The sequence below is a fragment of the Ictidomys tridecemlineatus genome, chromosome 6, assembly GCF_052094955.1.
Source record: "Ictidomys tridecemlineatus isolate mIctTri1 chromosome 6, mIctTri1.hap1, whole genome shotgun sequence".
NCBI lineage: Eukaryota > Metazoa > Chordata > Mammalia > Rodentia > Sciuridae > Ictidomys > Ictidomys tridecemlineatus.
This window is the reverse complement of record NC_135482.1, coordinates 21,670,632-21,814,810: the sequence shown is the minus strand read 5'-3', so window position 1 is coordinate 21,814,810 and position 144,179 is coordinate 21,670,632. Positions and strand designations below refer to the sequence as shown.

Below are 144,179 nucleotides of genomic sequence, written 5' to 3'. Positions count from 1 at the left end.
TGTCTTGATTCACCTGCTGGTTACATTGGTGAATGCAGATATTACTCCATGAATCTGTGCACTTGACAGTATGTTAGTTAAAATTTGTCAAGCTGTGTACCATATGGAAGCTACACTTAAATGAAAACATAAAAATAAATCTACGGTTGTGTGTGTGTGTGTGTGTGTAAGTGCTTGCACCCCCCCAAAAAAACCCCACTTGGCAATGGTGAAGGGAAGGCATCCATAGCTATGGAAATAAGTAAGAAGGAAGAGATTCAAGAAAGGCATTTGACATTGGTGAGTGACGCAGAGAAGAACTGGGACTTAGGAGGACAGAAAGATGGTGGGGCTGCTGCTTGACCTGAGGGACTGAGGGGGCCATGCTTGTTGGGCTGTAGAGTGAGGGAAGGGAGGCCCAAGGAGGCTTCATTGGGACCATTCAGTGTTGAAGCCAAGCAACTTCAAGTCAGAGAGTTCTTACAGCTGATCATGCTGCAAGCTGTGGAACTTTGTGCTCTGGGCCCATAGAAGAGTTGCAAAATCTCCTAGTGAAACTTGGAGATATATTTTCAGTATCACAGAAGGATACAGGGGAGCTCTGGAAATTCTGACTGTGTAAGGTAAAATCCCTAGTACCAAATATTCATACGGTAACTCTGATGAACACTTTCAGACTGCTTTTATTGCACAGTAATGCAGAACTGAAAAGGACCTCAGATTCTGTCTCATTCAATAACTACGTTTTCTAGAATCCAAAGTTCAAGCAGTCATGGTGTGGCTGTCACGATATAGCTGGTTCCAATGACATGAAAGGAGAGCTCAGATCTCAGTAACAATATCCTTCTTAGAACAAATGAACTCACTGCTTTCTTCCCTCCTTCCCTTTCTGCTTCTTTCCTTCCTTGAAGGTATATTTCATAATCCCTTTAATAACAGGATGAATGATTACTTTTTAAGTATTAAGAAATTATATTCCATTTCACTATGGTAATAAATTGTTATTAAAATGAAATTTCTTAATGCATTGAAATATATTCTGAGTCCTCTGCCTAATTGCTACTATGAAGTAAAATACCTTTTTATTTTTTATATAGGCACTTTCTTTAAAATGTGTAATAAGATTGTTTTAGGGTCAATAGCACCTTCACAGAAGGAAGGCAGAATCATTAATATTATAAGCTGTTCAAACTAATACAACAGCACACTTTAATTTCTGTAATTCACACTAAGTTGTTAGGCAAATTACTTGCGTTCACAGTATGGGTCTTTACTTCTGGATCTATAAAACTAAAACAGAAAGAAATGAAAATATTGAGAGAAAAGTCAACCGTTAAAATTTTCAGACTTAACCTAATCATTGTCAATTAAACAAACAAGGGAGAGAATCAGTTTTGAGACAGATCTTGGAACATTTTCAATTAAAAAGGACAAATTCATTTTCATCTCTTAGTTATATCTAAAGTACTATAATTGAAATCCTAAATATTATTTTTAAATTAGGCCTTATGACTAAAATTTAATCATCATGTACTATATTAAGGCTTATAATCATCTCCTTTTTTATTTCAAATATCAAAAAGTAAAAATTACTGTAAAAATGGTTATGCTCATTGTTGAGTAAAACAGAATATATTAGGAAAGAGAATTAAGACATTTTTCTATCTCTATAAGTGCACATGGAGACAGAATTTGAAAATACTTGACCCTTGACCTCATATGGGGGTGCTACCTCCAAATGGAGGTTGCATTGCACGCTCCATTTCCACTTGTGAGTCTCTTCTGACCCCTAAATCAGGAATGAAAAAGAAAAAGTGGGAATGTGGAGATGTGCCTTCTCTTTGATCCATTCTCTGATCATAAAGGAAACTGGGAATATGGAAATGTGTTTCCTCTTTGATGCAGGTTTTGATCAGCATATTTATAAGCAGCACAGTGAGTGAAATAGAGATGGGAGAAATCTCCCACCCTGCTGCTGCTTTGGTTCTAATGTATCTGACATGATTATAGAAAATGCAGAGGAGCTCAGCTTTCATGGTGGGGTTAAATCAGATAGTCAACAAGTATTTATCCAGCATCCACAGGCACATAACTTTGAATAGCACCCCAGGCATAAGCAGTAGCCTCTCACAACTCAGCTCTGTAGGCAGGAGATTTAAGTAGAGTTAAGAGTTTCATACCAGCAAACATTGCCTTATTTATCTTTAATCCAGAAACTGGCATCAGATCTGATATTAAGCTGTTGCTGTGGTCGCATTCACGAGGTTGGTATGAAAATTCGCCCATATCCTGGGAAGTCCCCATCTGTGCCATCGCCTGGTCCTGGTGTGAGTATATTGTTACCGTTTTTGAGTTCTTCAATTCCCAACACAGAATGGAAATCTCATTCTACTCGTGATCTCGAAACTCAAAGTAGGCTGTGTGTCAGTGACATGATAGATTTCTAATTGGATTTAGTGTCTCCACCTTTATTTTCTTTTAGTCATTTCTATTGCCACCCTCCTCCCAGAAACACAGCTCAAAATGCATCCCCAACTTTGGCGTCATGGTTATTAACTCTCATACCCAGTCGGGTCAGGAAGCCTCCCATAGCTTTGCCGCCATGAAATCTGGGTCTGAGCTGCTTAACCCTGGAATTTCATTCTTTTCTCCTTGTCCCCATTGTATAAATGTCAAAAAGCAGTGAGGATATGGAGCAGAGGTTTCCACACCTCAGTGATGATCTAAATATCGAGGAATCTTTCTTGTCAAAAAAATTTCCTGGGTCCAATTTCTGGAAATTCTGATGATGTAGGCAGCATGTTTGTCTGTAGTGTGTATGTGTGTATTTGTGCATGGCGATGGGAAATAATCAAACTATTCTCTACTGAGTTAGTTTATGGGAGGGCTTTGCTAACAAAGAACCACAAATTGCATGGAAATTTATTCTCGAAGTTCTGGAGCATATAGGTCTGAAATGAGATTGACACCCCATGCTCCCTCTGAAGGTGCTGGGCAGGGTCTGTCCCAGGCCTCTCCCAGGACCTCCTCAGCTGTGGCAGCATAGCCCAGTCTTTACACAGTATACTTCCTATGTGCTTCTCTGTCTCCCAAGTCCCCTTATTATAAGGACACCTATCATCTTCAGTTAGGGCTGATCCTAATGGCTTTATTTTGACTTGATTACAGAAATAATCTGAAGACTCTATTTCCCAAAGGGGTCACACTCTGAGATACTAGGGGGTAGGATGTCAACACACAGAGTGGGGAAAGGAAGGAATTTAGCCAGAATACCCACAAAGAGACTGTAAATGAGAACAGAGATGTGGGCACCTGAATCCTCTGGCTCTCATTCCCATGGGCACCTAAGATGTAATGAGAACCATGATGGAGAAACAGTTTCTGAGAACTCCTGTTCTCTGGCCTTGAGGTCACATCAGCCCAGGCTGATTATGCTGGGCATCATTCGAAAAACACAAATCCTTCCATTCTTCTGACTTTTACTTCCTAACCATAAGTGAATGGATGACCAAGACAAATGGTCATGGATGGACTGCTGGCAAGGTTTATTTCCACTAAAATTCAAACCCACCATAATTTCTTTCTAATGGCCCAACTGATTCCTGATCAAGGACTACAAATCTACCAGGCCCACAGTCCTCCCAGCTTCAGGAAGACTCAAATGTCAGCTCTCTTCTTTACTAGGCACTCTGTCATGGTCCCCTGAGGCCTGGTTTATGACCACTGTGTCCACGAGGTGTGGTCTGTGCATAATCTGAGAAAGTCAGCTACATGCTGAACAACCTTGATTTAAAGCAAAACCCCGCGGATGGACAGACTCCCCCCAGCAGCAGCCCGCTTGGAGAAAGGCAGTGAAATGAAGCTCAGAGTGAGAAATGGCTTGGGGTTGCGCACCTTCTGCATCCCCAGAACTCAAGGGGACACACAAGAATGATGCTGCAGAGACAATTTCACCCACAGCCGACACAATGACCGTGAGCAACTCAAAACAGTGGGAAAGTAGCGTGTCCATGTTAAATATGTCAATGACACTTGCTTTCCTGCACTTAAATTGAGTTTGAGATGATGTTAAAAATTTGAAGCAGTTAATACATACAAAAAAGGATAAATGTCAGGGGTAATTTGTGTAGGATCATTTAAGCTACTGATGGAGTTGTTTGGGCAAAAGAGGGATAACTAGGTACCAGAGTCTAGGTGGGCGGATGGTAGAGGCCGAACATAGAGGTATCTTAACGTGGATTTTAATATATGTGCCAATCCGATGGATGGGGACTAGCATAGCATTTCCAAAGTTTAATGAGCACTATTCATGATAAAAAATAATTTTATTTTGTGACCTAGAATATGCACCCTCACATATGTTTCAATCTAGAGCAAAAGTTTGACAAAATAATACCCTTACTGCATGAGACTTTTTTCTCTCTTCCCCTCTCTCCTCTTCTCCTCTTTTACTCATTCCATGCCATCCTACCCTACCCTATTCCATTCCTCTTCACTCTTTCTTCCAGTGCTGGTGTGCCCCACTACATTGACTTTATGGCCCACTTGGTGAGCTGCGCCCTGAGAAGGAGGAGAGGATTATTACTTTGTACATCAGTGGTTCTCAAGAGCACAGTGCGGAGATTTGACAGGATCCAGAGATGTTGGGAGAATGTCACCTCTGGGATGTTGCTACTGGCCTCTGGTGGGTAGGGCCCAGGCTGCTGCAAAACATCTTATAACTCATGGAGCAGCGCCACACAACCAAGAACTGCCCTGCTCCAAATGGCAGTGCTGCAGCTTCTGAAGCACTCTGCTCAGTACCTGACACTCTTCCAGATATTCCTTGGAATATGATCTGAGTTCCTTGGAGCCTTGGGAGCTCTAGGAAGTGGTTCATAAACCACCCCAATGGCAGAGGTGGCAGAAGAGGAATAGTGCTCAGGGGCCCCTCCCATAGTCTCTACCCACAGGAGCAGGCTGGGCTTAGATCTGTAGGATGACCAGCTCCTTCCAGTCAGTTTTGAACTCTCCTGATTTTAGCATTGAAATTCCTATGTCTTGGAGACTTCTTTAGTTCCCTGCAAACTGGGACAGTTTGTCACTCTTGTCAAGGACAAGAGCACTTGCTCTCCAGAAGGAAAGATTCTCTAAAATTAAGAGGGGAAGGATGTTTAAAAGCCATTGCTTTTCGGAAGCATAAATCTAATCATGGAAGGGTGTTGAGAGAACTTGTGGGAAAGCTCTAAGGCATCATTTTTTAAATGTTATTAATGGTTTGAGGAACAGTGTGGTGAAGAAGCGCTACAGACCTAGGTTTTTCTCTGGGGCTGAAGACCCTGGGGACAGGAAGGCCTTAATCACTGTCTTCGTGGGAGTCCAGCAAAGTTACTTGAGTGATTGGAAGCAACTGTTCTCTGCTCCTACATTTGACAGATTAAGAGGGTTTCTAATGAAATATTAGGAAGAACTTCTTGCCTTTAAGGAAATTTTTGGAATATCTTGTTCTGGATTCTTCTGAGGGAAAAAAAAAAGATAGGAACTACTTTTTAATATATGGCTCGTAGTTCATATACATGGGCAGAGGGCTTTATGTCCTTTTGAGCATACTTCATCCTGATTCTATGAATGGTTTAAATCTTTATCAGCTAAGTGCCCTAGGCTAGTTGAACTCTGGAATTAATGAAAAAAGACAGGAACCCTGTTCCTTAGGAGATGACATTCCCCAAACAGTCAATCAAAAATCACCCTCATCCTTTATTATTTAGGTCATATCTTTTTGAAAGAGTCCCTGCAAGGATTTTTTTTTTCTATTTCCTGTAAGTCAATTTTTTGTGGTTACTCAGGTAGCTTCTCTCAAACCTCAGAGCTACATCTAATTAAACTTCAACAAGCTATCACCTGACCTCACGCCTGGCCTTCTTTCCATGCCATTTTGTTATGCTTTGGTTCAGGGTTCTCATCTCTCCTTAGCAAAAGGTCAACCAAAATATTTCAGGGCTGTAATTAATAATATAACTTTTGTTATATTATTATATAACTTTTGTTATTATATAACTTTTGTTATATTATTATATAACTTTTGTTATATTATTATATAACTTTTGTTATATTATTATATAACTTTTGTTATAACTATTAAAATTTTTTTTTAAATTTTTTTGTATTTTTTTTGAAGCAAAAGAAATTCTCCCTCACTGACTATTTGCTGCCCAGAATTTAGAGCATTATGGATCAAGATTGCTTTCTTAGATAGTCTCTTTATCCAGAAGCAATGTGCTTCACATTTCTCCTGTGAAAATGAAATATCCACCAAAAGGCAGAGAGAAGAAGGCTTTTCCATAGGTGGAATAAATGCCTCTGATCATTTTGAAGTCAGAAGTTACTATTTATTTCCCCAGTGCGTTGAATTTTAGTGAGAGGGTAGCATGTGGGTGAAATAGGACTCAGAAACTGAGCAGGATATTCTTTGCAATAGGAAGCCTCAGAAAGGAGCATTTGGGAGACCCCAGCTGCTGTCATCTGGCCTGCCCCCATTGGGGACACTTCTGGGGAGCTGCAGTGAAGGGCAGCTGAGGGGCCTAGAGCTCACAAGTAAAGTTCCTTCACCAGCTTGTCAAGATGCTTCTAGTGCATTCCTAACAAGGCAACAGCTCATTTCCTTTCTGCAGGAATAAAGAAGATCTCTTTGAAAACTCAGGAACTGTGTCACCCTGTTTACAGTATTTTAATTATTATAGACCCATTTGCTCAATTGAAGAGGCCTTGGATAACACTTAAATACCTGAATGGTCTAGCCTGCATTCCAAGAGCCACTGAGCTATAAAATACTCATTTGCCAAACCCTGTTGTCTTAGACCATTAGCTACCACCGAGATCCATAATGATTTGGCCATTTCCAGTGATCAGCAAAAGAGAAGTGGTTCATTATCCTTAGCATCCACAACTAAAATGACTTGTTCAAACTCTTAGCTGAATGGTTGCATTGGTGAACAGTTCTTCCTAAAGTGAAACTTTTTCTTTTTCTTTTCTTTCTTTTTTTTTTTTAAAGGAAAGTCATTTTTTTTTCTCCAATAACAGCTCCTATAGCTGGTTCCAGGATACATACATATTATGCCCTTAGCAAAAATGGAATGTGGAAATCTTTCTTGCATTTTGTGTTAAAATATCATTAGGCAAAGTTCTTGCTATTTGAGTGAAAGAAGTCACTGGGCAAACAGGACCCCAGGAAGTAATGGCCTCATTGCAAGGGGCTTTTCAGGCAGAACACAAAGGCTCAGCATAGACACTAGGAACCACGCTGGACAAAGGAAGGCCTTGGAGAGAACAATTGTATGTGCAGAAAGGTTTGGTAATTTGCTAGACATTTCTGGGCTGGGTAAGGAAAATAACTTGATAAATACCAATGGGGGTGAAAGGTGAAACCTGAGTGTCTAGGACCTGGGAAAGTGAGAATAAGAGAACTAAGTTAATGTAGATACCTGATGCATGGGAGGGCCTGCAAGGAAGGCTTAGAGTCTAGCAGTGACTGGACTTTGAGCAGCAGAAAGGAGGATCATTTGAGGACAGATGACCAAACATTGAATTTTGAGTGTTTTTCTAAAATATAAACTCCCTCATTCTCTCAAAACCCTTAGTAAATTCCAAAGTGGCTCTTGCACGTCTAGTTCTTTTCATCTTTTTGGTACCAGGGTTGAACCTAGATGTGCTCATTCCCAGCCTTTTTTGTTTTTTGAGACAGGGTCTTGCTAAGTTGTTTAGGGCCTCTCTAAATTGCTGAGGCTGGCTTTGAAGTTGGCTTTGAACTTAGCCTCCTGAGCTGCTGGGATTGCAGGCGTGTGTCTCCATACCCGGCTGCACTCCTCCTTCTTCAGAGTACTTAGCACTTTTGTAAACTATTACATGATTTGTATGTTTGCTTGTGGTCTGGCTTTTTCCTACTAGACAAGGGGGGTTTTATGGTGTTTTGTGATACAGTCCAAGGACTCAGCAGAGCAAGTCTTGGATGGATGCGAACAAATGTTTTGAATGCATAAATGATTGAATGAGAGTGACCACTACCGGAGACTTGCAGGGAACTTGAGAGAGATCTGGAGGAGGCTGTTATCTTGCCTAATATGACCTTTTTAAAATCTACTGGTTTGTGTCCTCCAAAGGTTCCACTTACTTTAAAATTCTAATTCTAACTATCTTTTCTTTCCTGAATTTCTCTTTCCCGGGAGACTAGCTTTTATCTGCATAAATTTGTGGCCTCTTTCCCTAGTCTAGGAGCATGTGCTAAATTGTGTACTGTCTTGTTTTTTTGAGGAAAAGCCTTATGGGTTTTCAGATGCTGCCAATTTATTTAGGGAGATTTTTATTTTATTTTTTCTCATTTTTTTAGCACTATTATTTCACCTCACTTGAGCAGAAATGAGAAATATGGATAAAATTGACACTGGACTCTGGATATCTCAAACCCCACATCCTGTTCTCTGGCTTGCAACTCTGGTCTCTGAGAGCTGACAACCATGCATTAAATTGGCTTAGTGAGGATAAGTTGTTATTAGAGTGACAGGTAGAAATGCTTTCACGGCCCAGAATGGCAATGCAAATGAATGGAAGCAGCAGGGAGAGATGGGTCTGGGCTGAGCTGCAGAGTGCTTGCCCTATCTGGATTTGAGTTCATATTTTAAAAAAGTTATGCTGGCCAAATGTAATACATTTTTATTACCAGATTTGGAACACTGTTTTGTAGTTAGGGCTCCTAATTTTAAGCTTAGTAGGGTTAAAAAGTTGATTCTACTTATAAATCTAATTTTTGTTTGAAGATTTCTTTAAAAATTTTCCTGCTTCTACTGGGACTCATAAACACGATGATGATGATGATGATGATGATGATGTGTGTGTGTGTGTGTGTGTGTGTGTGTGTGTGTGTGTGTGTATGTGTATGAGGTACGAGCAGGGTCTTGGTAAGTTAGTGAGAGTCTTCTTTCAGTACTGGGGATTGAATCCAGGGATACTTAATCACTGAGCCTCATCCCAACCCTTTTGATTTTGAGACAGGGTTTCACTAAATTCCCAAGGCTGGCTTTGAACTTGCCATCCTCCTGCTTCAGCCTCCCTAGTCACTGGGATTACAGACATGCTCACTACACCCAGCTCACCAAATCATTCTTAAAGTTGAGTTGCCTTAGAGGTTATTTTTTTTTAAGTAGCCCAGATACGTCTAGATTGATGGTTCTCATCTTCAGTAAATTCTAAGTGACTTCAACAGAAAAGCCTAATTCTTCTTGATTTCTCTATAGTGTACACTACTGCATAGCTCAACACCCCACCTCCAATTGCTCATTTATAATCCTAGGTTTGTTTGTTTGTTTGGTACTTAGGATTGAACTCAGGGGTGCTCGACCACTGAGCTCCACCCTTCTTTAGCCCTCCTTATTTTTCATTTGGAGAGAGGGTCTCACTCAGTTGCTTAGGGCCTCAGGAGATTCTGAGGCTTCCTGCCTCAGCCTCCAGAGCCTCTGGGATTATAGGTGTGGATCCTGAGGGTCTTGTTAAATTGCTAAGGCAGATCTTGAACTTATAGTCCTCCTGCCTCAACCTCTAGAGTTGCTGGAATTATAGATGTGTGCAGTTGCCCCTGCACATATATATTTTCCTTTAAGGAAAAGGATTTGTGTAACACATCTATGGTACAGAATGAGCACAATATATGGGGGATGAGAAGAGAGTGTGAAAGGTGAGTAATTCCACCAAAGCATATAATTAGAGCCAGAGGGTGAATGGAAAATATTAACTGCTACCTTCTTCCCCAGATTTCTGGAGAGACCAGTGAGATTGAGGCTCTCCCACCATCCTTGACATGTGATTTATCCCAGTTCTCTTTGTGCTTGATTCAAATCCCAATTCTACCCTTACTTGCTGTGTAACATAGGGCAAATTATCTACCCGATCTGCACTACAGTTTTCTCATCTATCCAACAGGGTTTACACTGGTGGGTACTTATTGATTGGTTCGTCATTTAAAGTGATGCGATGAGGATCAAATTGGGTAAGGCATGCAAAGCACTTACAACAGGCATTGGCACTGTGAGCACATGTGGAAGATGGATGGGTTACATGATTTTTGTTGTTATAACTTTGTTGCTTTTTCAAAAGGCAGAGGGGCTTTTCTGACAGTTTAACCCTTTGATCTTCCCTGCCCACTATGCACACTTGTTTGGGACAACTCAAAGGGACCCTAATCACCGCAGCTCAGTGCATACCTGCATATCACTTATAGATAAGCCATTTTCTATAGAGAAATTAATGTGTCATTAATATTTCTCAATATTAAGCAACTGAAATTCAAGAACCACCGTCACCCAGGAGACCCAGAGCTCTGATATTCCCAAGTCTAGCATTTCTGAAAACCTAATGCCAACCAAGTCTGCCGATTTTCACAGTTTGGTGTAGCAGAGTAGGGCCTCAGTACAAAATTTTTGAAATTGTGAGGCTATAATACTCCTGCATTTCCTGATCAATGGAATCCTTTTCCCTAGAGATTTGATTGGAAATATTTGCTCAGTATCCATGTCCTAAAGCCGTCCTGCTGCTGCCTGTAGCCTTGCAGTCCTTCAGGACTCTGGCTCTTCTGCTGTTACACCTGATCACACCTTCTGTGAGAAAGACTTAAAAGTGCTCCCTTCAAGTATCATGCCTTAGATGTCCTGCCAGCCTCGCTGCCATCTGCTTCAAATCTCCTCTCCTGGGTGCCCCAAACATGCACACACGCACACACACACACACACTGCCTCCTCTCTCTCTCTCTCTCTCTCTCTCTCTCTCTCTCTCTCTCTCTCTCTCTCATATGATATAGCAGTAAAATAAATGCTATTCCTTGAGCCTCAACAAACAAAAATCCCCAGTCCTTCCTGACAAACCCTCTGCTATGCATATCAACACAGAGTATCAAACGCCCACTGAAGCTATTGACAAACCAGTTCTGCAAACAGAAAGATTCAACCTGACAAAAATAACACGTTCCCTCCAGGCCATCAGAGAAGACCAGATGCGCATCCTTCGGTCAGAGATAAGGTTGTCCTCCACGGGCTGCACACCTCTCTGAGGCCGCTCCGTCCCCTTCACATCCATTTTTCAGAGTTTAATGGAATCGATAAAGTTCTAAATAAGGTGGGATAGATTTGAAGAGGCTATGTGGAATTTGTGTCTGGATTCAGCCATTCGCTGTTTTGAAATTTCAAACTAGTTGTCTCATATTCCTGAACTTGAGATTTTCTTGTGGTTGAAATGGGAACAGAACAAGACCTTACCAAGAGGTCTCTGTAAACCCATTTACTAAGCAAATCGCTGCTGGTATCATTGCTTGCTTAGGTTAAGTGTGGGTCTGACCAGAGGCAAAGAACCACAGCAGGGCTACTGGTCAGTGGCTTATGGTTCATAAGAATAGTTCAGGATTTATTACTAGTGGTTAACCATTCTAATCTTTGCATAAGATCTCCCCCTTCTTTCCATCTCCTCTTGCCCCTTCTTAGCATTATTTCCAGTAAACCCAAACTCAGTTACAAAGAAAGCAAATTTGACATTAAAAATAAAAGAATCAGCAACATGAAATAAAGCAGTTTTTAAACGTTACACGATCTTTGGGTATTAAGGAGTGGGCCTCCCTATCTAATCTCTCAAAATCAAAAAGAACAGGCAGTCACAGAACCATACAACTTGACCATTGGCAAGAATTTAAAAACTTGTCAACGTTTGAATTTCAAGGAACTTTTAGAAGATTCTTCCCAGATAGACCAGCACAGCTAAAATCATCAGGAAACTTTATAAAAATCAATGTTGTTTTCTATACATATTTAAGATATACAGAATACCAGGAAGTAAAAAAAAATCATTTTTTAAAAAACTAGCAGTTGAAAATAAATTTAATAATTAGCATGGCCTCAGTATCTCCCATGTGCCAGGCAGCGTTTTGAGTGCTTTGCATGTATTGATTCATTTAATCCTCATAATAGCTGAACACGGAATCTTGCAGGAGGTCATAGGGCTCATAGGGCTGAGCCAGGATTTCATCTAGGTCTAGATTGCTGTTTTCCAGTGCAGGCAATTCTGTGGCTAAATGAAAAATTTTCGGCATAGCAGCAATTGTTCATTTCTCCCTTGCTGTGTAGGATAGGCCTCTGCACACTTCACCACTCACTCAGTTTTAGATCACAACCCCTGGACTGTTTTGCAGTTACATTTTGCCCCTGTGAAAATGTACTGGTCTGGTGGGGTAGCAGAAGATGCTTGTAGGAGTCTCAGCAGACCACTGAACAAGCCAGTCCAGCTGGATTCTTCTCTGCCTGCTCTTCCTCCTCCTCCTCCTCCTCCTCCTCCTCCTCCATGCTTTATACCTTGGATGGGATTGTTGCTGCTGTCACCTGATGATGTGACTTGAAGGTTGAAGCCATGTGCTGGGATAGTGGGAAGAGAAAGCTAATGACCTCATACCAACCTTGCTTCTGTCCACCTCTAGATTTTTTTATTTTTTAATATCAAGAGAGGTCTTTTATAAGCCTCTTTGAGGAAATTTCACTTGACCCTTGTTTCCTTGATTTTTCTTCTAATTCTTCTTCTCCCGACATTCTTTATTTCTTGGTCTCCTTTCTACCCAGTGTCTTGTCTGTGTCCCCCTCCCTTTCCTTCTCTGTGGGCCTCCTTTGTCATCTGTGACTTATTTTCTATTCTTATTATCCCCCTTCCATGCTCTGTCTTTCGGTTTCTCCCTTTAAAGGAAAAAAAAAAAGCAAGTATAAGAATTAAGAATGCACACAGAAGATGATCTGCAATTTTGAATGCAAATACAGTAATTGTATTTGCATGGTAGGATTATGGATAATTTCATTACTACTCTATCACTAATAATGCATTCTAATGTTATTTGTTTTCAATAAAACACAGTGGTAGAGTGCACATTTGTAATTCTCTCTAAAAATCCATGTTAAGCATTTGTGTTTATTCATAATACTTATTATTTTTTAATAGCAGGGAGGTTTCCCACACCATTAAAATGTTCAGAGGCTACCATTGATGTGTGCCCTTCCAAAGAGAATCTGATGTCATATTAGGGAAGGGTAAATATAATTAGGAAGTAAAATCTATTTTTTAAATCATAAATGCATTTTAAATCTCCCCAAATAAGGATTTGGGGATTGCCTTCAGGTTTGTATTATCCATGCCGGTGAACTCCTCCATGCAGGACCTGTGCTAATTGAAAATTAGCAATTGGCTTGTGAAATCCTAGGAGTACATTGCCTAAAACCACTTTTAGTTACAAGGAAATGAAATGTATACTGCACACGTACCACACAGACACCTGCTTTCTGGTAGTTTGTGCAGGATGAGGAGCCATTGATGGACTAGTTAAAATTTTCTCAGGATCTCCTTTCATTGACTTAGTGGATCTCCTCTTTCTCAGAGGCTCAAAGTATTTTACAGATTTAGGAAAGGGAAATTAGTTGCAAGTTGTCTAGTTCCTTAAAATTGCTGACCAAAGACATCTACCATTAAGACAAAGCCGAGAGTCTTGTAATGATCTTTCATAAAGCACATTTTCATTTTTAAGGTGACTTTTAGTTTCAAATCTAGATGAGATGGTATGTTTTTTTCTTTTCATCTTAATATTCTGCGGGTTCTGGTAGAGACTTCTACCAAGGCACCTGGGATAAAGGAGGATCTGATTTAAATTTTTTAAAAAGGGGGACATTGCTGGCAACCAAAATAAAAATGTGCCTTCATTTCTAAAACGTGTGAAGTTTGGGCAAACAGTGCTCCATCGACGATTACCTAGGGAAATTTACATACATTCTGATCCTGATCGTCTGGTGCATCTGTATGTATTTAATCACTGTGCCACATGGGCCTGTTAATTTAAGAGGGAAATAAAGCATTTTCCTGGATAATTTCGCTTTCTTCAAGCTTTTCATATTACCTGTGCATTTAAGAGTGGCCGACCAGGTACAGCCACTTTGTTACCATGCAGGATTTCAGCCATTCTGTTTTAACCCTTTCATACCATTGAATTTTTTCTCAGAATGTCTTATTTTGCTATCAATAGCAAAGCAGCCAGTTCAGGTCTGGGAGAAAGCAGAGTCTCTAGTTTAGAGCCAGCTACCAAGAAATGCGATAATTAAGTTATGTTCTGTGTATTATAAATTGTGTTCTCTCATGTAGGTGGTTCCGACTTTTGTTGTCTGTTCCTACGTAAATCTCTCTTTTTTTCCCTTTCTTTCTCCTTTTCTTCTTACAATATTAAAAGCCAGTTCAATGATTTCCTTATCTAAGGAGACCAGCTGTTTCCTGGAGGTTGGATCTAGTCTTTCCTTTCTAAATCAATGTCTGTCACAGGGAGACAGAAATATGTGTATGACTTAGAGGATTTGTCTTCATAATGATGAATGTTTAGTTGCAGCATTGATTATAAAAATAGAATCCAGACTTTGAAAAGCAATTTAAAGCTATGGTATCTGTCTGTCACGATCATTAAGAGCCAATGAGCATATTTCTTTGTTGTACTTAATCTTTCCACAGTCTAACCAGCAGCATTAATGTTGAAAAGATTACATTCAGTGTGCGACACAAATTTTGTTTATTGGTACCCATCTTATATGCTATTTAGCCCATCATTTAAATGTGGTGCATGGTAGAATCTGCACATTAATTAATTGTCAGGTGGAAAATAATCCAGATTCTAGCAGAATTGAAAGACTATTTCAGTTGGTCATATGTTCCAAACTTGAAGATACATTAAGTATGATTAGAGTTAAACTGTTATAAGAACAGTTGTTTCCCTAGGAGATCAAAGTTTGGGTTTATGCACATATCTTTCTGAAGTTGGTTTATAATTATTTATCAAATATCTGACAAGGCTAATGAGCTTTGTCTACATTTTCCTTCCCTCTTGCTAGAATTATAGTTTATTTTCTCCACTTTTGAATGTTGCAATATGCATCAAATCACAACTGGCAGAATTTTCTCTAAATTGAGAGAGTTTGTCATAAAGCAAGTAGTTTCACAAAACACCTGAAGCTTCAGTTTGAATATCTGAAATTCAAAAAATCTCATGTAATTATAGTTGGAATTTTCAAAGAAGCATACATTTTTAGATCTGGCAAGTAGGCATAGATTATTCTATCCCATCCTCTATTTATTTTGTCAAAAGAAAATAAGGCAGAAGAAATTCAATTGGGAAGTTCCTCTTGATAAAGCACTTATTTATAAATTTGAGGGACTAGCAGGGGAGCTCTCTGTTCATCCGTGTGTCTGACTCTTCACAGAAAGAGTAAACTGGCTTTGGCCATGGAAGAAGCTCTGTTGGTGTCTATAATCAGGAGGTCTAGCCGCATGCTGGGTTTCAGGGTTGGCTGGATTCAGCTGCTCATCCATGTCATAAAGACCCCCTTTCTTTCCCATCTTTCCATATGGTCAGCTTCGTCCTAAGGCTAACTGCTCGGTGGTGGCAGGACACACTGGCATGTTAGGCTTTCTATCTAAATATCATACCAACCTGATCAAAAGAGAAAGTCCACTCTCTCAAAAAGAACACACTACCTTCTTCTTCAGAAGTTTCTCAGAAAATTGACCTTTTGTGTCTCCCCTGGACAGGAATCACTCCACAGGTTGAACTGCATAGGTCTTGGTTTATTTGAGTCACCAAGAAGGTGGATTAAACCATAGATTCAATGATGGGTCCAAGGGGTTGGGTTAAACAAGAGGGCCAAGGCCTGAAGGTTGGGCTCTATCTCTCCTGCCACCTCTTCCTCCTAGTTTCAGAACAAACAACCTCAGCTTCCATTATTATCTACGTAGTGCCAGTGATGACCATAAGCCCAATTTATGCTGATTGTGGAAAATCTGAAGAATTCCTTAAAAAGTAATCAAAACAATCACTCATTATTTCACTTTCTGGAAACTAAGACTAGCCAAATGCCAACTAACCATCAACATTTGGGGTCTCCTCTTTTAATTAAAGGTGCAATATTAAGTTTTCACTGTATTTGTTTTTCAGTCGATTTACCTGTTTGTATCTCTCTCTCCAGTTTTGTATCTTATTTTGCATTATCTTATCCCATCCTCTGTTTATTTTGTCAAAAGAAAATAAGGCAGAAGAACCCAACATCACTAATAGTCTTTCTCCATAATATTTAGAACCCTGATTTTTCGAGTAGATTTGAGGGGTGGAATTAGCAGGGAGATAATAAACAAATATAATCTGTTCTTGTTTTTCCCCATGCTTTCCAAACCTTTTCAGCATTTTTTTTTTTAGCACTATCGGACTGAAAAGGTCATTGAGCCTTCACCTCATCTCTAAATGGATCTAAAATTTCCCCAGGGTTCCAAGACTGCCTGTGACGTAGGACTGCAATCAGTAGAGGTCTAGAAACCGTCAGTTGCTGAAGGAGGATTTCTTTGGATGAAGGCAGATAATGCTGAACCAAGATACCACTGAGAACTAATTGGGCATCAAGCCCCTGAGTTTTAGTTTAATCTCTACCACTATCCACTGTGTGAGTCCAGAAACCATCGTAAACGCTCTGTCTTCCTTTCCTTATTCCTCAAGAAGAGTAAGAGCTCTTTTCTACCTTGTAGATTAAGATGATATGAAAGTCATAAGAGAATTTTTTTCCAAGTATATGTCTCCATGTCTGTTTCATTCTTTGCAATATTTTGTATTCTTTGAACTATTTTGTATTATTTTATTCTCTTACAATATGTTGGTATTAGTAGAGCAGCTCTCATTGACCCCACAGGACAAATGAGGGAACTGAGTGCCAGAATGATATGATTAATATTAAAACTGTCCTGCTTCTCTAAGGCATCAGCACTAGTGAAAGCATTTGATAATGAGACCAATGGTGGTAATAGTCATGATCACAAACAGTGATTGCTAATGGTGAAGGTAAGGCAATTAACTAAGAATTAAGAAACTATGAGCCAGGCACAGTGGTGCACGCCTATAATCCCAGAGGCTCGGGAGGCTGAGGCAGGAGGATTGCAAGTTCAAAGCCAGCCTCAGCAATAATGTGGCCCTAAGCAACTCAGGGAGAACCTGTCTGTAAATAAAATACAAAAAAGGGCTGAGATGTGGCTCAGTGGTTGAGTGCCCCTGAGTTCAATCCCTGGTACATCACCCCCAACCAAAAAAAAAAAAAAAAGAAAGAAAGAAAGAAACTATGAATAATACTGGCAACATCTATTTTTAGAATCTGGGCTTAGTCATTCAATTAACTCTCATCCACTTGAATTGGTGAAAAAACATAATTGTTTAAAAAATAGATTGCTGCTTTTTTATGACTTTTTTTGAATAATACATATTCACTTAGGAAACACAGGAAAACAAAAAAGGAAAAATTCATCCTAATTCTGATAGCTATAGAAAACTGAAAATAACTGGCCCACTGAGGTTTTCCTATGTCCACTTACATTTATTCTCTGATAGAATCTATTGGTACTTGTTTGGAAACTTAGAAATTGTAAGAGGCCTAAAGGTTCCTCTATAATGTAGTAACCAATCATATTTATCAAGTGCTAACTCTAGCACATTGTCCTAAGTGCTTTAAAGATATTAAATAATATACTCACAATCACTGGTAAAGACTTACGTAGTTAAATCCTAATAAGATCCTCATTTTGCATACATGGAAACCAACACACAGATAAGTCACTTGCACAAGGTCATACTCTGTGACCTCAGGCAACCTGGCTCGGGAGCCTGTGTCCCCAATCTCTGGTATGTGGCGCTCCTTGCAATGTCTTAGAACTCCCAGGGGATGCCCTGAATCTGAGGACTTGGGACACTAACCTGTGTTGTAAGAGGATTCCTTGGGCTACTGCTCTGGCTGCTTGTGCTTCCTGGAGAATAAGAAGACAACTTGGAAGTCTCTCTGTAGGGTAATGGTAAACCATTTGTAGTGAAGACCGAGACCCCAGAAGCCTTACAAAAATCCATTTCTTGCTGGGAGCTGGTGAAGTCTGTATATAACTGATCTGCACCTCTTTCAGGAGGAGTCAGCCCAGGAGAACATCAAGATAGTGGAAGACAAGAATATTTCATAGACCTTTTTTTTTTTTAATAGAATGCTCAATTCAGACTCATGACAATGACATTTTTCTACTTGTTTTATGCTTCCTTATTGATTTAACTAATGAACCCAAGTTACAAAAAAGGTTAAAATATATTTTTAATTTTCTTTTAAATTTTAACACACACACACACACACACACACACACACACACACACACACACCCCTTAAATATCTTAAATAACCAGAAAACAACATGTAGAACTCTATTTCTTTGGAGGTGTAGAGCAGATTCTGGCATCAGACCATCTGTATTTCTGTCCATACACTGACCGTCTGCTACTTACCATCTTACAACCTTGGACAGATTTCTCAATGTACCTATGCTGTTTACAAGCATAAATGATAAGAAACATACATATCTTCATATGAGTGTGATAATTCTCTGAATGATCATTAATAATTGTTCTGTTACACAGTAAACATGATGTTAGCATTTACAAAAATGTGCACAATCGTGTATGAACAAAAATGTGTCCAGAGCATTGATCCTAAGAGTGAAACCCTAGAAAATCAAAACGTCTACCCTGGGGGGTGGGCCTGACTACACAAACATTAGTGAATCACACTATGGAACGTGGGCAGCCACGGAAATTAATCAGGGGTGTCTCGATTCTACCATTGGATTTCAAGGCCAAGGAAGTCAGAGATGCTACGATGCTGCTCACAATTTTATCCTCAGGGCATAGGACTGGCACAGATAAGGTACTCAGTTGATTATTAATTATGAGAGAATTTTTATGAATGAATTATATTTCAAGTGAAGAAAATAAGTTGCAGAACTTTCCTCCACATGTTTTTTTTTTTTTTTGCCTTTACTTTTCCTTGAGATTTTAATTTCTCTGAGAGTGTTTTCCTATCTCTTCAGCTAGTCAAACCTCTCAGCATTCTCTATTCCAGCTCTGTTTTTGTTCCCTTTTCTGGGCTGATCACCATTCATAATTCTTTTATTTGTTTGAATAAGCATATTGTCTTTTTCCATCTCTTCCCTTCACTGAAGGATAAGGTGTCCAAACGGTCCAGGGACCCTTCTGTTCTGTCCACCATTAAAACCCCACCAGCCAAACACACAGTAGGCACTCAACAGACACTTGCTAAGTGAGTGGATGTGAAATTGCTGTGCATAGGGAAGGATTGATGATGAACTATTGATACTGATTTCTTCCAAAGAGGGGAGAAACCACAGGAGCTGGGTAAAGAAAGATTTTAATTCCACTCCATCCTCTGAATAATTTTTAAAAATAGTTAAGTTTGAGCCACATTTATCACTAAAAATATAGAACTAGGCCAGAACATTCAGAATGACTAGAAAGTCATTAAGGATCCCTAATTTATCCGTGTGCTGATCATTTCCCTCATGGGGTCTCAGTAGGGGACAATGACATTGAGAAGCCTCCCACCATGACTCTCCAGTCCTGTAGGAAGGCACTTTCAAGTGTATGAGAGAAGAGGAAAGTTTTGCTAGTGGCCCCACTCCTCCTTTATTTTTATTTATTTTTTTTAGGATTGGTTTCCTTTAAGCATGTTATTTGATGATACCTATTTTGCTAATGAGTTTATTTAAAATGCATTTTCTAAGAGCCTCTCAAGATGTGCTGAAGTGTGGCCACAGGTGGTTTGGAAGATTGCTTACCTATTAATGGTGATGAGTGGAGACGTCGCGTACGAGGGAGACAGAGAGACTCAGGAAATTAGCACACGGCAATGGAGCCTTAGAGAGAGTTTGTATCCTTGTCAGATGAACAGGTGCTAACACTGGGGATCGGACAGAAACGTCCCCGAGACGTGACAGTACTTCCAGAATGAGAACGGGTTACTCCAAACTGCAGCTACCAAAGAGCCCACCTGGAGATATTTTAGTGACTTGGATTTGAAACTAATCTTATCCATGCTACCGAAACCATCTTTTCAACATAAACATCTGGTTTTCCTTTCGTCAGGGCAGCCTAAAGTTGTGGGTGGGAGACGATATCTTGATTGGAAAAATGCTGAGCTCAGATGCATAGACAGTTCAGCCTCAGAAAGCTGGGTGTCCAGTAGGCACCCAGTAGGTGACCCATAGATACACATGCGTGCATGCACACGCACAATCAGCAAATGCACACTCCCTTGAGACCAGGGTTTTTCAACCTTGTTACTTACTTACATTTGGGTCCAGAACGTCTGTGATGTGGGAGGTCATCCTCTACATTTCGGCTTTGTTGGAAGACTATTGCCCCTGGAGTTACCTGCCAACTGTGACAACCAATAATACCAATCCAAATGTCACTGCCAAATGTCTCTTGGAAGGCAAACTCACCAGTAGATGAGACTCAATCGTTGCTCTAAGTCACATTTTTCCAATAATGAGAACAATTATTAGTATCACCCCTTTCATTTGCCTACCACTTCAGAGTGTACCAAGCCCCCAGAATACGTTTCAGAAAACCAATTCTACTGCCACCAGGGAAAACAGTATGAAAAAGTGTTTGACCATGTCTTACAGTGATCTTCCACGGGCTCTTATCACAAGAAATTGTTGGCCAGCGGGAAGCTGATGAATGGAACTTTCCTCTTGGTTTTAGTACCTTTGATGCCACCTACAGTTTGGAATCCTGGGGCAAGTTTTTTGTTCATTTTTTTTTTTTTCCCTTTTCGCAAATGTCAAAAGAAATCCTGCCTGTAAAGAATGAGTCCTAACTTAAATTATTAACTGTATTTCATTAGCTTATCTCTTATGTTTCTGTTCTTTGGAGGCTTGGGGAAAAACATGAAGGAAACAGTCGATGAAACCTCACCCTTTTCCTGAGACTCAAAAGTCTTTGGTCCCAGTCTGTGAGAGAAAACCTAAAAGATGGTTTCAACACATTCAGCAGCTGAGCGCCTCTCGGTGCATAAATAACCTGTAGGTCCTGAACACTATGCTACTGTTGCATTTAATGGTTGTAATAGCTCTGTTCAGGGACTTTTTTTCCCCCTTTGCTTATTGATCTTTTCTCCTATGTGATGTTGTTCAACAATATGTGCAGTGTGTGCGCTATCTCTCTCTCTCTCTCTGACTCTCTTTCTTTCCTCTCTCTTTGTATTGGAGGCCTTGACATTAAGGTGTTCTAGGAAGAGTAAGGACTTTGGAGTCAGATCATCTTAAATTCAAATCCCTGATTTCAAAAAGTCGAGGGTTGTAACATTGGACAAGTTTTCTGACTTCAGTTGTGGGTAAGGTAAAACTGTCCACAAGATGGCATAAGGAAAATAAATGTAGTGAATAGAAACGAAAAGTCCATGCGTATAGCTTCTGACCCTCAGGCATGGGTTGATCTAGGACTCCAGTGTTGTAAAGATTTCTTGTTCATCTGTACTTCCACTGAGAATATTCTCAGGTCCATATAATGACCCCCATGGACTCTGACTTACATGCAACATCTGGCCATTATAACAGAGTCTCCTTTTTTAATAGATCAATCAAAAGTTCAGGGCTTACATCTTGCTGACTAACCTTCATTGGCTGTGAGTCCATATCTGGAGTAACTGTGTTGAGAGAGTAGGAGTGCACCAGTTGCGTAGCCTGCATCACCTCTCCACCACCTCTCCACCACCTCTCCACCAACTCGTCCTGAAGCATCTGGTGAAAGAGATGGGCACAGTGATTCTTCCAGAAAAAAACCAAAGGTTTGCTGTATGAAGGGACCTGGATGCTAAACACAGAAATAAAACAAAACCAGACCTAACAAAACACAAAAGCACTCTGACCCAGAACTCATCAGTTCACCCACACTAACCTGTACTGTTGAAATTTCCTTTGAATTATATAACATAAAAATATCTTCTGGAGTAGCTTAGTCCTACTTTAGATTTTGGAAAAGGCAGGATATTATTTCACTAATTTTATTGTATTTGTATTTTTTGTTTGTGTGTGTGTATAATTAATGTTCAACCACTGAGCCCCATCCCCAGACCTTTTTTTTTTTTTTTTTTTTTTTTTTTTTTTTTTTTTTTTTTGAGGCAGTGCCTCATTAAGTTGCTGAGGCTGACTTTGAATTTCTGATCCTCCTACCTCAGCCTCCCAAGCCACCGGAATTATAGACATGCACTATCATGCCAGCTGCTTTTCTTTATTGCTTTATGTATGTATTTCTTCTGACACATTTGAAGGTTTATATCTTTTGTGTTTGTTTATCATTATAAATATTTTAATAATTTCCTTTATTCCTCATTTCTTTTGGCATTATCTGTTAGTTTTTCACCGTGATTAACAATAACATGTCTTAATATTTCTTCTATCTCCTCCTCCACCTTCTCTCTCACAACTTCATTTTAGATGGGCATCTTATTTTCTTCTGACTCTCTTTGTAACACTAAACTATTTTTTTTCTACAATGTGTGAGCTGTAACTGACTTTCTTTGACCCCCATCCATCCACAGTGAGAAAAATCACTATGTTACCTTCTCCCCAGCTTTCATTAGTTACAACATTTCTAATTGCCCACGTTTACACATATTCTTTTCCCTAGCATAACCCTGGCACTTGTGTTAATCTAATCCTACAGTTAAGTAGGTTCTTACTCTTGGTCTTCTCCCATCACTTTTTTCCAGCTCTTTCTTAGTTGGCATACATTTGTTTTCTAGTATGTTCTTTGTTGAAGTGCTCATGTAAAATGTTCCCTGAATTCTTCAGTGCTTAAAACTTGTTCATTTCTTTTTGGGGCTTGAATGAAATTTTAAATAGTTTTATATTTTAAGATGACTCTTTCCTTCTGTCTTTAGGAATTTTGTCAGTTATATGTTGCTTTGGAGAAGTTTGAGCCACCTTATTTCCTCCCTCCCTCCCTCCCTCCCTCTCCTTCCTTCCTTCCTTCCTTCCTTCCTTCCTTCCTTCCTTCCTTCCTTCCTTCCTTCCTTCCTTCCTTCCTTCCTTCCTTCCTTCCTTCCTTCCTTCCTTCCTTCCTTCCCAGGAATTGAACTCAGGGGCACTTAACCACTGAGCCACATCCCCAGCCCTTTGTATATTTAATTTTGAGACAGGGCCTCTCTAAGTTGCTGAGGCTCGCTTTGAACTTGTGATCCTCCTGCCTCAACCTCCTGGGCTGCTGGGATTACAAGCAAGTGCCACCATTCCTGGTGCTCACTATCATTCTCGCTTCCTTCATTCCATTTGACTTTCACACTTTTCCACATTTGTGTTCTTTGTATCGTTTAGCAGTGTCTGTATCTCCTTATGCTGCTTCTAACGCATATTGGTTTCTTAATTTTATTTTTCTTTTGCTTTCCCCCAGGTCTCTGAAGCTCATGTTTTACCCCCTATGGTTTCCTACCCATCTCTTTCCCGGAGTCCCATGTTAGGCTGTGCTCTTGCCTCCGAGAGACAATTGTCCTATTATTATTACTATTTAATTCAGAGTTAAAGATATTTTCATGTTCCATCTGTCCCATTGAAGCTTTTAAAAACAATTTCTGGTGGGTATTCTTCATCTATCATTGTGCTTTTTTAAATTTTTCTTTATTGTGATATCTCTACCTAGCATCCTTACCCGTGCCTTCTTGATGATTCATCTTGAAACAGAGATTTTCTTCTGTACCCTAATGTTTGCCAGAAGGTTCTGAGGGGAAGAAGAATTATGATCAAGCATTGGTTGAACAGGAGTTTTTCTTTTGGACCAGGGGATTACATGGGACTTGGTTCAGCCTTTAAATATCTCCCCAGCTGTGGGGTGGCTCAGGAAGCAAATCTCTTCTTCCCACCGCCACCGGCTGCTTCCTGCAAAATCAGGCTTTTCAGTGTTATTCTTTGTTGGCTGGACTTTTATTTTCTAGAACCAAATCAAACCCAGGCAACGTCCTATCTTCATCTGACGCCCGCCTTACAGGTAGTAGATCAATTGTGGAGCTTTTTACCTTACGCTTGTGCAGGAATGACTTATCATGTCAGTACCATGTTGATGTCTAGCTTACACTTGAACCTGAACGTGTATTTAAGGTATGTCAGTAATGCTTGTTAGCTTCATTCAGAAAATAACACTGCTCACATTGAGCTGACACAAGTATTTTCATGTGTCAGACAATTATTCTGATCATTTTTCTTTCAACACATGTTTGATTACCAATACATTATTTTTTATTCTTTGCAATGATAATCAAATAAGTAAAAACAGATTTTACCTTAAAATAAACATTTCAGCCGTTGTTTTAAAAGGAAAGTGAGAACTAAAACAGCCTAAGATCTGAAGGATTCAGTGCCTAACTTTTAAGTCCTTTTCCTTCTTAGTAAGAGTAATAAACTAGAAGTCTAGTACCTCCATGCTGTCAGATAACTCTATCTGGTTTTCTGAGAGTCACACAGTATTTCAAGTTAGGTCATGTGACCACGCAGTTAGATCATGCCCGCCATGTCCGAAGTGAAATCCAAGTGCAGCAAATGCTGCCCTTTACTTGGGGATCTGGGTCCAATTGGAAGGTTCCCAACAGAAAATCTCTCAGAAATATGAATTGGGGGCTGGGGTTGTGGCTCAGCAATAGAGTGAGTGCTTGCCTCACACATGTAAGACCCTGAGTTTGATCCTCAGCACCACATACATACATACATAAATGAAATAAAGATAGTGTGTTCAACTACAATTGAAATATAAATATTTAAAAAAAGAAATATGAATTGGTACTAAGGAGGAGAAAACTTGAAAACCAGTCTTAAAAGAATATCAAAATTTGAGTAATAATTTCAGGTGAACAACCTGCCACATTCCTTCTCCTAATTTTTAAAACCCTTAAATGGCTTCCTCATTTTTCTTAGGATAAAAATCAAAGCTCTTTACTTAGTCAGCCAAGAATTCTGTGGTTTGGCTCTTTCCTGCACCTGCAGGTGTGTCTCACATCAAGTCTCTCCCTTGCTTTTTCTGGGGCAGTTATTCTTAATTCATACTCGGCATGTGCTCTCTCACCTCAGGGTCTTTGCACATGCTTTTCCTCCTGCCTGCAAAAATTTGTCCTTCGTTTTTGCCTATTTAAGTAATACTGTCCCCTCAGATCTCATCCCAGTACCTTCTCTTCAAAGATTCTTCCCTGGCCTTCTTGACTAGCTGTCCTACTATACCTTCTTATAGAATATCAGCATTTCTTTTGTGATTTTCATGGCTTCTCCAGTAGCTCTAAGCTCCATGAGCCTCTTTTTCACTCTGTTGTATTCCTAGTACTTACTAAAATACCCAGCACATAGTAGGTACTTTATAAATATTGAATATTGAATGAATAAGTGAAAAAATTAATTATAATACCTGCCATAAATCCTTGAGTGCTAACTTTGTCAGGCATCTGTCTTGTTATATCACAAAAGCAGGTCTTCCTTTTGGAAAATATGAAGCAAAGCAAGGCAAAGCAATGAGTCTAATTAAGTGTCCTTGAGGAGGAGTTTTTGATCTTATAAAGTTTTGCATATTTACTTCTCATGTTGGTTGAAAATGAAAGGTACCCAGGAGTCTAGAATTTGCATCAAAACTATCTAAACTCTTAAGCTTATAAAAATGAGCAAAGAATTTAATGATGGATTTTTCGAAGATATATTTGGCATTTTCTTCTTGTAATTGGATTAGAATTACAAGAAGCAGATCCAAATTTCCCACCTAGTTCTTATTTCTACCCTTGATTCTATTCCAAATCAGAAAGACTACGGTAGCAAGGGAGAAATGCATTTTTTTTTTAATGTATTGTAATCTAGGCCTTTGTCTTCTGGAACCCAAGAAGTTTGCTTCAGGTTCAAATTTTTAATTTCTCAAATTTATTTCATGTTGCAGTGACTGCTGAATATGCCTCCATAGGGAGCTATTTCAAGTTTTCTAAGAGAAGAAAGTCAAGTAAGTAAGCTCAGAGACAGAAGGGCTGGAGAAATCATCTATTTAGTGACTCTTGTTTTACAGGTTAAAAAAAAAAAAAAACTGGTACCCACAGAGATCTGATTCTCTCTTCCTTCCTCCATTCCTTTTCTAGCCACACTTGCTCCAGTAACAGACGAGGATCAGACCAGTTTTGCACCTCATTGTATCAAAATAGTTCCCTTGCAGGGTGCAGTGGCACACATCTGTAATCCCAGCAGCTGGGGAGACTGAGACAGGAGGATCATGAGTTCAAAGCCAGCCTCAGCAATGGCGAGGCACTAAACAACTCGGTGAGACCCTGTCTCTAAGTAAAATACAAAATAGGGCTGGGGACGTGGCTCAGTGGTGGAGTGCCCCTGAATTCAATCCCTGGTCCCCCCGCCCCCCCCCAAAAAAGTATAGTGCCCTCATTGACTTGGCTGAAAGAAAGAATGAAGAAAAAAATGACATGTTTAAAATATATGGATTTTATATAAATACCAAAGTGATGCCACGAAGCTATGTCAATTTTTAAGTCCATTTTCCTTGAACTTGATTCCTTATACCACCTAGAAGGTACCACTTTCTGAGGAACACACAGAGCTTTCATGGGAACAAATCCATGTAGGATCCTGGGTCCCATCACTTACTAGCTGCCCCCTGGAGCAAACCAATTAACTTAGAATGTCGGTTTCTTTATGGGCAAAACGACAATATTATACCTGCTTCAGAGACAACTTCAATCTCTTCTGGTAAATCCATATGCAGACACATGTGTGTTTAATAAGTAAAATGATGCACAGATTGCTGTGAGGAATAGATGAGATGTCGTTGGTGCCTGGCATATAAAAGATATGTACTTCTCTCGTGTGGAAGCTAAAGAGAAAAAAAAACGGCATAAAATAGGGATCTATTAAAAATAGAAGAGAGACCAGAGATCAGAGGAAAGGGATCAGGGGGAGGGAGGGGAAGAAGGAAAGAAATCCTCCCAATTAGGTTATATACACACACAAATATTTCACAAAGAATTTTCCTAGAATCATGTGTAATCATAATGCACTAACGAAACAAGTAAAACCTTAGGAGATCATAGATAAATAAAAGGGGTGTGGTTCATTCTAATTTTCCCTCCCATTCTAAAGTGGGTAGAGCCACTTAGATCTGCTCAAGGTGACATTTTGCTTTTCTTCCTATAGAAGCACGCTATTTGGGGTCTCTTAGGGAAAAACATGACTGGAAATGGTTCATGTCAAAATTATCTGACATGGAGCATTGTACTAAGTATTTTTTTTTTGTGCGCTAAGTATTTAAGTGGTTTATAAAATGACCCCCTGTGAAGGCTGCTGCTATAAATGACAGGAGAACATGCATGCTTTCGTGGCTGAAAATTGCTGCTTACTGGCACACCAGACTCTGGTTAATGTATTGGTACAGAGTATTTGCATACTCGGTTTCAAGTTCTGTCAGTTTAATAGACTGGACTCTCCACTGGAAAATAAGAGATTTTTAGTACAAATCAACCAGTCAAATTCATGAAGCAGATTCAAATCTTTAAAATTTCATTCATAGTTGCTCCTTAACACTTAAAAGAACTTATCACTTTAGGCTGAAATATGGTTCCAAACCTGTAGATGATGGGCTTTTCTTTTCTTTTTTTTTTTTTTCCACTTAGAACCCTATAGCTTTGAGGAAAGGCAATGGGATTTGGTGGGATAAATAACATTATCTCCCTCTGCTTCCCAGGACCATGAAGAAGGAGCCAGATTAGCTTCATTGTGCTTCATTGTGAGTCATGGAAACAACATGGAACTAGAAATTCATTGTTGGTTTTCACCTAATACACTATGGCACGGGGTAAAATCACCTTTCTTCTTCAATATTCAGTTTCCTTATTAATAAGGTTATGGGATTAGATGAGATTTACCAAGGGAGGAGCCCTCTGAGTGTGCCCCATGCACTAGGAAGGCATTCTCCCAGCCGCCACCGGGGTCTGCTGTGTGTCTGCCTGCACCATCTCCTTCTGCACATTACTCCTTCTATCCCTATTTAGCTCTTGGCCAAGACTCCGTATTATTCTTCTTGATGAGGCATAGGGATCTGTTTGTGCACTCCCAAAAGGCTCTCGCTGTTCATGGTCACTTGTAGCCTGTATTCCTTCATTTCTACCTTATACTCCTTAAGGGACATCTCCAAGGGAGAAGACAGAGACCAAAGTTTCTTAGCTACAAATCCATCCAAGGGCTCCCATCTTGTCCACAAGAGGTCTAAGACAATGCTCTGCCACCTGGGAAAGCTCAAAGAAGAAAATAAACCTAGCCTGGTATAACTCATGTTTTATGAATCTAAGGCTCCTTCTAATTATTTCTACTTTCTTTGCTAATTGCTCAAAACTAATCTATTTCATCATCTCTAGTAGAATTTTCCCCAGAAATTGGTGTCAGACTCATTGATTTGTAGGTTCAGGAATCCAATGATTCTTCTTTTTCTCAATATGGGGACATTGTTTGCCAATATTCTATATTCTGATTTTTTTTCTCATTGATCTATTTATACAATGAGAACCAAAAAACAACAACAACAACAAAAAAACAATGATCTCACTGGATCATCATTTTCCTTGAGACTTGAATTTTTCTCAAAACCCCTAAATGCCCTTTGAAAAAAATATCATCTCATTTCTAAATTGAAGTCAAAGAGTGCAAAACTGATGTTCACAAACTCTGAAAACAAGTGCCTGCAGGCTGGGCATCCGCTCTTCAGTTTCTCCAATCCTAACTGCTCTTTGTATTTTCTTCGCCTACTATTTTCACACATTTATGCTACTGGTCAGTTCTAGGATGTGTTTTGAGTTTGCAAACCCTGTTGGTTCTAACCCTTTCAATGTGAAGATTTTCTTCCTTGGTAGCAAAAATGGAAAGACAATAGGGATCACTGCCACAGATTTCCATACCTTTGCTCACACTGAGCACTCTTTCTCTCTCTCTTTCTGTCTGGGATCCTTTGTTCTAGATCTCTTCCTCACCATTCCACAACTTTCCAGCACATTGTCTATGTAATAGCAATAGTGACAGCAGCCATTTATTTTGCACCTACTAAGATGCGGGCACTGTGCCGTGTAAAGGAATGAGACCTGATATGCTTAGGTCTTCTGGGCAGGGTGAGGGACTGATGTGGAAAGCTGTATTTTCATACCATATGCAGTGGGGTGAATTTGCATATGAACTTGGGAGCTAGGCTGTCTAGGTTCAAATCCTGGCTGTATCACTCAAAGACTGTTTAGTCTGCAACATATTTATTAGCTGCCTTGTGCCTCAGTTTCCTCATTTGTGGCCTGGGGACAGGAGTTAGTACTTGTCTCATAGAGCTGTTGAGAGGAGTAGATGAATATTCTTTAAAGTATAAAGTATTTGGAATAGTACTATTCTGGCACTTAGAAGATCTCAATCAGTGTTCTCCATCATTTTTATTATTATTAAAGTGTTAACTCAAAGTGGATCAAAGACCTAGAAATTAGACCAGAAATCATGCACATACTAGAAGAAATTGTAGGCCCAACTCTCCATCATGTCATCTTAGGAACTGACTTCCTTAACAAGACTCCTAAAGCACAAGAAATAAAATCAATAATAAAAGGGATGATATCAAACTAAAAATCTTCTCACAGGAAAGGAAACAATAAAGAATATGAAGAGAAAGCCTACAGAATGGGAGAAAAATCTTTGCTACCTACACCTCAAATAGAGTGTTAATTTCCAGGATATCTAAAGAAAAAAACTTAATACCAAAACAACAAAAACAAAACCCAATAACCCAATCAATAAATGGACAAAGAAGAAATACAAATGGTCAACAAATATATGAAAAAAGTGTTCAATATCTCTAGCAATTAGAAAAATGCAAATTGCTATACTGAGATTTTATCTCATTCCAGTTAGAATGGCAATTAACAAGAATACAAGTAACAATAAATGTTGGTAAGGATGTAGGGAAAAAAGCCAAGCTCACACATTGCTGGTGGGACTGCAAATCAGTGCAAAACCTCTGGAAAGCAGTGTGGAGATTCCTCAGAAAACTAGGAATGAAACCACCACTTGAGCCAACTATCCCACTTCTCAGTTATAGCCAAAGAATTTAAAATCAGTATATTATAGTGTTTTACAGTAAACATCAGTATATTATAGTGTATTATAATAAACATCAATATTTATAGCAACTCGATTTACAATAGCTGTTATAAAACCAACCTAGGTGCTGTTCAACAGATAAATGGATAAAGAAATTGTGATACACACACACACATACACACACGCACACACTATATATATATATATACACACACACACACACACACACATATGCATATACACACACAATGGAATATTACTCATCCATAAAGAAGAATGACATTATAATATTCACAAGTAAATAGATGAATCTGGAGACTATCATGTTAAGTGAAATAAGTCAGGATCAAATAACCAAAGATCGAATGTTTTTGCTGATATGTGGAAGCTAACCCACAATAAAGGGGATGGAAAGAATAGATATTCAGTAGATTAGACAAAGAGGAATGAAGGAAAGGGTAAGACAGTGGAATGAATCCAAAGTGAATCTCTCATCTTTTATATCCATAATAATAGAATAAGATATATTCTGTGCTAGTATAATTATATCAAAATGAATTCTACTGTCACATATAATTAAAGTGAAACAATAAAAAAGTAAAAAAAAAGGTGTCATCGGAAATTATTTTCTGACCCTCATTTATACTGCTCAATATCTATACTGCTAACAGTGCTAGAATATTATAATGTAATGGTCTTGGGGCTGGGGATGTGGCTCAAGCAGTAACTCGCTCGCCTGGCATGCGTGCGGCCTGTGTTCGATCCTCAGCACCATAAACAAACAAAGATGTTGTGTCCACCGAAAAAGTTAAAAAAGAAATAAATATTAAAAAATTCTCTCTCTCTCTCTCTCTCTCTCTCTCTCTTAAGAAAAATCAATAAATCCATAACAACTACTGTCTCAGGCTATACTAGAGATATTGTGAAATATAACTATATTCATTGTCTTATATTCCAGAAGGTCAACAAATTTCTGAATTCTAAAACATATCTGGGTCCAAGAGTTTCCAATAAGAGATTGATGAATTTCATAGCCTGATACTTTTCACCAAACCTTGCCTCCTCTGTATAAATCGTAGACTATTGAATAATTTAGTTGAGCTCTCTTTGCCTCAGATGGCCCACCGGGAAAATGGAAATAATATTAGTGTCCACACATGGAGTTGCTAGTAAGATTCAATGTGTGAAAATTGCTTTAAATGGCTGAAATTGTAGTAGTCACTCATTTATTTTTTTTTTAAATTTTTATTTCTTACATACATGACAATAGTGGAATGCATTACGATCATAATTATCCATTCACAGCACTATTTTTCATATCTCTGTATATAAAGCATGTTCATGCCAAATTATGCCATCATGCATGAGCTCTCTCTCTCTCTCTCTCTCTCTCTCTCTCTCTCTTCTCTTTTTTTTTTCCTTACTACTTTTACATTTTTCGTCATCTTTATTTGCGTGCTCTCTGGCCTCCTGGTGTTGAACATCTAGCTCATAGTAGGGACTCTAGAAAAGCTCCTGCACCCATGAATGAGCAACCTCAGTTGCTAGAGTAGTAAGTTGACCCCTTTCTGTTCTTCAGGACAGAGGTTACAAAGCCTTTTTTATTTGTTACACTTTCACAAAGCTCCACTCATCTGGTCTTTGCTCTGCTGACAGGTGCTGCTGTCCTATTCTTTGCCTCCTGCGAGTTGTGTTTTTCCCTCTACCTTTCATGTCTACCTTTATTAAGCTCCTGGGAAGCTCACCCTGTCAGACAATACTGATTCCTTCAAATTTGCTTTCATTTTTGTTTTTCACATTAGTGTTTCCCCCAACTCTAGAATTGAGGTTCTCACAGGTTCTCATGGCCTTGAGACCTATTTCCCTGTAGTGTGTCCCTAGGACACACAGACTCCCATCTATATTTCCTTGGAGCTTTCTGAAGTCTGCAAACAGAGAGTATTCATTTCCCTCTTGTGGCTACTGCAGACCATGAGAAATAGGGATGTGGTCACAGCCATTACCCTTGGTGGAAACTGTACTCCCTCTGATATTTCAATTTCAACAACTCATTTTCAGATTTCATCTTCCCTCCCAACTCTCCTCTTTATTTATACAATCTTCAACTTCATCAAGATCTCCAGTTCATGGACCCTAACCATTCTCATTCCTGAACAGAAAGGGAAGGCTTCACTTCTCTCCTTCCCCATGTCACTGGCAGACCAGCCAAGGGAACCTGTCTGGATCCTGCCGCTGGCTGGTTCTGCTGCCACCCACCTGCATGAGAAATTGGCAAACAATGGAAAAGGGAAAGATGAATTTCACGTGGTTTGATTGAACTGGGGAGAAGCAGCTAGATGGCTTCTCCATGCTCCCAAAGACACAGTAAAAATTTATAGAAGCGAAAACCAGGTGATATCCATGTAGATTTAGCAAGCCAGAGAATATGTCAGTCTTTATTTCCTTGGTGTCTGTCCTCAGCAGGAGGAAGCATGGAATGCAGAAAAACAGTTATCAGGAAGTTGCTTTTAACTTCAGAGGGGGTCTGGTTTACCCAGACAGGATTCCATAGCTATGCTGTAGCCAAAGCTCCCAGTTCACTTTATCTAATTCACCTTGTTTTTCTTGGCAAAACCCCAACCTTGTACCTCCCTGTATCAAATAGCTAAACTTCATTGGGTGGGGGCGAGGTGTGGGGGGGAAATCAAACATGCATCCAGAATTTTGTCTCATTTTAAATTCGAGATCATAAAGCTCAAATGGGCACTCAAACCTGCCTGACAACCCTTCTATATTACCTAGTAAGCTCATATTTCCACCCCACAAGTGACAAAGTCTTTCTTGCACCAAACTCTAGACAGCCTCCTCTGAACTTTTTAAAAAACTAGGCTCAGCCCTGGCTCTGTCCCTGACCTACTTAGCCCCATTTTAGCAATAATGATGCTGAATGAATTTAGTAAAAAGCCCTCACCCGTGCTATTTGATCACCCTGAATATCTAATCAAAGGCTTCATGCTTACCTTTAATATTGCATCTTATCACCCTGACCTGTCTTCAGCAAGAATCCTGTCAAGTCAGTTTAGTCTGAATCTCCTTTATCCTGTTTCCTCTGAAGAATTTTCTATCCATTGACCCCAACTTGTTCCCTGGCTATAAATCTCCACTTGTCCTGGTTGTCATTAGAGTTGAACTGATCTCTTTCCCCCACCCTCGTTGCAGCATCTCCTTGGGGTAAAGGCTTCCTTTCTGTCTACCGTGGGTTACTTTTCTTCCATGCAAGATGACTTATGCTTTAGTCAGGTTTGCATCACTGTGACCAAAATGCCTGACCTGAACAACTGGAGGAAGGGAAGTTCATTGGGGGCTCATAGTTTCAGATACTTCATCCTACAGATGGCAGAGTCCAATGCTCTGGGGCCAACATGAGGCAGGGCATCATGGCCAAAGAGCAGGGTGGAAGAAAGTAGCTAACCTCAGGGTAACCAGGGAGAAGAGAGAGGGATAGAGGACGAAGGGGACCAAGGGAAAGAGGAATCCTTCCAGGACATGCTCCCAATGTCCCATCTCCTCCAGCTGTGGCTCACCTGCCTACAGTTACCACCCAGCTTCTCTATGCAAACGAGGGTGGACTGATTAGGTTTCAGCTCTCATGCTCTAATCCCCCACCTCTGACCATTCCTACAAGAACACAGGAGCTCTTGGGGACACCCCACATCCAATACATAATGGCATATTTTCCTGCGTTCTGTCTTCACTTCTGTCTGCTCTTGTCTCCCTCTTGCTCTTAGCTGCTCACCTTGGCTGAAACTTCATTTAGGAAACAGAAGCTCTTGGTCAGTCTAGAACTCATTCCCTATTTCTTTACCCACTCTGCACACCTACCTGCTTCTCCACCCATCTCCTCTTCCCTCCTTTCTCCCCACAAGGGGAACCTGGCAAAGACCCCTCTTTCTACCTGTGTTCAGAGCCCCATCTCTTCTAGCCCTGTCAAGAGCTTCATTCTCTTTTTTCTCTTCAACACTTTTTCATGGATAAATTAATCCCATTGCTGTTAATGTGCTTCAGAATCTTTTTTCTATATTAAAAAAAAAAAAGCAATGAAAGGAAACCTCCCTTGAGCCCAGCTCCACCCCCACAGCTACTGGACCATCTGCTTCCTTTCATGATCAAACTTTGCAAAGATTCATGAGATGTCGACTCTCCTACTTTCCAGTTTCCTTGCTAACTTGTTCTTCTCTAGCTTCTTCCTCCAGCATCCCAGGAGGCCACCTGTGAGCTCTCCAGACCTTAATCTAGAAGATTCTTTACTATTCTTGTCTTCCTTGACCTCTCAGCGATTTTCTGCACCAAGGGACATTCCCTCCTTTCGGAAAGAGCTTTTCCTGAGCTTCTGAGGCCCCACAGTCTTGGTTTTATTTTATTTTACTTCCCTACCTCTTTGGCTGTTTCCTTTTATCATACTTTTAAATGTAGACATTTCTTAGATCTCCAGCTTAGAACTCATTTTCTACTTTTTGTGCCAGTTTTGGCCAGCTGAATTTTCTTTGAAAAAAAGAAGAAAAAGTCTTTAAATTCTGCCTAGATGCTGACCCCTGGCGAATTTACATCTCCAAACCCAGACCCTATCTCTGAGACAGCCACAGAAGTTCAAAATTTAATATTTCTAGAAATGAAATTCTGGTTTTCCCCACGCTGTCTAGTATTTCCCCTCCTCTGTGTTCTCCATTCCACAGCACCCCCCCACACACACAAAACCCTATTCTGAACAAACTGGGAATCATTGGCTCATTCCTTTGCCTGGCCATCCACAGCCTATCCATCTCCCCATGTTGACATTTCTCCCTCCACTGTCCACGCAAATCCATCTTCATTGTCTCCTCTTGACAACATTTCCCTAATCAATCCAACCTATCAGCATCTCTTCGCTGGCCCCTACAGTAATCTCCTAATGTATTTCCTTGTTTCCACTGTTTTCTTGTTCTACTCTGTTTTACACCAGGCATGCAGAATGATCTTGAAAAAAACAAATTGGATCATGTCACTCTTCTGCTCAAAACCCTTCCCTGTTACCCCATATGGTTGGAACTAAATTGACCTGCAACCAGTTTAGGCCTTCTGTTACCATCACCTGGGCTCTTACCTTGCTGTATCCACGCTGGCCTCCCTTCACTTCTTTAAGCCTAGAACAATCTTGCTGTGTCTGGAACACTCCACCCCCACAGCCTGTCTCAAAGACATTGCCATTTTTCTTAATAAAATCATGTATTTTATTTGTTTGCTGCTTGTTTCTTTTTCCCCTCAACCTCATTCCCAGATAGAATGTTCATGAATGCAAGAAAAATGTCTCTAATCCACAAATACAGAAGCAACTGGTATCTACCACAGTGTCCAGCATGCAATGTGTTTGAGAAGAATTTGTTCAGTTTCTGACTCCATATGGACTCTGGTGCTTCTTGGCCTCCTGTTTTAGACTCTGAAGTTCAGAAGTGTGATTCTGTAGATTGAGTCAGATCTCCATGTTAATTATGTCTTGCTGTTTTAGATATATATATATTTAATTATACATATATATATATATATATTTAACCATACCATTGACCAAGTTATTAAAAAAAATCCCTACATCTTGACCCTCAAAGAACTTTACTGAAATAATGTCCTCCTGCCACATCTCCCTGTCCCACCATCTTTTGGAATTCTCATCATATATGCCAACCCATATCTTTTCTTTAAAAAATCTATTTATAGCTTATTTTCCCAGATAAAAATAGAATGAGAAGAAAGAAAATCTTACCATGGTGCATAATTTGATTAACACTGAGTAAAAATTCAGAAATTAGCTACCTGATTTAGGCTACTTGTTTGGAAATTTTAAGAAAAGTATGATCTGAAATGAAATATAGTTTGTAATAATTGTATGGCAGAGCTCATAGATCCCTGTATCTTTATAGAAATTGCAAGATTTTAATCTGACATATATGAGAATATATTGTATCTTTACAGCTTTCATAGATATGTTCCTTTTTACTAAAGTGGTAATTATTTTTATATTTATTGTCATATCAATTGCTTAGCAGGTAGAAATAAAACATGAACTGTAGATACAATTGCCAGTGATTTCCCTTTTCTCATGGTCTCAAAAAAAGCATATTTCAAGCTGAAAGTTTATTTGTCATACATCTGCAGTGTCGTGACAAGAATTCAATATATTTAATAAGTAGTTAGAGAATAGAGATTTCTCTTAGGATTATAGCAACCTGTGACTAGGATTATTCAGGTACAATACTATGAGAGTTGAAAGAAAAGTCAGTATAACACTTAAAATTCATTTAAAGACTCCATTTTAATAGAGAAAAGAACTATATAAAGCAAGGTAGAACTATATTAAGAATACAGTCCTCACTTTATTAAGTGTTAGAGAGAATGTGTGAATTTCTTCTACAGGTTTTTGCTGTTTTCCTGTGGGTAGTCTGAATTAACTTGAAAATCCAGATAAGGGGTTTTTTTTTATTAGAAAAAAAATAAAGTTGAGTAAAATGAGATATTAAAGAGAAGAATAAGTACTGGAATAAACATTGGAGCTGAAACTAAAGTAACTGAAGTGAAAATGTTTTCATAATGAACTTTTATGTTTAACAAGCCCAGACACTTCGAACAGTGTAAGCTATATTAAAGCCTTTTATGAAAGGATTATGTTTTGTATGATGAGTGTTTTAATATAAGTATGGTACACCACGTAAAATATAACTACATTTAACTCAAAGTAATTATGAGAATTCAGGCAAAATTATTTTTCTCCTGTACTATCACATTGATTCAGGATTTTTTTTTTCTTTCTGGAACCTTTCACCAACGTGTCTCTGTTTCAATTATTTTTGGCAGTATATATTGCGTCTCTCTGCCTCAGCTACCTTTTATATCGACAGTTGGTAGCACAAGCCTTTTAACGCACAAAGGGTAGCAGCACTTCAGCCAATCTGTGATAAAAGGGAAAAAATGAAATCACTATGGAAACTGCAGGAAGGATCTAAAAGCTCTCTTTATAAAGTAAACGTCTGATGTTTGTGACTACAGGGGTAAAAAATTCATAAATCTCTGTGATGCTATCATTTCTGATTTGTTATCACTGCAAATGCCAACTCGATGCAGCCTGACCTCAGCTTCATTAAGTGCTGTGTGCTCAGCAGCGGTTACTATTCAACAGGAGGAAGACCCACCCTGGTCTGCAGGGAGGTCTGGGAGTTTAGGTGATGCTGTGGGACTGAGAGAAGAAACTAACTTGCTCAGAATGTTTTCTTTCTTTTCTCATTTGCTTGTCTTTCCCTTTTGATTCACAGTGACTTGATGGAGTCAAGCACACAGTTGTACTGCTCTGTGTTTTCTTTTGGTTTGTTCTTCATTGGAAAATACAGCAAGTCTCAGATCCAAATTCAACGTAGAAACTGCAGTTCGTCCCATGACATGTCTATCTTTGATCTTGCATTGAAAAAAAAAAAAAACCGCTCACTCTCTCTTTTCAATCATAAAGCAAGTCAATACCCAGGAGAACCTGTTCCCACTTCACCACCTTGGATCCTGGGAAGGAAAATAACAAAGGAGATTGTGACTGCTCAGCTCTGGAGAATCTCATCTGACACCAGACAGCAACAGGCACCTGTGTGAAGAAGGCGTTTCAGAATGTCAGTTCTCAGAAGTTAAGTGACTTTTATAATACTGTTATTTAAATAGGACTCTTTTTATTTAATAACAGTTCACCAGGGAAAGGGAGACTAGGGGATAAAGAGGACCCTGAAAAGTTCTTAAATGTGAAATGCTTCAACTTCAAGAATCAATTCTAGAGAAAGGTGAATAATTAAGTAAGTAGACCCATTTCAACATAGCTTGTGCTACTCTGCTTTCTCCAATGTTTACAATCAAATATTATTTCATTAGTTAGATTTTCAGGCAATAGAAACTGGCCTTTTTTTTTAAGAAAGAAAGTTGGTGGCAACTTTACTATTGTTGTAATGCATTGAAATGTCAAAAACTGATGTGCATGGTAATTGATTTCATATTGTCATGCTGAATTCGGACAATTATAAACATTGCAAATCTAATGTTTCAAGGTACTTATGAACAATTAGCAGTTCTGTACTGGCATCTCAATCATATCACTGATGACAATAATGTATTAAGTTCTAAATCCTAAAGGGGATATTGTGTAAATGATGCTTAAGAAAAAAAATCAGAAAATGAAACCAAAGTAATTAAAAACACAAGAACTGAGCATGAGTTGTCAAGGGGCACTTGCTGTTGTGCAAGGAACTTGCTTGAAAGAGAAGAATATAACATCTACAGTACTGGGTTTATTGAACTTCTTCTACTAATGATGAACTCAGCTGCTTGCATAGGCTTTACAGTTTCCACAGTGCTTTCTCTTACATTAAAGAACGTTAATGATCAGTTCCACGGCATCAAATGCAAGTGTGTGTTTGGGCACCCAAACATAAATACAGGCATACTTTTATTTGAAAATATTTAAATGCCTCATACATACTGACTTCACTGATGCTTCTTGTGCATATAATGAAAGCCAATTATCTGTGGAGAAAACTTGACTGGGTGGAAGAAAATTAAATTGGTTTTTAAAGAGTTCCTTAAACAGCAGTAGCTAGGGAAAGGGCCAATAGCAATTTAGTGCAAGATTGTAATGGCTTTGCCAAATTAATAAATCATGCTTTATCCTGACTTTTACCAAAACTTTTGGGTGGGGAAGACCTCACATGACCAATAGATGGGAGAGGAGCACTTTCCCTGCAGCTTTGCAGGTAGCAGAACATTCTGCCCATCGCTGCAAAGCTCTGGGAACAACTGGTGGAGAAACCAGGTAGGTCCTGTTTCACTCAAAGAATAGGATGCAGAATAATACATGTCAATGCAGAAAACATTTTAGAATTGCAGTTCTTGGAGGAAATATTAATGTTCTAGAATATTCCATGATTTATTTGTAAAAAGGCTATACAAGGTAAGGTAAACGTAGTAAAATCTTTACCAATGTTTTCTGCCTAATCCCCTTCTGGGAGTTTCCTCACTTCTGTGAAATGCCTTTGTGTGGAATATCAACTCTCATCAATCAGCTACATGTTTCTTTTTTTCTTTCTTTTTTTTTTTTTCATTGTGCCTTAAGTCTGAAACTATTTATAAGAGCATTTATAGAAACTTGGGAAAAACATGTTGTTTCATTTACACATACAACAGTGCAAATACTTTCTCTTTGTTACCATTCAAATATTAACTTTCTGTTCTCTGTATATTCTCAGAATTGATTTCCAGCAGCTATTGTAGAATAAAAAAGGTAAAAGGCTCCACCATTACTTCAAAATATCTTATTGCTTACTAATTGATGAGTAAAATATTTCATTGAGCTTTTCTAAAACCGAATTGTTATCTAATTTAAATTAAATGTCAGGAATTTGAACTTGATAGACTATAAAATATATATGATTATGTTGTAGAGAAGATTATTAGGGAAAATGTGTGTTTTTCCTCTATTAGAAATACTGCAGGAGTTGGATGGTGTGAAGTACCTCCTAATACTTCCCATTAAATCATCCATGACTTTTCAAAACAGCACTTTCAGAAATCGTACTTTCACTTAGTTATGAATTAAATGGAAAACTAACTAATATTTACTGTCTGTTCTCTGAACCTTAACTATTGGAAAGCCTTAGTTTATATTTCATAATGTGTTTTGTAATCAGCCGAATTGTATGATCAGATTTGTTTAAGATTTTAATTTTGAATGTTATCAAATACTGTCCTCTGGCACCCTGCAGAAGTTTTAGCTTTTCCGTCTCTCTCTCAAGAAGGTGAGGTTCTGTGGAGCAGAAGTCACCAGGACATCTCTATGGTATTTAATATTCACATGGACTAAAGAGGGTCTCAGAAGGTGTTCATAGTTTTGCATCCTTTTCTGTTAGAAATATTTTGTAATTTTGCCATGAATTTCCAACTTGCCACCATCAAAAATCTTGATTCCTCACAAACTTTCACTCCAAACCAAAATATACTCTGTAATCTCAAATCGGTTAATGGAGATAAGATGAAGATTTTAATTATAATTTTAATATGTAATTGAAGCCATTTGTAGATTATGCACAGAGGTGATCTTCTATATATTTAATAATTGTGTCAAGAACTTAGATAATGTTTAATTTGGTGGAGAAACTATTTTTAACTTTGCTGGAGTTGGGTTACTTTCAATATTCCCAGAGCGTCTTTCAGAAGTTATACCAGTGTGAGGTTCCTTGTGTGAATGAATAACTAAGTGTGTCTCCAGCATGTCCTGGGGGCAAATCATAAGAACTGGAATATTCTGTAAGATAAAGAAGGGATTCTGGTTTCATTTCACATCTCTTCTGGGAAACCTAGCTTGAGGTTTCTCAGATCAAGCTATGTGGCCAAAAAGAGATTAAGACCCTTAGAGCAACGAGTCTGCCCCTTGCTACTGTGAATGAGTGGTACCCCTAACTCTCCTCTATATAGGTCTTAGAGACCCAGCACATTGGACAGGATATTTACTTTTTTCTTTAAAGAAATGGTGGACACTTCATGTTGGAGTTTTGCTTGACATGAATCATGGCAAATTGGGGACTGATGTATGAATTTTGAACTTATAGCTGTGTGGTATATACCTCAGGGGTGTTCTAGGGACAGAGACAGAGACTTCATGAAGGTCCCTATTATGGAAAAAAAAAAAAGATCTTTTTTTCCTACTCATGAAGCATACAAAAGTGTGTGCATTGCACAATACAGCTATCCATTTATACTCAGACACACACACACACACACACACACACACACACACACGCACCTCCACACTCTCCATGGCTATCTGTTTTGATTTGCATGTGCACATGACTCTCATTAATGCTGATAACCCTCTGCAAATGCCTCCAGAAAATAATGGCCCCCTACTGTGAGATCTGTCTGCATTTAAACATGCTAAGAGCCGAATATTTAAAATCTGTTTGGCACACCAAACTTGGTTTTCTGAAGACAACAGAAGTGGAAAAGAAAGATCAAAAGAAAAAGAAAAAAAAAACCCACAAAAGATAATAACATCTGGATGGGGCCTGGGTAATGCTCTAATTAAATGTACTTACACCTAAGTCTTATCACATGCTCAGGAGTGAGAGCTTACAAGCCCCCTTTAAACTGCAGCCTTAAAGGCAGTCACGGGAACTATGCACGGAAGCTGGGAAGCTGTCACTTCTCCTGTGATCTGGCTCGGTTCAACGTGTGTTCCTATAATTTATCCTCCTTTCTTTCATTGCATGGGCCTCTGCTGTTTTACTGTTAAGATGGTCATAATAAATGAAGTTGTCCCTTGAACTTCACAAAAATATGCATATTCTTTAAAATGGGTGGGCTTTGGGGGGAAAAAACAGTTTATGCACAAAAAAGAAACAGACTGCAAAATTCTCTTGTTCCTGACTTATAGATTAAGATGAGTTTAGCAAAAATCCACCCATACTTTTTTCCTTGTTCAGGTAAAGTCATTTGACATCTTGAACATAATAACAACTCTCCCGGACTACAAACCACAAGGCAACCATTTCAGATGTCACTAAGTCAAGCAATTTTAACTTCTGAAAGAGTTTCTAAAGCCTATATTAATTGCTTAGTGTCCTAGTTAAATTAGCATGACTTGAAATGGTTTCGAAATGCTGGGATTTAGGACAACAGACAGTATGAAAGGAAGTTCCTGTATTTTCTCGGTTTTTTTTTTTTTTTAATGAAGTTTTGAAGCACCACAATGCGATCTCTTATTAGTTTGCTTTTAAAAATAAATAAAGCAAACCCTAGATACTTGGGGAAAGCTGTTCGGCAATGCACAGATATGTTCTACATGTCTCATTAGCATTTACAGCCATGCATGGCTAAGCCTCCCCCATTGCATGGAATATTTACCCTCTGGCTTTGTAAAGTGATGCCTGACTGTGGATCTTACGAAGGAATTCCATAACCATTTTCTACACTATACAGCACACCTACTATATTAGATTATACGCGGTATGTCTTGAGTGATGGTAAAAATTAATGAGGATGAGTGTTCATTCCAGGGGGGAGAAAAAAAAAACAAAGTGCTCATATATTAAGTGTCTGGGGTGAGGACAGGTTCACTTTTTGTCTTAACCCAATGACAAGCCACTTTTATTTTTGTTATGTTATTGTTAAATACTCAAATGCAAGGCACTTTGTCTCCTTCCACTCCTTAAAAGAAAATTATTCAATCAATACACAAAAATGAAAGTTAGAAACCCACTGGTCATTTATGAAGGTCTAGGAATTGAAAGAATGAGATGTATTCCTGGATCTCGGGATGCATCAGGGAGAAGATAGAATAAGTTATTTTTCTCTGAGCTTCCTTTATTTTGCATGATTTAAAATTGGTGTAGCATTGGAGATGGGAGTTGTTTGGGGGGTGTTTGAGAAAACAGTGAAGTCTAGGAAAAAAGTGGACCAAAAGGACTTCAGACCTAGGGGACACAGGTCCGCTGGGGTGACTTTTTATGCAGAATGTTTTCAATGTGCCACACCCCTATGCGAAAGGCTGGAACCTCTTTGGCTTAAGTATCCCCCTATCTGTTTTACAATATATGTATTTACACTCAGGGTGTTTTAAATAACCCCAATTACTCTCTTCCTTTTTAAATTGGCTATACTGTTCATCTTGGATGTCAAAGCTTTCTTTTACTTGTTAAGTGTTGCCCGTGCGATCTAATGCTTCATTTCTCCACCCCCCCCCCACCAAAATAAGACACTTGCATCAAATTCAACATTTTAGTAGTAGTGGCAAAAATAGCCCCCCCTTTGAAAAGATAAAGGATTAGTTTCTGCAGTGAGTTCATCTGTATCATCCCCATTTATCTCTCATGGGTGATGAGAAGACCTTTGCATCTCACCAAAAAGCACTAGTAAAGAAGGAGTTAAAATGAAGGCAGGCTCACTGGCTTGCTGAGATCTGTCAGAGTCTGACTGGCTGGCTACATATCTGTCTCTGGAACAATAGGTACCTGTATTCTGCACGGACTGCTGGGCAGCACTGGCACTCTGGAGAAGGTCTGCCTCTGTCTGCGCTTTCCTGGTGAGAATCCCCAATGACAGTCCCACTTTTCAGTGGACGAGAAAAAAAAAAAAATATATATATATATATATATATCTGTCTACTCTCTTGATGAAGGACAGAGCTTGATCATTTTGTTCAGGCTTGACTTGGCCGGAGGTTTTAGCTTCTTAGTCTCAAGTCAGCAGTCTCTCTGGCTCTCTTAGTCTCTTTCTCTTTCTCTCTTACACACACACACACACACACACACACACACACTTCCTCCCTCTGTCTTATTCTCTTTCTCTCTCCCTTCCTCTCTCATTTCCCCCTCATAGGTTCTATGCAGGCAGATGAGTGTCACCGCTGTCACTGAGGCACAGAGCTATAAACATAGTGGAGCCAATTTCCACGATGGTGAGAGAGGGGGCACTGGAGGTGACAACAATGACAAGATCGTCCTTCTGACAAGTTTTAGGTAAGAAAATATTTATGCTTGATTCTAGCGTTTCTGCATCCCTGTGGCTGAGACATTGTGATAGAAAGCGAGTCTCGTAGGGAAATATTTTTGAGAGGGTATCATCGGGGCTGTCACTTGCCTTCAAACCTGTGTTCTCCGGCTTTGTGTTACTAGAATCCTCGGAGGTGAGGTGTGAGCGGGGCTGGTGGAAGGAAGGGTGAGCTGCTTTTTACGTCTGTGTGGTGACATTCACCATGCTGTTTAAATTTATATCTGGAAAAAATTCTGTTTGGTGATAGTTAGCAATGTTTTGTGCAACGTGGAACATATGGCTGGGCAGAAATTAAGTGATGCTCTTTCATTCTTAATTTGTAATTATTTTTACACTCAACCATACTGAGGTCAGTGAGTTTTAAAAATTAATGAGATTCCCCGTGGAGTTCAAATAGTAATATCTACGTGAGCTGCCAGAAAAAGATACGATTATGCTGGTGTGTATTTTTGCCATAGATTTAGCTGTCTTATTTTGAACACACTCCATTTGAAATCTATGAAATGTACAATAGTTTACGAGACTCGCTGTGATTTGGGAGATTGCTGCTTAATTATTATTTAATAGCCAGGAGACGTTGAGTGAAAATTAAAGTGTTAAGGATGGACACTGGGTGTGGAGGTATTACTAAAACTTCGTAGACATTGTTATAACAATAGAGAATACCTGGTTACTTTCGAGGAAACGACATACAATGAATGAGCTGTACGCTCCAAAAAAATCTGCAAATGTGTTTTCATTTTAAAGTACTATATAAAAACTCAGCAGATATTTAGGGTGAAAAATTGTTGGTGTGAACAAAGGAGCAAGTGTACACAGAGATGAGAATTCTTTGTCACAAAAATGAGTCCAGGGCTTGGATTTAGGAGGTCAAATGATTTTTATGTTCTCTGTGCTCCACAAAGAGAGTGTATTGGGATGAGTTCCAGGCATTTAAAAATGTACTGAAAACTTTCAATTCCCACAATTTAAAGGCATTGTTTATGTTCCTGATACCACACATTGTTCAAATGAGAGGGATGGGGGAAAGCAGTGTGAATATACAGTAATCGGGGCTAAAGATGTTTTTTATCCCTGTTCCCCCATTTACAAGACCCATTCGGGGCTTCCTGTGATATATTGTTATGTAAATACTGTGCAGCCAGGGAAAGCAGCACTATGGAGATTCAATTTACTTTGAAAGTTGTTCATTATAGCAGGGATGAATGTTATTTATTTGATGTGATTCAAAGGCTGGAAATGACTTTTTCATTGTGGCACCTTTTGTAATGGGTGCAGGGTGATCTAATCTTTTTAATTTTGGCTTTCACACCAGTGGAGATGAAAAGAGATCTGAACTCATTTATCGGTTGCTAGGTCCTTCTGGAGGCCCAAGTTCTGTTGGTGGTTGCTATGGCCAGTCTGACCTCAATCTCTGTGGTTTTGGGGACTTAAGCAGTCTTTTTTTTTTTTTTTTTTTTTTTAATTGAGGAGCATGTACCTTGATTTATGTCCAAAATTGTGGCTGAATGTCTTTGTCTGGGAGTAATAAATGGTGCTCAGCAATTCATCAGTTCTTACAAGTAAACATGACTGTCGGACTAAAAATATGTTTTGTTCTGAGTTAATGGTATGGAACAAGGCATTCTCCACAAACAGCTGTCTTTTATTGCGGAGGGGCCACTGAAACTTGGAGCAAAGTGGAGGAAATTGGCATTCATTTAGTTGGCCATTAGCATTTCATTTGTGATTCCATGATGTGGCTTAGGTGGATAGAAGACCGAGGGTGAGCCTTCCATTTCCTCACCTTCTCCCTAGCAGGGGCTGCTTCAATGCCTGGATTTGGCTGGAGCAAGAAGTCAGGAAGAGTTTTTCTGCCAGGGTTGGCCTCTGTCTGCTTCGCCCAGTGCTGAGGCACAGACAGGCAGATGTGCTGTGTGTGGCTCAGCCACGGGCGGCTCTGTCGCTCTCAGCCGCAGGGCTGGCTCTATGAGGGAAAGTTGAGTCCTGGGGTTGGTGACTCCCAGGAATGCTCTGCATGTGTGCCACTTAATGGTCCCCGGACTTCCTTGCATTCTAGACCCTCCTTAGAAAGGAGATGCAGTGATTAAGAGGCGATGGAGTCCACAGCCGCATTCAGCAGATGAGCCCCTAATACATTTCCCGTCCCCTTAAATCTACTAATTGATGGGAGCTGCAGGGAACATACACGCTGCTAATAAGATGAAGATGACAGAATAGGTATCAGGGAGGCCATTTATTGCTTATAAGCACTATCAGCTTTCTTCCGAGAGAGATTGCGGCTTTGTAAGGCAGGTTTGTTTTTTTTTAAGTATTATGCTAATGGTTTTTTATTCTAAGTCGGCCAGCACTGAGTATCTTCAAGAAAATGGGATCCATAAGAAGTGACACCCTCCTCCAACAGAAAGGTAAAAAAATCAGCATATTTTAAGGTGCCATTTTTAAACCATTTCATGTCCTTCTTGCCAGTCCTATTAGGAAACGGCTTTCTAAATATGACTATTTTACATTATTTTTAATATAGAAGACTCAAAGAGAATAACTTTGAGAATTTTATTGTTAGACACTGTGCTACAGATTGGCTAGCTTTTGTTAACAAAATACAATCAGGTGCTTCGTCTGTTGCTTTTCAGCTTTGGAAATAAGTGGCTTTTTATTTCTTTAGAGAAAATGATCCTTTGGGGATCGATAGAAATGGTCTTTATTTTATGTAGATTTTATCCCTAGAACCAGTAAATTACAATCTAGGATTACGTGATGTCAAAGGTCTCTTCTGGCTTGAAAATTCTTCAGAGTACTGGTTTTCTGAAAGAACGCATAAGGTTGCCTTTATTTATTGTAATTGCACCTGTACAATGTGTGTTTAGGTCTTCAGTACAACAGCAGTCAAAACTAATAAGCTCTCTTGCATAAGAAATAATTGTGGCTAAAATTAATTTCCAAATAATTGATATTTTAAAGATTCTCTTTTAAACTGACACCTCAGTGCTTTGTTAACTCAGTTTTTGCAGAGCTCAACTTGTGATTCCTTTACTAGGGTTTCTGACTATAGGTCTTTGGGAAGGTAATATTTTCAACGAGTGATTAATTTCCCAAGAAATATTTAATTCTAGGTATCTGAAGACAAATACTTCCTGGTATGTATCTGAATGTATGTGGACCTATTTGAATATAAAATGTCTTATAAATCTTGAATCTTGTTTTACTTTGCTGTTAATTCAAGGATTTAAGTGAATGTTGGATAGCGCTCAATTTCCTGAAATGATTAAATTCACTCTCTGAAGAATCTGGGGAAAAGGCCTGTAATGACATTTTGATGACTTTCATTTTAAGGTGTAATAGAAATTGAGTAAAATGTTTTAATAGCTATTCTTTAATATCTCATTCCAAATACAATGTTTTTATTGCTCATTCTAGCTTGCTAATAATGGTGGCTGGTAATTGTTTCTTATATAGAAATCATTTTATCCTTATGTAAAAGTTATTTCAGAAAAGTCTTCATGCATTTATTTCAGCCTTCACAAAATTGTAGTTAGCTCTAGAGATAACAGTATTTCCAGATTACTTTTGCTTTAATTTGGCATTTCCTAAGGATAATTAGTTGTTTCTTAAAGAAAGGAATATTTGATACAATAGCCTGTGGTTTGAAGAGGAAAGACAAAATAGTATTTGTGTCCGAGAAAGCTGAGAAAAGAGAAAGAAAAAATACTAAGCGCTATCACAAAATGAATTTTACTTTGCTATCAGATGTCATGTGTTCTGTAAAATTTAAAACTGGACTAAGAAATAAAAATACTTATGTAAATATGTAACTGTTAAATCTATTTTATCGAATAGTTAAGTGCCGATATATAAACTTAGGAAGATTACAGCTAATATTACCAGGAATATCTTGGCATCTCAATTCTTTCGGGAGATGTACACACAAGTAAAATTAATCACATAGCTTTTAAAGAATAAAATCCTCTGGGAACTGGAGTTGTGACATATTAGGTCAATTTTCATGTAAGTCAAAATGAAATCCTTACATCAATTTTTCTGTGCAAGTTGCACGAAGCCAAAAGCTTCCAAACTGCGTTGTTCAAAATGCTAATTAGAACACTTTTTATACATTTAATTTGATTAGAGTGAATATTTAAAGTCAGGCTGTAATATTGCTGAATTAACAAGCCAATTATTTTGTAAAACGTAAAATTAAGCTCTCGTATCTAATGATTCTCTTCTGATACACTTGAAAATATCACCAAGTTTGCTTTATTTTTGAAATTAGTATTCTTTTCCCAATACCATTGTTACAGAGCAACTGGTTACTCTTAGTTTCTTTCTGCCTCCTATAATTTTGGGTTTTGTCTTTTAGGTGTGCCATTTGTCTTTCTGGTCACCTAGAAAGTTGTATTGACTTTGAAGCTATTTATCTGACCTATTTGTCTGAGTTTGAGGGAAAAAATAGCCCCAAACTTGCTTCATTAAAAATTGTATATGAAGTGCTGAAAGATTTGAGCTGGCCTTGGGATGCTGTTCAAGGTGTTATTAGAATGTAGATTTTCCCAGTAGTAGCAAGTTCCTTATGTAATTCAGTAAAAACTTTCCTTCTGGTATCTTGGTTTATTTCCCCTAAAACAACATCATTTAGGAAATTAATTGTTGATAGTTAACTAGCAGAGGAGGGGCCTTAGTAGCTAGTGAAGATACCACCCCAAGTAACTATGTAGCTTGTTGGCAAAGATACATAATAAAGTTTTATCTACAGGTTTTGTATTAATCATCTTTGTGATACAACAGCAGATTTTAACTTTCACTGCCATTGGTTGAGTACATTTTGTTTAAATGACAGATGGTTTAAGAAAATTATGTTTACTTGATAGTGTTTATAATCTCTTTTTTAAGAGATGACCTTTATACACTTGTAATGACCTTGATTCCTTTGAGAGTTGCTAGACTTTATGATTTTATATTATCATATCATATAGTGGACAGAATCTGTTTGCATCTTTAATAATATCTCTAAGCTCTATGATTATGTCCTAATGTTTCTTGACATTATTTAGACACAGTGTACTTATTCTGTATAAATCCTCAAATTTCCTGTATTTTTCTGACAATTGAGTCTACAGTTCAAATGTAAATACTGATATATACCATTAGGACAGGAATTTCCTTAGGGTCAGGTAAGTTCGTACACAGTGGTCAGGAACATGTGGTGTGCAGTTAATTATTACAGTCTTAAGGGTTTTAACATAGTGTATTGCAGACATTTTTTAAACTATTAAATTTCAAGGAAGAATTGGAAGAATTCAATCTTCTATAAATGTGAAACATGGAAATCAAATATGTTATTTAAAAATATCTTTTTCCGGGTTTAGAAGTTGTTCATTCATTCAAAAAACTTTTATTCAGTGCCTACCATATGACTGACAGTAATCTTGTAGCTCTTTAATTAACAGTCACCATTAATTCATTATTAAATATTATTTGCCTGATTTTGCCTATTATAGGAATCTCACTAATTGTACATCAGCTAATCATATCACTATCCATATCAATTTGAAACTTGCATTTCTCTTGTTTATTCTTTTAATCTCTTAAATATATGTGTGTATGTATATATGTATATATAATATTATATTCTATTCTATAACAATTTAGACAACATTGTAGCTAAAACAGTGAGAATGTGCTTGAAGAACTGCTCTTTCTCATATGCATTTAAACATTCCTTCCGCTGTTCAGGTCCACTATGCAGCAGACGCTAAATAGGTTTTATTATTTCTACACTTCCTTCTAGTGCTTCTTGAACTACTTTAAGGATTTTTAATCATTTATGGCTAATACTTATATGTCAGACAATGTACCGAACCCTTTACCTTTATTTTCTAATTTAATCTTCCATGCCACCTCATGGGAAAGGTAGCATCCCTGTTTGTTGATGAGGAAACTGAGCCTTTTGAAGTTAAATAACTTCCTCAAGGTCACAAAGCTTGTAAGCAGCTGTGATGACTTAAAACCTAGGTCCTTCAGGTACTTTCAATTTTTCTAGTCATTCCACAAACATGATTGATCTTATTATATAACGTCCTAGGCTTGCTCAAGATACTCAAAATACAGTGATGAATGTAACAGACTTTAAAGCCCATGGACTTTATTATCCAAGTCTCTTGACCTTAAAACAAAAATGCCTAACAACTCCCTTGGTACTCCTATTATTTCCCTCTGCATCTAGGGATTCCCCAGAGCTAATAGGATACTATTATAAAATGTCAAAACTCTTTGGCTTTCTTACTATATGGCTTCAGTCATTCTTTCCCACTGCATCATTTCCTATTTCCAACTTGGAATTCTACCCTGATAGACTGATCTCGCTGCCCCAAGAACTTTGTCCTGTATTTTTTCTGATTATTCCTGAAACAATGTCATCACTGCTTTCTCAAAGCCATCTATCCCCCAGTGGTTTGGGTCAAAGTTCATGATGACTCTCAGGAAGCCTGTCTTAAAAATGAAATCCTCAGATTCCTTCATCTGCATCAATCATTTGACCTGTGACCTTTGCAACAACTAAGGTGATTTGAGGCTAGATGACACTTGGCACATTTCTTGTGTCTATATTTGCAGATGTGCCCAACTGACAGATTGGCAAAGAGTTTCAGGAAACAACAGTGAAATAAGCATAGAAATTAAAAAGGATAGAACTGGAAGGATTGGGAATAATGGCCCAACTGCTGGCCTAGCAAGGTGCCTGGCCGAGGGCGTGCCGTGGACACACTTTTGAAGCTGGGAAGTGGGGAGGAGGGGAAGAGGGGAAAGAAGGAAGGAGAGATTGACAGCTGGAGGAAAGCTAGTAGGGAAAGAGAAAATCTCTACCTCAAGGCTTCCAGAAATTTTATATATATTAGGATTAGAGATCTTATTAAGGAATGTGTAAGTATAGACAATAGTCTTTACTTTCAAATATGTTTTGGCTTCTTTGGGGAATAAGCTGTCAGTTTATCAACATTCATGCATTTGAGACGGAATAAACTTTAGGTCTTTCTAAAAAAAAAAAAAGTTCAATTGTGTTATGTTTGATTTGTTTTCCGTCACTCAGGCGCACAAGGCGGCTGATGCTAAGTTGGTTTCACTGTTTCACTCTGTGTTTGATGATTTCTCTATTCTCTGGGACATATGTCAGTATCATCAAAGTTGCTGGCCACTTTCTCCCTCCCAAAAGGAGCCATCTCCTTATCTACTATAAAGTTTTATTTGTTAATACTTCATATTGGATTTTTTTATCTTAAAAAAAAGCCAAATTCAACCTTCAAATACCTGCAATTCTCTACTAACAAGCAGCTCAAGGTTAATTTTATGATTTTGTTCAATTCAAAAGTGTAGCCTTCAAATCTCAAGACACACACACACACACACACATATGTACATAAATATTTTTTAATTGGCTCTCAAACCAAGTCATCAAGGTAAAGATTTTACTTCACATGGAAATTCAGGTGGATATTTTTTAAAGCAACTGCGACATCTGACTCCTGCTGTGTAACGGTTTTACTGTCTGTAAGAGTCAGGATCGTATGAACAGAAATATATATAGGACTTACTTCCAGGAGGCTTTACTTTTACTTAATATACATGTAGCATGTACTAATTTTTCTGGGCAAAGCAAGTTGGAGAAACTATTTCCTAAACCAGAGAATGTAACAGGTTGTAGGTACTCTCTAACTTCCTTACAGGGGAGCCGTCTGCTGAGCTTCCCCATTCTTTGGGAATTCCTACTCACTGGTTAAGAAAAGTGAGGATGAATTTCAGCTATGAGACTTTGAGGCTGTCTTCCTTTTAAGAAACTAGGACTATTTCTCCAGTTGGTATTGTAATAGCAGCAGCTGAACAGTCCACAAGAGCTCCCCGAATGAGCTGAGCTCCAAATGATTGTCACATGCTGTGTTGATGTCGATAAAATGCAGAGGATGAGTTTGAGTCCCCTTTGACCCCAGCTTTCTATGGTCCTTTCATTTTGACACTAATTTCAGGCATGAACCTTGGCACTTAGCTACAGTGTGTAATTGTTGGGATCCCTCTGCCACCTGGGTGCACAATCGAGAGAAGCAAATGGAGAACAATATTTAGCCCCTGTGATTTGCCATAAGAACACACCACATGCAGTTGGAAAGGGAAATATTTAATCAGCCAGTTTTCTCCATGCAGCCCCAGTCAGTTAAGTTGGTTGAAGATTTTTTTTTTTCCTCTGAATTAACTGGTTGTTTTCTCTTTCTAAAGATAGATCCTCTGGCTCCCTCTTGAATTCATATTATACAAATTTGGAAACATTGCATACTAATTTGAATGTACATACAGATTGAAAATACTGTTAAACATGTTAATTTAGTAAGTCATTGTGGTCAGAAGATCAAAATTGAAAAAAAAAATTTCCCCAGTCCTCTGCTTGGTCGGTTGGCTCTGGACTTAGTATGTAAGATGCTGTAAGTGACGCACGAATAATACCATTCCATTTTTAGGTGTGTTGTATGATGATGCTGTTGATCTTTAAAAAAAATTCCATTTGGTGACATTTACGAAAATAGTTTCATTTTAGCGGCTTTTAATTTTAATTAAAAAATATTGAGAATCGTATAACTTTCAAGTTTCAAGGACACCACCTAGAAGATGCACACTTATATAATGGAAACATGAGACAGACGGACTTTCTTCAGATGTAGTGCTTAATTCAGTCCAGGGAAGTAGTTTCCCAAGTAGCAAATGTATGGATTAGAATTATCTGTATAAATAGGCATATCATCTTAAAGACTGAATTTTTTTTTTTTGCGTGTGTTGTTTGCTCTTTTTTTTTTTTTTTTTTTAAGCCTGGTGCTATCAAAGTGCTAGAAACATCTGAATCCCGAGATTGGTTGTCCTCAGTTTGAATCAACTCATTTAATGCCATGACATCCTGTCCTCCTCCTGTCACACAACCACTCATTGACACGCTAATATTGATGAACATTGAAAATTCTTCCAATTATCGCTTTGATGATACTAGTGTTATTATTTTGGTTGGGGAAATACAATAAGATATAGGGGCATATATGCCAATGAATTTCTGATTCTTTGCCAAAAAATAAAATTTTTAAATGAGTTCAGAATTTCTATGTGGGGTACTTTATTTTTTCCATTCCAGGTTGGGTAAAAGGTGGAATAGCATATGGTCTTTGTAACTGAAACAGTATTGCTTTTGAATTTTATCACAAATTTGAGAAAACTTAGTCATTCATTCACTCAATAATTCTGTTGACTTCTCCCCATAGTTATTTCATCTGACCTGAGTTGCTAAGGCCCCGTGAAGGATTCTATGAAAGAACAAAATGTGATCTTTCCCTCATCAACTAGAGTATAATTAGAGAGAGAAAAAGAACTTTAAAGAACTAATTGGATAATATAATGAAATTACTCTTAGCAATCATACTTTAGTATTATGAAGGGAAAAGCTATTTCCTCACAGGTAGAAAGCAATATTAACAATCAAGTATAGCTTTTAGCCTCAGAATACTGGTTCAGATTATTTGTTGTGAGAACAATAACAATATTCAGACTAAGGCTAGTTCTAGTAAATGGATTTTCAGTAGATTTCATCAGCAAAGCTTTAGGTTTTCACTTGCACAGAACTATTAAAAAGTTAACTATGTTGTTGTGTTAATAATTAAACTGTCCCAAACTTCCTTGTAATAAATCATGTGTGCGAGTGTGTTTGTGCACTTGTGTGCACTTTGGGGACTGTGGGGCTAGTGGAGCTTCTAGTTGACCTAATCATGCTTCATGATATTCTTCCAAAAGTTGGACATATATGTAAATTGAAATGTTTTTAAAATACTTAAAATCATTATTTATGTGTCTATTTTTTTAAAAACAAAGTCCTTCAAGTTTTTCACTGTCTTTAGAAGACAGACTAACTCATTCCATACAATGGGAAAGTTTTCAGGAATGAGGATATAGCTCAGTTGGAACAGTGTAACAAAGCCCTGAGTTCAATTCCCAGTACTACCACCATCAATTAAAAAAAAAAAAAAAAAGTTCCTTTTCAAAACAGTACTGGGTTTGTCAGTCAATTCTAGCCAGGTGCCGTGGCCCACACCTATAATCCAGCAACTTGGGAGAATGAGACAAGAGGATCAAAAGTTTGATACCATCCCCAGGAACTTAGCAAGATCCTCAGTAATTTAATGTGATCCTGTTTCAAAACAAAAAATTAAAAACAAAACAAAAAAAGACTGATTGGGGATATAGCTCAGTGGTCAAGTACCTCTGGGTTCAATCATCAGGACTGAAGAAAAGAAAACAAAAATCTTTAAATTTATAACATCCATTATCGTGTAAAGCCCTGCCTGTGGCTTTGTTCTCTGACATAAATGTTGTGCCCTTTAGCTACATGTGTTAAAAAACACTATTCCAAATAAGCAAAATCTTTATTTAAAGCTCCTAGCATTAAGCAGAGAGCTTTGGGAGCAGTTCAATTCTCATTTTTTGTCTTGAATATAAAATTTTAGGATTTTAAGGAAATACAAAAACTTTTGTCCATATTCATCATCATTTTCCAAGAAAACCAAAACTTAGCCAGTCCAAACAAAATTTTTTCACTTCATTTAAAAAGCCTTGAAGTTTTGCCATTAGTTACCTATGTGTTAAAAAGCAATAGCCCTTTAATGACAGTTATTCTCTCCTTTTATCTTATGGGTTTGTTCTATAGATGTAGAGGGAAGAGCTTTGGCTGTTTCTGCCTTCTCTGCTCAGGGAAGGGAAGAATTGCTAAGAAAAATGTGTAACCATTTTACTAGACATCTCCCAAGGACTTTAGGTGGCATTCTATAAGCCAGGGAGAAAGATGTTCATTTTTGGAGGGTAGTTAGAGGATGAGAGTGGTTCTCCTGAGCATGGGAAAGGACTTAGATCAGACACATCATAGAGAACAGGTAGCAGCATCTTTTTTTATGATGTGGCAGCTTTCAATTCTCAGGGTCTTTGGGGATCAAGGGTCACCATCCATCTGTATAAACAGATAACGCAGACACATGACATACCTGTCCCTGTGACTGTGACTGCCTCTGGTAGTCCCTAATAAGGAACCTCTCTCACAGCAGTCTGCCCTGCACTGTGTTTCATCTTGCTCCCCACTTGCAGAAGGCACCTTTGAACTCCATAGGATGTAAAAGGTATGGTTGACTAGTTCTTCAATAGGATTTTCTTCCCTCACCTCCCCATCCCCTACTGGGGGATAAAGAACATGAAGATTAGAGACTAAGAAATGCTATTTCTGACCTATACTCATGCTACTTAAAAAGAGAGAGAAACAAATAACGATGACAACAAAACACTTGAAAAGGTCAAAATATCATACATTGGGGGATGTCGTATATGGTTACATTTGTGAATCAGAAAAAAATGAAAGAAAATATTTGGAGGGGGATCATGTTTTTGTTTTAAAGATTCATCTATTCTCAGTTTGACTTTGACTTGCTAGATCAGGACTCCAAAGTCTTCCTCCAGTTAATTTTAGTGCCATGTCTCTGAAGTAACTCTGATGTGGAGCAGATGTCCTTATCTGTCACTCTGAGGAGACGGGATGCATCTCTTTGGTACACCTCCAGTGTGTTTATTGCAGAAAAAGTTATCTTTGGTATAAGCTGCTTTCGCCATCAAGGTCTTCACCCCAATATGTAGCTAAAATATTTAGACTACTGATGCTTTGAATGGCAAGTCAACTTCCTAGCCTTCATCTCAAAATATTTAAATATAAAATCCAGATTATAGCATGGTATCAAGGTCCATGAGCACAGAGATATTTTTATGCTCTGGTGAATTCATTTCTTGTCCGTCACCACTGAGTTTCTGATTCCCAGGTGCATGTTCATCTATCTGCGCCATATTGTTTTGGCCTCTTTTATGTTGGAGTTTAGCATCCTGTGATTGGAAGGTCTCAGATGATTTTTTGAAAGTCTAATATCCTCACATTTAAGTACTCACAAAAGAGAGAGTTATTAAAATACATTCATGCTTGCATGATGGTGTTGGAGGAGCTTCTCAGCTGACATCTCCTTTTCTTGTTTACTTTGGGGCTCAAAGAAAAGAAGCGACCTTTGTGGCAGGAGGGCACAGGCTTTGGGATTAAAACAAATTAGATTGAAATTCCAGACCTATGACTATCTTGAGCCAGGTACTTAGCATCTTTGATATTCAGTTTCTTCTTCTAAAATAAGGATTATAACACCCACATTCGTAGCATTATTTGACCATTTCCCACATGTCAGGCGTCATACTCATGTGGGCCATAAGGCAAGAATCATTATTATCCACCATTTATAAATTAATTCATAGACATTTGGAGAAATATAGAAAATTCACCCCAAAGTACTTGTTTAAGTATGCATTACGTAGTGGGTTCTTCTTCTTTGTTGGTTCTTTTATTTCATTTTTAGGAAAGGACTTATGGGATCAAAAGACATGTACGTAATAAATTTAGTTTCCAAATGTAATTGAGCTTAAGCCTTTGAATATGGGATTAGAGTAATGCTGTGGTGTTGATATTATAGTATAAAACTGATTTATATTTCCCATGTTGTTGCATTATATACTGATACCATGGAGAGTGTTTTGTAAGTGGCCGGGGAGGGCTACGTGCTATGAGAGCTGCTTTTTGCTTTTCTTTATGAAGATGTTGATGGTGCTCTTGACTTGATGTGCATAACTCCTTTTCAGTAAAGATTCTGGATAAATGTCTGTGGCTTGGAATTCAATGCTAGTCTACAAGGCAATTTTTGTACCTTAGATGAGGAGTGGGTACCATTTGCAGAAGAGCTTGACATTGTCCGGAGTGGTTTTGTAGCCTTAGAGAATTTTCTATTTGTGATTTGTGGTGACTCTTGATAAAGGGGAAATAAAAAAAAACCACATGAGAATGACTTGCTTGGAATTTAAAACTTTGATTCAATTGTGACTTTATCTGTTGCCCATTCCTAGGACTTTGCTAACTTCAACGTCTTCTTCTACTTCATCGGCAGGCTCTTGAAGTCTGTGGGATGCCCAAGTGTATATAGAAACTCAGAAATAGTACAGTCCCTTTGGTTAAGAATAACATGTCAGATTTCTTTTCTTGCTTTTGTGTGCTCTCTGGAGCTCACCCATGCATGATGTTCCAGTTGACTTCAAAGGCAAGTCTATGGTTGGATTAGCTCCACAGGACAGAGAGCAAGGTAAGAAACAGGCTTAATGCTTTCAAAGCCCACTGGGAAGCTGAGAGAGCCAAGCTTTGGGGTTACCAAGATGATTTGTCCATTTATATCCTCATGGAAGAACAGGTAAATATGCATACTTTCTATTTTATCGTCAACATTAGATTTTCCACATTATAAAAATTGTGACTAGACAGTAGCTACAATCCCCACATTTACACTTGAAACCTAATAAAAAACATAGAAAAAATAAATGTGGAGTAGGAAACACTACTTAGGTAACGAAGGCATGAAATATTTAAAACATAGGGTAATTTTAAGTACTGAAAATGGGATGGAAGAGAGTGGTGTGTGCTTGGGAAATTGCAGCTGAGGGATGTTTGCTTTCTAGATATTTCCAGCAAAGTGAGACTTCTTACACAAGTCTAGAGATGGGCATTGTCAAGGGACAAGGGAGAAGATTGGGTGAAGGCTTATGAAAGAGAGATGGATAGATGATGTAAGCATTAGAGGACTTGCCTGAGGACTTGGCAGACTGGAAAGGGGTAAGACAGAAGCAACCCTGGTGGAGGGAGGTGCCCATGTGCACTGTAAAGTTGGGAAAACTAGCAGTATAAAATATGGCGTGGAAACTGAAGGAGAAAGTGGAGGTGAAAAAGTCCATGGATACAACTTGAGCAATTCTGCTTTATATGGTAATAGGCTTAATTATGAAGATTGAGAACCTTAGGAAGGCAGACAAAGAGCCTTAATTTTCAGAAATCAGCAGGCCAGTTGAAAGAAGCCCCAGGAATTCAGGTGAGAGGTCAACAAGTCCTGGCCAAGAGTGTAGATATGAAATAAAGGGGGATACATTTAGTAGTCATAAAGGAAAATCACCATACAAAACCCAAACTAAACACAATAGCAAAATCCAACACCATAGAAGGAGGATCTAGAAAACAGTAGATAGAAAGGAATTAAAAATTGAAGGTTTTGCTTTTCTGTTTAAATATGTTACATGTAGAAGAAGACTAAGTGAGGATATGCAGGATCCAGCAAATTCTAGAAGGGGGACCAAGCATACTTACTGGCATGATTTTTTTTTTCCTTCTGTCTCTGAGATGAAGAAAAGAAAGGGAAATTTTTTTCCATTTAATTTATTCCACTTTATCTTCAGGATCACAAGTATGTGTTACTTGAAGTGATAGAAAGCTAAAAGCACAGTGTCCTACTCCCCACCCTCCAGAGTTCTCAGCAGTCCCTCTCCTCAGCCTTGTCACACCACAGAGAGAAGCAGCTGCCTGTGTGGTAACTAAACTCATGGATGTTGTCTTGCTGAAGTTCAGATCGAATCTTAACTGTGGTTATGTTCTCTCGTGAATAGGCCAGAACAAAAATGAATCATTTGTCTCTAGAAATTGTCATTCTGACGCTGCTTTTGGAGACACTGACATGTGTACTAAGGCTAGAACAATCCTGCTTTGATTTGTCATCACACCCTTGGTATTGGACTCTGAAAGGAAAGTACTGAGTGATTCAAATGAGCTTTTCATTGGACAAAGAAAAAACTATGTGTAGAGCTAGCTTTTAAGATTATTATTAGCAGGTATTTCTCACCTAAGATGTATGCTGTGGTTTTATGACCTTGGAACTGCTCAGTATTTGTTTTGGTATCTACAAAACAGATTTTGATTGAATTTCCTAAATATCAGAATGTGTAGGTGGGTTATTTATCATAGTTTCCTCTTACCTGGTAACTCTGGAAGAGGAAACAATAAAGTAGAAGCACCTCCTTTTGTAGCTGTAATGAAGACTGAATTTAGAGAAGAGACTTTTCAAGGTTATGCAGTGAGGTAGTTACAAAGCCAGGAAAAAAAAATAATCTACTCATGCTCTTTCCACTATGCTGCATCATTCTTTCCCAGGGTAGGAGGTTCTAAAGCATAGAAAAATCCTGGTGACCCTGGTGGTGATGGTGTATGCCTGAAATTCCAGCTACTCAGGAGACTGAAGCAGGAGGATTGCAAGTTCAAAGCCACTCTGGGCAAGTTAGTGAAACCCTGTCTCAAAATAAAATAACGAGGACTGTGGATGTAGCTCAGTGGTAAACCACTTGTCTAGCATGTGTGAGGCCTGGGGTTCAATCCCCAGCACCACACACACACATACACACATGTGCACACACACATGCAAATACTGATATCTACAATAACCACTTCATTTGCCAATAAATCAGATCTCATGTTGAATGTCTCTTAATGGGCTTGCACATCTATTGCAAAAGCTTTGTTATAAAGTGTAAGCATTCTGATAATGGTGGACAGGGCTTAATTGGGATTGAAAGAAGAGATTTTTTTTAAAGATAGTAATTGTTTAAGAAATAATACTTTTTCTTGATTTCCTGAGAAGACTTAATAAGAAAACAATGACTCCAAATCCACCTTTTTCCATGTTTTGCTTGCTAAAGAGGCTGCGTCCTCAGACCAGGGAAAATTTCTCAGGAAGTTTCTTAAATGTGAATAGTAGGAAACAGAGAGGACAGAGGAAAAAGAACTTGACCAGCCACTGATGGAGCTGGTGGTCCAGGACAGGTGGTCATTGGTTCAAGTGTATGCCCATGTTACTCCTGTCCTGAACGTCCTTTCCCTTCACCTGGTCCCTCTGCATCTTCATTCTGATCTCTCTCCTGACTTAAGCCACTTGAACGTGGAGTATGTGTGCTCTGGGTGTTTCTGTCTCTGCTTGTTCTTACCCTGCACACTCCCTTCAGTACTCCCATCCACCTTCATGATTTACAACCACTCAGACATTTTATATGTAGCTCAAGTCCCTTTCCTGCCATTCGCCATCAGGCTTCCTCCACCCCACCTGGTGCAAACTAACCTTATCTCTGTTCTCTGATTTCCCATTCTCTGCCCACCATCATCTACGTGTTCATCAAAGCTAGAAACCCCAAGAGTCACTGGGGCTCCTCTTTTTCCAATTTTTGTTGTTTTCCACATCAAGCTTATTACCAGGAATCGCTAATTTCCCACCCTAAAGATTTATTGAATCCTCTATAATTCTCGTCATCACTACCACTGTTGCAGTTCAGAATTATTGTCACCTGTGATGGTTCCCCTCCTGCTTAGACATCTGTACCATTTAAATGGCTTTTCTCCCACTGCCCGTGTCAGCCTCAAAACTACCTAATCTACAACTCAGAGTAGACCTGCCGCTTGCCAGCTTAAAAGCCTCAACCGTTTCCCCACCTTGTAGACAGAGTACAAGGCAGTCCCAATCTACTTTCTATCCTGCATCTACTATTTCCTGCCTCTCTCTGGTTCTGTCTCTAACCTAGCTTAAATTTTGTTCTCTGCCAATATATAACAGCTTAGAATTCTGCATGCCAACTATATGGTTTCATTGTGTTTACTCTCTACTGCATCTCCATGTCAATTCTCACTCTTCTTCCTGCCCTGCCCCGCCCCCAGTCCTCCTTTAGTCAACACAGATGCATCACCTTCTCCAAATACTTTTCCTTTATGCGTCTTATCCACACGGCCATCGCCACCCCACCTCTCCTTAGTCTGTCTATATTCTGCATAACTCAGTCAATGCAGTAACTATATGATTTCCAAGTTATATTTACATGAGCTTAATTACCTGTGTATATGTCTACCTTTAATTTGACCTTTCATTTCTTCTGAGGAACAGTAACTGAGTCACAGATTACAAATATGTTTATTTTACCTTCTCTCCCCACATCTCTACTTTGCCGATATTTTGCCCCCAAATGAAGCTGACATTTAAAAAAGGCCAAGTTATTGGCTTGCATGGAACATCATAGCATTTCTCAGTTTACCTGATCAATCCTCTTACTATGATATTACTCTTTTATGACATTGCTTCTTTGTGATTAAAAAGAAAATTTAAGGGTATATTTTATGTCATTTTTATTCAGTCACATACCTACAACTTGAATTTCCCAGGTTGGCCAGAGACCATACTAGAAAAAGGCTTTTAAAAGCTTTATTTATCCACATTATAGAAATATATATATTTCATATCAAGAAGTAGCATCCTCGGCTTTGCTGTCCCAAAAGCACTACACTTGCTGTTTTCTCAGGAAGAAAAGTGAGGTTTATTTTTTGTTAATGAAATGACAAACAAGCCCAGCCAACTTGCCAGGCAGAATTAAATTGGAGCATCTTTGGCAGTAGACTGCGTTGTTCCATCCATGCAAATGTTTTGCAAAAATTCAGCTTGAGCAACTTTTAATTTTTTGGCCAGAATCTTTTCAGGGTAAAGTGGAGACATTCAGGAGCTTGGGAAGTGCTTAAAAAATTATAAACATTTCCAAAGACTGTTGAAAAATAAGGTTCATTATGATCCTAATAATGCAACTCAGGCCTTTCTTTGCACCCCCAACACAAGACCAGTCTTTGACCAACGTAGGTGGAAATGAAGTGGCAGAATTCAGATTTTAAAACATGGCTGGCAAAGCTACTCTAATTTGTATTCCCTCTACCCGTGTTTTACAATACTACTTATTCATTGTCTCTGTTTGTGCCTCCTAGTATCAGACAGAGAATAAACACACATGCCTTAAGGAATCGGTCTTGAAATAAAGATTCTCAAAAAGGACATGCTAAAATGGGAAAAGACACATAGGTACTTTCCATTTTGCAAGTACATAGTGAGATTTTTCTTAAGGTATTGGAGATTGGCACACTTTTTCTGGACTGTGCCAGTTAGTGATATTTTAGCTTTTGTGAGGAATGTGGCCTCTGTGGTGAATAGTCACCTCTACTGTGTAGCTCAGATTCATCCAAAGACAATACATAATAAGTGAGTTTGGCCAGGTATGGTGGCACATGCATGCCTGCAATCCCAACAGCTTGGGAGGCTAAGACAGGAGGATCTCAAGTTCAAAGCCAGCCTCAACAACTTAGCAAGAGCCTGTCTCAAAATATAAAAATGGGCTAGGGATATGGCTCAGTGGTTAAGCACCCCTGGGTCAATCCCTGATACCAAAAAACAAACAAATAAACAATCAAAAACAGTTAGTGTTCATTCCTCCCCCTTGTATTATTTTTTTCCCTTTCCCCTCACTTCCTCTTGTATGTAATTTTGTATAACCCTGAGGGTCTCCTTCCATTTCCATCCAATTTCCCTTCTCTCTCCCTTTCCCTCCCACCTCTCATCCTTGTTTAATAGAGGGGGTAGAGAGAGAAGAAGGGAGGGGAGGGGAGATAGTAGAGGATAGGAAAGGCAGCAGAATACAACAGACATGAGTATGTCAATATGTAAATCAATGGAAGTGTAAATGATGTGATTCTGCAAGCTGTAAACGGGGTAAAAATGGGAGTTCATAACCCACTTGAATCAAAATGTGAAATATGATATATCAAGAACTATGTAATGTTTTGAACAACCAACAATAAAAAAATAAAATAAAATAAAATAAAATAAAATTTAAAAAAAGATATATCAAAAAAAAAAAAAACAACCAAAAACAGTTAGTGTGGTTGTGTCCCAATAAAACTCTATTTACACAGGCAGAGCGCACCTGGGTTTGACTCCTTGAATGTAGTTCACTGGTTCTCTCCCCATTTAGCTCATTTTTTGTTGTTGTTGTTGTTGTGATTTTTATTTTAAATTCATGAAAATAAAGAGTAATGTGCACGTCCATCATGAGTAAAATTTGGGGTTATATTGAAGACAAGCACTGGAATAATTTAAGGATTAGATAAGGTTGAAAAATTTTAAGACTGTTTTCTGTATTTGAAGTTTGTATGGATTGGTTTTTAAAAAGTAGGATACAGTTTTTATCCCTAGTACTTTAATTTGTCCAATTAAAAACAAGAAGGAAAATCCTGTTTGCTCTGAAAGTGGGCTGAAGGCACGATGGATTTACTAGTATTTTCTATTCCTTAGCTTTGAGGTTTACATGAGCATAGTGTCCTGGATGAAGCTTTGGAAGTTCTTGTGAAGGGTAACTGGCCGTATGCCAGAGAAGGTGCTATTTCCACCAGTTTAAAAAGTATTTATTTTACAGAACTATGTCACCAACGTAGATAATAGCAGGCTTGATTACAAAAGACTTGTATTACACTCGTTGTTCTCTGAGGACAGGTGCCATGACTTATAGCTCTTTTATTTCTTTAAAAATTAATTATAACATAATAGAATCCATAATGAAATTTAAGGAGTAAAACGGAACACCCCCTCTGCCACCTGGCTTCTCTCCCCAGTTCTGTTTCCCTTCCCTGGGAGAACAGATATTAACAAATTGATTTTTGGCCTTTTTACACTCTTCCTATGTGTCTACATGTCTCTGTGTATGTTTAAAACCTAAGTGGGTCCATACCATGCTTAGGATTCTACAGATTGCTTTCTCACTTAACATTTGTGACATATACCCATTCCATTCTAGCAGCTATAAACCTCCTTCATTCTATTAACGAATGCACTGCCCTTTAGATAATCATTCATACATCCCCCCACTCATAAGCACTATGGATTGTACTGTCCTCATATTAGTTAATTAAGGAGATGAAATCAGTCCTCCCTCCCATGGTGGGGAAATGAGTGTCACTTTTGTTAATCTAGTTTCACTTTTAAGTGGTTCACAAATGATTGTTGATGGCATTGTAGAGTTTTACAACATTATTCTTATAGTGAATTTTTATAACTGTGTGTTTATTATCATACAGCCATAAAGGCCTATGCCCAACTCTGCATGCACACATACATATACAGATTTATTTATTTCCAGGAGATGATTCAGATGACCAAGCTCAGAAGTGGAGATCATTCTGTTGTGTATCTGCCTTTTGTGACAATGGCATCCACACAGAGATCCTGTGAAGCTGTTGAGCCTCCAGAATATTTCGCCATCGTACAATAATTGCTACACACACTTTTAGCCACATTAACAAGGAATGCCTTTAGCCTCAAATTTGCAGACACCTTGATGCCTTACCATTCAGAGACACACATTTTTAAAATTTCAGAATTTGCTTGCAGCCTTATTCTCTGCAAGATCTTCCCATCTATTCCAACTGTGTCAGACTGTGACAGAAACAGGAGAAAACAGGATAGACCATCCTTGTCACTCATGCTGGCTGAGCGATCAGCGGAGAGAGCAAGAATTGGATGACAGAGGAGTAAATGTATCATGACTTGAAAAAGCACTCTTCTCTTCCCAGCTATGTATAACTTTTCCATTGTAGCTGAGTAAGATTATTAATAGTAATAATAATAACACCTTACACTTGTCTAGTGCCAGTGTCGTATGACTTACAGAATCCTTCTCGATTCTTAATTCAGTTCATCTTTTTGACAGCCTCATCAATTAGTCAGAGTAGAGCTTATTATTTTCCTTCTGTTTCCCTTTCCTGCAGCTACTTCCAATGACTCTTTTCAAACCCAGTACCACAGGTCAGAGATGTAGAAAAACTGCAGGTTTAAACACCACCCAAAAGGCATTAGCTGGGAGCATCATGCTTGCTGATGTCTCAGAGTGTGTGCAAATTCGGGCTGTGGTCATCATTCATTTGGAAAGAATACAAATCACTACCAAGATCAGGTCACATAACTTAAAATTATTGAGGTCATGCTATTTTTTTTTTGAACTAGAGGTACATGACACTATTAAAAATGGATAGTGTGGATTAATTCCAAACATTTATTCTCAGTTATATCATAGAGTCATTTGGATTCCATCCATCTCTCTAGTAAATGAGACTCTGATAATCATAATTATGACCCTTCGGTGTCATAAGACAATGAAATGCCTCCTAATTATTAAGAGGTGCTAATTTATGTCTATTCTGTATGTAGTTTCAAGTATTTTACTGCCCTGCTATTCCTTAAAAATTGGTCACCTGCATATGTGATATATACGTAAGATCCAATTTTATTCATGGTAGTATTTCTTTAGAAAAAAGTCCTGTTCCTAGTGTTGAATAAATATGGTTGTATTATTTATGGATTTTCCCCTGGATTTGCATCTGATGTCAGTGGTCTTGAATTGCTGGCTCATTAGCCAGAGGTCCTTACTAAGAAAAACAGTTTTAAGCATCATGCAGAGGAGCCTCTGCCTTTAGTGTTGTATATATTACCTGATTTATTACATAAGCCCCACAATGTATTATTACCAGTGTTTTATCAAGTAAGCCCGAGGGAGCCAAGGTGGTTTGCTCGAAGCCACATAGCTAAGTGGCAGAGAAGAAACACAATTTCATCTGCTCAAGTCAAGAACTTTTTCCATCAACCACTGTCATCTCAGTAACTAGTCTCTCAGAATTTGTGTCAGGGGGTTCTTCAGCCATCCTTAGGTTTTTCAGCCTGTTCTTTTGTGGGTTCAGTTAGCAGGGTTTTTCCCCCTAAAGCTTGTCAGAGAAGGTAATATCAACTGACAAATCAGAGATTCAGAAATCTTGCTGTAATCCTGGTATCAGTGCAAAGGGTTAGTGGCTCCCATGTTACCAGGCATTCCATCCACCTAGAGAGAGGCACAGAGGACGCATCATATTATAGAGACAGCTTTATTTACCCTTCAGTACAACGACAGAGCAGGACCCTTTGTAATACTTTTTCCATATATGAGAATACTAAGCTTTGAAAGGAAATATGGATACAGCCATTCTTCCTTTACTTTGGATACAAAATAGATTTTCTGCCTTCATCTGATGACAAGAACAGGCTGTGCCCATTCTTTGGAGAGTGTGCGAAATAAGAGACAACTCTGAACACACGGCTTTATAATTACCTCCTGCTTTTTTTTTTTTCTCCCCTGTTCTAATCAGAAACCTGTTTATTTTAAATGAGCTGTCCTGATATTAACAAGTGACACAGAAAAGTCACTGCCTTAAACCTTCTCGACGAAAAGTGGCACGAGAAAGTGAGGGACATTTCCAAGGAAAACAGGCTTTTGCCATTGATAATTATCTGTAAGGCACAAACAGTGCTCCTAGGAGGCAGGACTGAGCCAGAGAAATCTAGAACATCAGAACAGGCCTCCACTTTTTGTTGAGATATTGCTGATGCAGAATGCAAATTTCCAGCTAGACTAAATAAAGCTGCTAACAAAGCAATCCTGAGCTCCTCCGTTCTGGAATATTAAAAAGAAATGTCTCCTGTATTTATTAAGCCACTTATAATTATTTCTGATATGTCGAGTATACTGGGGATACAGAGAATAGGAGAAGATTGGGGAAAAGAATTTTTAATGTGATGTCAGTCTTCAAAGAATTGCACAAATGGCCCCAGCAATGATCCTTCTTGAAGTCTGACACTGCCACTACGTGAACCAAAAGAGAAAATATTGAAAGGAATTCTGTCAGCATGCTGGGATGAGTGTAATTTTGAACAATCAAGCATAATGGCAAGTTCAAGCTTGGTGTCATGCTGTTCGACTTGGAATTCTGTGGAATTCTGAAACTTGGGAACAAAAGAGACATGCGAGGAATGCAGAGCAGTGGCTTAGGAGGTGGGGAAGTGGCAAGCTGGAGACTCCATGTCAGTCTGCTGTGACCTTGCTGGTGTGCAAATGGTTTCATTAGGTTAAAAAAAAAAAAAAAAACCCAGGGGTGAAATGGTCAAGGTTTCCTAAGAGAGGAATTTAAAGTTTCACCACAGAAAAAAAAAAAGGTTAAGTTTGGCGTTTGGAACATCTAGGAGCCTCTGAAGTATTGTCTCATTAAAATTTATGATCAGAATTAATTCACATTCATTTCATTAAGAATCAAATCACCTGGGTTGAATTTGTGTGTAGAATCATAAAAAGAGGATCATGAGAAATGACAGCCAGTCCATGAAGTGGCCAGTGAGGGCCACTGGGTAGAACTGATCCTCTTCTCTTAAAAAAAAAAAAAAAAATCCATTTGGTGTTGGAAGATTTTTTTTCTTTCTTTCTTATATATGATACAAACTAAGTAGAATCCTTTTAAAAATAATTAGGGTTAAAGGATGTAAATGGCCTTCCGTGAAATCTTAAAGTGTGGAAATGAGAAAAAGATGAAACTGCCCCCGAGAATATAAGAATTGTGTTGTTTTGGTGAGAAAAATCTGAAAAACACATTCAATGGTCTGGGGATGCTGGGGCAGGTAAAGAGGACCTGGGGTGGGGATGAAGTGGCCTCAGCAGCTACTACTGTTGGTTGAAGATAATGATGAAGGCCATGTGTCTGGGATGGTGCCCAGGTGACCAGACATGGAAAGTTGAGCACCAAGTAACTTCCCACGCGGCTCCTGAAATGGTCCACTTCCTTTGCCACAGGCAGCTCATCACGTCAAGGAAGAAAGCAGATTGCATGGCTTAGCGCCTCGTGGTCCTCCCCCTGGCCCCCGCCATGTCCTCTTGGTTGCCCAATGCCCAGTACAGCATCTCCTCCAGCTGCCTCTGTTGTCTGTGTAGATAATTCACAGTTGAGGATGCCGACATCTCTTGAAGTGGTTTGTATCTCTCCTGGCCTTTCCGTTTTCCTTCAAGGAATTGATTTGCTATCAGGGTATCTAATTTCTTTCTAACACATCAACCACCTTCTACCGTCCTTGGGCTTGAGCCCTAGGACTGCTCTGTGTGACCTTTGGCAGATGGCTGTCTCTGGAATACACCATTCTCATCTAGACAACTAGAGGCTGAGTACTGCTGAGATCTTGGTTCAGAATGAGAGTCTTTGGTCTGTGAGTTCATAGAATCCCTACGGTCTGAGGGGAGGCCTGGATGTGGATGGAGATGAATTTGTGCAGATGCAGCTGTAGGATTAAAATGGAGACTTTGTGTGCCTTGTCTCACCAATCCTTTTCTTGTCTACTCTCCTTATCTCAAAGGAGGCTGCACGCACACCCATCCTTTAGTTCTTCACCAAGGGTAGAGGGGACTCCCCCACTCCAGTTCTTCACCAAGCTGCTATTTAGTACATCAAGACTTATCTTCTTTCAGATTGCCAACAGAAAGTCTGGTCTAAGAGGTTTCAGGAAATGAGACAGGGTCCTTTCACTGCTAGCCCCTTGGGGACATTTAAGTGGTTCTCCAGTCCCTGTGATACCCAGTTCACAAAAAAGGCACCTCAGTGCATCCTGGGGGATTGACCTGGAATAGCTTCTCTGTGGTTGTCCTTCTGAGTCTCTTGGCTTTTCATGCTCTGTTGATGATTTCCATTTTATTTTGTTTTGTTTTTTGGGTTTTTTTTTTTTTGGTGCTGAGGATTGAACCCAGGGCCTTGTGCATGCTGAGCAAGTGCTCTACTGCTAAGCCCCAGCCCCAGCCCTGATGATGTCCATTTTAGAACTGAAGAGGAAAAAAATTTCAATCTGTCCTGTTTCTTTTGTATGGTACTTACCAAAGAGCTATGTGCAAGTGAGAGTCCAGCCAGTCAGTTTCTCCTCTTACTTGTAGTACTTCCCCTCTGGGATGGAAATTTCTATTTTGGGTTCCCAAGCAGTTAAGTCACCCATGCTAGCCTCAAAGAGTTGAGACTTCAGCATAAGCCTAAGTAAGCATTTAGAATCTTGAAGAGGCAAAGAGAGCAAAGGAAGAAACAGATAAGCAAAATGTTCAGACAGTTTTCCCACTATTGACTTACACAGTTGTTAAAATCACTTCACTGCTATCCAGGTCAATTGGATTTGCATAATTGAGAAACCTGGATTATGGTATAAAAAAACAATTAAGCCAGCAATCTTTTTATGTCACTTAAAACCTCACTCTATGGGATAAAAAAGCTTGTTAGGTGAGGATTTGACAATATCATAACCTCAGATGACTTCTTGGGTGGTTCTGTCAGATTCTGTGATTTGCTTATGTTCTTGCAAAATAAAGAGGAAGAAAACTATGTGTAAAGATGTGTGAGAGTAAAAAATCTAGAACCAAGTTGTTCCTATGCTGGAAGGATTTCCTGTGACCACGACTGTTTTTTTTTTTTTTTTTCTCAAATCAGTATTAAATACTTTCATATCACAATGACAGTTTTCATTGGTGATGTTTAGTTATAACAGAGGCAAGTCTACATAAACTAAATGTAAAATTAATAGTAGCTTATATTTATCAAGGGCTTGTTGTGTGCCATGTACTGCTTTAAGCATTTGGTATCGATTGATTTATTTAATCCTTGGAACCCTAATCAGTAGAACTATTTTATTTCCATTTTACAGACAAAGAAACTAAGTCATAGGGAAATAAATCATGGTTCAGTTTTCAAAAGGCAGTATCAAGGTTTGGCCTCAGGAAGCCTTAAGACTACATTTGGGTATATGCTGTCCTCAGAATTCATTCCTATAGCTCTTTTTTGATATTCTTCACATGCACGAACATTTTAAAATTTGAATGTTAAAGGTATGAATGATACCCTGAAATGATGCTCATGAATACATTTTCTTTTCCAAATGTATTTAACTTAATCTGAAAGAAGGAGACACTGGCTCAATATAGAAGAAAATGCCAGGAAATGAGAAATAGATAAATGAGCCTGGTGGGCAGAACAGTTCAACACAGAGCAAAGTTTCATTCCAGGCATATCGATTTCCCTCAGACAGGAAGGAAAACACCAGTGTAGAGACACCACCTTTTTATTTAAATCTCTATGCATCATGTTGTATCAGTTTGGTTTTATCAGATGGCACATTGCCATACAATGCAAGGATAGAGATGCTGGAGAGTCTCTGCATTCAAATCCCAGCTGTTCCTCTTACTAGCCACGTGATCCAGGGCAAATTATTTGCTCTGTCTGTGATTCTGTTTCCTCATCTGCAAAAATGAACGTAACAATACCTCTCTTACAGGGTTATTATGGGATTGAATGAGTTCATGTTTACAGAGATTTGGAACAGTGCCTGCTGTATAATTAAGTACCATAGCTAAAGGTATATAGTTGGCAGTCTCTGCAGCATCCTCATCATGGTGAGGTGCTTGAAACAGTGGCAAAAGATACTGACAGTGGTTTTATGTAGTTAGATGCACTCAGGGTTTCCATATGAGAAAAGAAGATATAAGATTTCACTCATCTTAGATGAATTTTGGTAAATAAAGCAATTCTTCTATCACCTGGAATTCTTTTGCTTTATAATTTGGGGGGGGCGTAATTTAAAAGCTAATCAACCAATGTGGTGCTGTGACAGTCTGAAGTGAGAATTCTGCACCCAGCAGAAGGAGATTTAACATATAAATTACATGATTATCAAACTGAAACAGAGAGACTGGAAACTTATCTTGAAAATCTAAAACTGGAGATGTCAGAAGATAAAGAGATAGTTCTGTTTGTAAAGCACAAGTGATTAGGGAGCCTGGGGTGTAGAGTTTGATCTTGCTGATTTATCTTGGGGTGGTATTGGTAGTAGTGGGTGTATCTTATAGATTGCAGTTCTGATAGATTCCCACACATCTCAATCTTCACTCCTACTCTCTTCAAAGAATCTGATTGGCTTCTCTTGAAGCCCTTTGCGGGTGCAGACGGTGTTAAGGCAGGCTTTAATTCCTTCAAGGCAGCTTGGTCCAACTCTGCCAGCTCACCAATGGGGGAGGCTGGCAACATTCCAAAGGTGATTAGTGTTGTATCTGTTATTGCACAGGGTGGAGCCTGTTTGGGTGGATGGAAGGGGAAGCCTATAATTTCATAGCTATTAGTAGAACATTTCTGCTAAAGCTCTTTTTATTGTAAAAATTGGTTGAAAGAATCTCAATGTTCAGGATGATTCGAGAGCACTGTACTGTCACCAGAATAGAATCTGCCCATAACTGGTACTCAACCTGGACAGGGCAAATCAGAGGAGTGTAAATATTCCCTCTAAAATATAGATTACCTTCCCTTTTGAGATAGAAACTATCTTTTCTAATATTTGAACTCTAAAGCTTTAATTTTCCACCATTCATATGAGTAGGGTTGTAAACCTAACCTAGACCAGTTAGGAAAAAAAAGTATCGCATTTTAAAATAGTGCCACCACTCTGTTGTTTAGGAACAATGTCAGGTTAAACTGAAGGTTGAGTCATCAGTGACTTCAATACCCATATCCATCGTCATCCTTGCGAAATGTACATGTTTTTCTTGGAGTTGTGTGCTAAGTGACTCGTGTAGATACGTCAGAACAGCAATCGCTTTGTGCTTTTTCGTCATGGGTTGTTTTCATTAAATGCTTGGTAATGTCCTTGCATTTGTGTAATTAGGTGAAGCAGCTCCACCGGAGCGTCCATGGGTCAGCTATGTGGACTCTAGCTGCCAAAGGCGCTTCTCCTTCTGAACAGAGCGCTTTGCTCAGCCAGTGTAGACATGGCCTGATGAACAATGGAACTTCTCCCTTGAGAACTGGAGTTCGGATTGATCTAATTCTTTAACTCAAAAGAGTGCACAGGTTTGATGAGTGCTTAAAATGCCTGCGTTCTAGTAAAATGGGAGCCTAAATTGACAGTAATGTGAAGAGTAGCATAATTTATAATGAACTTAAAAGGCAGTAGTACTCGCTGTTGCGAAAGCTAATCAAGAGACTATCAAATCAAAGTTTTCACATGAGCTTAAGTATCTGTGGCAGGGAGGTGGTTCTGGCAGGTTTCTAGCTGTCAGGTCTTAACACCAAACCTGTCAGAGTGCAGCTTGTCACTTAACCAAGATGTCACATATATTGTGTTTTCTTCCCTAGGATTTTTACTGGGGAAAGCAAACGTAAAAGGAATTTTTTCTTTTAACACTACATTTTTATTTTGCAGATTCTCATACTGATGGAGTAGGTGATGAAGTGGGTTCCCAACTGTAGCTACTTCACTCAGCGCAGAATGACTGCAGGGGATATATTCAGACATGCCCAAAGAAGTCTGCCCAGGGTGAAACAAATACCTTTGAGGTTTAAATCAGGTGTGTGGAGGATGCTGGGAACTTGACTTTGTGGTGGCTGTTTTTTTATTTGATTTTTGTTTTTGCATTTATTTCTGTCAAGGAAGGTGGGAAAATGGGCGTCTCTTTGCCTGTTCTTTCAGTACTTTTAATGCAATAAAATATACCCCTAGACTCAGGAGACTGAGGCAGGAAGATTGCAAATTTGAAGCCAGTCTGGATAACTTAGCCAGAAACTGTCTCAAAATTTAAAAAAAGAAGGAGGAGGAGGAGGAGGAGGAGGAGGAGGAGGAGGAGGAGGAAGAGGAGGAGGAAGAGGAGGAGGAGGAGGAAGAGGAGGAGGAGGTGGCTAGGGATGTTGCTCAGTAATAGAGCACCCCTAGATTCAATCCCCAGTATTGACTCCCCGCACCCATGCTCCCACATCTAACCCACCCTCTCTCCTAGGTTTTGATATATTCTAATCAAGTCCCTCCAAGTACCTCTATATCACCAAGTTTTAATTTTAAATTCATGATTGTGGTTTTCATATTTGAAAAGGATTTTGATTTTGGAGATACTTTAAGATTGGGACTTAAACTCTGATAGGTTTTACCATTTGCTGATTTCCTTAGGAAAAATGAATACTAGTTGTACAAGTTAGCTGCAAGAAACCTAAGGAAACTACATTTGAATCATGTTTTAAAAATAGATTGCCACATGGTCTTTGAAACAGTAGTTAAGTGGCTCAGAAAAAAACAAGCAACATTAACTTCTTCAGAAATTATAAACTGCATTTCCTTACAGGATGAAGTTGTGCTTAATAGCCTATGCTTAATTCATTCAGAAACAACACGATTTTTGTTGCTATATTTTGTTATAAAGGAAGGAGAGGCTGTTTCTACAGGTGTCATAGAAAAATCAATACTGAGCCACGGATTATTGGATCCCATAGAACCATGGAGACTTGGCAGTGAAATTCTTCCAAAGGTGAGTAGGGGCATTGATTTTCCTTCTCATGCCTGAAGAAATATGACACAAGGAACAGGAGCTAAATTTAGATTGGAAACAAGTGTGATTGAAAACTATATCTTGAAAAGCTAGTAATAATTTTTCCAAATAAATGGGGTAATGTAATTCAAATTTGAGCATTTACCATTATTTATGTTTCTTAGATTGCTATTTTTATTTTAAATTTTCTCGGGTACTTTTGGGGGAAACAAAATGATTCTTTAGGACTGATACTTTATCCATAATTCAGATTCAATAACTTCCCTGTACCATACCTGAGCTATACCATATAAATTAGTCTCTCAAACCCATAACTGAGAATACAATAACCCTCTAGTTTCGGGGAAAAAACACAGTTTATTTACACAGCTCACTTAAAAGTATGAGTGTATCACTAACCTTCCTGATTTGACCTATATAATTTTCCAGCTATTTTGCCCTGTAATTTTGTACTTGCATGTTTGTGGACTTATTTTACAGCTTCTTCTAGGTTTTTCAGAGCTACAAAACTGTACCTAGTGCATGGATCATCTGACTACATGGCTTAGCATTCCATCCATGTAGGCAGACAGTGTTCCTAGGTTGGAAAGTATAAGTCCCATGGGAAGTCAGCTGAAGAACATTTCCTACATCTCTCATCCTATTATGAGACCTGTGCTGTTCCATCTCTTTACAAGGTAAGAGATTTATTGTGAGTTGGCTCCCAGAAGGTAGTCAATGTTATATGCTAATAGATCGTGCTTGAATGCATATAATCTTGGAAACCATCATGGAGGGTATAGAACTGTTTTATGAGCAAAAGAATAATTGGAGCAATTTAAGTTACTTGCACATGCTATAACATACTCATCTGTCCCCAGGTAGTATTTGGTTTTTCTACTCTGGGACCCACATTCTGTAGTATTGTTTTCCTCATGTGAACTGAGATGGTAAATTGGTCATTTTTTATAATGAATTTGATCAGGGTAGATGATTAAGGAAGATAATTCAGGTTTTAAAGTAGAAAATTACTGAATTACTACTTTGCTCTATCTAGAGAGATAGATATAATTTGAGTTATAGTAATTCACAGATCAGAAGTTGATCATAAGAAAGTTAAAAAATAAAATGCTAGCAAGTTCATGGCAATGCATACAATGACCTTAGGATTGTTTTTTTCTTTTTCTTGGCCAGTGAAAAATTCTCATTCTTTTTTCCTTCACCTGGATTTTTCACACTGGTGAAAACAAAATTTGTTTACAATTTATACTCTGGATCACCAACTTGATACCCTAACTCTGATCCAAAGACAATGTTCTATAAACAAATACTGTGTATTATGAAGATGCTACTGCATTATTAAAAAAATAATTGGAAAGTGCAGGATTTTGGATTTCTCATCTGAGGAGGTAAGATTTTTTTTTTTATATTCCATGAGACTACATTTCATTATATCATTATTCCATTCCCAAGGAAGTGTATATCTCTCAATGTGATACGGAGAACTGCAATAACATGGTTCATATCCATTGTCTAAACTGTGACCAATTTGAAATGTTTGAAGCTGGGCTATATATAATGATTTATTTGTATTTAAATCAATTTCTTAATTCTTTTTATCCTTTGAAGCTTAGAAAACTATAACTCAACATGTAATGCAATGTATTTAAATAAAATATAAATTTTATTCATTATAATTCTTTTGAGGGTCAAAGCATGCTTTCTAATCCTTGCAAGGTGTAACTTCTGATGTGTGAATTCTTAAATATGAATAAACCAAAGACAATAGCATACATTCAATTTTCCTAAAGTAAAAGGGGAAATAAAGACTTTTGTGGTAAGTGGCAGCCTTGTGTTTACGGTTGTGATAATGTAATGTCTGCATGGGAAGAAAAAAGGACAAAAGCCAATGAATGGCAAGATGCTAGAGGAACTGGTCAGTAAGGTGACTGTGGACACACTACGCTTATGCTCAATAGACGGCCTTTTTGTTTGGTATATATACTGTAATCCATCAAAATGGAGGTACTCTCTTTGTAGTTCAAAAACATTAGTGTTTTCAACATTGCTACTCTGTACATTTGAGCTGAAATACGTATTATCCACGTCTGAGCAAATGTGATCTAGCTCTTCTGATCTTAGGGTAAGCAGATCTTACGATTTTCCTGAAATATTGCAAAGATATGTATCTACGAGATAATTTGTGTTTTGTGAAATAGGAATATCTGAGGGGAAAATGGCAACTAATTGAGGCATAATTATCTTCCAGGTGAGAATGGTCTGAGATGCCAACGTTGACGGGCACGGGTGTCTTTGACTCATTAGTGTTTTCTTTGCTTGCTTCTGCATGTAATCCTCCGGTTCTTTCTAGATCCATCTCTCTTCTGTTTCCCCTGGGCTCCTCTCTTGTGTTCCAGTTGGCAGTTAAAGGACAGCAGCAGCAGTCCGACCGCCTGGCTCCATTTTCCCAGTGCCACCGACTGGGAGTTAAGCTGACTAACGTTTTGAAAGCCCGGCCCATTTCGTTCTCAGTGGGACAGCAGGTGAAAGCATTTCTGTATTAAAATACACACTTGGTTTCTTCAGGTTCTTGGTCTAATTTCTCTTGTTTGCCAGCTGGGGGGAGAAATGAAAGTAGGTTTGGGATCAAATGCCTGGGGTATTTAATCAACCGCCCAGCAACTCCTGATTATAGGATGCAGAAATTTCACTTTCGAGGATTACTGTGGTGGATTTTGTCAACTCAAATAGGTGTCCCCTTCTACTCAGCAGGTTACTGGGCTGCTTCCTACTACAGCCTACATAGAATGTAGTGGGAGAATTCCAAATCATTTTATTTATTTATTTTTTATTTCATTTTTTTTTAATAGTAACCCCTGGGTTAATAGAAACCACGTATGCAAGGTAAAAATTCCAATTAAATATGTGTATTTGTGAGTTTCCTCAAATGGTACATTTTACATGTCCTGATTTTATTCTATTAGAACAAGAAATTGAGACTTAATTTTACTGAGTTCTATTAATATGATTACTGATTTCCTAAGTGGTAAGTCTAAACCTTCTTACACCCTGAATGAAATCCACTCAATCAAGCAAATGTTATAAATCACATCACCGTTTGATCCTCGACCTTTTGATCTTTTGTTCTACCACACTGGATTCATTTTTCTTTAGTCCATATGGATGAAAGCTTGGGGTTTCCCATGGTGGGGGAAAGGCATTAAATCTCGGGAACAGCAGCAGACTGTGGGACGTGTCTCTGGAGGGAGTTTCCCCTGAAAATGATGAAATCGGGATGAGTAATATTAGTTTGCATTCACATTGAATATATTTTTAAGGAAGCTTGGATCCCTATACGGGAGTCATCTAAGATGAATGAATGTAGTTCAGTTACATTTATTGTGGGAGGACTAAAGTTCTGAGATACGTCGGATCACTGTGCTAATGCCATAGCTCATTTCATGAATGAATCAAAATGTATCTCCACTGATGTCCACATGGACGTCTATTGAAATAAATTTCACAAAGCCCCTTCTTTCACTGGAGGTAGAGCCTGTGTATGTGCCATCTTACCTTGGAGCATAACTCTGGTGTGTTTTGTCTCACATTCTATGGCCATTCTATAGAAATGAGTTATCAGCTTGCATCAAACATTAACAGAGAGTGAGGTAGAAAAATAAAACCATTTTTTCTTTGAAGTTTTAAGAAAAATTTGAAGGCTTAAAGGCCAATAGATGCCCACATCAAAACAATCTCTGGAATCTTCTTAAGGACATATGGTCCCTTCTGTTTTAGAAGTTAGACAATTTTTTTATCCAATTTTTTCCAGTTTGACAAAGGTTTTCTATTTATAAATGTTCCTTGGGGTCCACAGGAACCTTGGATACTCATTTATTTTCTAAAGAAAGATTCAAGATCAATAAACTCAAAATATTCCAAAGTTACTTCTCTGCTTAACTATAGCAGCAAAGCTGTGGATTCAGCCTATTTCACTCAGTCATTGGACAGGGTTTCTTCAGCTGCACTGTAGTGTAGCCTCCTCATTGTCCATAGCATGAGGCCTCACATTTGCTGAGCTTTTTGAATTTTAAAGCATTTTTATAGAAGAGTCATATATAAGGGCAGGCTTTGGGAAGCACACATATGATTCTTAATTTCATTAATTAATTTGTTAAATGAAAAATGCTAGAGACTAAGACATCTTTCTTTTGGTTTTGGATCATAGAGTTGCATAAAAAGTCAATCACAGCATAACTGTTAGGAGGAGCAAGAGGGAGGAGGCCATCATCCTTTAGCACTATGGCTGTTAGGGGTTTGCTAGGCTGTGATGCCCTTGCAGCTAAAAAGAAAATGTGCCATTTCTCTTTAAAGTTCCTTTAAAAGAGAATTCTTTTCTTTATGCCACATTGATTGTTACATATGAAGGTCAGTGATCCATCATCCAAGTCAAATACCTACATACACACCTTGAAATGTGCATCTGTGTCCAAACTTATCCATATTATCCAACTAATAGGAATGACGGAAAAGAGAGAATAAAAATTCTTCAGGGTCTGTGGTGTTGCCTCACAGAGATAACAAAGCAAGACCACTTTTAATTTGGAGCTTTGGATTTCAGCTTAGAAATTCACTCACATTTTGCATTCTCTTATATTATGTCTCATTATCACTTTGTTATTTTAAAAAGTCTTAATTGACTTACCTTTGAGTCAAGTTGATATTTGAGATGTGTGTGCCATGTTTGCCCTTTCATGGCTCTGGGAGAACATTTAGTGAGCTTCTGTCATGTACCAGGCTCTATTTAATCCCCTTTCCCCAACAGACTCACATATCCTAGAAGTACATGGTTGTGGAATGACTTGGCACACGAATTGGCAATAGATAGGTGAACTGTAAATTACCACAAGTATTTGATATTGTACACATTTCTCTATCCAGAGGTAGCCAAATGATGGTCAGCTAGAATGTAGAAGGAAGCTCCATCATAATTTGAAAATTTTTGTTGATCTTAGAGCAGTTCTTTCAGGCTTAAGAAGGTTACATTTTCATTGCTTGCTTTTTTTAGAGCTATGAAAAGTTCTTCTTAGTTTTCTATTTCTACCTTTGACATATGTTCCCACACTTTAAGATTTTACTTCCATTTCCACTCCCTCCGCCTCATTTCTTCTCTTTCCTGAATATAAAGTGCTGCTTGTATTTTTTTTCCCCTTCTTAGTCTAACTTTTGTGTACTTGGTGTGTGTTAAACCAGAAAACTAACAACTCAGGGGATCTGGGGCTCTGCATTTTTTTAATAGGGTCTAGAATACTGTGTGTGTGTGTGTATGTATGTAGTTAGGTATGAAAAAATTATTTCAACTTTTTTGGTGCACAGATGTAGTGTTTAAACTGGAATTGGCTTAACTGTTTTGAGTTTCTGCTCTGCTGCTCATTAGCTGTGGAAAGTTTCTACGGCTGCTTCTTCATCTGTGAAATGAGGAGTCATCTCACTCACCCCTATAGGAGGGCTATAAAGATTAAATGGGGTAGTGAACCTAAAGTACAGTGCTTAGCATATGATAAAATGTCAATAAAGGCTGGCAGTGATGTTTAGTATTGCCACTATCTATTGTGTCTGCATGCACACATATATCCCATATGTATATTTTCAATAGAATGCACTAATATTCAAAAAGGTGAATTGGTTGACTAATCATGGAGGAAATCATGGAAAGGCATCATCTGCCTTTGCACAGTGGTGACTTTCATTGAGAAGGTGCACTCTCTTCCTACTCCCTCTGATTTCTCAGTGCCCTGCCTGTTTCCCCTTGCTGGTAAAATCTCCTTTTAAGTCAGGACCTACAGTTCATCCACACCAAGGACTAAAGGACTGAGAACATTTGGGGCACTGCCCTTGGAAAGGTACTGACCTCTTATCAGGGATCAAAGACTGAGCTGATGAGATTGCACAGATCTGGTAGCAGCTGGAGAAATCCCTCTGACAGTACAATCTTCCCTTCCCCTCTGGAGCTCTCCAGGGTAGGAATGGTTAACTGGGCCAAGAGGGGGTTAGTTTGCTGCTGAAGGTGCCTGCTGGGGCTCTCTTGGAGTTTGTCCCACATCCTCAAAGGCTGCTTCTCTCTAAGCCTAGGGCCATTTAGGAATGTCTGTCATCTTTTTTTTTCCCCTTTTCATTAGTGTCTGTGGGTTTTGAATCTTGTTATGCTTTAGACACAAGCTGTAGTCCTTTGAACATTTTTTCCTAATACTCTTCTGTATTTTTGGATATACATCATTTTTTCCCCTCCCCACATGCCATCCATATATTCATTCTTAGTTGGCCATTGTATTTCTCTCACAAAGGTTTGTATTCATGATGTAAAGTTTTTTAATATATCAAAACTATTTTTTCTCTAATATTTTTCTCTAATATTTTCCTGAAATATTCTCCTTTTTTTTAAAAAAAAATGTAACTTGCTTCATCTGTATTGTCTGCACAGATTTTACAAATTAAACCACAGGCTTCAAGTATAAGGTATACCTTCATGAGAAATACATGTTTGAACAACCATTTAATTTCTCAACCTCATTTATCAGTGACATCAGAACAAAAGGTTCTGCCCATAGTTTGTCAGAATCAAGATAGATCACAGCATTTTGTAAACTCAAAAGTGATGTAGAAGCTTTGGGGGGTCTTTAAAAAATGTATTCCAGTTATGTCCTCAAGTAATTTTTTTTCCCCAAAGAGAGGGCATGAAGAAGTCGTTATGTTTAGCAATTTGTGAAAGAAGATGTAGGAGGATCTCTCTTCCACATTTCTCCCATTACTTGAAATAGTTCTATGTATTCCTGTCATATGACAGTCAATAAGTACTCCCAGAATTATATTATTTAATGCACAGATAACCCAGAGGAGGATGTTCTCAGGTATAAATAGAAAAGAAGAAATGTCCACTGTAAAGAAAATGGGCCCTATTGACGGGGTCCACCAGGATTCGGATCATTCTGTAGAGCATCTCTATATGGCTTGGTCAGGCTGAGGCATCACTCAGAACTAAGGCCATGAGGCTCTACATAAATGAGAAAATGAAAATGAAGAGTAATTTTGTTAAGTACCTACTATGCATAAGGAACTTTAAATAATGATAAAAACTGCTAACTTTAAGGGTTTGTTAGAGGCTGAATAGATTCTACCCAAGTTATCTAATCCTTGCACCTCCCTGTGACACTGATATTATTATGAGTATTGTATAGTTGAAGAAACTCTGGGTTCTTTGATGCCAAAGCCAGTGTTGGATTTTTCCCAAGGATCCTGAGATGCAGATGTCACCATGTGTAAGGTCTTGCGACATAGTATTTAAGTCGCTCCTTCACATGACTTTATGTGGAAGAGCTAGAATGCCATGAGGTCAGCCTGTCCCTGAACACTGTACCACACTGCCTTTCTGAGTGTTAGGATTCTTAGGAATGACCTTTTTTTTGTTTTTCTTTCTTTTAATTTATCATCTATTACATATTTAGCTTTCATAAAATACAAAAAAATGAATTATTAGAAAAATTAAAAACATAAAAAAACATAAGCTCAACTCTATTTTTTATTTTTCAATTCAACCATCATAAAATAACTCTACCACATTGTTTTAGATATTGCTAATGCTTGCCTATGATTTCTATGCCTTTCTTGTAGTGGTCTGAAAACACAACTTTGAAACTCAGCACCCATCCATGGACAAAGTTTTGAGGAGTGCTGCTGTTGGCTTTCAAAATCTTATCTAGCCAAAGAGGAGGCAGTTTCCTCATTGGTTAGCAGAAGTTTTTAGTATAGGTTTTATTTCAATATTTACCAGTGAGTCTGTGGATAATACTGCATAGGAAATATTCTAAGATACAGTTAAAAGTTAAAAGTCACTGCCCCTATTCTTTGTGTTTTTTATCTAACCAAAGTTAAATAGAATGTCTTGACAATATGCCCCCAAGAATCCAATTAATTTTGCTTGGTATGTATTTATTATTTGAAGGTCTACTGTCTCATAACTTGTATAATCAAGAAATGCAGACCACTGTAAATTAGCTCCTGATATAATAAAGATACTACATGTTGCAGGTATATTGCTTTTATCTCCAGAGGACAGGCTCATTGTTGTGTTGATCAATTAATATTCTTTTCCACGGTATTCAAGCAGGTTCAAGAAATTAATAGAAGAATGATAACAAAGGCAGCAAAGCAAACATTTCTCCCACAGAAACTGGAGGAATGTTTGTCTCCTGCTATTTCTTACTGGGCAGAGCAAGTAGGCTCAGCTTCTGTCCCTATTCCAGCATTTCTGAAAATAAATCTTAAAATAGAGTGGCCATGAAAAAATATTAAGCCCAGGTTTTCCAATGGAAAACAGGGACTACAGCAGAGACCTATCTCCACATTCATTGTAAAATTATTTGCAGAAAATTGATGAGAAAAAGACTTAATAAATAGAAAATGTAAGATTCACTTTTTTTTTAACCTTTATCCAGCAATATATTGTCCTCAATTTCAAGACAAAACTGTTTTGATTTCTGCCTCCCCCTTCCAAGCACATGACTGATTTCTGGAGTTCTGCATTAACTTGGATTCAGCACTAGTTATCATTCATCTTAATTGGCCTTTAACTTAAGAAAGAGGTACTAGGTTAGAAGATCTGCATGGCTTGGTCATTATATTGCATGTGTTACAACCTGATCAATGTAGAAATTTCTCTGCAATCTGGTTAAAATAATAGCAGAAGATATAAAAGAACCCTTGCTTGTCTTTATAATAGAGCTTTTGCTGATCATTACATTGGCCTCCTTGGTATCCCCAAAATTCCAAGGAAACTCTGCTCTTGTTCTTAAGTACTGTCCTGTCTTGAGTTCTTTTCCATTATTTAAAATATAATCAGTCATACATGGATTATTCATTTATGGAGCACCAGTGTGTGCCAGGTCCTGTGGGAGATAGCTAGCTCTATGAGAGATAGTGGTAAAGCCTTGGTTCCACCTGCAAAGGGTTTCCATGCTGTGGGGGACACAGAGATACAAGGATTGATTTTGAACATTGAGTTCTTGCTATGATACAAAGATTGACTGTACTATGAATACAGAAATAGTAACAATGGGCTGGGGTTGTGGTTCAGTGGTAGAATGCTTCCCTAGTGAGGCACTGGGTTTGATCCCCAGCACCACATTAAAAAACTAAATAAATAAAATAAACGTATTATGTCCATCTACAATCAAAAATATTTTTTTAAAAAGTAGCAACAAACTACTTAAACAAAAGCTTGGCACCATGCCCACACAAGGACCAGCCACAGTTCTTCCAAGGTATTGGAGACACTGCAGTTATTGAAAGATACTTACTCCCTCTCATGAAGCACTTATGTCTGAATATCTAGTCTTAAGCATTGTCTTATCATCTAGTGGTTTTAACATCTAGCATTAAGCTTGTAATAACAAAGTAAGTAGAATGTGCAGTGGGCATAACTAGCAAAGTAATCTGCCAAGTGTTGGAGTTCATGTCTAAGAACATTTGCTTAGGAAGTGGGTTTCAGAGGTAGAAGCTAGTCAGAAGTGAATGAAGGGTAAAGTTGGGCAGAATTTAGAGACCAGCCCTAGAATAAAGAGGGATTTTACTGAGCAAATGGGAGAACTAGAATTGGATTTCATAATCAAATTGACCTGTTGGCTAAATCCTGCAATCTAAGAATTGAAGTGTAGTCCTGGGAACTTGGAGGGTTTGGGAAGACCACTTACCAGGAGACCAGAGACCAGGGGTAAGTTTGGGCATGTTTCTTGGTCTCTCATACCTTTTTTCCTCTCATCTAGAAAATAGAAATGATACATTTATTCTTTGCCTAACTCATAGGGTGACTACACGTCTGTAATCCCAGTGGCTCTGGATGCTGAGGCAGGAAGATAAGGCACTCAAAGCCAGCCTCAGTAATGGTGAGGCACTAAGCAACTCAGTGAGAATTGACTCTAAATAAAATACAAAATAGGACTGTAGATGTGGCTCAGTGGTCAGTGCCCCTGAGTTTAATCCCTGGTACCACCCCCTAAAATATTGAAAGTACTTTGTAAGTAATGAAATATATATAAGGTCAATTTTATTTCTTAATAGCTTATGTGGCAATGATAAAATATTTGGAAACAATTCTCTCGAAATATAAACAATTTCTGGAAGGTTGAATGAGAGATGATGTGCTCAAATGAGCAAAAGAGGGATCTTAATAGTGAAGGGGTCTCGGTCAGGATAATACTGGGGAATGTGGCAACCTGGAGAAGCCTTGCCCTGCCTGACAGTTGAAACAATGTGCTGTCATGTGAGAATGGAGATAGAGCCACGCTAGATCTAATTTTAACTTCTCAACTTTTCAAGATCTCAATTTAATGCTGGAAATTCAGATATTCATGGGAACCTCATTCATGACATGGTCCATCATCCCACAGCCACGCTGGGTGCCAGCCACTCCCAGCAGGACTCGCACTCAAACGTACACACACAAAACCCACAAAGTCTGACCAGTGGACTGTGACCTCAGGTTCAGTGAACAAAGGAAAGTAAATACATCCCCAGTCATTTGAAATTAATGTCAATGTCATACAATGGAGCCATACTCTGCTGCACCACGGTGAAATCCTTGCTTGAACAATGAATGGTGCCAACAGCTGTTGTTATGTTTCTTGTCACTAGACTCTAAGATATTTTGCCTACTCTTCTCTTTTCCTCTTCTATAAAACTTAATGCAGCCTTCAGAGTCCAATTGGCTGACTTCTATAATGAGTGTGTCACACCCTCGTTCAAAAATTCCAGGTACTTCTGTCACACAATGCATCAAACTCAGATCTTAAGCTCAGCCCACTTCCTTTTTCTTGGTGCTCTACTTCCTGTTCTACTCCTTTATTTCTGTATCTCACTAAGATTGTGTTCCAATCAAATCGAACCTTCTGGAAGGCATTTATCTTGGCTCTCAATTCTCAACGTTCTTTAAAACCACAAATACACAATTACAGAGCTTGTGGTTATTTTTAATGGACTTCCAGAAATTTCCTTAAGCTGAGCAAGAAATGTGAATCTTGTTAATTGTTTATTATTATGGCTCTGTCTTATTAAAGCTATATTAAATCCAAAGCCAACTGCAAGTCGATGTGAATGCCTGATTACAAATGCACAGACACATACTCTCTAATGATGATTTAATCTCAACCTTAAAGATTGTTTCTTAAAATACACTTCTTATTTTATGTTAGCACTTTCATCACAGTATTCAAATATTTCCCTAAAAGTCTTATTAGCACAATAAACTGAATGGATAATGGGTGTGAGATCATAAAATCTCATCTTGTTTTTTTAGCTTTTGTATTACCACTAGAGAAGGATTCTGTGGCTGGTATTTCTTTTTATGAACACGAAAAAAAGAAGTTCCTAGAAAAAAACTGTGTTTGTTAAAAGGGGACCCATATTTATTTTTTACCATATCTTTAATATTCTAATACACATGGTTTGGGGCTTCAATTTGATTTATATCCAGGATATGAGAAAAGGGAAAAGAAGTGATTTCTTTTCACTTATTCCTGTACTGAGTTATACCCTTTGGATGTATGGAAGAGCACTGTAGGACTTACTCTCCGTGATAAGAAAAGGAAATGGTAAGGGAAATAATATTGGAAGGATTACCTTCTGGAAACCTTGGCCACCCCTGTTAGAGAGCCTCTCAGTTTAATCTTGACGTTACATTCACTTTTATTTCACTTGGCTAGTCATGGGTTATGAAAGATTTTAATTGGAAAATTCCTTGGTCTCCTCTGATCTGCTGGGGATACATCCGAAGACATTCCACGGATGTCTGAAACTGTGGATAGTACCAAGCCGTATAGTGTATGGTTTTCTTCTTATTCATACAAACTTATGATGAGTGTAATTTACAAATTAGGCACAGGAAGAGACTGACAACAGTAACTAATTGAAAAATTACAACAATACTTATTATTATACTGTAACAAAACTTATTTAAAACAATAAATATATTTTTTTAATTTTCTGGATTTTTCCATTTAATATTTTCAGACTGCTGTTGACTGCAGGTAACTGAAACCATAAAAAGCAAAACCATGAGTAAGGGGTGACTACTTGCCTCCCAATTTCTCTCTGGGTGAAAATTGAGTTGTCTGATGTGTCCAAATTATAGAAGTATCTAAGGCAAAATTCAGGTAATGATTTGTCTTATGGCACTCACAAAGCAACTAGAAGAATATTAATACATAATTCTTATGATTATGCTAACGGAATCACAAGTTTACATAAAATCAGTCCTGATTAAGAATCCCCAGGTAATGGGTGAGGACTACTAACTCCTCAAATGAGTGACTGCTTTTGGGGAATTGACAGCTGCACAGTTCTGTGTTTAGATCTCTTTTAGAGCAGTACACTGGCAAATGCTTGGGTCTGATAACAAAGACTGAAAAGGTTTACAGAGAAAACCGAGAGGAGCACTTGTCTTCTGCAGGAAGGAAGGCTTTAAGTTTCTGAATGTGAGTTACAAGTGCTTCTTTCATGCAGACCATAATTGTAGATGGTGACAAGGCCATGCATTACCATCTTCTGTCATTTATATCTGTTAACTAACAAAATGTACATAGTTGCTGTTGCTTGTTGATAACAGAGTAAGAGATATTTTTATTCTTCTAGAAATTTCAGCATAATACAAAGCACATTTTCAGAGCAGGATTTAAGTTTTGATATCACTGCCGTGACAGAGTGTAAAGAATGAATTTAAGACAACTTCTGCTTACAATGTTCTTATTGCCAAAAAATATATAATTTGATTTGCACATTTTTGGGATAGGTAGGGAAAAAAAAAGCAACTATTGTCAGATTTCGGTACCTGAAAAGCAGTTTATTTCCTTAAATAATGCCAAAAGGATAAATAAATAACAAATTTAATAAACACAGGTATGAGTCATTTAAAATATTTATCGGCTTTCATATATGTGAAATCACTTTAATATTTTCAAATGTATTTTTATGAAAGCATCCATTCTAACTAGTAAATATATTTAATAATGGCTTTTAATCTTAATTATAAACCAGATAGATAGAATGAAAAACACAAATACATGTACCACATTAGAGTTTATATTATCATACAATTAAAAAATATTTATCAACTATAAAACTATCTTAACTGTTCAAATTTAAAATTGAAATATAACCTTACAGAATGGTTTAAAAATCTACTTCTTTTATGATCAATTTATCCAATTCAAGAAATTAGTCTGTATTTAACATGCTAAGCCTATTGAAATAAAAAATAATGCTGAGTTTCTTTCCCTGTCTGAATTCTGATCGCTGATTTTTAGTGATTAATGTAAAATACTTAATTTATCAAAAATACTCATCAGTATAGTTTCTAATTACCTTCTATATTTCAGGCATTGTGCTAGGCTCCAAAGATAGATGCATGAGATGAATTCTGTCCTAGAGGACTTCATTGTCAAGAGGGGTGACAGGAGAATGGACTAATTACCGCGCAATGAATTAGAGAGGATTGAGTCAGGAAATCTATGGAGTATCTGGGAAAGCCTCACCTAAAAAGATGACATTGAAGTTGATGGCTGAAATACACAGAATGAAGACACGGGGCGGGGGGGTGGGGGTGGGGGATTTTTCTAGGCAGATAAGAGAGCAACTGCAGAGACTCCAGACTACGTTGGGAATTTCATTATGGTAGAACTCTTGAGTGTGAGTGCATGTGAGGCAGAGAAAGGTAGAGAGTGGATTAGAAGACCCGAGGACACCCAGAGGCAATGAGCTTGGAATACAAAGCACAGAAATCTAGATTGTAGGAAATAGTTACCTTGTGACCTGAAATGCTGTGGGGCTGTTTTTTAAGATGGCCAACTCTGCCAGTCAAGGAGAAGTCTGTGTGCCTGCACATGGGAGAAATCAGAAGGGAAGACTATGAGCATTTCAAAATTTTCTAGGTTCCCAAATAATAAGGGGCTGATTTAGGCCATAATGAAGAGAAAAAGGAAAAGAAGCTGGACAGGCCAAGAGTGCTAATCTAGAAGGCTGCTGTAGATGTGAAAGCCATGTGGTGAGCGTTAGCCCTGGGTGAACTTAATGGGGGTAGGGAGAGAGAGAAATTTTAAGTTTGAACCTCCAGAGGGCTGCAATCTGGCCATGGAACTCTCAAGACTCTGACTGTCCCTCTCTCTTACCTGTGGACAGGTGAGTGTTGAATGGAGGAAGCAATGTTTACGTGACAGTGGACATCTTTCCCCTCAACCCCTGGCCCAGGAGAGCGAATGAAAGAGTCGAAGGGCATCATAGAGGGAAACTTGCTTATATTTCCAGACTCAGTAGAATGGAAGAGTTCACCAAAGGGGACAGAGTAAAGCAAGGGAGACTTGGACATAAGTGACTGCTCAGGAAAGCAAGGCAAAAATGGACTTTGAGCAGAAAGGAGTCACGTTCGTTGTCAAATTTCACAATGTCGCAAGTAGTATGAAGACAGCCTTAGGTGGGAAATGAAGTTCGTGGTCATCTCAGAAAAGAGTGAACTAGTGGAAAAGTTAGCCCTATTGTAAGAGTTGGAATAATGAATAGAATGGATATGGCCTGAGCAGGTGAAGAGTCAGCAATGGTAGGCAGCTAACGTTTCCTACCAATTTGATGTTAAAGAAAAATGAGGGGTTTTGAAAAGGAAGAGAGTTGAGCTCATTTGTAAGGGAAAGATGTTTGTCAGGGATGAGAGAGACTGAGAAGGAACATATTACTTACAGAGTCACTTCCCTGGAAGTGGAAGAAGGGCCATGGACACCCCCTTCCAAGATGGGAGCCAAGAAGCTAAGATTGCAAGATGGTAAAATGAAGCAATTTCCTGCTCTTGGGCTCTGTTAGTCTTTGGGAAGGAGGAAGCCCAGTTGTCATTTGAGAGCTGACAAGAGCAGAGTAGGAAAGATGTGTTAACAGCTGCTTTGAGGTGGAAGGCAGGGGGGCGCTGAGTAGGTGCACAGGAAGGGATTTCTGAGAAGCAGTGAGGTATCACACGAACTGGAGGCCACCCACCTGCCCAGGGGTGTTTTGACCAGTATCATTGAAAAGCTTGGTGGCAGGAGTAGAAAAGGTCCAGTAATTAATATGCTCAGAGTAGGAGGCTGATTGTAGCATGGAAGGACAGTGGGACAGAGTAAAAATGTCCGAAGGCAGCAATGGGAAGATAGATGTAGGGTGGCAGCGGCTAAATAACCAAGACTTCCGTGGCTTGTGCTTTTCACTCAAGTCTCAGGGGCTTAAGCAGAAAGACTTAATTTATTCCAAGGCAGCTTTGAAAAAAGACAAATATTTAGACAGGAATCAGCTTCTCTTCCTTACTAGATTCATCATTGAGTAAGACAACACAAATGGAGAAAGAGAGACTGACTCATTGGCTTCATTTTCTAGAGTTTTTTGTAGTAAAATGAGTACTCTGAAAGTTCATCCTTTGAATAGGATTTTAACCAGCTATCTTATCTCAACAGCTATCTTTGTAATTGCTTGGATTCTCCCTTGCATTCTAGTTAGTAGGGGATAATAAAGAATGACCTTTGGGAAGGGATCATTATAAATTTATTTATAAAGATCTCATTGTCGGCGTACAGCTGATACTCAAGCTCCTCTGTTCTGTTGGCGTCTGAAGTCAAACCTTTAATTTACTGCTGTTGAAATTGGTTGAGGGCTGCCTTCAGGTATAAAGAGGCTTGTCATTAATACGTTCTCTGGGGTGTGACATAGTGGACTAGATGCTGAACTTGCTGGCCTGGTTCTGCCCTCAACCACTTAAATCCCAACCTGCCACTTTATGTCTCAGAGCCTCAGTGTAATCTGCATAAAAATAGCTCTGCTTTTTCCCGTGTTCAGCCTGAGAGCCTACAGGGGGTGTGTGTTTGGGGGTGGGGGTGGCAAAATCATCTTGTAACAAAATTCTCTCAGATGATTCTGCCTCCTTCTCTCTCTCCTTTCACCTACCCTCCTTTCTTCTCTCCTGTCCCCTCCATCTCTCTCCTCATTCTGAATGAAGTCAGAATGTTATGGAAACAAACAGAAGTAAGGTCTCACATTGCCTCCTGATCTCTCTCTCAGGCCCCAGCGCAGGTGTCTTAGTCTGATGCAATCGGTGTTTCTAGCAGAGTGGTGATTCATTCTTATTTTTAAAATATTATTGAGTATTCACTGAATGCCTACTAGGTGCTAGTAATATATGTGAATTTAAGTGATTCTCTAATGCCATATTTTACCCCATAACAGAGAGATTTTCTGTTCATTTATGACTCAATCATTGGACTATGGCTTCCCAAAGAAGGTTAAGCTCCATGTCTTCAAATCCCTACCAGTCAATACAATGTTAGACGCATAGTGGGTGGTCAATAAAGATGTGTTGGTTAAATGAATGAGGTGTATGTATATTTACCAGTCCAGATGTTACAGAGCTAAGGGCTTCCAGGAAACTGAGGCCATGTAAAGATACTCTTCAAACTCTGATTCTTGCAATAAAGTCAGAAAAATCTCAGACATTTCTCTCAGAGAAACAGGAATGAGTTTATTAAAGGAAAAGGGAAAGGGGACACTCTCAAAGGGAGAGAGACAATGTGCCTCTCCTGCACTACAGTTTTATTGGGGGTGCCAGGGAAGTGTCCCTGAGAGTCCTGCCCAGGCCCACCTCTTGACTTTTGAAGGACAGCAGAGTGACATCAGACTTTCAAGTCCCCATCGTCATGACAACTCTAGGTCACCTTGGCCCATGCTGACTGGTTCTAAATGGATTCTTAATCATTTTACAGGTTTTATAGTTAGGAATTATCTGTATCTTCTGGAATCTGGTCTGTGAAAAGGGTCACAGATGCCTCTCCTTTCAAATAACTTGGGTTCCTCTTATCAGCATTATTTCCTGCTTGCATTTCCTTGCATGTAACAGGTAGTTTGCTGAGGGATGTGATATATCCTGTCCACTTAGGCCAGGCAGGACTGCAGGTAAATTGCTTTTTGGCAAAGAGAGCTTGTGGGAGTCAGCACAGTGGGCCCATTTTATAGAGTTATTCGTTAACCTCCTGTTCCCACCATCCTCCTGTCTGTCCCCTAACACAAAGGATGGATTAGTAAATATACATGTATACTTGTTTATACCCTGAATCTTCTAAAAGAGGAAATGTATTTAGTAAAGAGATAGTATAAGTATCTGTGATGTTAGGTGCAAAGCAATATGATTGATTAACTTGATTTGGTCTGTGATCTCAGAAATAAAAGCAACTTTATGACTTTGGTCAAACTTCTAGTTCAACTTCTACAATAAGCATTTTCTGAGGGTAATGACGACAGATGAAAATGTAAAGAAATTCTATTCATAAAGGCCTGAGTGGGGCAGATTAAGCCCACAGAAAAATTAAGTTATTCAGTTTCCATTGATGTCATCCAATAAGTGATTTTGGTGAGTCACTTGTTTATTTTGTAGTTGAGCAAGTTGTAAAATGAATTCAGTTTCCACAGCTTTGGTATAAATAAAGACGCAGCATCACATGCTGTTATGTAGTAAGAGAAGGAACTTTCAAAGTAGTTAAAAAGACTGGTACACTATATGATCATAATGCCATTATCCAAAGAAGTGATTATCCACAGTTTGTCTCCATGGACTATTAGTTACCCCATGAGAAGGATATTTTCACTAAATTGGCAGTCGCTTGAATTGATTAGTTGAAATAATCTCCATCTTTCATCATATAGTGAGATGCTTCCTGAGATCTGGTAAGTGAAACGAACACTTGTCATGAATGTTTTCTCCAAGGGACACAAACCAAAATGGTCAAAAATGTTTAAAAATTTAAGATATTACCATCTATCTGACTCATTTCCATTGTCAAGTAGATGGACTAACCTTTAGTTTTGGGGGATATTTGTTTTTAATATTCCATTTTCTTTCTTGCTTTTTTTTTTTTAAAGTTGAACTTTAGGAAATTGTACTTGTGTTCATGAAGGCAAATATGAATATTCCAGAGGGTGTCTCCTTAGAAACTCCCTGAACTCTGACCCCCTCCACACACACCCCTTTTCATATTATCTTTCAATTTCCTAAAAAGGACTGCATGGAAGTAATAGTGAAAAGAATACAGGATTCAGATTCCGGGATAGCTGATGGTGTGACCCAGGACAAGTTATTAATCTCACTGTGCCTCCGTTGTCTCATGTAGGAAATGAAGAGTGATGGTTTAATGAGTTTGTGAAATACCTAATCACAGCAGGATTAAGAGTGGAATGATCGAAACTACAGAGATGTTCGTGTTGTAGTTGAAAACTATTCAATGTGCAATGACGGATCACTGAATCTATTAGATCTTCCAGGCCAGCCAAGGGCATTATTTCATGCTCTGGGATGTAATTGTATCTGTTGGACACACATGAACTAAACCAACAAGACTATCTTGAGCAGATCCAAAGCCATATATTTTGATTTCTGAAAACCAGTTTCGTGACTAAAGAATGGAAGGAGATAGCTTATTGATAATACAAAAAAAGCAAAGGGTACAGAGGCTTTAGTTAACATATAGAATACAGTTTCCAATGGCGGTAAAACAGGACTCCAAAGGACTTTGTTTTTATGGAGCATACCTGTTTTCTTACTTTTTTGGTAATGAAAATGAAACAGGGAAATTGGTAAATCGGGAGGTCTTAGGGAAACAACGTCATGAATTTTGTGAAAACTACTTGCTATGGTAAATGTTTGCTAGAAGAACTGGGAGAAGGAACAGAGTAAGTGTGTCCAGGAAAGAAAAGTATCAGGAGAAATGACAGTTGTCCATTAGCCCTGGAGGGGCCAATTCCGAGGAAAGGAACAGACTGAGTTTACCTTGTTTTAACGTAAAATTGGAACCACAGAATGGCAGTTTTTTTTTTTTAAAAAAAGGTGGAGTTTAGCTTAAGACAGAGAATTTGCTAATTAGAAGGATTCCTCTATAAACAAAAAATTGTTCAGGGGCCAGTGCTCCCCTTGACAGAAGGTAACTCAGCAAATACTGGAAGGAGAGGGTAAGGCACATGTTTGAGTAGGAGACAAAAGATGTGCTTTGGATTCCATAATTCAATACTATTTTTGCTCTATGGTTGACTGTTGCAGTAATTTGTAGTCCCCCAAATACTCAGAGCCAGAATATTTCTATATGACAACATCTCATATTTCTATATGACAAAATCCTTTTCGGGCTTCTCAGTTTTTGCAACTCTAAAGTTATCTCTCTACCTACTACATTTTATCAAAAAAAAAAAAGAGAAAAATGAAGCTTTTCTTATTTATCAGCCATGTTCAAGACATATTTCATGATGCATGGATTTCACTTTTGTTTTTTAAAATGGTGACCCATTAGAGATTTGCCTGTCTAAATCCATTTTCTTGTCAGGATTGGAATAGACAGGTTATTCTAATGCCCCAAATATTAATTTCTATGGCATATCTGTATATTTCATCAGCCAACTCATCTGTGAATTTTCTGGATTTCGATTAGTTTGTCCTAAACTCTTGGCAAGCTAAATTTCTCTAACGGTCTTCAATTCATTGCATTAAATGCCTGTTCAGCCTTGGAAGATATATTGATTTTTTTTCTCTCAGCAAAGTGACAAATACCATTTTCATGACTATAATAGAGATTGATTATATTTTATGGAAGAGAGACGGGGGGCAGGCAGAGAGAGGGCTGATCTTAGTGAGACAAACTTAGGGCATACAAAAATGAAAAAAATGATTTGAATTAATAGTGAAGTTAATGAATTCAGCCATTGTTGATGAAGGAGACATAATTTGAGAAAAAAAATGAAAAGTTCTGTAGCTACACAAACTGTGAAGAATTAAAGACATATTTCAGTACATTGAAGGTGCAGGTTTTATGAACCCTTTCTAAAAATGAAATAGTCACTGTTTTCAAAGCTAAAGTTATGACATTGAACCCCGCCCCCCCCCACACATCTCAATGTGCTGCGTGAGAGTAATTATATTGAAAGATATTTTTCAACAAAGTTAAAATAAAAGTAAATCATAATCAATGGTAACTAAGTTTGAAATATTATCCAGTCTGTGGGGAGCAGTCTGTTTCTGATATAATTTAAGCAATCTAAATTTAAAATTTAGCTGGTTTCCTTTTCACTCTAAGCTTTCTAGAATTAGGTGTAAAATGGACCAAATGTTTATATGTTTTTATTATTCTGCCTTGCTACTCACTATCTCTTACCTTATAACCTGAAAAATATTATGTATGTTTTTTAAATGTATACCTGTCATAGACGTAATGTATTTAAACTGTTTTTTGAGACTTGTTGAAATAAGCTCTGGCAGACTTGAAAACATGGCCAGGGGAGATTATAGAATTACTTTCTCTGAAAAAAAACAAAAAACAAAACATTAAAACAAGGAAACCATTTCACATCTGCTTTAGGGACACTGCCTATTTATTCATCTTCTATTCTCATCACCTGGCACTATACTCAACATAACATCTGGTATCTACTAGAAGTTCAGTAATATTTGTTATATTAATAAGTGGATTTTTCTGATAGGGGAACTGCATAAAGCTCATAACAACCAGTGTTTGTTGAGCTACTAATACATGCCATGGAACTTTACATATTTTTGCCTCTCTAATCTTTGTAACTTTGTAAGGCTGCAGAGTAGTAAGTCCCAAGTGTTGGGCAGGAGGGAAAAAAAGAGCATCAGTGAAACTGAACAATATTTGAACTTAGAAAGCCCAGGAAAAAGAAAAAGTAATCTCAAAGATTTTTTTTTCCCTTTGGATTCCAAGAGTTTCTAAAAGTCCTTGGTCATTCATACAATGGATAAATGAGCCCCCATTTTTTTAAAGATTTATGGTTAAGCGATATAGAAAAGATTCCAACAACTCTTGACTATTTCCTTTTATCATATATTTAGAGAAAAACCTTAGTGATGGCTGTTTTTTTTTTTTCATTTTCTTGAACTTTCTAATTTATGTATTTGGGAAGAATGCTTTTATTCAAGAACTTAATGTTTGCTCAAGTATTCCCACAAATTAGAAAATGACTTTTAAATTAATTTAAAATAGCAGATGAAGGGGTTGCCGCTTGCCAGCTCCTTCTCTGGAGCCCTGAGTAGTGGTTTTCTCCTTGTTGCCCCCCAGCTCAGAGCAGGCCTAGCAGAGTGAGCAGCACCTTTCCCTGTAACCTGCAGCCAGCAAGGAGCACGTGTGCATCTGTGGTGCTATTAAAATATTTGAAAACTCGATTTAATTTATATCACATTATAGCTCTTCTATAATGTACTTTTCCTCTTACGTTTCTTCAAATTGAAGTGAAGTTGGTTTAGATTAAAACCAACTGCTCAAAAATTGAAAAATGATAACCAGCATCAATTCACCCAACAACAGAGGATTCTATGATAAAATTATCTTCTTTTCTGTAATATTTAAAATCTCAAAGAAATTTTCTGACTTTTAACAAATTCAGAAATCAGTTTTGTGTCCATTATTTTAAAAACTGGTACGTTGAGTGTAGAAAAAAATATCCGTCTTTGGGTAGTGTAAAGTTAGTGATGTAAAATGACATCTATTGAGCATCATTTTGAAACTAAATTGCTATTCAATGGCTTCCTGTTTGAGTTATAATATTTTATGAGAACAAGTGACATAACAGCATTAAGTCAAAGAATGAGGGCGGTGGTTTTATTCATGTAATGAAGGATCAAGCAGCATAATTACATAATTTAGTCTAAGAATTCTAATTTATATATATATATATATATTTATGTTAGACTCTACACTTTAAAGATGTGAATATAAAGTCTCCTCCCTCAGATGGTAATATTGATAGGTTAATTAAAACAGAAGGCTTTTCGTATCATAGAAGTCAATATGTACATCATTAACTTTTCTGAATGATCTTTACAGGCTGTGATTGCATTAAATTTTGAGGATTAATTAAGCAAAGGAAAAGGAAGCTAGCTTCTCCTCACAGCCTCTTCAAGTGACACTCTTCTCCCAAGTTATTTAAAATTCTTGGCCAACATCTAACGGATGTTTCAAATACTATATATAAATTTTTAACTACTTCAAAGTTAAATTTTTATATAATTTTTAAAGTTTCTTTTCTAACACTAGAGTCGTTGCTCATTGTTAAGAAATTGAAGTGGCAAAGATCAATGTAAATTAAAAAGGGAACACCTTCCCTTGTCAATCTGTTCTCCATATCTGCTCTAAATTGAGATTTTTTTCTAGAAACAATGAAGCATTTATAAATACATATATAAACACATATCTCCTTTTTCATTAAAAATTGGATTACTCTGTACATATTTTTGTACAATTTGCTTTTTCTACTAAATTATCTTTTTTTTAAAGAGAGAGAGAGAGAGAGAGAGAGAGAGAGAGAGAGAGAGAGAGAGAGAGAGAGAGAGAATAATTATTTCTTAGTTTTCGGTGGACACAACATCTTTGTTTGTATGTGGTGCTGAGGATCAAACCCGGGCACGCATGCCAGGCGAGCGTGCTACCACTTGAGCCACATCCCCAGCCCTCTACTAAATTATCTTAAGCATTATTCCACAATAATGTAGACTGTTCAAAAATTTGAGATTATGGTTGCATAGTTTATCATAGAATGTATGTACCTCGATGTGCCTTTTCCCTTACTGATGTTCTTATAAATTGTCTCCTTTTTTCCTTTAAATTAATGATTATATGTGCATGTGTGTGCATGCATACATTCTATCAGTGCCTGAGCTAAACTACAGTCACTTTTTTTGTTGTTAAAGAGCAGGTGCAATAAAAAGACAGCTAAGTATTAGCAATTGACCCTTGAAGTAATCCATCAGTTTAAACTCCAGGAATAGTTACCAGTTGTCTTCTTTCCAGAATACAGTGGGGTGAGGATGTGCTAATTTCTCTGATGATTACACATACAAACTCTTATTTATCTGGGTGGTTATAATTGAGAGAGAAATTCTGAAAGTGGGCACTGATTATCAGAGCAGAGTAAGGTTCTTCTAAAAATAAGTGTGTGTGTGTGTGTGTGTGTGTGTGTGTGAGACAGAGAGAGAGAGTGTGTGTGTGTGTATACATGCACACAGACATGTGTGTGTTTTGGATAATAACATTTTGCAGTTGAACTTTGGAGTCACTCATAAAAATAAATCAGAATTACTGATATATTAAATGATCCGATGAAATTTTTGGATTCAGGGCTTGTGCTTGGAGAACCAATTCCTTCCTTTCTACCTCTGTCTTGATCTTCTCAGATTCTAAGTCAAATCTCACCTCTTCCAATGAAGGCCATGGGCAACTTCTACAGCATTTATCTCCTTCACAAATTCACACTCAAGGTTTAGGATTGTTTCCTAGGGTTCATGTGTGATTCTTCTCTGTATCCCTCATAGTGCCTTATCCATAGTCAACTCTGTCAAAAATGTGTGGGTTGAATGATAGTGTCATTAAGACTCTGGCAAGATCAGGTCAAAGCCTTCACTTCAACAGAGTCATTTCTTGATATTTTATAGTTTGTCCTACTTCAAGGAGATTTTGTCGCTCTCATTTCAAATTCATTCATTTTGGTGAGTGAAACAAAAGCTAATGCTTGCTACTTATTTGGATCTGTTTATTGCACATTTGAATTATCTGACAAACAATTCTTGAGAAAGTTAATTCATATCAAAATTAGTTTTCAGATTTTATTTGAAATCTAATAACAACAACACATATTTTTTCCCCAATAAGTCTGTAATTGGTCCAGTTGGCTTAATAATTTTTTATTGTGTTCTGTTTTTCAGTACTAGAGATTCAACCCAGGGGTGCTTAATCTCTGATCTACATCTGCAGCCCTTTTTATTTTCTATTTTGAGATAGCTAACTAACTTGCTGAGGCTATCTTTGAACTTGCGATCCTCCTGCCTCAGCGTCAACTTGATTAACTTTTAAAAAGTACTTCAGTTTTCTTAAAATAAAATTCTTTTGATATTCAGAATAATTTATCAGTAACTTTAATATAAATATTGTGCTAAGGTCATAAGAAGAAATGTGACATTTTTTCACAGGCCCAGAATTTTAAATGCATTTGAATCTGGTGCTGTATTCGTCACCATGCTGGGGATCAAACTCAGGGTCTGACATGTGCTAAGCAAGTGCTCTACCACTGAGCTATCATCCCAGCCCACCCCCCACCCCCCCATCCCCGTGCTGTATTTTAACTGTAGAGGGCTAGGTTACATTATTTAGGATAGCAATGAGTATAACCTGGCAATGTCTTCATAGAAATTGGAATTGTCTTTATGCTATTAAAAATAATAATTTTCTGAGAATGCAAAATGAAACTAAATTTACCAATGTTTTTCAAGATTGCCTCAAAAGCATTATTCATTTGGGAAAATATATTTGGGAAGTAGGCATCCTCCCAATATTGTTTCATGGCATAGAACATTTTTTTCCCTGTTTATTTTTTTTCTCTTATTTTGAAAGTCAAGCACTTGGTAAGTCACCTTGGAAAAATGGAAGCGATTTATTAATTTGTCATTTGCCTAAACTAAAAATATCTTAATGAATAAAAAGATGTCCATCAGACATATATTCCTTTCTAGTAAAGCTAGCAATTCCAGACATTAGTGGATTGTCTCTGGCCATCTTGGTCTCCTGTAGGTTTGGCTGGGGAGGAGCAGGTGTGAGCTTCCAAAGTGTCTTTCCATGTGTCTCAGTGGGGCTCCCCTCCCATGCCTCCACAGGAGACAGCTCATCTGTTTAATCCTTATGTTTTAGTCAACCTTTGTTATTATGCAGACAGGGCTCCGAGGCTCAGCTGGATTTTGACTCTCCGAATGAATTGATGGGGTTCTTTGATCTTAACTGTGTATTGCATCTGTTTCATCTTTCTTCTTAATGCATAGTCTTCCAAACTCCAATTCTAGCTGGTGCTCCTAAAAGAAATTAATAATCATACAAATAAAATTTGCCCCTGTAAAATTCAAGCACAAAACCCAATTTCTTGATTGAACTTTCTTTGTTTGGCATGGTAAAACTTCCTTGAAAAATCCCCAAAGCAATTTAATTACATTGCTCTGAAAGAGACCATCCAACTTGAGAGTGTGTTACTATGTGCCTGTGAATGTATATGTGCATTTCATAGGGTAGGGTCAGCTTTGCAAAGAAAATGGTAACAGTTGGTCATTTCAACTTAGTGAATTACATAATAGCCTGATATTTTTAATAGACTGCATTGCAGGAAAAGGCATAAAACCTACTTAGAAAATCTACCACAATAATATAAAGAGAATTCTGGGCAATATTCATCTTTTTGGTGGAAATGCAGATACCTGCACTGCAGAGAAAAATCAGTTTAAATCAGAACCAATTATGTGGAGAAATCAGTCTAGGACATAGTATGCTACAATATTATTGTTTTCCAAGACATATCTTTAAAATGAAATGTGTATGTTCATGTGTGAACTAAAAGTGGAAAAATTGAGAAAACAGTATAGACTGTTTGCCCACATGAAAGAATACAGAGTTATGGTAAATTGAGCCAGAAAAGATCAAGTTTTTATTTGATTAACCTTTGATATTCTAATCAAGTGTTTTGGAGACTTGGATTATTTTATGTTTACTTTCAATCTCCAAGAATCATTTGGTCCATTGATATAATTCTCAGTTCAAGTATAACGTGTTCTGGTGATGATCACATTAACGTCAAAGCTGTCAGAATAATTTCAGCTGAGCAAGAAATTGATGCTTCCTAGGAGCCACAGGTCCTTGAGGGAGTTACACAAAAGTTCCTCTCTGAGAGCAGGAAGATGCTCTGTGACCATCTAGTACACTTAACATACACTCTAACCCAACATATGTAGGCTGAATACACTAATAACAGTTAGTGAATTGTCAAAATACACATTTTTCTTAGGCTCATTTAGAAATAGAACACATAAAGAATTTCATTCTTCACAGAACTCTATAATATTGCAATTTTAAAAATACTTACCTAACTTTTTTCTACTTAAAAGTATCTCCCAAGCCCCCACATGGTACTCCACTCTGAACTAGGGAGATTTTTATCACTATTTTTGAAGTTTCCATATGGAATCCGAGAATAACTGCAGGAAGGAAATGTGAAAGGTTGCTTAGTCCCTCTTTGGGCAGAACTACTCTGAGAAACACTAAAGATAGCTTTACTCCCCTGTGTCCACTTTATTCCTCTTTATTCCCCGCTCTGGAATGTAGTTTTGCTTACTTACTTATTCTGCCAACCAATGCTTCAATTTGAGAGAAAAGATCAAAGATGGGTGGTTTCAGTGTACGTCATTTAATTTACCTGACCTTATTTGTTTTCTCTCACACATGGTGGATGTGTTTCTTCTATAAAAATGAAAAACATAATGCTTATACTCTTAGCCTATAAGACTCTGTGCTGCTTGAACTTCTGAAAGTCATGATATAGGCTTTGCCACATGGATGGGTCAATGAAAGCTTAGACCTCTGATTTTGTATCTGTGCTTTCTTATGACTTGCCCATCTCCAAATTTCCAGTCTGAGTAGAATAACACCTATTTGGTCCATTGATATAATTCTCAGGTGCATGCAGCTTACAGCATGAGAATTTATTTAAAAGATGATAAATTGCTTTCTGCACATTTTTTTTTGTGTTCAACAATTCCTACCTAATTCATTCTTAACTTGCTTTCTTATTCTTTCCTAATAGTAATTGGGTGATTAAATTCATTTCCATCATTCTACCTAAATGTGAAGGTTGATTTTCTAATGTTTATCTCCAGAGAAGGAACAGAAGAAAACATTTATGGGTTGCACTAGTGGAAATGATCATTTCTAGTTAGTACATCCCACTAAAATGTGCTGGCTCAGGCTCATTCACCATTCCTTTTGATCTATGGCTGTCACATTGAGAACCTGAACATATTTTATACCCACAAACTTTCAGAGAACCAGCATCCATTCCCGGAATTTGCCCAGGAATGTGTTATTTCAAAACCAGAAGTTTGAGTGATCAATTTGTAAATCACAAAATCAGCTTAGCATATAGATCATGACCAGCACAAGGAGGAGGAGGAGGAGGAGGAGGAGGAGGAGGAGGAGGAGGAGGAGGAGGAGGAGGAGGAGGAGGAGGGGGAGGAGGAGGGGGAGGAGGAGGGGGAGGAGGAGGGGGAGGAGGAGGAAGTTAGAAATTTTAGAATGTACTGCATGTAATGAGGCTTAGTATTATTTCATGAATACATTTTTCTCAAATAGATTTGGAGTGTGTGTGGTACTTGGTTATGCTGTAAATGTTTTCTTATCATGGATTTCAGTGGGTAAAAAAAGCCAGAAAAACAAAATGAAAACAAAGCGTTCAGTTAAACCATATACCCTCCAGTAAGCTTTTGCCTGATGTTGGGCTTTTGAATTTAGAGTATTATTTTCCTATATTCAAATTCTATTATTTTTTCAACAATTAACCTCAAGCAAATCAAGGGAATTAGCTCATGGCAATGGAAATAGTTATGAAAGCTTAGCAAATGCTTCCAGAATTATTAGGAGCTAGGCTGTACCAGCTTACTGAAGGTACAATGCTCTTACTGATTAAACCTTTAGCTTTAGGTAGCTCTGTAAGAAACAGACATGAATATTTAGTTGCATAAGAGAAGCGCACAGTTCACAGGAAAAAGGATTTTGTTAATACCTTATTTTGTTTTAGGGCCAAACAGAGTGAAAATAAACTATGACTGTAAACTTGTGTTATGACAAGAAAGAAAATAACAGCTTTTATTTTTTTAAAGTATCTCCAGGTTCAAATCATTGCATGTTCACTTTTAGAACACTTTTGTGAATGTGATACTTCTTTTTATTAAAAATTACATAATTATTTGTTTTTTTTTCTTTTGTATCTACCAGGAGTTAACACAGGAAAGAAATTGTACCCTGATTGCACATTCACATTTTATCTCAGGACTGAGAAATGTTAAATGTTGTTCAATTGTTCAAGGTGAGTAATAGAGAGAAAAAATTATAATTTGGTCATGCAGAAGTATATGGTTTAATATTCGTTGCGCTCATTACTGGGCATGTCATTCTCACTCTCCGTAATGTCCGTGGTGGGATTCAACCTCGGTACTTCATCACCCGCAGCAGTAGCGTCACATGCAAGCTTGGCAGAAATAAAGAATATCAAGCTCCACCTCAGCCTTACTGAATCAAAATCTGCATTTTAACAAGATCCCCTGGTATTTTACGTGATCATTAAAGCCTGAGAATTGCTGGTATATAAGATAAGGATAGCCAATGGCTATATGGACCTGTGTGCATTTCATGGATAACATTTGCTCAGGAAAAGAAAAATTGATAAATGGAAAGAACCAGCAGTTTTTCATACTCTGCAGCTGTGACTGACCAACTAGTAGTGTCTGGAATTAATGATGATGACAGTGACGCTCCTGCCCATGAGAACACCTGTTTGTTACCTTATGTTTCCCAAAGTGTTACCATTTTGCCTAGTCAACAGATAAGGCATTTAACCTTCATCTTTCCCTTATAAGTTTATGCTGTTTTACAGACGAAGCAACAGGTTGCTTAAACTCCTTACCCTCTGGTAAATCCAGGCATTTGGGATCATGCCCAAGGTAGTCTGTGATTAGTAACTGCAACTTCCAAAATTAGGAAAGACTATTTATTTTACATGGGAAGAGAAAATGTAACCCTTGAAAGATTTCTATGAAGATATCAGTTGACATTTGTTTACATAGTATTTGCAATGAGCAATAAGTTGTCAAAATTTGCACATTTGAAAAGACAAGTAATGCCCTAAGTTTTAAGCCCACATCAGACTTTCAGCTTTTCAACTCACAGTTTAATATGTATGTGGAGTATGTGCTGTGTGACATCATTGGTCCGATTAGAAGTCCGTCGTCAGGACATCCTGTTGGCTTCTGGAGGACTTTAATTGCCTTTCTCTGAGGACAAATATTTGGACATTTGTAACATGAGAAAGGACTCCTTACTTGAGATGACTCTAGAATTGCACAGAACGTAGGAATGCAGTTTCTCTCTTGCACTGAATCAAATCCTTTTTAAGGAAGCCACCTTTGAAAAAGGAGATGCTGCAGGCATATCAATATTTTGACATCTACTGGAGGAGGAAAACGAACTCATGCAACAAATGGTATTGAAAGTAGTATTGAAACGAGAATAGAAAGGAAAAGGTAGTTATGAGGTATTATGGTACAGAAAAACAGTACCGTGTGCATAGCTGACCATCTGGACAGACACCAGCTGGTGGATCGTGCCCATCAGTATGGGAAAGTGGAGAGTTTCTGAAGCTTTTTATAAAAGACCAAAATAGACTGCAAATTCGAGTAGGGGGAATGATTTTTTTTAAGTTGTAAAATTTGCTAATGTTGTATTATTTATATGACTGTAAAGTTTATACTGTAAAGAATAGTTCTCTTTCCCCTCCTGTTCCCTCGGCCCAAATTTTCCTACTAAAGCAAGCATTGTGAGTGGTTCCTTAGGTATTTTTTAGAGATTTTTCTCTAAATATACAAACATTATGTACAAAATCCTTGTTGAACAGAAGGATAATTCACTGTACATGTGATTCAGTGCCATTCTTCTTTTCCTTAAAATGTATCCTGTAAATTACTTCATATCAATATTTCTGGTCCACTCATTTTAATGATCGTATGGTGTTCCACAGTATGGTTATAATACACCTTATTGAATCAGTTACCTTAGTTGGCTTTTTTAGATTATTTTCAATCATTTACTGTTAAGTAGTGCTGCAGCTAGGATCCTTGTCCATATTATTCTGCGGCATCAGATTCTAGTGCTCCTCTGGTAGTGTCAGAGCATATATTAGATACCTACTATGCGCTTAGTTATGCATGATCTTCATAACAGTGTTACATGATGTTGATGATAACAGTCCTAATGAGGTTTAATAACTTGCCCCAAGTCTCAGAGTTAATAAGACAGGAGCTGTGCATGGAATGGAGGCAGAATGTCTGACTCCTGAGACCAAGACACAACAGAGAAGGGAATAGCAGGCATTCAATTCTTCAACTTGCAGGCTGGAGTCTGAAATTAATATACATATGAGACTTAATTAAACATATTCAAGTGATCAGAGGGAAAGGAAGGACTGTCATAAGAGCCAATGAAAGAAAGTTTATGGCGTCATCTGCAGCAGAGATTCAGGCTTCATGGTTTGTCTGGATCCCAAATGATTCTTCTCCAGGGAGAGGGTTCTGAAATCCAGATTGCCTTGTCCTCACTGACTGCTTCAACCTTTAAAGTAGTCCACACTTACGCATTGCATTTATGTTATCCACACCCAATTCTGATGTGTGGCAACTTGTGTACCCTCGAGGAAAAGCATTCTTAGGTGACAGTTCTGAATTGGGTTTTGTGGTCACGGGAAGCAGAAAGCAGCAAGTGCCCACACTGGAAAACAAGAATAAGAGTGCCCAAATAAGAACACTTGAGATTTCTCAGATGATGCCAATTTCTCTAGGTTCATTCTCCTATCATAATCTCCATGTGCTGACAGCTCTTCATCTTTATAGTCATACAAAGTGGCCATAGAGAAGTCAACATGGGAAGCTTCTTTAATAAGACCTGTAAGTCTTAAAAAATTAAAAAAGTCTTATAAGTCTCATACAGATTATAATTTGTAATTGAGGTTTCATTATCTTTTGTTTATTTTTATTGCTGCTGTTATTTTACAAACCAGTTTTGCCCTCTAGATCATTTCAATGCCTGGTCCTTTGGTTTTGAAACACTGAGTTTTCTTTGTTTCAACCTACTTCATTTAATTCAGTGACTTTTGGGCTATTTTATAGAAAAATAAAGACATGTCAGAGTTTTTGATATGGTGATTATTATAAAAGTAATAACTAAGCTATATAATGATTATTTACCATAAGTCAGTAAATATTGCAAAGGATTATATATGTATTATTTGCCTTAATACCAAATTCCTCTAAGGTAGGTATCACTATTGTTTTTTCCCATTTTGTAGTTGGAGTCTTATGCTCTACTGTTTGAGACTGATAATCGTACTTGCTGTGGTCAGCTCTATTAGTGAGTCCTATTTTTATGTATTCAACCAATGGCAGATTGAAAATATCCAGGAAAAAATTATATGGAGACAGAACAGGTACAGACATTTTTCTTATTATTATTCAACTAAAGTATAACAACTTCACATAGTAGGTATGTTGAAATCTAGATATGATTCAAAGTACATAGGAGGATGTGTATACATTCTGTGCAATTACCATGTCATGTTAAATAAGGAATGTGAGCATCCTTTAGAGTTGGCATCCAAGGGGATCCTGGAACCTTTTATGAATACTGAGGTGCAACTGTACATCCAATTATGATGTTCAAATGTACTCAATAATCAATATTTGAACATTTTGTATTTTCGTTTTTTCATTCAGTATATTGATTTTTTTCAATCTTCCTCATTATCATATAACGGCTGCCTACAATTGCCAAAGTTTATTTATTTATTTGGGGGATATTAAATTCTTCCTATTTTCTTTCATAGATTCTACTGCAATGAAAAACCTTGCGTATGCAGTATATATTATTCTCTTTGAATTTTCTAGGAGAAAGTATTTTCAGTCAGAGTAAAGATCTTTTTGACTCATTTAAACTTCCTGAGCTACAATCATTTTCATTGGGACATAATTGAAACCTTTAATTTGAGTTCTTGAGAAATGTCCTTTTTAACATTTTTTTTTCTTTTCTGGGAATGGTCTTTCTAGTATTTTAAAGATATACTTTTGAATAAATATTACATAAATAATTACTATGTTGTGAACCATACCTTAAGAATGAATATTTGCATTACTTAATTTTGAGGGGAGGTAAATTGGGCTTTGAGGAAGATGGTATGTTTAATATTAGTATTTGTGTTTGGGTATTCATATATATTTCTTGAGTAACTACTATGTGCCTGGCCCCTTGGCAGTTGCCAAAACTGTGATAGCAAACGTAATAGAAACAGCTCATTCCCAAATAGAGCTTTACTAAAAGTCACAAAGATTGTTTGTCTTTGATATTGTGCCAAAATGTACTAATATCCTCTGACATTTCCAGCTTTTTTGTTGTTTTGGAATATGGAATATGACTCATTTTTTAACATCAGCCCAAGAGGGTGAAGGATAAAGAGTGTCTTATTCTCGCAAAGATACCTAGATCATTATAGATATGATTTAAAATTTCTTAGAATTCCCGAATCCATATTTTCCCATCTCATCCAATTCTGGTGAGATTTTAGAAACCCTTTTATTTTTTCTTGACAGAATGGAAGTATCCTCTTATTTGTATTGCACAAGCCTAGCTTATATCTAAAAACATGAATTTATCTTCTCAGGTCTTTAGACTAAAGAAACCAAGGTGGGGACTTAGAACCTTCTGTTACAGAAATGTCCTCATATGGAAAAGGGATGGGCAGAGACAACTTTTAAGCCCAAATATTGCTTCCTGGGGTTGACTTAAGGCTACCCAGCCAGGAAGGTGGATTCTCCAGGTAGAAACGAAAATAGAAGTGCACCTGAAAAATGAGCTCAGATTTTTTTTTTATGCCCTTCTTAATTTCTAGAATCTCCTAGCCCTATCATTGGGGTTGAAGTTCTCCCTGCTACAACTTTGCATATACCCTCTTGCCTGAACTTAAAACACTAAGAACTACAGGTCTGAAATCTGAATGTGTTCTTGGTCCTAAATCAATCTTGTCACTCCTCGGAAAGCAATGCGAGATAATAAGTAGTATTCACCTGATTGCTTTCCTGCTTCCAGACAGCCAGTGACGCGCGTCTTCCTGATAACCAGGGGTTTCAGATCTGAGGCAGGGATAAAGGGAAGCTGGGAGCTCGCGGAAGCTAAATTTGACAGTGGATGGCTGAGGAGAGGGTCAGAAGGGATGGAATCTGTGACACGTATGAGAAAGGAACAAAATCTATCTGTCTGCTCTGGTTGCAAGGATGAGATGTCTCTCTGTCTGGCTTCCTTACAGTGGGGTGACTGATGGCACACTCCAGCTGGTTAATATCATAATTAACAAAGTTGTTTCTACATTGGTAAAGTTTAACTGGAAAATTTACCAGTGATATGATGGCATTGTCATGAAGATTATAAGGGACACAGGGACAAGGAGTCGACTTTTGCTCAAGGCTGAACGGCAAAGCGGTGTAAGCAAGATGAGAAACTGCAAACTTGGAAGGCAAAGGTATGTGTCTTATAATTTCACATCCTGGGTTTTCTTATTAAGATTTTTATTTCATGTGGTGGACTTTTTTGTTTCCTGACCAAAATGATTCATTAAAAAAAAAAAGATCCATTATGTTTGTTAAGCATTTACAACATATTCTCTGAAAGCCTTGGGGGTTTTTCCCCCCAAATCCAGAAATACAGGAATAAAACTAAACAGCTTTTGATACTGAGAATGGAATATAAAACAATATTTTACCTCTTGTTATGTCTAGCTAATCTTTGTCCGTTTTCAGAATTACGATGGGGTCACAAATATTAATTGAACACTTACGTTGTGTAGCACTGGATTTATTTTGTTCCGCAATGTGAAAGATGTTGTTTTATTTTGTGTGTCAACCCAGTTACAGCAAAGGAAAAAAAAAAAAAAGGCAGCTGCGGTTATAGAATATGTAGAGGTTCTATTTTAGTTTCAAGAGGTGCTCAAAGTGGGGGGCAGCGGGGTCCGGGTTTTGACTGAAATCATAAAGTGATTGAAGCTTTTTTACAACATTTATGAAGACGGGTATTCTTGACATTGTTGCTGCTCTCTGTCTGGCCTTTGATTGTTATACCTGTATTTTCATTTCACCATGGTCTGTGAAATGATCTGCTTTGCTTGATTGAATATTCAAGCTCTGGGGTGTTTCCCAAATTATAGCCTTCACATATTGCTAATTAATGAGCATGCATATGGATGAGGAGAGGCATGTGTCTCTGTGAGTATATGTCTGAGCCCTTCATCCAAGTAAAAAGAGGGAGGAGGGGGTCTTAAAAAAACATGCAGAGGGCAAGTTTGGGTCATTTATGCTGTGTCACACCACCACTGTAATATCATGGTGACCAATTTGCAATATTGGGGACGTACATTAAAGTTCTTTTACCTTCCCTTTGTGCATCCAGGCCAGGATATCATGGCAAAAAGAAGTAAATAGTCCTTTGACCATTACAATTGTCTTTTGTGTCTTTTTTAAATAGCAGTTTTTAAACCTTACATAATAGCATTTTGAAACACACTAATGCATAGCATATATGTTTTAAATCAGCTCATTTATACTTTCTCATAGTTTTATTCCTAATCACAAGAGACCTGATCAGCTCAATATATTGATTTTAAATTTTGACATCAAAATTTCCCATTCGTAAACTTTAAAAATGAATGATTTTATGGAATTAAAACCTTTAAGTGTCTGGATAGTATTAAATGCTGTTTATCAAACCTTGGTTTAAAATTTGTCTTGGCATCTTTTCGGTCGTCCCTAAAATTTAATGACGCTGATGAGAAAAACTAAAAGTGGAAGCTTTGTTATTACATGGTGGATGTAATTTTCATAGGAGTATGTTATTTTCATGAAAGAGACTCCTTTTATAACTTGGATTCTTCTTCCACCCAGTATTGGTCATTAGATAGGCAGTCAATATATATATATATTCATTAAGTGAGTGAATTAATGATTTTAAGATTTCTACTGTGATTCAAATACGGTTAACATTTACTTTCTCCTAATCAATAACTTTTGTACACAGTAAACATCAGGGACAGAAACAAGCAGATGAATGGCAGTCACAGAGACACGGAGGATTAAGTTCCTAAAATAATATATTGTTTTTTTAAGCTAAACTTCCATAATATTTTGTGTAACTGAGATTGGCGAGTTTTAGAACCCTGGTGGAGTATCAAAGGTCTATGAGGATTAAAAAGGGCCAAGAAATTCGTTCACAGCTAATGTCCCATTTTTAAAAAAAAACAGGATTACCTCCTGAGATGTGTGGAAATGAACTCTTGTTAGAGTTTCAAAGGAATTAATATATTTTTTTTTTTGGTAAAATGTGCTAATGTAAAGAGTTAGAAGATTAGTGATGTTTAATGAATAGAATGCATTCTTTCTCATGGAAATGGGAATATAATAAGTGTCCTGTAGGTGATTGGGTTGTAGCAATTTTATTGAAGATTAAAGTTTGATTGACCTTTGTTAGGGTGATTAACCTTTCAGAAATTAAAAGCCAGATTGGAATTAGTCTGTCCAATTTAAATGCAAACATTGAGCAGATTCTGTGTCATTCAAATAATAATAATAAAAAACCCTCCTATTTTAATTTTCATTTTTGCACGTCTGGTGATATGCTACTTTAGAAGGACCATAGCTCTGACAAGAGTGTCTCTGTGGCAGAGAATCTAGAAATAATGTGAATATTATTGGGAGCCTGTAGGGAGGGAACCCAAGAACCATTCCCCTACCCCATAAAACATCAAAACCAGTCCCACAACCTCTGCATAACTGGAAATATTTGCTCTCCATAAAAAATGATCTAGGAATGTACTGAAGAAGTTAGGAATAAATAGTAATGACATCTCTATTCCAAACCAATGACAACAACCTAAACTGAATATTATATCAATGTTAAATGTATACAATGGCTCCTGAAAAATGCATGTTTTATTGAAGTTGCTTATGAACCAGTACCTGAAAGTTGATTATTTCTGATGTCTGGAATTTTATTCCCCAGGATCTCTAATCATCTCTGGATGTATTCCCCTTTTTCATTAGGTTCAAAAATTGTTAGAGGAGAAGCAAAGTCTAATTATTTGCAATGGTACTTAATGGTTTAGTTTTATTTCTGTTTCTTAAATTATCTTGGAGCATTTGTGAAGAGTTTGCATATTCACACTGCTTCAAAAAATGGTTTTCATTTTTTCATATCATACTATTTTTTATTATTACTAAGTCAGTGAATCTTTTTAGTTTTAGGTCCCACCACACAGTGAATGCATCTTCCTTTCATGTGTCTATGAACTATTAAAATGGTAATAAAGATTCTCTTCATTCCATCTGTAATTTATTTCTCTCTCTTTTCATCAAAGAATTCGCTCTGAATGTGTCAAGGTAGAAAAGTCCAAGGTATTATAGTGTAAAAATTAAGAAGCCTGAGGTGCTATAGTTTATTTTTTTACACAAGCTTTTCATGTATGCTTTCAACACCCTTCTGAAAGATAGGCTTCCTCTGTAGGACTATAAGGAAAGTCAAAAGATGAAATACTTGGGAGAGATAGACTGAAATTATACACACTTGCCAAAGTGACTGGCATCCTCTAGAGAGCTGGATAATACCTTGAAGCATAAATTAATAATATGTTTAACTAAGATCTATTTGCTATAAGGATAATTTCCTAATTCTTAATTGTGAAACAAGTATTCCTCATAAACTATAAACAAATATGTTCTGTACATTGTCTGATAAAGTATAGATCATCAGCTTTAGTTTTGGCATAGTGAATTGTCGAACTTTAAAAAATTCATTTGCTCCAATTGTTCTCTTAATAAAGTTAATCTTTACTAAAAAAAAAAAAAACCCGTGACTGCTATATGCACTATTAACTGCATTTCATCTTTGATGAAAGCACTATTAATTCTTCAGATACAATTCAAGAATCTTCTCCAATTTAGAATAATCTTGTTCTACCTCTTATGAGAACTAATTAAAATGATTTTCAGTATGAACATTTGTTGCAACTCTAGCAACATTCTCTAAGCATAAAAAGCCAATGTGCTAAACTACAGATAATCTCCTATACTATATTGTTATTAATTATCAACATTCTTTTTCATAAAAGAGAATCATGTCTCTGGAAGGCGAAATTCATATTGTCTTAGTGCAGAAAGAAAAAATTGTTGGTGAAAAAGCAAAGGAAAATAAGATCATATTTTGCCAAGTCCCAAATCTAATCATTTGTTTTGCTTTTGTGTGCTTTGAAGACATTTTTATTCCTTTATGTTGCCTTTGTCTTCTGGCAATTGGTTCCCCTCTAATCCACCCAATCCCAGACCTGACATTTCCCTTATTGTTGTGAAATAACATTTTTTGCCATTAATAAGCCAAGATTAATCCATTTGATATTTTCATGGACCACATATTTTGGCTGGAGTCCCTTTGTTTAAAAAACAAACTGTTTTTTTAAAAGACCAATGATATCATTTTATTTATAGTACATTGTTTTATTTATTACATATTATGAGTCAGAAATTTAATTCCACAAAAATTTAGAGCAATTTTATTTTGCTGAACCAAAGAGAGATAGCAAGTGGAAGTCTTATGGATTTTCAGGGTTTTTTTTCATATTAAAAAAAATACTCACCTATAATTTTTTAAGATGTTATTCTCTTTAACAGATAATAATTCTAGAAAAAATTATTTGCTTAGTATTGACCAAGTGAATTTTTTTCTTGTGATTTGTTTGATAAAGTCTTTTAAATAATCTAGAAACGACAAATGTCCCAATGTTAACTTTCTGTCTTAACTGGGAAGGCTAGTTCCTAGTATTAGTTTTTGAGTGAGTTGGAAGGTGGCCCACTGTGGTGTGGTGATGTGTGGCCTACTTGATATATCCTATGCTATTTATATTCAAATTATCACACCAAGCGAACACAGTATAGTGATCCCTTGGTATCCATGGGGGATTGGTTCCAGGACCACCAGGGATACCAAAATCCATGGATGCTCAAGTCCTTTATATAAAACGACATTATATTTGCATATAACCTACACTTTCTGTATATTTTAAATCATCTCTATATTACTTATAATACCTAAGACAAAGTAGATGTTGCATAAATAGTTCTTATACTGTATTGTTCAGAGATTAAAGAAAAAAAAAGTCTATACTTGTTTAGTACAGACAAATATTTTTTCATTTTTAAATGTTTTCAATCCTTGGTTGGTTGAATTCATGTATACAAAACCTGTAGATACACCAGCTATACTCTGCAATCTGGTGATGTGCTTAAAAACATATCCTTACTAAAGTGTCTTCAGCTTAGCATCTCTGAAGCCATCACTGACTGACCTGCCGCCAGCTTCAATAAGTTTTTATCGAGCACCTCCTATATTCCATGTACTCCCTGAGACCAAGTGAGATGAGTCTGTGAGCCATGTTTTATGGACCAGAAACTGCAATTGAGTGGAGAACAACTTCCCTGAAGTCAGGTGGTCAATCAGTAGTCTAGCTGCTGGGTTGGAAGCTGGTAACATTTTAAGCCCTTCTTTCACCAAATCTGCCCTTGTGATATCTGTAGCATTCCCTCTTGCTAAAATTTGATGACTATAGGAACAAAATTTCTAAAAGATGACTTTAATCCCTTTCCTGAGCAAAGAAATTTACTGAAAGTCAGGAACTATAATGATAAAATGAACCTTCTCCTAATTTGCTCTGGAGGAAGTAAAAGAAGTAGTTAGGAGCCTGGGAATATTCTCTGTTACACCCATGCCATTAACTTCACTCAGATGGCTCAATTCATGGAGACAAGAATTTTTCCTCCTCAAATCTGAGTCATTCAGTTTATTGACCACTAGTTATTGGGCTTTTAAAATGATTGTCTTTAAAAGTATTTGTGCTTACCTCTTTCATTTAAAATTAATAAATAATTCTGTTTAACAGACTCTTCAAGTTAGAGGTGTTTTTGCCTCATGGCACAACATTTCATTGTTGAATATAGTCTGACAATCCATTATTAAATTTGCCTCTGCATTTTATAGTGGCTGCTCTCAAAATTGGGTCTAATAGGTGCAGCATCTATTAAGTTTCTGTGTCATAGGTAACTGTCCGGTTTAAGCTGAATACATTTAAAGAGTATGTGGGAAAAAACCTTTTATATAAATATGAAAAAAGAACACAAATTGTACAGTTTACTGCAAGGTGAGAAAGAGATGCTACTTGGTAAAGGAATTTTTGTTCTCATTTCCTAAATTATTATGAGAACAAAGGAACTCTGCTGAGTTAGGCAAAAAGTAAGCTCTGTGAAATTAACCCAGGAGGTTCAGAAATTTGGAATTGACAGATAAATTTGCACTTGGTAATATCATGAAAATAATTCTATTGGTTTGTAAACTCTCCAAAATTGGCTCCGAGGAGTGTGATCAGTCTAAAGTCATCTCTGAATCCACCCACAGGGGTTTTGGAAGGTTCCTGATACATAGTGGGAACTAAGGAAATGTTTGTTAAGTCAGATTGAAAGCTTCTATTACCATTAAAATAAAACTGTGGACATTAAACCCAATATTTCATTATGGAGACCAGAGGTCACATTAAGAAATAATTTTCAACTTCAGAATCTGAGGAGGAAAAGAAATTGAGATGGATAGATAGGTGCATAGATAGGCAGATGCATCCTAAATTTCTCCCCAGTCTATTACAGAATGCTTTTAAAAGTGGCCCAGGGCTAAGGTTATAGCTCAGTAGTACAGCGCTTGCCTAGCATGTGTGGGGCACTGGGTTCGATTTTTAGCACCACATATAAACAAATAAAAATAAAGATTCATTGACAACTAAAAAATATTTTTTTAAAAAATGGTGGTCTGGTTTTCTCCTTCACTTTAGCATTAACTTTATACCTAAGAACGCTCCCCCTGAACCTGTCCATCACTAGTTAGCCACTTATTATTCACCAATAAATTAGTTTTTATTAACTGATTAGAAAATCTAGTCAAAATTATCCATTTAGTTTATGTTTGTAAAGAGACAGAACTAATTCATTAAATATTAATTTTAATTAAAATATTAAATTTGAAAACACATGGAAAAGCAACTAAAGGGCATTAAGTAGAAGTAGGAATGTTGAAGAGTGTCGGCAGAAAAATAAGAAAATATTATTGTGATTCTAAATGCCAAGTACTTTGTAGAAGAGAAAATTAAAGTAAACCATAAAATGAGACACACTGAAAGAATCTTCCCCCAGAGATGCTAAGCAAGATGGAAGACTAAGTTTGACCAACATCCCTTCTAATTATATAAATACTTGAGAATTCATTAACCATTTGAGTCTTGCTTGATGATGATTAAGCCCTTAGGCAGATATGAATCAACTTTACTATATGGAAACATTGAAGCAAACATTTATGAAAAATATGATCCAATTTCTGAAAATACAGGCCAATTACAGATTGAGATTTAATTTAGGAATGTTACTCTGGGTGCGTGATGTATATATTAATGATGATTTCTCTCCCCTCGTTCTTCATCTAAAAATGAGATTTTTACTTATTGACATATTACTGAAGAATCTAGCTTTTTTCCCCAAAATTACACAATTTTTTGCATAAATGTGCCTAATTACCTGAATTCAGTTTTGATTAGCAGTGTTAATTGATGCAGCTGTGGATGGTATCTGTTTACCTAAATTACCATGTGCAAACAGCAATATGTCTGGAAGTGAATATGCTAAACTGAAAATACTAATTAGCTAAGACAGATTGTTATTCAAGTCACATTGTGGAGCTTTCTAATGAAAGCCTGGATATGTCAGGGTTTTATGATATTCAGAAAGAAATGTCTATATTACATATGATTTCTAAATTTAATTCGTAAGAACAGATGGGATGTCAGCCAGGGTTCTTCTGCCTTATTCTGTTATTAATGTGAATATTTTACTCAACTGGAGATATATTCATATGTTTTTTTTTTGTGAGAAACTCATTGTGGGCTTTGACAAGATGCCAGCCCTGTGCATATAGACTCATCTATTTCTTGACCAATATATTTGCAGATTATATCCACCCACTCTCCAAAAGATAAAGATAAATAAACCATCTTGCAAGTTTAATCACATCAACTGGTTAATTTCATCTTATTGCAGAAAGGTTAGTTAAATAGACAGCTTACACTGAGTAGTATTTTATTTTATTGTTTTTCCTTTTGCATACGAAGCAAATAATATTTGTAAAGAATTGATCTTAGAATTCTTAAAAATCCTTGAGTATCTCATGGGCCTAAAGGTGAGTGTTTGTTGCTTTTAGATGATCTCAAATCTTTTATTATTTTTAAATGGATCACAAAGCAATGCTTGTTTTTCAGGGGCCTGGTTTGAAATGTTGCAGCCTTTTTTTGTGTCTTTGTTTCCTGTTATCTCTGTCCAAAAACACGACCTGCTTTGTTTAAGGTTTTTCTACAAAGAGAGCATTAATCTTTCACCTTCTGCTGTGGCACTCAGCTCTCATTAATGGCACTATAACTTAGAAGAATCTGAAGATTATGGTACAAATCCTGCACATCATCCAGTAAAGAAATAATGGCTCTCTTTCCTTTCCCAAGAGACTAAATAACTGTGCTTAATGTGTAATAAGTCTCCTCTTCCCAAAGGCTGGGAAGTTGAGGCCTCTTGACCTAACCTGAGGGCTTCAGATCCTCTATTAGATATTTTAAGATGCCATGAGCAAAATGGGGATAATTTTCACAATGCAAATTTGAACATAATTATAGTTTGGCATATTTAATTTAGTTTTAAGTGAGAATTATAATTACCCAAAATTGAATTATTTCAATTATGCTAATTTCTATCCCCAAAGTTTTGTGTAATTTGGGTTCTCTGGGATAGGTTAAGATCTAGCAAAATCACAATGGCGTTGAATAGTATAATGAGGAATTTGGGCAATGGCTCTGTTCTAGTGACATTTTTTGCTATAAAAATGATAAAGCACCATTAAACTGGTCCAGAAGAATCATAAAGTACTTGAGGTCACTTTCATCAAAAGTGGAAAAAAAAATAACACTATATATTGAATGTTTGTGCTCTTTATGTTCCATTTTCTATACCAATGTCAATAATAAGATATTGTTGCTGCTTGCTGTCTCATCAGGAAGCTAATCTCAGTATTTTAAACATTAAATTCATGTGTACGATTGTTTAATAGTATACTTTCAGGAAAAAAAAAAACGTGAAAGTTACCTTCAGAGTTCTGTTGCCTTTGATCATCACTTTTGCATTATGGTATTTAGTGCACGTTTCTATATTCTTTGAGGTGAAGACTTGAAAGGTTTTGTTGCTGAATGTTCTATGGAAGGACCAAGAGAGTTCAGTGTTATAGTGTGTGTGTGTGTGTGTGTGTGTGTGTGTGTGTGTGTGTGTGTGTGTAAGTAAATCAGCTAAGCAAAGAATTCAATTTAGATGCCAGATTCAGCCAACCAGTTCGATTTGTCTGGGATGTTTACTTTCTGTACTGCCAGCTTCTCTAAAGCAACTGCTGAAAAATCTAAGTCTGCTTTTAGGACCTAGACAAAGGAAGTAAACTCCTCCCTCAGAAGCACAGCTCTCTGTACTATAGGGAACAATGGCTGGGGCATTCTTTGCTCATCCTGAGATTTTCTGGGTATTTTAGTAAGAGTTGTTGTTATTTTGTCTCCATGTATAGATATAGACTTGTCTTGCATTGGAGTCCTTATTGACACATGTGAGCATTTCTACAGGGTAATTTGAAAATGGGAAAGCAGGTCAGGGATGTCAAATCAGAAATGGAATTTTTATGGAGTTTTATCAAACATTCCAATGAATTGTCTTGAGGCAAATCACTTAACCTCGGTGTGCAAATTAGTTAATTTTAAGAATAAATACAGCTATCTTTCTGACTTATTAAGGATTTATCACTTGTGCCCAAGGTTCAACAGATCTGCAAATGAAGTGTATGAATCTTTTCTTTGAACTCTAATTGGCATGTGGGGGAGGCAGGTCTGACTGAGTTAAAGGCTGTAGGACTTAATCCTTTGAAGAAATTTTGATTTAGTTTTATGACTTCTAAGTATTGCTAATGTATTCTCAGATTAATTTGACTCTCACTGCTTCCTTACTCTGTTCCTTTCTAGAGGATGGATAGTAGGCTCCCTGAGGGAACTCGTTACTTCTTTGCTAGGGTCTGTCTTCTCCCTGCACTCAGCTTTATCCCAAAGGGGTGGTATGCACACAGTAGGGCTCTCAGAGTGCTCCTGGATTAAGTGGAGGTTGCCAATGAATTAAAAACCGTGGCCATTAATCCCATTTGTACCTCTCAGTTCCTATATTAAAAGATGTGGTGTGCCATCTAACCCCAGGAACATAAACCCTCTGAGGGCATTAAAAATTTGGAAAGCTACTGGTTATTTTGAAAAAGTTGCACATTTTCGATTAGCTTGTATTCAATTCAAAGGAACTCTCACATTTCACGAAGGATGAAATATATTTGAATTGTACCCTGAAAAATATAGCGCACAATGCTCTTGGGTAAATGGATGGGATTTGAATGGATAAGCAAAGCTTTGTAGACAAGTAGAACTAAATTTAGATTTTTGCCTCTGTCACTTACTGAAGTGTAATCTTGGGGCATTTTCTTAATTCTTTTGGGCCTTGGTTTACCCATCGTAAAAGATGGGCAATGTCTATGTATGATGATGATATGATGAATAAATTGAATAATGTATATAAACACTTCCTTTTAATATCAAGTTAAAAGGAAGTAGAGCCATAACTACTAGATTTAATGTAGTAGCTCTGTCAGATCAACAAAGGCAATTAGAGAAAAACTTAAAATGTAGCACTCATTAACTTACTTAAACTCTTCTGTAGTGAAAGTCTATTTTTAATCCCACCAGTATGTTATATATATGTGTACATATATGCGTTTGCATGTGTGCATATGTATGTGTGTTTATAAACATATATCAAAAGACAAAATGAAATACATGGCTTCCTGGAAGTATATAATACATGAATTTCTGACTTCCTTTTCTTCTAATAATTTCTTACAGCTATCTAACATTTCATTGATCCAAACTAATTCTGTACATGTTACCTTCTGTGATTTCCCAGCAATAAGACATTCTTCCCAGGAGCATTGCATTCTTCTTTATTACCTAAGTTCTCTTACTGCAGTGAAGAGCAGGAAAGAATGAAGGTAAAATGCACTTGGAATCTTTTTCTAAACTGTTTGGAAAAAGAAGCTAGTTTCTCTACATTATATTGGCAATGAGAGTAATGTCCCATGAGAATAATACTACATCTCAATATAGGGTCCAGGGATGAGGACATTGTGACATCTAGGTACTGTCCACATTTTGAAAGGTGTATGGGGTTAGTTTCTCCTCGATACACATTTATTAAAATATTCTGATCTATTATATTGCTTATAATAGTTAAATATTACCATTTCTATTACTATGAAAATGTGGCAGGCTAATGGCAGAAAAGCTGGGACCAGAAGCTTAGGTATCCCTTAGTCTTGGAGATGTAAACATGGGGAGATGTCTAGGGATTTCTTAAGAAATTAGCATATCGAACTAGATTCCAGGAAAAACAAAATCTATTCTCCCCTCTTATAATGAAGTTAGTTACAGGAGAAGGATAATATCCCAAGAAAGCCATCTCATGAATTCATAGTTTGTTTTCTTGGGTTAAAAGATTTCACTGATTCCATAAAAATTTTCTAAATATCTTCTATTTGTGAGGTATTTTCAAAAGCACTATAAGAATATGGAAAGTTTAAGGGATAGTGCCTTCAAGGTTTCTAAGTAACTACTTTATGATAATAAACCTATTACTGCAAGTGCAGTAGAGTTAAAGTGGTAAATTCTTATTTTAGAAGGATAGTCATTCATGTATTCATTCAATAGCATTTATTCCCCCTTGCACTGGGTAGTAGAATACAGAGACATGAGCTTTGAAATCAGGTGGTCTGAATTTATGTCCTTGGTTCTTCACTTACTAGAGGTTGACAACTTATGTGAATCTTCAGCTTCCTTGTCAATAAAATTGGGTTGATTGATTATGATAAGATTTATATGAAGATTGTATTTGTAAGGTACTTCCCACTCTGTGTAGCACACATACATCCAATCACTATTATTTCATGAAAGTGAATGCTTTTCCATTCAAGGAACATAAAAAGTAGTTATAAGTGAACCTACACACACCTAGAGCAACCAGAGAATTATGAAATGGCATATAAGTAAGTGAAATCCAACATGGTCCAAATCCCATAGGTGCTGACAGAATCTAGAAATAGGAGAGGGCTTTTAGAGAAATGGCAAACAAGAGCAAGAAAATGCTTTCTGTACCATGTGGTGTCTGGATCTAGCCATGGCTTTGTTCACTATGTGCAGTCCACTGAACATTTCCCTGGAGACCCCTGTTAATTTAGGAACCTATGACATCTGTGCAATTGAAATAGGACCAGAGCCCAAACCAGAAGCACATAGAACAAGAATTCCTGTTCAGTGTGTGGATCGGGGCCCTGTTCATCCCTGGCCTTTGGTTTGTGAACTCTGTAGGCCTAATTGACAGTGGGTGCTGCCTCTTCTGATAGCACGCATTATAGAATTTTGGTGTATGTGGACTTGCTCAGAGTTCTTAGGACCAGAAATTCCAAATTAGATTTTTGTCATTAGCTTGTCAAGCTTGCCTTAAGCCCACTTAATGAGGTCTGCGGTGGAATGTCTTTCATGTCCTGTGGCTTTTCTGCTCAGTCTCAGCTACTCTCAACTCTGGCCAGAGGAGTTAATGAAGTTACCACAGTGCTCACTTGAGGTCTGCTGCTTTTGAAAACATACCTCTTATGTGTTTGGGTATTTAAATTCTGTTTTCTAGCTTTTAGGGTTTATATCTTCGTGATGCATTCGAGTGCTATGGAAATAAGACCAGATGGATATGACAACCAGCCATTCGGGAAATTACGTACACATTACATTTTAGAAAACCAGTGTACATATGTCTGTGTGGATGCATTCATATGTTGGATTATTTTTGTTTTATCCAACTGGTTTGGATTTCAGTGAAGCAGTTACCTAGAATGACGGTCTGAGAATTCCTCTCGGAGGAAAAGCAAAAACGTGCACTAAGTTTTTTTTGTCAAACAGGCTGAATCTGGGGACAGAAAAAAAGGCCACTTTGTGTTTTTCTACCTTCCTTTAGCTTCCTCTATAGTACTCACCATTCACTCCCTGATATTCCTTTATGAGTTTACCTGTTGTCTGCCATTCCTCTACAACTCTGGAAGGATAGGACATTTTGCTGCCCTAATAGTGTACGGTTTGGCATGCAGTACACACACTATATGAGATAATGAAGGAATTGGCTCTCATAGAGGTAATGAAATGGCATTTGGTTCTCTGTTGGGCTGATGCCAGTATAATGTGGAGATGTTGTCTCCTAAACAATGAACATGGGGTTGTAATAATGGTGATGACACTGCCTGACATTTATATAATGTTTACTATGTACCAGTCACTGTCGCAAGCACTTCACATCGAATCCTGACAAACACCCTGAGAGGAGGGGGCTTTTATTCTCCCTGTTTTATGAATGGAAACCTGAAGCACAGATACTATGCTACCCAGCCAGGTTTTGAACCTTCCTGTCCGATCTTCTACATCATGTATTGTTAAAGTATGGCTTTCGGGATTTTAAAACAAGACATCTCAAAACTGTATGCACCCTTTCAATTAGCAAAAAAATCATCACCTAAGCATGATCTATCAGTTCTGCGTGATTCTTAAATCTGCTATTCAGTTCAGTCCAGTGGTGCAAGGGGAATTAGGAATCTGTACAATCGCTTTTCCTATTTTCTGTTGCTCTCTTCATTGATTTGCCTACCTACTTAACCTTCAACATAAAAGGAAAAAGAGAAGGAAACTAGATGATTTATGCTGTAAATAAACACTGTGGGTTTCTGGGCCAGCTAAAATATTGTGTTAACAAACCCAAAGCATATCTCTGAGCTCAATGGAATAATTGGTATTGGAGATGTTATCTTGGCTTGTTTATGGTTATTCAAGTTTTTCTTCTTGTACAAATTGTGAAAGGATAATGAAATTTAGGTTTGGAATTAAAACATGTAGTAGAAATTTTAACAAGAAGCACGGTCTGCTCAGCTGGATTTCGGGAGGTCTGTATTAAAGGTGAGTTGCTATTCCTCAGGAGGATTTGTCCCACATAAGTGCTGGGACACTTATGTGGGACAAATTCCCTCAAAATGGATGAAAATGCCCTCCAGATATGTAGAAACAGTGTGCAGAATCTAGTAGTTGATAACACCTCAAAAGAATGACACAATTTTCAGGGGTACATTTGTGTACTGGGACTCCATTGCAATTCAGAGACACATCTGAATTGTGTTCCTCCCTGCAACACTTCCTATTATCTTTCCACACAGTAGTAGTGTTTCACCTGTTCATTTCCCTGCCACCTCCTCCAATCAGTCTAGCTGCCAAAATCGATTGTCATCCACCTTCCTCTCCGGAACTACTCAGTCTCATAAATCCCATTCAAAACTGAAATAGCTTTTGTTTGGGTTCACACACTCCTACTGATTTTTTCTGTGTAATGAGTATTTATATGTAATACAATCTTGTTATTACCTAATGTGCTAAGATATCAATTTCTTCCCCTATTAACTGAATGAGGAAATTCTTGTGGAGCGCTTAGCAATGTTGTCCATGGTAACAAATCCCAATAAATGAAAATTTAAATGGAGCTAATTAATATATGCATTACCTCCACTTAATTTTTTTTTTGTGTGAAAGCTCTTAAACTCAGGATTTTCAAGAATACAATACATTGTTGTTAACTTCAGTCACGTTGTTGCACAGTAGATCCCTTGGAATTATTCTTCCTAACTGAAATTTTATATCCTTAGACAACATTTCCTAAAGCCCTTACCTCCCATCTCCCCCCTCCAGCTGGTGTAAATCACCCTTCTACCCTCCATGAATTCAACTCTTTAGATTCCCCATATAGGTGAGGTCTTTCTGTGCCTGACTAGTTTCACTAAACATAGCATCTTCTGGATTCATCATTGTTATTACAAATGACAGATTTCCTTCTTTTGAAAGACCAAATAGCGTTTGGTTGTGGATATATGCCATATTTTCTTATCCATACATCTGTTGGTGGATGCTTAGGTTAATTTCAGATCTTGGTGGTTATAAACAATGCCGTAGTAAATGTGGGGTTACTAATTTCATTTGGCATACTAATTTCATTTCCTTTGGATTTACTCCAAGTACGTAAATTCCTGGATCATATGGTAGTCTTATTTTTAATGTCTTTGAGAAACTTCCATATCCTGGTTTCCATAATGGCTGTACTAATTTACATTCCCACCAAGGGTATACAAGTGTTCTTATTTCTCCACATTCTTGCCAACACATTGTCTTTCATCTTTTGATAATAGCCATTCTGACAGGTGTGAGGTGATATCTCATTGTGCTCTTAATTTGCATTTCTCTGATAATTAGTTGTCTTCCACATTTTTTTTTTTCATATACTTGGTGGCCATTTGAATGTCTTCTTTTGAGAAATCTCTCTTTGAGTCCTATGCCCACTTTTTAAATGGATTATTCATCTTCTTGTTGTTGAATTGAGTTCTCCATATATTTTGAATATTAACTACTATGTTTTGCAAATATCTTCTCTCATTCCATAGGTTGTCTCTTCTTCTGTTGATTGTTTCCTTTACTATGCAGAGCCTTTTTAGTTTTCTATAATTCTCATGTGTTCATTTTTACTTTTATTGTTCGTGTACTTTCTGGGTCATATCCCAAAATCCTTGCCCAGACTGATGTCATAGAGGTCTTTTCCTATGTTTTCTTCTACTAGTCGTAAAGTATCAGCTCTGTCATTTAATTCTTTAATCTAGTTGAGTTGATTTTTGTATATGGTGTGAGATAAGATTTAATTTGTTCTTCATATGGTTGTCCAGTTTCCCCAGACATCCATTTATTAAAGAGTCTATCTTTCCCCCATTCTTGGCACCTTTGCTGAAAATCAATTGACTATTAATGGGTTGATTTATTTCTGAGCTCTCTCGTCCATTCCATAGGTCTGTGGGTATGTTTTATATGCTAGCAACATGCTGTTTTCATCTGTTTTAATACTATAGCTTTGTAGTATATTTTGAAGTCGGTTTTGTAGCACTTTTACTTTGGTTTTGTTTTTGTTTATGCTCAAGAGTTCTTTGTTTATTTTGTAGTCCTATGGGAATTTTAGGGGTTTTTTGTTTGTTTGTTTGTTTGTTTCTATTTCAGTGAAAAATTTCATTGAGATTTTGGTAGGGATTGTGTTAAATCTATAGATCACTTTGGGCAATATGGGTACACTAGCAAAATTAATTCTTCCAATCTATGAATGGGGGGTATATTACCATTTATTTGTGGTTTCAATTTATTTTATTAATGCTTCATAGTTTCCAGTGTGTAGTATTTCATTTCCTTGGTTATATTTATTCCTAAGTGTTTTATTTTTTTGTATCCATTATAAATGAGATTGTTTTTCTTATTTTTTTCAGATAGTTTATTATTAGTGCATAGAAATGCTACTGATTTTTGTATATTGATTTTGTATTCTGCCACTTTACTGAATTTGTTTATTAATTCTAACAGTTTTCTGGTAGAGTCTTTAGGGATTTCTATAGAGAAGATCATATTGTCTGCAAACAAGGACATTTTAACTTCTTCCTTTCCAGTCTGAATGCAAAAAGTCATTTCTGACCATATTAAAAAATAAAAGTAAAAACAAAGAAAAGTCAACTCACTGAATTTTTTAAATAACTAATAGAAATTGACTTGAAAAGGTTCTTTTTTTCATTTATTTTTTATGGTTTTAAACTCTAAAACTGACTATAGAACAAATTCATCTTTCCATAATAAGCATTAAACAAAGCCGTATAAGAAGTTGAAATATTCTTAAGGGCACAAATCGATAGTGCCTTCAATCCTTTTTGGAGCACAGAAGGGAATAGGTTTTACCTTACCATATGACTGCCATAGTGTTGAGAGTACCTTTTGTATACCTATGTATTTATTTGATTGATTAAAAAAAATGCCCTTTACCTTCAGAGCCAGAGGAACCATTTTCAGAAGCATGTAGATAATCAAAATGTTTTCACATCCTGAACACCAAAGAAGCACCATCTTTTGGTTTATTTACTATTTCTTTCTAAATGTTTTAATTTTGAAACTATCCCCCAAAGGTAATAAATGAGGCCCATATTAGGCCCCAGGGAAGAAGAAATTCAGCAGGATTGTCTGCCTCCAGGTTAAGGCTCAATGAGGTTAAGTTCAAATGGTTTTGCAACTCGTTCATGCAAAACCATGGAACTTTCTCCTCACTCTGCTTGCCATAAACTCACAAAGAAAGCATATCTGTAGGGGTTTTTCTTTCTTAAGATTTTCCCTGCCCCAGTCCCATTACTATGTATCAGCAGCTTGTGAGGCATTGATGAGGTGGAATTGGTAGGAAGATTTTGATGGAACAGTTGACCTATGAGCAAGTATTGGATAATGAGGGGCAGGTTTGAGATCTGTGCTGCATGGAAAGAGAAAGAAAGGACATAGACCAAGACTGACTTTCAAATTCCTACAGAATTCAGTATTTTAGAATAAATGTTTCCTATCTCATTTTATATGCCAAGACACCAAAACGCACATTGGTTAAGTAATTAGCCTCAATCAAAAGTTCAAAGTTGAAAACAAATTGAGATAATTGACTAGTGTAACTGAAGAAACACCCTTCCCTTGTATTCTAAGGGTTGTTTGTACAACCATTAAAAATAACTGTATATTAGTAGGACCAAAATAATATGTATGGTGTTTAGATATAAACACATTTTGTTTCAACTATTCAGCCTGAGGCTTGCTTAGGAAATTCACCCATGGCAGATAATTTAATGCACAGTTAGCATGAAATTACTTTGTGTGTGTGTGTGTGTTGCTGGGTATTGAACCCAGGGACACTCTGCCAGTGAACTACATCCCCAGCCCCTTTTAATTTTGTTTTTGAGACAGGGTCTCAGTAAGTTGCCTAAGCTGGCTTCAAACTTGTGGTACTCCGGCCTCAACTTCCCAAGCTACTGGGATTACAGGCATACAGACCACAGGTCCTTACTTCCTTTGAATCACACAAAATATTTGTGGGTTCTTATCAGTTGTTGCAAAGTTCAATTTAAAACCCCATTCTTGGCCCCATGGAATTAATTATATTCGCAGGATCTTAATTTCCTTCACCTTATTGTTTCCAGTACAATTTATAGCACTCTCCAAAATCCCATGCCAACATGGGTTAGAACAAAATGACATATTTTATGGCATCTTTCCTGAATAAATGTCTTTGGGGCCATGCATTTACCCACATACATGCAAAAAGGGGATCGGATGGTATTTGGCTTACTAAGTCCTAGAATCAGAAAATTATGGAGTCTTTTTTAAAATTTTTTTTCAATTTATTTTTTTTATTAGCTACACATGACATTACAATGATCTTGGAAATTCATACATTTGAATCAATTGGGGTATAATTTCTCATTTTTCTGAGTCTTTATTAAGGCCATTGAGGAAGATAAATGGAGCTACCTTTATTGAGCACCTACAATGTTTCAGGTAGTTTACATATATACCTTCTAATTATCACAGCCCAGAGAAATGGACAATATCATCACTATTTGGTAGAAGAAAAAACTGAAACTAATTGTATCAAGCCATTTTTTTAAGGTTTTAAAATGTGACTCCAAAGGCCATATTCTTCCTATCAACCACAGCATGTTGTCTTTGTGTCTCAAGAATATTTATGTTCTTGAAATATAAAAAAGAATCATTGGATTTCATGGCCCATTGTTATAAAGCACAAAGTCGTGTCCCATTTTTTAGTGGAGGGTCCTCGGTTTTCTTGATAATTGAATCCCCAAGCTCAGCATTTGGCAAGCCATCTAGAAAAAACCTAGAAAGCTAGATAGGAGAAGGGGGAAGAAATAAGGAAAAACAGAATATTGCAATTGAACATCTGGTGGTAACTCTCAAAAGAAGGGAAAGGAAGATACTTGGTTTTCCTGCCATATTTTTCTTTTAAAAGGAAGAAGGGGTAGCATGCAGCAAAGGGTAAATAGAGAATATTCATGTTGTGATAATTAGCAAACAGAGCCAAGGAGAGCTGGCTTGGGAGTTGCCTCTCCATCTCCCTGGTCATTGTACCCTGCATGGAAAGGGAGGATTCAGTTTGGGTTTCAGGCTTAGAGTTGTCATGCGAGAAGTGTACATTAATTTCATATTTTCTCATAACTTTCTTTTGGGGATAAGCATTTGGTTTTCTGCTGTTTATTATTTCAAAGGCATCTATATGCTAATATGCTTTATGCTAATTATTTTCATGTTTGCCCCTCAGGTTATGCTTCATATCACCCACCAGGGAGGATCATCTCTCATGAAAACTTTCAAATTTGATTTTGAAAATTATTCAGAAAAAATTAAGCCATGCTCTCTCCTAACAGGAAATAATATGCTCTGGAGAATCCTGTAATTCAAAGAAAATGGACTGGGATAACATTTGGGTTCTCATACTACCAAAATCCTCGTGAGAAGGACAGCCAGGTACACAAAGCATTTATAACATTGTGACATTGAAATGTTGGAAGAATGATTAAAATAAAAATCTTAATAATAGGCTTTTAGAAATTGCTAAATTACACTGTTTTATCCAGAGAGGGGAAAGAAAGGGCTGTTTTCATTCTCTCACAGCGTTTGAGGTGTGTTAACTGCTTCTACTGCTACAAATAATACCATGTTTTAATTGAATGCCATTGTTTCTTAGCATCATTTCTAGAAAGTTAATTCTAATGATATTAATGCCTGAAGCTGAGTTTGTGCTTACAGGAAGAATCAGGTAAAATGGAAATCTCGTATAATAAGCGAGCTTGATGTTTTCTTCCAGTGCTTTTATTACAGAGATTGTGTGTGTGTGTGTGTGTGTGTGTGTGTGTGTGTGTGTGTGTGAAATTATAATTTACTTTGAAGATAGAAGTTAGCCAATTAGCCTATCTTAAAAATATTTTTCAGGCACCTTTTTTTTTTGAAGATAAACAAGACTTACAATTTAATTCCTTGACATGAGATATTAAAACTTTGATGATTGGGAAGGGTATTTTTTTACCTCTCCCTTGGATGGAAATTGGACTCCTTTTGTTCCCAAGCACTTCAGGGGCTCCTAGAAAAGACCTCATATTACATTCCTCTGTATTGTTCTCTGCCTTGCTCTTGGCTTCAGAAGAGCAAGGAGCCAGAAACAGTGGGGGATTCCTACTGCAGATTTAAGCTCACTTCCTGGTCAGCCTCCTCTTTGCTTGATTTTTCCTAACTCTACTTTTGTGGAGCTGCCCCTAAGGACCTTTCTGTTTTTTTTTAAATGCTTTTGCTGTTAGACGTTAACAGGGACGTCACTCTATAGGAAGTGTAGCCTCGCTGCTGGTATTTCTCCTACTGACTCCTGAGCTCCAGCAGGCTTTGTAAGTAGGAGGGTTTCCTTTCAGGTTTGGAAGAAAGATCTGCTTCTGCAAGGGGGGCCTGACAAGTAAACTAGGCTCTCCCCAGGCAGCAGGAGATCAGAAAGAGCCTCCCCAAGGCAGGTGAAGACAGGGACCTGCCCAACATGTGCTGGGGTGTTTTACTTACAGTCATAATCTATATAAATAGGAAGAGTCATTGCTAGGGAGATAGTTGGTAAACTGGCTAGAATAAACATTTGTCAAATAATGATAAAATAACATTTTGTTGGAGGCTAGTAATGTTTGCTACATTTTGTTGCAATCAAAGAACCTGCAAGGTTTTATGCGCCCAGCCCTTGTGACCCATCATCATTTTCTTTTTATTCTACTTCTTTGCCTGTGATAATAACAAAATAGCTACAGATTTTCCCTTTTAAAGTTGTATTCGAAGAATGATTCATTAAACTAACACATTTGGCCTTAATGCAGCCCCAGCTAAGATGAAATTTTATCTTCTTGCTCATCTCTGAGCATAATTTAGAGATAATTCAAATAGAAAAGCAATTTGTGTGCCATTAGGCTCCACAATTTATTAGGTGCCAGTGAACTACACAGCCTGATTAAGAAGGCTGCTATCTGTTTGTGATTCTCTTTGCCAACTAAGTTCTATGAGGAAAGGAAAGACACCAGGAAACAACCATTTGTGGTAGCTCTGGAAGGTGGTGGACATTGTGGACTTTGGCATACGCAGGTGGGCAAGGCCCAGGGTTCATAGGCAGCAAATATTCAATCGACCCAGCTCCAAGAGTGTTGTGTGAGCTGAGAGAACTGGAACACCTGATTCTGAAATGCCTTTGGAGCGTGGGTAGAAGCTCACAACTTTGAAATAATAGGAACTAGAATTAGAAAAGCCTGGGTTTGAGTCCCACCATCAATACATACTCATTTTCAGCCTAGATGAATACTTTTTACCTCCGTTCTTCATTCTCCTTGTGGGTAGCTAACATTAGGAGAAGTTTTTTTTTTTTTTTCTTTTTTAATCACATTTAATTTACTTTTGGCTGTGAAGAAAAAAGGGGATGGCATATTTGCAAGATGTCCACATCTAGTAAGTGCTCAACTAATGGTCATTATTTCTATTATCATGGATATCTTATTTTTAGGATTATCACTATTCATGATATTAATGGTTGGACAAGTTTTATAATTTTTGCTCATGGAGAACTTAGGTAGTAGAAATCAAACGATACACATATGAAATATTTTTTCTGCTACTAAAACAGAACCATCAAAAATAACGATGTGGAAAGTCTCAAGTTTTAAGTGTGATTGGCTGTGTGCATCATCACAGTTTCAGTAAAAATTTACTTTAAAAAAAGTCTAAGATGTTGTATAAGGTGAAGATTTTAGAGATTTACTAAATTTAATTGCTTGTTTCTAATCAATGCCAAATATCCAGGTGAAGTAGAAAGAAATAAAGCAGGTTATAAGCAAGTTATTTCTAGCCTTACTGCCAAGAATCCAGATGTCTAGCTAATAAACTTGCTTTTTTCATTTTCCTTCTGGGGACCTGATATTTTGAAAGCCGTTTTGCAGTTGGTTTCTTGTGTTCCTGTAATGGTGACCTGGTGGGTTACAGGCTACAGCATGACATCCTCAAGTGGTATGGGGTGTGGAATTGATTAGAATGAAGGACATGCATAGGAAACAACATCTTGTGGTTGAAAAGCCCTACTGAGCTTCTAGGACAGCCTCAGACATCCAGAGCATCATACCAAAGCCTGCACACAGGTCCCAAGGCCACTGAAAAATTTTAGCTTTGCAGCTCAACAAGAGTAAATAGGCTTGTTTGTGTTTGCCTCTGAAACACATGACTCCTCCCACAAAGAAAAGACAGATATTAATTAAAATTTTGCAAAGTTGGAATGGATCTTGCATCCTGTATTAGGCAAAGTTTTTAAAAAAAATCACAAAAGCCAGTGTGACTTGACAAAAAAAAAAAAAAAAGACCCACAGATTGTTTGCTAAAAAGGCTCTTATTGCATATAAATCTCATTTAAAGTAAAAAGAGAAACCTTTTTTCTTTGTATTTGAAAGCATTCTAATGACATTAGAGCCTTTTATAAAATAATATATTGAGTGCATATTTATGTTTTGTTTAATCTTCACCTTTTCCTGTGGATTTACCTCTTTCATGGAGCCATTTTTCAAAAGAAATTTTGACAATAAGTTACTCTGGTGTGCTCTATGGTATTTCACTTTAAACATCCACATGTAGATTAAAGTACAACATCATTTACCTTTCCCAATGTTTAGCATAGAGAAGTGGAAAAAATAGCAATTAAAAGGAAATAGACTCACTAGAATTATAGCACTACTTCCCCAGATTTCATTTCCATCCTGTCAGTCTTCAATGGGATGTTAGTGTAATTTCTCTTTAAATAGGCATGATTTGGAAATGTTCACAGTCACAAGTGAGAGAACAAAATAAGAGAAATTTTCATTTATAAGATTGCCTTTCTCTTATCTACTGGTCTTGTCTCCCAGACTGTCTGTCTGTCTCTGGAAAGCAAAGTCAATAAAAATGATTAGAGTTGGCATCTCACAAATGTACACCCTTAAACCATGAAGCGGTAATGCTGTGCAGGAAATATTTTTTTGACCTTTTCAAATTGCATCCAACTGTCTCGGGAATTTCTCAGGGACTAGAGGTAATAAGGTTCAATCCGTTTTACTGTCTGGCTTCAAATTTAGTTCCTTCGAAGCTCTAACTTATCTATTCTTTGCATCTTGGCCCTAGCATCCATTCAACACTGGAATCCATGCATCTCATCTCTTTTCCTCTTCTCAGTTTTTTTTTGCTAAAGGATCACACTCTGGAATCTACAGTCATGACAACTTTCCATTTATTGTCGCCTTCAAAAGCAAAATATTAGCAAGAGAAGATTAGTGGGCATTTTGTCCTTTGAGAAGCCCTTGTTGAATTTAACTAGTTAGTAAATTCCATCCTATCTTACATCTGTTTTTACCCATATGATTTGTGTTTTAATAAACTTTATTATATGTATTTTTTCATATTAATTATATCATAGGCATTTTAAAATTTTTTAAATAGAAGGGGCCAAAATATACAAATTTCCTTTTGTTCTACATCGATTTTGTTTTTTCTTCTGTGAGTCCAAATGCAGCGGACACACTCCCTGGTAAAGAAGGGAGTTATCCAAGTGTGACATGCTAAAAGGCAGCTGAGTGGCCTCATTCTTCACTGTGTTCCCTGAAGGAGAACAGAAAACAGAAGCTAGGGACACATTCCTTGACCCCATGAAAGCGTTGGGTGTCAGGAAGCCTTGACGAGACTTAAAAAGCTTGTCTTCCTTTTCATATTCTGAGCATCTCTGTGCAGAATGTGATTCTGGGTGTTCTCTCATTTGTAGAACACGTCATGTTCGAAAGCACACTCTGTCTTGCTGTCTCTGTCCATGGCTGCTTACTGCCTTCTGCAGAGATTAGAATCTTGGCTGGAATTTCCTGTGGTCAGTGGAGCTTGGAGCCTCTTTTGGGCTTGGAAGTCATGTTCATGGGCAAACAGCCATCAGGAGGAGGATGTCTTTTTGAAGTTGCCCTTCTCAGAGAGTGTATTTTCTTGTCCACTAATTTGTCAAGTTTGATCTCGTAAAATACGTGGCTTTATAGAAATGAGATTATTTCAAACAGCCCTATTTAGAAAGTAGGCGTGGGGAAGAGGTTATGAAGACAGACTCTTTTTTATTCACAGCAATGTGCTCTGTCCCTAAAAACACTAAGTATACTCATACCATTGTTCATCTTCATATTAAAGCTTATATATTTTTCCCATGTAACACAAAATATTTAGGTTAAAATGAAATCTAGAAAATATGTTTAAGAGTAAGTTGCTATTTTGTCCCTGGAAATTTAATCCATCTTAATAATTGAGTCACCCTCCTGATGCTGTCCTTTATGGCTAGCTGGTATTTTATTTAGCAAAGATAAAGTATTCTGGCTGTTTTACCAATTCAGATTTACCCAGTATTTGCAATAAGCTTAGTGTCTTTATCACCAGCTGGGGAAGAGGGAAGACTGTCAGGTGCTGTAATTAAAGGAGGTTTGATTCTTGAGTGGAGCTGCAGTGCACCTGAGAGGTTGTTAATGCAGGTGCATGTGTCTGGGTGCACACCAGCCGCCCCCCACACCTCCGTGTGAGATGCGCATGCTCACTTGAGTTTGGGATTAGAAGGCAGCAACTCTAAAACCAAATGGTTTCTACTCTCTCCCTGTGGATGTCACCTCTTAGTCTGTTGGAACTGGACTATAACTATTAAGCCTTTTCAGTACACAGAGTGGATCTAATCATTATACATTTAGTGTCTCCTCTTTTGCTAAGATACATCATCTTTCTTGCCCTTTAGGACCTGGAAGTAAAACAAAGTCAATGTTCAGACTTTCTACTGGAAGCAGAAGGTGATTTGAATGGGTTGGAAAAAGGAAAGCGGTGGTGCTGTCTGGGGCTGGTGTGTACTAGGTTCTTTTATTTGCTGGGGTGTTCTCTGAGTTTGTGGAATGGCTGGGAAATTAAAGCAACATTGAGATTGAGAGGCCAAGAAAAATAACAGCTACTTCTTATTAGATAACTACTGTTTGTAGGGCAGCTGCTAGATAACTTGTCTAACCTCACTTCATCTTTGCAGGAATTCAACTTACAAGGGGAAGAGAGGCTTAAAGAGCTTAAAAACTGAATTTCCTCTTAAGTGGCAGGAGAATTGTATGAAGAGAAATATTTTTGCACGGAGAGGAACAAAATAATTCATTTGTTGTGCTGGGTGGCCTCTGGACATTTCCTCCTTTCTCTTTCTCTTCTTCCTTCAACACCTGCCCTCCTCCTCCTTCACCCCTTTCTGCTCTTCCTCCACTTTACTTCATTTCTCCTTCTCCTTTGTTTTCTTTTCCCAAAGACAGAACAAAGTGAAGCCTCAGAGTTAAGCAGTGTTCCAGTCTTCTTCCACAGAATGGCCATCTCTGCCTCTTTTGCTATTGAGTTACTTTCCCTAGAGCTCCTAACATCATTATTTTGAAAGTTTAATGAAGGCCAAGGGTTCTGATTGGTGGTTCACATGCTGGGCAGCATACTTTTTTTATTACCTTAAAATGATAATGCAAGTGGCAAGAGATGGTGATCACATGTTGTCCTTACATGCTCAGAAGGTACCCTGCCCATCTACCTTTTGTCTGTTAATGAATGGCCAGAGTCAAAAGGGTTCAAGAAAGGATTGAGGAAAGCAGATCCTCAAAAAGACTTTTGTAGGTAGCCCAGGAAAACCTGTTTCTATAAAAATATTATGTTTCTCTATTAGGATATATAGTAAATTAAATTTCTTCAACTATACAACTGAAATATTTTTTTTTCTTCTGTTTGGTTCACATGTCTATTACAAAAATAAACATTCTTGATTGCCAAAGCGGGCTTGTTACTATGATGTCAGCTCAATGCAAATACGGACGTGAAGGGATTCAATTTCGCTCTCATGGCAATGTTTAATATACTTCAATTTGTGTCTCAGGGAAGGGGCTTGGCTATTTATCCTGGGTAAGCCAGGCTGCTGGGCTGCTCAGCCTCCCTTAGACTCCTGATGCTGTGGCCGACAGCCTGACGGGGCATCATTTGTTCCCAGGCATATCAGAGGACAGAAAATTGATTCAAATCTAAGCAGAGCAGTAGAATCTCAAAAGCTGTCACCGCCATTCACTGCGTATACCCTTTTCCTGGAGTGGGTACTCTGAAAATTCAGTCAACATCTCACTTGTGATAAATATCTTCCTTATAAAAATTTCAGACAGAACTACACAGGAAAGGGAGCCTGGTTTTTAGACACAAATAAGATTTCAAGATTTCTTTCTGTGCTTCTCTCTTTCTCTCTAACTTGGGTCTTAGGGCTCTTGAATATGCATGTGATCTCAGATCAGGGTTCATGAAAGACTTGATGCTTTGTACAAGGTCTCTTTGATTCTCACTGTCACCCTTTTTGAAACCAAACTCAAAATAATATAAGCAAGCAAGAATAAAATCATTCTGAAACAATCTGCCGGACCCAGTTCATCTCCACCACTTTGCTTTCTCTTACTGTGGAGGGCAGAAGAGTGACAGCCTCAGCTTTCAATCTGTGCTTTCAGCACCTGCCTCTGGGCTGTGATACCCGGGGAACCTCCGCTTACAGTCAGGGCTACAGCAGTATTTATTTTTCCTTAATTGGAACCCCACTGATACCCTGTGGGATTTCCCCCCTTGGCAAGGCAATATATCCATATAGACCTAGAGCACCGCCACCATAGTTGGTTGTAATATTATGGTCAGACGCATCAACATTGGGATCAAAATTAAACCAACACCTAGGCTGCTGAAGTTTCTCGACTGCCTTCTGATATTATTAGGAACTCAACATTTTTTTTTCTCAGTGTTTATCTTTGAAGGTAAAACAATGTCAGCACAATTTCAGATTCCATACACTGTCACCCTGACTCCTCTTGTTTTAGTTCTTCTTTGGCTTTGGGCAGTGTGAGAATCATAAAATTACTATTATCCATAGTGAACAAGGAAACAATGAACATAAGAAGTGTGGGCACACTATAGAGAAACGTTTTCCTATATCTCTATATTTTTGTCCTTTCTAGATGAACAAATATAATAAGAGGCCTTGAAACCTTTAACTTTATTAAAATTTAATGAATTAACAAGTAAATATCGTCTGTCTAAACTTTTGGGTGTCACAACAAAGTTCATTTCCTCGGACATCAGAGGGCCACTTCCTTGTCTATATTTATGGCTCCAGCATTTGCATTTGCTTTTTCTTTGTGCTATTTTTTATTTTTACCATTGAAGTTCATGAAGACTTAATCATTAGCCCTCTAATTTTCCAGAAAAAAAAATGTTGATTTATTGAACTGGCTGCAGAAAAGGAAGAAGAAGATCAATCTGACATTGTAGGTTAATAGTAGGGAACAAAACACATTCATAATTAGAAGAGAAAAGGACTTTCCTCATTCCTTCCAGTTTATAATAAAAAGCCCCTCGCCAAAGTGTCTTAGAAAATAATGCATTCAGACTGAGTCGAATTACCGCCTAGCAGATTCTATTTATCTGTAGCTTAGAAAGCAGCTGCGTTTTTGTAAAAAGCAATGAATGTGGCAGTCCTACTTAAAGGTAGAAGAAAAAGAACACCCCTTGTTTTGTAATAAGGGGATTTTCAATTTAAAAGAGAGAGCGAGCCTGTTGTGTGGAGTAGGGTTATTACATTCACTGTATTCTATCTCGCCCACCAGGAGGCTAATAATGAAGGGGCCAGGGAAGGAGGCCAATGCTACAAGGGTTATCTCACAACCTCAGATGCTGGGTAAGTCGAAGGAGACAGAATCGCTTCTGGATGACATTCAGAAGGCCGGAGCGATTGTTTGGGAGAGAAAAGCCTGCCCTATTCTTTCGAGGTAAATAGTTCATCTGTCAGCAGCATGATTCAGTATAAAAATGTGTTTATATAAAGATGTCTATAAAGTTTCCCTTTTTTAAAAAAAAAATCATTTTAGGTGCGTGCATATCCCCTGACCTGCCCATCTACTGGTCCAGTGATGAATTATTCGAAACCTGCTTAGACAAAGGCTGCCCTTGGAGCCCCAACACACCCCAAACCACGCTTTGAAGGATCTGCCAAGCTCACTTTTAATCATGAGAAAGAAATTACCCACATGGAGACAGCAGAAAATGAGAAAGTTGAGCTCGTGCTGCGAATAATTCCAGCGAGTGCCAAGGGGCTAGTTGAGGAATGACTTCATGAGGTGAATATCTTTAGCTTGTACTTAGGGTTTGGTTAGCGGATAATCGTTTTCTCTTTTAGGAGCATTGACTATCCTAAGTGTATTTCCTAACCAGTGCTCAGGGCATCTGTCAGGACATTGGTTGACAGATTTAATCCTGGTCTCGCCCTTGTTGTTATTTACGATGACTAATTTTACATTTGCAAATATGCAGAAATCAATTTAGGTGGAAAGTTCTCTCTGAGCCTGTGACGGTTCCCAGCTGTCTGTATTCGTGTGCATTGCTGTGAGTGTCTGTCCGGTGATCTCTGTCCCCGTGTGTGCCTGCCTGTGCCCTTGTTCTTGTCTTTTCTCTGTTGTGAACACAGGTTGGGAGAATTAGCCAACCGATGGGTACTCAAATGTGATCCAAAGTTTTTCATTTGAGTTTTGGAACAGAAAAAAAAAAAAAAAACAGGAATATATATCACTTCATGATTAATGGTCAATCTGAATTTTTAATTCATATGAAAGGAGAAAGAGGAGGAGATATGAATCAAATGACAGGACTGACCTTTTCCCTTTGGGACAAGCATGATTCAAATTAAACATCACTTTTGCTGTGAAATTAATTTGAAGTCCTTTTGTTTTTCTTTTCTTTCTTTTTTTTTTTTTTTGTGTGTGTGTGGCTGGTTTAACTCCTTGATGTCTGTTCTTTCAAAGAAGTTTCCTTCTATCCGTGCTTCACACCTGAGTTTATTCCCAGTAGCTCATGTCCTTCTTTTGTTTCATTTTTCTAAAGATCAGGACCAGAGTATTTTACTACTTCAAAAGCTTCATTACCCACAAGATAAGATCCTCCCTAAAAACATGCTATTTCTTTGCATCCCAAACTAATGTTCCAATAAAAAGAAGTAAGTAAATAAATAATAAAATCACTTTCTTGTTCTAAGGCTAATTTGGCCAGGGAGGCGGGAGTGGGAAAGCAAGGGTTCTTTGTGAACCACAGAGAAAGAATGCCACAAAACCCCCACGTTCTCTCCCGATTCTCTAGTTTCCCACATAACGGAGTCACAGGATCGCCATGCCAACCTTAAGCAGTTTTGGCTTTGAGCAGGCATGTGCCTGGGCTCTTTCAAACTACCCATTGGTCCTGGTCTAAAGGCCTCAGGCCCAGACTTGTAGAAAAGCCGCACTGTAGGAGAAAAGGCCTGACTGCTGTCCCATTAGTACACTTTCTTAACGCCACAGTTAAGCATCATCAGGACTGAGATGTGGTTGACTCTCTTTTTGGAGCTTGGTGGCTTGTGGGGAAAGAGAAAATACTAAAAGGATTAAGAAATGGGGTTGAGAACAACCAGGGTATTTTCAGAAGGACAATGGGAAGGCTTTTTAATACCACCTCTAAGGGAAGTAGAGGTGAGGTAGGGGAGGTGAGCCAGCTGGGCTTGTATAGGGGGGGTGGAGTGAACCAGCTGGGGGTAGCGGTAGAGGTGGGGCGAGGAGGTAAGAGGTGGAGGCAGATGAGCAGCTGTGTTTATTTTAATACATATCATTTAACCCTCACCTAAAAACAAATTGGAGAGGTTTGGGAGTGCATTAATCTGGACCCAATTAGCATGTCTTTCTCCTTCAAAAGTGCAACCTGAGATTAATGAATATAAACTAGAGTTTCAGATGCAGCGCTTAAATCATTTGCATGTTTCATGCATGATAATTGAATTTATGTATGCACTTCCTTTCATTTAACTATTTCCAGTCTCCTTGTGATTCACATAAACGAAGAGTCCATTATACTAACCTCTAGGTGGAAATAGCTTGCCTAGACTTTACTGCTAAAGAGAAAATCAAGTTCTTGTTTTTTTTTTTTTAATTTGAATTTCAGTAATACAATACATTTTTATAAAGCAGAGGGCAGTGTTTAATAGTCTGGTATGCTGTTCGGTAAATAGGCACCTCAGGTTTATTTTCGATAAAAAAACAGAAAAATCATGGAAACTTACAGCATTGAGTTTTCAGTGGTCCTGGAGTGGTCCTGGGTTCAGTGTGGCCACTTAAAATGCTTAATAATACCAAGAGCTACATCAATTTAATGCAGCATTAAAAAAATGTTCTTGGAGTTTGGACCTGAGCTATTTAGATTGCTGAGTGATATCAGTGCACATCATTGTTTCTGGTATAGTTAGATATTTGTTTCCATAGCTGGGGCTGGGGGATGGTGTCAGTCTCTATGAGAGGCTCTAGATGAGCAGTTCGTACTTATTGTCCCTTAGTATGTCCCTTAGGCTTGATTCTTTCTTTCCTTTTTGTTATTTAGTTGTAGGAGGCTTAATGCTTACATAGTGCAAGCAGGTACGAAGTCCCTCCTCCCCACCCACTCCCAAATGAAACATCTAAAAATGGGCAGTGGGTATATAAGACAGATTCCTGAGGGAGAAGTTGAAGCAAGAGGCTTGGAATAATTCCCCTGGTTTCAGTTTGTTTCGGTGATCTGTCTGTCTTCTGTCTTTCCTTATGTGTTTCCAAGTTCAATGTCAAAGTGATGAGCTTTTCTCCAGGAATTCTCCCCAGTGTCCTTTGTTTTTGGTGAATTCTATGGCTGAATGTTGCTGAGTGTCTCCTGGTCTTGTTTCCTGGTCCTTGTAGCTAAGAATGTCGTTGAAGGATAAAATCTTGTTAATTTGTGATGTCACAATTTAAGTGTGCTTCCTGTCACTTATGTGTAGTTTAAAATGTTCCTTAATGTAGCATGAAATGATTGGTTAGCTTTGAAATGGTTGTGAAGTCATGTGAAGAAAATAAGTTTTTGCATCCGACCAAGATAAATTCACTCTAGTGCTTTATGGCTTTTTATTCCTATGTGATAGTAATAAAGTCTCATGTAGGGATGGAAGCCATGAAATACATTGTGAAAAATCATCAACTAAGAAGGGGCCATCACTATAGAGAACGTTAGCCTGTGGAGCTGTGGACGTGATGGAGCGATGACCTAGTGTATAGCTCTGCGACATGCTTGGTGTTCCTGAGTTTCTTTATTCTTAGATTTTTGACGGCTGAGGAATCTAGGTGCCAAGAGTTGGTTCATCTTCGTCATCATTGATTAACATGCACATCCGGGATAGCGCATTTCTGTTTATCATGTTCTTCTCCGTTCTCTACTAATGAACATCCTCTAGGGGAGCTATGGTAACCCACCACTCTGGTAGGCAGCATTCAATCCTTCTATGCCTTTTTTTTTTCGTCAACTGTTGAGGTCTTACTTCTGAAACAGAGAAGAATTAAACAAGTCAGATTTACCTTCTTGGAAATGTGGTCCAGATTTCTCTACTCCCAAGCTCTAAAAAAAAAAAAAAAAAAAAAAACCCAAAAAAGGTATACGTTATATGGGTTAGGGCAACACCTCTTGAGTGCCATCAATCCACTGAGCTGTTTTGTGCTGCAGGGGGTGGGGTGGTGGAAGACTGATGACAGAGAAGGGAAGGCAGCCTTTGGAGTGAAGCTGGGTTCTAATTGCTCCAACTTCAGCTGTGTGACTTGGGGCAAGGGATTTAAACTGGGTGGGCCTCTTTCCTTATCTAGAAAATGGGGAGCAGCAATTCCCACTTTGTAAGGCTATTATGAGGATAAAATGCATGTAGTGCCTAACAAAGTATTTAACATTATATCTTTTTTTAAAGCTCATGAAATATTAGTTTTTCTTCCTTCCTTCCCTCTTTCTCCTCCTGTTCCCTTCTCTCTCCCTCCTGTACCCGCCCCTCCTTCAGATGTTAGTCTAAGACAACACCTTTGGATGTAAGCAGCACCTTGAGAAAGAAAAGACTTCTTCAAGAATGTCTTGTTCCACCTCCTTTTCATATGGGCCTTACATGCCCGGGTTGGATCAATAGTTTAATATATTTTTTTGTACTTGAACTGTTTAATATTTACTACTCACCTCTATTCATTTTGACTGTTTTCTGTATGTTTATTTTTGCTGGAACTGTTTTAATATTGAATATTGACAAGTACTTATTTTTACTGGCTTTCTGTATTTTTTCAATGGGACTCCTAATAAAAATTATTTGTTTCTCTTTTGCCTCTCCTTTTCCTCCATATAATGCGATGGGCTTTGAAAATGTCTACACTTCCCTAAATGGACAAATGGTACCTTTTCCTTAGAAACTACTCATTCATAGTGCCAAAAGAACCATGCCCCTCCTCCCCACATCTGATTTACATAACATGGGGAAATTGTTGTCCATTTAATTCTAACTTTGATGCTTATTTTAAATCTATAAAATTTAGAATTTGACTCTTGCTAAAATCTGTAAAATAATTATAGATAAGGAAAAGGACTTTGCAAGAACCCCAATACTGATAACTCCTTTAAATTACAGAATAATGTAAATATATTGCTGTCAAAAATAGAATATAGTGAAGGAAATCCATGATACCACACATGCCTCCAGAGTTCTTCTATTATAATCATATTCATCTTTTAAATCTGATATATTCCCATTTAAATCCTATATTTCCAGGCCTTTGTAATGCCCATGAAATTTAGGAGACATTCAAATATTTGAAAATAAATGAAAGGAAAAGAAGAGAGAACAAGGTTAGGAGGAGTGGGTGGAAGCAAGGAAAAACAATGAGAACAATTAAAAAGTAAAAAACCAGCCAGGCTCTATGTCACACATGTGTAATCCCAGCAATTAAGGAGGCTGAGGCAGGAGGATTGCAAATTCGAGGTCAGCTCAGCAACTTAGTGAGGCCCTATCTCAAAATAAATAAATAAAAAGGGCTAGGGATGTGGCTCAGTGGTTAAGCACCCCTGGATTCAATCCCTGGTATCAAAAAAAATAAAAAGTAAAAGACTGTATCATGATGGGAAATATATTTTAAGTTTAGGGAAGCAGAGCAAACACTCAAATACAGATAAAGAGCCACTTCAAGATTGAGATGAATTTAAGTTTGCAATATGATAGAGTACTAGGCCACTCAAGAATGTAATGTATGAATAGCATAGACAAATTACAAGTAGGTATCTCAGAGCAAGAAAAGTTCCCTAGAATCAGAGAAAAACCATCAGGAGTTAGAATGGCAGTCAAATTTCCTTAAGCAAGAGTCAAGGAATTCATGAAAAGCTCCATTGAGTGGTTCTAGGAAAATTTTCCAACACACAAAAGTATTCTACCCTGGAGAATATATTTACTTCTAAATATCTTTACAAGTACCATTAGAAGCAGATATTAGATTTTAATGGACACACTTAGATAAATTAATGAGTGCTGAGTCTCAGTGGGCTGCAATTAGCTATTGCCCACGTGGGACAGGATGAGTGCAAGCTCTCAGCATGCCAGTGATTTCAAGGACAACCATGTATGTACTCCTTTTCCCCTCCTATCCTCTTGTAAGGTTGTATTTAACCTCCAAGTCTTGCTGTAACTCTGAGGCAACTTGTGCAAAACCTGCTGTCATCAAGAAGGGCTTGGCACCTCCCAACAGGACTGGCCTTGGTAGGGTTATGGGCTGGCCATAAATGTCACAGAGTATTCCTATGTAAATACTCCAGTGGAGGTTACCTGTGTTGGCCATTGGAGCACAACACTATGGTGAACAGTGGGACCCAAGCATCAGGAGTGCATTGCCTGCCTTATCAGATGTTTCTCTTTGTCAGAGATTTTACCACCAACGAGGTGTTTGTCACTGGAGGATAACATCGATGGGATCAGAGTTTGGGAAAACCACACATTGTCTAACACATTCAAATCCCAAATTGTGCCATAAGTTTGTGAGGCCTCCTAGGAAGAAAAATTAGAGTTCAAGAGTCTCTCATTCTCTGGGTGGTACCATACACTGTGACTCCATAGTTCAAATAGCATAATCTGATGTTTTTAGTCACCATTTGGGTCTCACCAACTAGACACATACTCTGAGCTATCGGCATGGGTGGGAATGGGTCCTGCTGTCCCCAACTCTCTCTTGCCTGCCTTTATCACCAAAGTCACCTGCATGTACATGTGAGGCATAACTGAGATGGAGATTCAACCAGTATTTCTGGATCAAAGTGGGCCTACGTATGAGAGCAGAACCAAGAATCTGGGTGCACCAAATAACATGAACATTGGTTATGAGCTTCAGATTTTCCACTTCTAAACCAATTATTGAAATCAAATATTTCAAGGACAGCTGTTCCAGAGAGGGATGCCACAGATCCTGTTCATACAGGCTAGACTTGGAATCAAAATTCTGATGGCTGAAGGGTGCAGTGGGATAGGATTTGAGAACATCTCTCAACATTCCACCAAATGGCCCTTCTCACAGCCTTTCATAAATGAGACTACTAGACCTATGACAATCCAGAGATGAAGGTCAATGATGCCAGTCCTCCTCACCTTTCCCTTCACCTTCAGCCCTTATCACAAAGAATGCAAAATAAATTGATTGGCTTAAGGTGATAATATTGGTGCTCATGGTTCATTGTTTGATTCCTTTAGCTATTTTCTCTTTCCTGTCACAACAAAACAAAGCAAAACAAAAAAACTTTTTTTTGTAAAGAGATAGAAATATTGTGGGAGTATTTTTTTTTTTAGCAGAGAATACATAAGCAACTTACTGGTAGTCCAAAAATGAGGTGACACACAAAGTTTCAACAAATCTCGAAGACTGAATTGCCTACCTAAGTTCAAAGCCCTCATAGGGATCCACAAAGTCCATGTGGCCTGACTTCACTCCATCTTTCTGACCTCATCGCCTGCTACTCTCCCCCAGCTCATCCTCCAGCCGCACTGGAGGTTATTCTGGGAACAAACCAAACATTCTGTTTTAGAGACTTTGAAATTGTTCTTCCCTTTTCCTAGAATCTTCCTGAATAACTACCCCTTGGCCTCCTCGCTCCCAGCTCCCTGCTCAAAAATCTCTTATTGGAGAGATCTGCCCTAACCATCTTCTATAGAATTACTTCTCTTCCTCCTCCAGACTCTGGTTTTGCTCCATGAAGAGCACTTTTTGCAATCTGATATGCTACAAATTTACCTACTTTTGATTTTCTTACCTCATTCAGACATAAGCTCTAGGAGGCCAGGGGATGAATCTGCCTCTTTTTGATTGCCTCATTTCCAAAGCCTGGAATTGTGTCTGCCCAGGATAGATCTTCAAATGTTGGTCGAATGAAGTCAGTACATATGGGCCACTTCCTGGCATTCATGTATAGATGCTGACATTACATATTTCCATAACAAAGAATCACTTCTATTTCCCACCCCAGGAGTTAACCGTGTATTCGCCATTATTTTCTTCTTAGACACACATAACTTTGCTTTTATAATTTCCTCTTTCCTAAATAATACTTCAATCTTCTCCCATCAACTTTAATCCCACCTCTCCTTTTGGTGTGTGGTTCTGGGAATTGAACCCAGGGATTCACACATACTAAGCAAGCACTGTATCATGGAGACAGGGTCTCACTAAGTTGCCTGGGCGGGCCTCAAACTTAAGAGGTGAGCATGAGAAAGTTTTGACTTTTTTTTTTAAATCAGTTTTATGCTGATTACTAAAAAGTTAGCCAGATTATCTTACTGTCTCCACTCTTTTGCTTTATTCCTTTTGGGAGTGTCTGTCAAATTTTTACTTAACTTTTTCAGTTTTCATCTCAATTTCTAAAATAAAGAACTTATTTTAGACATGGAAGAAAGCCATTCATTATAGTTTCTAATGCCTCTATTCTACATATGTGGAAATGTCATGTGCAGCTATTCTGATGGAGACTAGCAGCCTTGCAGGGAGGGATTCGGAACTTCTGATTCTCCAGCAGCACCTGAAATATATGGAGTCAGCCCAAAGGAGTCAGAGTAACCGTGCCACCCCTAAACTATCATGCCCACCTGTTTCTTATTGAAATGAATGTCAAAATGTTCACAAAAGCACCTCTTGTTGTGGCGAGATTAGATATGTTTATGTGTAGGATGTAACTTTCAAGTTGTACTCCCTATTCTGCTTACTGTGTTAACTTGTTCTAGAGGCCTCTAGAACAAGGATGAACAATTGGAAAGGATGAAACAGTTGGTAGTTTAAATGGGGCACCATGTTCTGATAAAAAAAAAACACATTAGCATGTGAATCGATATCTTTCCCTGGGTGCCTACGATACATGCAGAAGATCTGAAATTCCAAATTATTTATGGAGATTGCAGTGTTATTTACCAATAGGCATTAATATCTCTAAAGAAAATGTAAGTGCTCAGGTAAAACAAACGAATGACTCAAATTGACAGGAGACCTCCAAAAGGAACTAAAACGAATGAACTTAATAACTGCTTACTATGGTTGTATAGAGGTGTATGTGTCATTTAAAGTTATTTTAAATTCAAGAGAAGAAAGGCATGAGGCTCACCTGAAAGAAACCTGGATTTGCACAAATACCACATATGATTTTTGCGAATTTTATTTTTCACCTCACACATTTCTTAGTTATGGCTTGTTCTTATCCCGATTACAGAAAACAATTTCAGCACATCATTGCTTGGTTTTTATCAAGGCCAAGAGCTTCAAGCCAGTTGGATTCCCAACATCTTCTGCAGTCATAGCCTCTTGAGTCTAGAAAATAGCTTTCTTTTAAGAGGCCTCACCACCTCTCCATGTCCATAATCTTCCCCCTCAATATGCTTAGGAACTAAGCAAAAGTAATCCACCCGTAACTATTAGGAACCATGTGGTTTACATACATTATTTTGATGAATCTCAACAATCTCACTAGGAGGTTAATATCCTTTTTTTGTTTGTTTAATAAAAGAATTGGAAACTGAGGCTCTGAGAGCTTATGTGGGACTGATTGAGCGCCTTTTGATTTATTCTCTTCCTACCTTTGATGTCAGTCTTCAAACCCCAGGTTCACGTGGGAGGGCCAGTTATGAAGTGATCATCTAAGCGCTCCAACCCTACCTCTGTGTCTTGTTTAGGGTGGTACAAAAGGATCCCTTCTCTCCCAACTTCCCAGAGTTTTGAGATCAGAATCTTGTGGCCCTCCACCAACTGTCCACCTCCCTGCCCCTTCTTTGTGTTCTCCTGTGGATAAACTTGCTCAGGAAAGGAAGACTCTGGAAGTCCCTCAACTTCCCTGCTCCCTTTGCCTCTGTCGATGTTTTTTCATACTTCTAACTAAAGATCAGGAGGGTGCTAGAAAAGGCAGAGGGTAGTGTCCTATCAGAGCAAAATGTCCTCCGAGTCTGTGAGCAGTAAGTTTGTTGCCTCCCACGAGGGCAACAAAGTGTCAAGGGTCACTGAGTCCCTGTGGGGAACAGTTTCAGAGTGTCCCTATCTTCCTGTGTAGACAATGCAGTTGAGGAGGGCCTCTATCCTAATTCTATCAGGGTTTGTGACATCAATAATACAGGGGAATAAAGAAGAAAGTATTTCAAGGAGACTCAACCACCTTTTTGCAATTCATGGGAACTTTGGATGACAGAATACAGAGGGGGATGTGCAATGGCATCTGGTGGACAGGACAATGGCATGAAAGACACAGGGCCTAACTTGGCCCCTGGCCAGATGTGTGGCCATGAGAAAGTCACTTGCTTCCAGGAAGCCCAAGTTACTCCTTTGTATTCCAACGATAATTCCCATCCTTCCCATTTTGGATTGTTTGAGGTTAACTCAAGACATTCTTAAAGAGAAATGTTCTGATAAACTCCAGTAGCACAAAGGAAATAGAAATTATGCAGGATTATTAGGTTGCAGATTGAAAACAAACAGGCAAGGGACTGACATTTCACTTGAAGTTGGGGTGAAGGTTTAAGTTCATTCACTGATTCACGTGCCCATTCCCCCTCTGTAGGGGATGGAGATATTATCAAGAGGCAGGGTCCCCAACAGGGACTAATGAAATGGTGTGGGGGCACAGACTGAGTGAGGGGTAACAGTGGAATAAGCAACGTGAAACTGGATATGAAAAGGGGTTTCTCCCTCCGGCTCAGGAGGCTAAGGCAGGAGGATCACAAGTTCAAAGCCAGCCTCAGAATTTAGCAAGGCTCTAAGCAACTTAGCAAGACCTTGTCTCAAAATAAAAATAAAAATAAGAAAGGCGGGGGCTGTGGCTCAGTGGTGAAGCACCTCTGGGTTCAGTTCCTGGTGCCCCCTTCACAAAAGAGGCTCCTTTGGATATCTGAGAAGACCTCCTGGAGGAGTACATTTAACCCTGGTCTCAGAGGTGGAATGCCCCAGCTTCCTCACTTCCAATAAGCTAGAATGCACAGAACTGATGTTCTCCCACTCCCCAATGCCTTAAAGAAGGATCCAGGGTAGTTCCTTCCACTGATTTACAGGTGTGGAAATAAAATGAAAGGGTATTCTTCAGCTGAGGGTGATAACTTTTGCACAAAATATGTTCCATTCTGATCTTTGTTGGTTAGCTGAGTAAAGCTCAGTATTTACCCTGCCTTGAGGGAATAAAAATATATTTCCTGTTGCTACATGTGCAATCCCAGGGATTCTCTCTAAAAGCAAGGGATAGGTTGATCCCAAGGCTGCCCAGCTACTGACCTAGACCTCAGCTAC

General features: G+C 37.9%; 1 long non-coding RNA gene across 4 annotated transcripts; it reads left to right on the top strand.

The window, feature by feature from the left end:
• The first annotated feature begins 42,102 nt into the window (after nucleotides 1-42,102).
• Nucleotides 42,103-137,719, top strand: LOC110597857 (uncharacterized). Of its 4 annotated transcripts, none has more exons than XR_013440378.1 (14): nucleotides 42,103-43,117; nucleotides 43,414-43,553; nucleotides 71,457-71,601; nucleotides 72,445-72,549; nucleotides 73,061-73,247; nucleotides 73,744-73,958; nucleotides 74,921-75,092; nucleotides 100,449-100,539; nucleotides 103,570-103,707; nucleotides 105,577-105,789; nucleotides 124,860-124,959; nucleotides 133,182-133,343; nucleotides 133,443-133,691; nucleotides 137,414-137,719. It is a non-coding gene; the product is annotated as an uncharacterized LOC110597857 (long non-coding RNA). The 4 variants fall into 4 exon arrangements; XR_013440379.1 differs by having other exon boundaries at nucleotides 73,051-73,247; nucleotides 74,967-75,092; XR_013440377.1 differs by having other exon boundaries at nucleotides 73,051-73,247.
• Nucleotides 137,720-144,179: the final 6,460 nt, after the last annotated feature.